The sequence below is a fragment of the Equus asinus genome, chromosome 2 (assembly GCF_041296235.1).
Source record: "Equus asinus isolate D_3611 breed Donkey chromosome 2, EquAss-T2T_v2, whole genome shotgun sequence".
In the NCBI taxonomy this organism is placed as follows: domain Eukaryota; kingdom Metazoa; phylum Chordata; class Mammalia; order Perissodactyla; family Equidae; genus Equus; species Equus asinus.
Window position 1 is genome coordinate 163,056,389 of NC_091791.1, and position 144,179 is coordinate 163,200,567.

At 35.3% G+C, this 144,179-nt stretch overlaps 7 protein-coding genes and 3 pseudogenes across 7 annotated transcripts; 4 read left to right on the top strand and 6 right to left on the bottom strand.

Moving 5' to 3' along the window:
- Positions 1-23,828: 23,828 nt before the first annotated feature.
- LOC106833424 (olfactory receptor 4L1-like) lies at positions 23,829-24,767 on the bottom strand. The gene has a single exon (XM_014844614.2). It carries the CDS (start codon positions 24,765-24,767, stop codon positions 23,829-23,831), a length of 939 nt encoding a protein of 312 aa, XP_014700100.1.
- A 6,506-nt stretch (positions 24,768-31,273) lies between these two features.
- LOC106833423 (olfactory receptor 4K13-like) lies at positions 31,274-36,241 on the bottom strand. The gene is made up of 2 exons (XM_014844613.3): positions 35,323-36,241; positions 31,274-31,281 (listed from the first exon to the last, which is right to left on the bottom strand). The coding sequence occupies exons 1-2, from the start codon at positions 36,239-36,241 to the stop codon at positions 31,274-31,276; spliced, it is 927 nt and encodes a 308-aa protein (XP_014700099.2).
- A 27,240-nt stretch (positions 36,242-63,481) lies between these two features.
- Positions 63,482-64,419, bottom strand: LOC106833422 (olfactory receptor 4Q2-like). The gene is given in 2 exon segments (XM_014844612.2): positions 63,482-63,504; positions 63,507-64,419. Coding segments are annotated over 2 exon segments (936 nt in total).
- Positions 64,420-80,032: 15,613 nt separating this feature from the next.
- LOC106833346 (olfactory receptor 11H6-like) lies at positions 80,033-80,680 on the top strand. Its single transcript, XM_014844540.3, has one exon. The coding sequence runs from the start codon at positions 80,033-80,035 to the stop codon at positions 80,678-80,680; it is 648 nt and encodes a 215-aa protein (XP_014700026.3).
- An 8,922-nt stretch (positions 80,681-89,602) lies between these two features.
- LOC106833345 (olfactory receptor 11H4-like) lies at positions 89,603-90,574 on the top strand. Its single transcript, XM_014844539.2, has one exon. The coding sequence runs from the start codon at positions 89,621-89,623 to the stop codon at positions 90,572-90,574; it is 954 nt and encodes a 317-aa protein (XP_014700025.1). The 5' UTR covers positions 89,603-89,620.
- A 2,675-nt stretch (positions 90,575-93,249) lies between these two features.
- LOC106833344 (olfactory receptor 4K15-like) lies at positions 93,250-94,159 on the bottom strand (annotated as a pseudogene).
- A 17,910-nt stretch (positions 94,160-112,069) lies between these two features.
- LOC106833421 (olfactory receptor 4N2-like) lies at positions 112,070-112,993 on the bottom strand. The gene has a single exon (XM_014844611.2). The coding sequence runs from the start codon at positions 112,991-112,993 to the stop codon at positions 112,070-112,072; it is 924 nt and encodes a 307-aa protein (XP_014700097.2).
- Positions 112,994-123,380: 10,387 nt separating this feature from the next.
- Positions 123,381-124,307, bottom strand: LOC106833420 (olfactory receptor 4N4C). The gene has a single exon (XM_014844610.3). The coding sequence runs from the start codon at positions 124,305-124,307 to the stop codon at positions 123,381-123,383; it is 927 nt and encodes a 308-aa protein (XP_014700096.1).
- Positions 124,308-129,194: 4,887 nt separating this feature from the next.
- On the top strand, positions 129,195-130,136 carry LOC106833419 (olfactory receptor 11H12-like; annotated as a pseudogene).
- Positions 130,137-136,650: 6,514 nt separating this feature from the next.
- Positions 136,651-137,924, top strand: LOC106833343 (olfactory receptor 11H6-like; annotated as a pseudogene).
- Positions 137,925-144,179: the final 6,255 nt, after the last annotated feature.

A 144,179-nucleotide genomic window follows, 5' to 3' on the forward strand; every position in this document is an offset into this window, starting at 1 on the left:
TACTCGTCATTTGTCAGTTAGTTGCTAAGCATAGAAACAGCTGCTGTGTTAACCTTTCAGTCTAAGTTGGCTGGGTCCCCCAGCATTCACAGCAGTGGGTGCTGTGTCCAAGATAGAGGGAACAGGAGCACAGGGGCCTCAAAGCTCTGTCTCTGCACTCAGGCTGGTTGGAGAGAGAATTGACAAAACAAAACAAACAAGCTTTGCTCTTAAACTTGTGAAATTAGTCTCCAGATGTCTGAATGCTATATGTGTATCCAAACTTCCAACTTCTAGATGCTAATTTAACAATCTGGATTTTTTCATTGATACTTTCTTTTTCTCTAAAGCTTGTCCCAGAAACCCCAGTGGAGTAGAGCTCTTGGTGTGCTCACTAGTTAATTCTCTCAGCAGCCAGTCCAGACAATTCCCCTGTGAACAAAGTGCTCTGCCTCCCTGGCCTGCAGAGGCTGCTCCATGGAGGAGGACAGCTTCCAGAGCTTGACCATCTGGGTTTGAATCCTGCATCTACTACTTTCTAGTTGTGGATGGTGGACAAATTATTAACCTCTCTATGCTTTGGTTTCCTTTTCTGGAAGACTAAGAGTACTGACTACAGAAGGTGTTTTGAGGATTAAATAAAGAATATTTGTAAAATGCCTGGTAACCAGTTAGTGCTTTAGAGCCCTCTATCTCCTTGTATAAACTTTATTGAAAGTCCTTGAAAGTAAGTAGACTTATCTTTTGCTCATAAGTGACAGGCAATTGTGCTATACTAGAGTAGTACTGGATTTGAATATGGGAGCCCAGGATTTGAATTCCAGAATTTACATTGCATTGTTGTGGGAAATTCTACAAGGCAATTATTTCTTGTCTCTTCATTTCCTCAAATGTCTTGTCAAGATATTAACGCCTTCTGCTATGGGTTGTTATAAAGACAGTTGAATGAGATAACGAATTGACAGGGTAGAAGCACCGTGTCAATATCTGACATATAATAAGTAGTAGATGTTTTGTGTAAAACTGTAGTGGAGTTAGCAGGAAGCTTTGTTTTAAGATATGTAGTTTCTCCAGCTATATTTGAATATTTTTTCTCCTCTAAGCACTACATTACCTTCTTTCTTGAAGCAGGAAAGGGAATTCCAACTGAAGCTTCTCAGTAAGTTTGTTGCAGGCTTTTCTGAGTAGAAGTAGTTTCCTTGTAGTAACCAGCTGGGAGAGAAGGTGTAAAAATAGATGAGGATGAAGATCAGTGAATGTATGTGCTGTAGGACCCAGGGATTATGAGCAGAGCTTGTCTCATACCCCTTGAGGATTAATTTACTGTTTCTGGAAGGAGAACAGTGCCAGGAGACAGAGATGTGCTAGGTTTTCCTTTGCTCACCCCATCTTCTCTGGAGACCCTCTGCCTTCATTTCTGCCTTTATTTTCCCCAGCAGTAGAGGAAGTAATATTTTTCACTATAAATCTCTTAGAGGTGGCCAGAGATTCAATCAATGGATTCATCAATCACTCACCAAACTTGCTCTGAAAATCTATCATATGCTCAAGGGAAATTTTCTCAAGCAAAACTCAAGCTAAGGTATCTGTATTGCAGGAGTTTATTTTTTGATCTTCTGATAAGTTGATGTCAATAGTGGCTTCTGGAGACAGATCTCCCTCTCCCTACAGAAAGAGGAGACCATTGGGGGAGGTGATGGACCTTAGCCAAGGGAGCTCTCTTCCCAATACCTCCATGGCCTCCTCAGTGGTCTTTCCCTCTCTTCTTCCAGTTAGACCTTCTGAGTCACAAAAGTTCCACTGAAGAACCCTGCCCCTCATGGGACACTTACCAGGCCCAAGGATACTCTTGGCCAAAGGGCCACACAGCAGGGTCATGAAGAGAAGCTGCAGTTGGGGATTTGGCTTCAAGTTTTCTTCATCCCAAACAAAGAAGCAGGACTTTTAGCATGACTCATCACCTGTCCCTTCACATTCCTTGAAGGAGTTTTTGTCTCTAATATTTCACATCCTGTTTAATCACCTTGGATGTTTCCCCTATCCACAGCATAAAACTCAAAGTTACTCTCCTGGTTAGTAAGGCCCCTGCAACAGAGCCTGGCCCTATTTCTCGAGTCCTGCCTCTCAGAGTTTCCCGTGCTTTTTTTCCTTATGATCTAGCTATACTTACATATGCACATACAGAACTCTAGCCACGTATTTGCTGAGTGAGTCATTTTACCCTCTGAAAGGCATGAAAGAATCCTCTGATTCTGAAAGCAGGAGGCCCCACCTCTGTGGAGTGATACACCAAAGAAGGCAATTCACGTATTCAGGTGTAGGGGGTTTATAAGTTAATTGCATGCAAGACTATCCATGTCTTATTATGCTTACTGTTATTATGCTTATTAGTTGATCTTCATTCACTCATTTTCTCAGTATTTGTTTTTCCATTTGCTTTAGCTTCTTTTACTGTTTTATTTTATTCTATTTTTTCTTGCCATTTCTCTCCTCCTATTCCTTGCTTGTCCTTCCTCATTGCTCTCTTTCTTATCCTTCTCTTTCTTCTTTCTCTCATTTGCCCACATTTTTTCAGTCTCAAACCTTTTTCACTTTGTTATCTACACGCATTCTATGTGATTATATTCAATACCTGTCTTTCTATTAATTCTGAGATTATAGATTGTTTTTCCCATTCCAAGTTAGAGTGAGTACTGTAGGAGCTTCCTAAGTGTTAGATTTTCATGATTTCTCTACAGATTGAAAATGTTTAACTTGCTCTTCAGTACCAAGCTTTTCCTCCTGAACATTATCCTGTTTGAAATTTTCCCAGTTTCAACCACTCTTTAGTTACTCCATATTCTCTCATGTATTTTGTATGTTTCGAACTCATTCTAGTAAAAATGAAGTGACTTATCTTTGTGCTTTAAAATAAACCTCCTTAATACCACACCTGCCAACATGAATAAATTTGAGGAAAGTTCAAAAATTTGGTTTCTGTTAACTGTATTGACTCTATATTTCACATTATTGAAACACACTGTTATCTGTTTCCACAAGTTTTGAAAAATGTGGATCAGGCTGAAGAACATCAAAAATATTTAATTGATACTAATGTTGAGGTTTATATAAAACATTCAATTGCACAAATTTTTACCCACACAATTACTTATCAATTAGATAGGATAGTTAAAGTGGATGAGGGAAAACGTTATTTTCCTTTAATATTCTAAGGTTTTAGTTAGTATCGTGGATATTATAGGAAGAACCCTGGCTTGGAAATTATTCTGTCCTATTTAAGTCACTATTTCTGCAATTTGGTAACTCTATAACTTCAGGCAAGTCATTTAATCTTTTAAAATCTATTTTTTTAAATCTATAAAGGAGAAATAATATATCCATTCTTCCTACTCCACAGGGTTGGCATGAAGAGTAATTGAGATAATTAGTAGCCAATTCATATCTACTTAAACTGAACTAAGAATACATTCAGCGATTACACAAATTCTAGAAAAAATGATAACTGGACACTATGTCAGTAGATCTTTTGTCACCTCCCTGGAGTTAATTCCAGAAAACATAACTGCTTAAATCTGAGTAACTTCAGGATTAAAAATCCTAGAGTTTCAAGGAAGGCCAGGGAGGGTTTGTGAATCAAGTCTTTCTTGTTTTAAGATCCCTAGCTCTGAACCTTATATTGGTGTATGCCATAACCATACACAAGAGAAAAAACAACTGCCAGCCGAATGTAGGAACCAGAAAGTTTGCAAACTTGCGAAGTCAGCGAAGTTTATCTCTGAAATTCAGCCTATCCGTTCTCATTTGCAACCTGATTTCCTCCTCTCTTTTGTCTCTGATTTAGCATGGGGGAACAAAATCAGTCATTTGAATGTCATCAAATTTAAATCCAGGTGGTGCATCTCCCAAAACTATTAGCATTTTCATTTTTTTTTAACAGTGGAATTAAATATTTTAGCCCCTTTAAAATAATACTAACCATCAGAAGGATATGGCAGGAGGTGTATTTGAAAGACAGGGTAGAAAGTGCTATATATTGGAATTGAGATCTCACCCTTTTCCTGTTTCTGCAGCATTATTCTATTCTCATGCATTTCAAAGCAGCGGATATCTCAAACGAATAGTATGAATTTCTTTCTACTTTTTCTTCCTCTCAATTGCTTTTAAAAATGAAGAATGACCAAAAATTTCACCACACCAAGGGTCCAGTGCTACTCCCAAACAAATGGCTATCTTCTTCCTTCTGATAAAAAGGAGATTAGCTGATCATTCTAGAATCTTTTCTTCAAGGTATGCTCTCACGGTGGAACATCACAGATTCTGAAATCTGCTCTAACTTGTGATACAACAGAGAATGTGCTTTGGGATTTTACAGCTCCTTTTACCTTGCAGATTATTTCCAATGGGGATTATTATAATGTCAACTAGAATTAGCGAAAGGAAAAGACAAGAACATGTTAAAGATTAAATATTCAAAGCATGTGCCAGCTAAGGCCCCACTGAGTCATGTTAGGAGTTTGAATTTGACATTTTATCAATATCAGTGATAATGGAATGGCACATGTGTTTGCTAGACATAATGCAAGTAGGAAGCATGTGGAAGTTTTTTAGGTGTTACTTTATAGTTCACTTAAGTAATATGAAAACATTGATCTTTAATAAGAAGGTAAGTAGTGAGAGTAAGTTCATCGTAGTATGTGCAGATTTGGGGTACAGAGAGTTAGGGAGAGAATAAATTATGCTTAACAAGATATTTCAGGAATAATTCTCCTTCAACAAGGCAACTTGATGATGTTCTATAAACTAGTTCCTCTAGGGATGTGCCCTCTCAAACAAAAGAAGAACTACTCTATTGTGAGCTTGGTATTTATACTTATTCACTGTTTTGAATATGCAGTTCTTGAGTTCTGCTATAGAAAAATGAAGACATTTCTGTTTTTCAATTAAAAATATTACATAGAAGAAAAAATATTTAATCATACAAAATCCATTTAATTTAGCTTAGAAAGAAAGATGGGTTAAGTCTAAGTCACATTCAAATTAATCTAGCAAAATTAACTTTTACAAAAAGAAATACAACATATAGTTAAGTATACTTTCATTCAAATTTATGTCCAATTCAGCCAGAGATACAATGGGAAATGTTAAAAAGTGGAAGAGATGGGTAAAGAGATGGACATAATGTTGTTGGCAGTTTTTTTCCTATCACAATCTGTGCTGCAAATAAATAATTTTGAACGTAAGTAATTTTGCCGTGCAAATGCTAGAAATATAAGATAACTGGAAAAGAGAAAAGAACAAAGGGAAAAAATGGAAAGATACACATGGAAAAAACAGGAGAAAAGATAGAGAGACAGACAAACTGTACCTACAGAGATGCATGTACCACAAAGCCACATATAAAGATGTAGAAAAAGGAGGGAAAAGGAAGAAGAAGAGAGAGACAACAGGGGAGAGGAGAGATGAGACATCTTGGAAATGCAAGGTCTTTTGTTTTGTTTTTGTTGTGTTTTATATAATTACAGACTTCTCAGGGATCTCACTTCTCAGAATTTACCACAATGCTTTAGAATTAGTTAAAAGTAACACTGAGATCTTAACTAGGCTTCTCCTCTCTGCTGAGAAAGTTCTTTTTATCTTAGGCAATTTTACAGTATTAAAAAGAAAGATTGTGTGTGTGTGTATTTTAATAAGTGTTTCTTCATATTGATCTGAATTAGTTTACTTAACAAGGCATCCAGTAATGGTAAAATTTCACAAGAATGTAACTCAAAGACAAGATCGTAATCCTGGCTTCACTCATGATAGTTGTTTCTGGGGAAAATGTCACAAACTTCCTCAGATATTTCCCAATCACAAAAACTGGAAATGTATTTATTTATTTTACAAAACGTTTTGAGTGTCTATAATTTGGAAGGCTTATTGTATTGGTGGGTCAGCCATTTGATACTGATTACAAACCCAAGGTCTTTGGTCTCAGAGATTTGACATTCTAGTGGAGGGGACCAAAGAGCAAAGAAAATAGGGAACAAAATGTTGGAGAATTAAAGAGCATAACAGAGCAATATGTTGAAGAAGGAATGGGGACAAGTAGGGTGATATTTTAGATTAAGTATGAGAAAAGTCCTTTCTGAGAAGGTGACATTTAAGCTGAAGTCTAGTAATAGGGAGATGTGAGGGAAGGGCATTCCAGGCAACAGGTAGAGCAAGAACAAAGACCATGAGGGAGGATAATGGGGGTGTGTTGAGGAACAGAAAGGAGACCATGATGCTGAGACATGTGTGGGTAAATGGCAGAAGAGTATAAGGCAATGCCAGAAGGTAGGCAGATGTTGCATAGGTTATGGTGTTTGGTCATTTTTTTACGTGTGTAATTGTGAAGGGGACATTTGTAATCAGAAGATCACTCTGGCTTCTGGGTGGAGAATGGACTTGAGGAATGCAAATGTAAAAGCAAGGAGAATAGTTGGGAGATTTTGCAGCCCCGTGCATAGGCGATATTGGGGACGTAGCCTGGAGGAGGGTGGGAGAAGGAGGGAGTAGCGGAAAGGATAAAGAGAACTTGATGTATATTTTGAGGGTAGAGACATTTGGACTTATTTATAGGCATGATGTCTGAAAAGATGAATCAGGAACAACTGGAAAGATTTAGGTGGTGTAACTATGAATAGAATTGCAATTTAATATCATGGAAATGACTCAGACAAGATGAGATGAGTGATATAAACATGCTGTTTTTAACATGCATATAGTTTTTGCATAGGAAATATTTTTGCACAGTTAAACATTTTTTTAAAAGTAAACAATATATTCAGTGAGAAAACTTTCCATCCACAATCCATGCTACAAGAGAGGAAGCTATCATTTGTGTAAATTTTCAAAACTGTGATGATACAAGTAAATTTTTTATGTACTTTCGTTTTTTTACTTTTGAACGTACATTTGAAACACATCATACACAATGTTTAGCACCTCACACAGGAAGAGAGAGATCCTAAGAAGAAACTCTTAAGATTAGTTTTCAAAAGGTTTTAGAGAAGATATAGAAGGTCCAGGACAGTCTCTCCAATTGACAGAAAAAAAATTTCCATGTAAGAAATGACCTCTGAATAAAGAATAAATCAATCATGTGGCTTCAATACCCTTTGTTAAGATCTCAGAAAGACTTAAGACAGTGCCTAGTAGAATCTCTTATCTAGAAAATAAGACTTCTAAGAATCTGACAGGTTGGGGCCGGCCTGATGGTGCAGCGGTTAAGTTCGCACGTTCCGCTTCTCAGCAGCCCGGGGTTCTCCGGTTTGGATTCCTGGTGCGGACATGGCACTGCTTGGCATGTTATGCTGTGTTAGGCGTCCCACATATAAAGTAGAGGAAGATGGGCATGATGTTAGCTCAGGACCATGCTTCCTCAGCAAAAAAGAGGAGGACTGGCAGTAGTTAGCTCAGGGCTAATCTTCCTCAAAAAAAAAAAAAAAAAAGAATCCTACAGATTAGTTCCACATTAACCAGGTATACTTAAAGTAGAAAAATACCTGTCTCAGAAAGAATTATGAATGTGGATTTGGAGCATAAAGTAAACCCCAAAATGTTTGCTAAGAAATGCGCACGGTTTTTTGAGCAGTGTTTCAACAGGGACATCCAAGTCTTCTCCATGTGGTGTTGACTGGATTGGTCAACTGGGCACAGATGATCTAAGATGGCTTCCCTCATGTGTCTTGCACATCAACTGGAGTATGACTGGCCTTTTACTCTGTGCTCTTTAAGCATTCAGGACCTCTCTCTTTATGTGGGCTCTCATTGTAATGAAGGCTGACAAAGGCTTCTTTACAACATGGTGTTCTCAGATGTCTAAGGACATGAAGAAGTAGTTTCAAAGACACAATGCCTGAACTTGTAAAATCTAGAATGCCACTTCCACCACCTTCTGTTAGTCAAAGCAGTTCCAAAACTAGAGAAAATTCAAGGGACTGGAGAAATAGAATCCACCTTTTGAATGTAGGACTGGCAATATCACATTGCAAGGAAGCATTCACATAGAGAAGGCAGAAATTTCTAGTACAAAACTCCTCTGTTGAATTTCATTGGTCTAACCAGGTCACAAAACCAGACCAGATGGTCTCTACCCTGATGGGAATAGTTTCAAAGAAAGGTGGCCAGTTTTCACAACCTACCACTGTCAGATGTAATTTATTCTTGATTTCTTCTGAGATTCATTAGAAAGAACGCTTGCTGAGTTATCTTCTTTTAAAAATTATTTGTCTATAGTATTTTGAGTGGCAGCTTTCCAAGATATGAACTATTTATGTTATGTTTTCTTGCCTAAAGGGTTTTTTAGGTTTTGCTCCACTGCTGTCTCCGTTTAATTAATAATGGGTAATTCGTCTCTGGAGCAATGCCTGAGTGACTGACTAGATTGCTACCCAGTGAGTACTGCATAAGTTACACCTCTCCAAATCCTGATAATGAAAACTCCTCTTCTCTGGGATGGTTTTTATATTCTTCTTTGTCTGTTACATGTTTTTAATTTTAGTAAAATGTGCTATTTTAGTTTGTGATTGAAGGGAGAGTATTTCTCATTTATTTTGAAAAACTATTTCTGTTTTTACAAGATCTAATGACAAATGTCTATCTTGTTTATATTCAGATTAGCAAATAAGGTATGAATAGGTGACAAAGAGATTCTAATGTTTTAGTCAAGTCAGAGGGTTCTTGATAGTGTTACACAATCTGTGGCTTAAAAGATTATTGTGTTTAATCATAAATTGCTGATTTTGAAAGCAGAAGATAATCAGTAGTTTGGGGAATAAAAGAGAGAAGAAACTCAAAAAGATTTAAAGAGAAAACAGTGAATTTGGGAATTAGGTGGCAAGTTTTGTGTTTCACTGGCAGGTTTACTGGCTGATTTGGAAGCAACAATACAAATGAAAGGAACAGCTGTGAGGTTGTTCTCTGATACATATTTCTCCGTGCTACCCTGCCTTATCAACCTTCTACTCCAGCCATGCCCTCTGTGATTCAGGCTACCCCACTACTTTCTAGCCTTCTGAAGTTTCCTTCTGTTTCTTCTATTTTAGTTTCTCAATCCATATGTTATTTTGAACTTAGTAATACTACATTGCTCTACAATTATCTTTTTATTCTTGTTTAGTCCAAGCTGAAAAATTTAAGAAACTACCCTTATGTAGTAGCTGTACACTGGCATTTGAAAATCGTATCAGGCTGTAGTATCATTCTAGTGGACTTTAATATAGTTTTCTGAAATATGGAGTAACAAAATAAGTTCAAGTCTAGCTTTCTTATATATGGAAATTATTAAGGTAACAAGATAAAATTTATCATTTTATTATTTATATCTATAGATATACTTTTTTCCTTCTTTCTTTTTTACTTTCTTTCTTTCCATATATTTTTTTAATTAGATGGATGTTTGATCCTGTGGAGAAGTCAACGGTTTTATCATTTCTAGGTAAACAGAAGGCAATTCAATATTCAGAAATAATAACTCAAAACCAGCCTTCAAGTTCTTAAAACAAAAATCACCTTAGTATTGAGGAAGGAAGCAGATCATCATAGGAGATAATTCAATGTGAAAGAAAGAACCCTATCCACCACAATTCCACATTGGACTTTGATATACAAACTAGGTTTTCAATTAATAATCAAAATATTTTTGGATAAAAAGAATCTCTGGAATTTTTCTTATCAGCCATTCATCTTTATTTATAATGAAATTGTGACAGGAGTCTATTTCCCTCAAAAGCTTGACGCATTCCCTTGTCTTTTAACAATAATTTTTCTAATTCATTAAATGAAAACAATTTTTCATTAAAAAAGTATTAAATTGAATAAAAAGCATTTTCTACTTTAAGCAAAAAAAAAAAAAAGAAAAAGAAAAATCAAGAAACAGAACAGGGAAATCAGAAGGTGACTAAACTAGATAGAAATGAAATTAACATGAGTTATTTCCAAACAAACTGAATTCCCCAGGATGACCTGTGTCCCTTTCCTGTCATTTCTGCAGACGTGATCTCTGACCACACTTCCTCAGGAGATCTGCTGGTTCGTCTGGGTCGACAGCAGCAGTGGTTAGTGTTCACAATCCTCCCGGAGGAAAGTCCATCCGCCTTCTGATGTATAGTCGCGTGGGTGTCTCAGACGTCCTGAGATGCTGTCTGGATATCCTTTGTCAAGCGATAAGTGTCCAAATAATTGTAGACTCGAAGGGCGAGAGACAAAGAGGACTACTCACGGCGCCATCTTGGCTCTTCTCCAAAAATGTCTCTTTCTTGATAGCCGGAGAGTTCACATTCTCATTTTTAATTAAATCATCAAATAATAGGCAACATGAGTTGGTGCTATAGAGCGGTAATGAAAGATAAAGAAAAAGGATAACAAAGCTAATGAGGAGGAAAGACCTCAAAGTAGGGATGGTAGCTGACACTAGGCCTCTCTACAACCACTCCATCGCCTGCCCGCTCACGGTGGCCCTTTGCTCAAAAAAAGACCCTCTGTTTTATCAGGAGGTCTGTTCTTTATCGTCTCCTGGTGAGTGTTTCTATCCCACCGGGGTCTCTGTTACCTTCATCCATGAGCCTTACTGGCTCACATGCAGACTTGCAGAAGCTCCAGGAGTGGCTTGGAAGATAAGCCCCTGTAAATAAAGCTGATGATCCTCCTGAATGTTGGGAGCTGACAGCATGCGTAGTCCACCCCACTGGATTAATCTTTCAAGGAAGATTTTGGGCGAGCCCATGTCAATAACTAAAGATCTACCTAGTCATATGAAATGGCCTATGTCTTTGATGACTACGTTCCTCAGTTTGAGTAAGTTTGTATCTATAGACAGATAGAGACTGAGTCAAATTTTCTAAAGTAAATTTTAATTTATAAAACGTGGTCGTATATTGAGGTCTTAGCGCTAAGGGAAAGGAAAGGACTAGATGATAAATAATTTACTAATGTATTAGATTTATTTTGCTGAAAAGAGAATAGCAAATTGTAAAATACTATGAGTTGTAGTGCTCTGCTAGTTTAATTTTAACACGAGGCAAAATTAGAGACAAATATAGCACACAAAAATGCAAAAGAGAGGAGAATATAAAAAACAAACAAGATATCTATTAACCCCAGCCAACCTAGAATTCCTTCCCTCAGGCCTATTTTTACCTTGAAGAATGAAATTAGTCATCGGCTACAAGAACTTGTACGTTGGCTGGAAACTCACCAAAGGAGAGAAAAAAAGATTTCTGATAGAGAAACAAAGCAAGATATTGCTCTATAATAATTAATATCATTTCTACAATGTACCTAAAAATTTTCTTTTATTGCCAGTGCTATTGAAAGGATATCATCCAAATTTTACTTTAAACCACTTTATTTGTTGTTTCTGTTATTCTTTTTCTTTTCACCAATCAGTTTTTAATTCCATTTATTATATGAGATATAATTTACAAATTTTAAGATAAACAAATCTTAAATGTATAGATTGAAAATTTTTTTCCCTACGCATGTGTCTACGAAACCATGACACATTAAATCACAAAATATTTCTCTCCCACTAAAAAGTTCTCTTGGACTCTTTGCAGCAATTATTCACCAACACAATCAGAGCTAATGACTATTCTCATTTCTCTCACTAAATATCAGGTTTATCTATTCTTGAGTTTCATTTAAATAAAATCTCACAATATGTATTCTTTTGTTTTGAGTGTATTCTGCCTAACATAACAATGTTTTAGAGATGTACACATGTTGTTTCATGTGCCAGTTAAAAAATTCTTTCAAATTTTATTACTGAGTAGTATTCCACTGCATGAAGGTACTCTAATCCCATCTTGGTGTCTACTTCTTAGATGACCTAACCTAACATAACTGGTACTGGGTGTGGTCTGAGAAAACAGGTGATAAATGTAGATTTGTGGCCAGTTCACTCACAACTTGATGGGTAAATAGGATTCCATTGCAAGTGGTTGATGAGACCCAGATAGGCCCTGGCATAGTATGAATGCTGATTGTTAAAGATTACACTGATGGTAATCTGGGAAATCATCCTATTGGAAAGGAATGTTACTGCAGGTGAATGATTCAGTCATTTGAAAGATAAGTGGAGAAAAATTCCTACAAATAGTGGAGCTGTTTGCCTCTTGCTAGTTGTATTGATGCCTTGGAATAATAAGAAATGGAAGGCCACTGATAAGCAGTTAAAAGTTAAGTGTAAGGACCTAAGGATGTCTTTGGTTGTTTACAAAGAAATCCTTCTGTCCTGTGGTGGAAATGTAAATGTAGGCAAGTAATAAACTGAAGATCTAACAGAGATTCACAGCTGCTGAACAGTCAAGGCACTTGTGTTACGTTAAGTTCAAGGCACTGATAGGGAAAATCTAGAACCCTGAAATATGGAATGGGAACATCTGGATAAGTGTCCCTGAAGACGTTGGCTCTGCAGACTCCTTAGTAAGGAGCTAGAACTTCCTTTTGCTCAAGGAAGCTTCAGAAGCTTGTCTCCAGAAAGACAACAGGTGAGCCTTTACGCCTAGTCCAACTTTCTTTTCAGGATGATAACTAAAGTCTGAGCATAACCTCTGGGACACACTGAGTCTGATAAAACAGGAAGAAGACTGTACTAAAGCAATTGCAAGAATTAGTATGCATGTACTGGCAGCAGCTATGGGACTGTTATCAAAAGGGAGTATTGAAGTCTCTTTCATGCATTTTTCTCTTGACCTCGGTGAACGTCTTTATCATGGTTATTTTTAAATCTCTGTCAGATAATTCATATGACTATTTTTTTAGGGACAGTTTCTGGAGATTTAGCGTGTTCCTCTGTTTGGAATATCTTTACCTGATTCTCCATTTTCCTTGATTTTCTGTATCGGTGTCTGTGTATTAGACAATGCAAGCACCTTTCTGACTCTTCGCAGATTGGCCTTGTACAGGAAAAGATCTCCACCAATAAGCCGGGCCAGGGATTCTGAGGGGCAACATTTTCCCTCCCCAGGAAGAAGTAGGCAGATTATTGCCATTGGTTTTTGTTTTGTCACTCTGTGCTGAGCTGTGGGGAAGGGAGATATGGTATCTACTGGCCCAAGCTACCATCTCCATTCTCCCCCAGCAGACTAGACTGAGCCAGAACTGTAATAGCTCAAGGATTGGCAAAATAGATGCCAGTTCTTTGGGAAGCTCCAGAGAAGTTTGGGTGCTGGATGCATGAATCAACTCTCTCCCTTCCCAGGGAGAAACTGAGAGAAGGAGTTTCCATTCACTCTCTCTGTGCTGAGCAGTGGGAGCATCAATGGCATATACCAGCCCAAGCTACTGCCTCTTTTCTCTTTCAGGTAGGTAGATTGTGCCAGACCTGTTAGAGCTCCAAGACTGACAAGACAGAACCTAGTCCTCAGAGAGGCCCTTTGGAAAAGCTGGGGCACTGGACATGTGAACCAACTCCTCCTTTCTTCTTGGTGAAGTTGGGAGCTAGGAGGTCCTTTCCTGATCATATAACCTACTATGCCAGGGTCAGAGTCCCTGGCAAGAGGGTGACTGAATCTCCTTACCTACTTTGGTGAGTCTGGTTTCACGCTATCCTGAGGTGCAGGAGACTTTCACTTAATTTCTGATTTCTCACAAATGGAATTTGTCTCTGAATTGTTGCTGAATTGGTGTGTTTGTAGGGGAAAGGAGGATCCAGTAATTCCTACTCTGGCATGTTGCTGATGTCATTCCTAGTTTCAAATATTGATGCTTGCTGCAATGGGGATGAACCTTGAAACATTAGGCTAAAGGAAAGAAGCCAATCACAAGAGATCACATCCTTTTTCCCCTCCCCCCAAACCCAGACAATCCTTAATCTATTTTCTGCCTCTAAAAATTTTCCTATTATGCACATTTCATACAAGCGGACTCAAGAAATATGTGGTCTTTTGTGACTCATTTCTTTCACTTAGCCTAATGCTTTCAAGATTCATGCATGTTGTAGCATGTGTCAGTACTCAGTTTCTTTTTATTGCCAAATAATATTCCATTGTATGGATTTACCACCTTTTGTTTATCCATTCATGAGTTGATGAACATTTGGGTTATTTTAATTTTTTGACTATTATGATTAAAGCTGCTATACTCATTCATGTACAATTTTTGGTGCCTACCTGTGTTTTCATTTCCTTTCCATACATATTTGAGGTTGAAACTGCTAGCTCACATGGTACTCTATGTTTAACGTTTTGAGGAACTGCCAAAATTCTCTCCAAAATGGTTTCTCCATTTTTCATTCCACCAGCAATCTCTGAAAGTTCCAATTGCTCTGCATCCTCACTGACCCTTGTTATTGCCTGTCTTTTTTTATTATAGCCATCCTAGTGGGTGTGAAGTGTATCTTATTATGATTTTTTTTGTATTTCTCTGGTGAATAATGTTGAGCATCATTTCAGGTACTTATTGGCCATCTATCTTCTTTGGAGATTTGTCTATTTATATCCTTTTTTTTAAGATTTATTTTAAATTGAGTTATTTGTCTTTTTATTCTAGAATTGTGAGACATATTTGTGTACTCTGGATACAAGTTCCTTGTCAGAAATGATTTATAAATATGTTCTTCCATTCTGTGCATTGTCTTTTCACTTTCTCCTGACTCTCATTTATGCTGGATTTTTCATTTGTTTGTTTTGTGATTTACCATTGTGAGTTTGTACTGTTCATATCTTTCTGTGATAGCTCAGTGTAGCCTGTTTTCAAGGAACACTTTTTTTCAGTGAATATTTTTGTTTACCTCTGCCACGTGCTTGAATCTACAGCCATAAGTAGCAAGTTAAAAGAAAATTCTCAGCCTGATGTGTTGGAGCATACAAAGAATGTTATGACAAATCAAATCCTTGTTAGAGAAGCATTTATTTTCATCTGCACCAAGAATAAAGTTTGAGAGATGCGTTTTTCCTGCTGTCTGCTTCTGCTAGGCAGGCTTTCTTCTAATTTCCTCCTTTTTTCAGAATCTGAGCCCTCAGCAAGACCTTTACTCAGTCTCTATCCCAGTTCAAGCTAATGGCCAGTCCACAGTTCTCTCTCAAATTCAAAGTTCTATTTGTAAGACCTCTAGGCCATTATATTCTGCAGATTTTCTCAGAGTGGGCAATGCTTCAATGCTGGTTTTGTTTCCCGGAATGGAGTTCAAGCTTCATATTGGGCCTCAGATGTGACTTTTTACTTTATTTAACATCTTTTGTTGATTTAAAAAGTTATTTGAAGTGATTATAGAAACTTTAGATGTTTTGTAACCAGAGAGGTTCAGGATCTTGAGTGTGCTATACTGACATAAAAACTTTATGTACTATTTTACCAGTTAGAGTATAATCTCATCCACCACTGGATGTGTATTTTATCTTATAAATGGTTAGGATTCCTTCAATATAGGATGTACCAAAATGTAAGACTGAGAGTATTTTTTACCATATAGGATACAGTTGAATATAATTTCTTATAGCAAATATTCTGAACTTGCTTTATTTCTTCTGGTCTGTTCACCTTAAATTTTTCATAAATTCCATTTTATTGTGCTTTAAATACACAGCTCTAATCCTTACAATTCAATTACTGAAGTATGTGAGCACTGTATGTCCTTGTGTACTCTAATCTTTTTTTTTTTTTGAGGAAGATTAACCCTGAGATAACATCTTCTGCCAATCTTCTTCTTTTTTGCTGAGGAAGGCTGGCCCTGAGCTAACATCCATGCCATCTTCCTTTACTTTATATGTAGGATGCCTACCACAGTGTGGCTTGCCAAGTGGTGCCATGTCCGCACCTGAGATCTGAACCTGCAAACCCCGGGTTGCCGATGCAGAACGTGTACACTGCATCGCCAGGCTGGCCCCTCTAATCTTTTTAACAGATAATATCTTACAGTAGAGGTGCATGTTTTCCTTAATTGTAGGTCGAATTGAATAATATTCTGCCAGAATATAGTTGTTTCATCATTTCTTTTTTCATTCAATAAGTATGTATAAACTACTTCTATGCCAATATGTGCACTAGATACTGAAGGTATATGGAACTTATAGCCTAAATATAAAGCTGACATCAACCTATAATTCATGAATAATTAATACATCAATACCATAATTTATTCAATGGATGGAAATAGCAGCATGCTATAAATGAGTAAAATGAAATCTAAACTGGCCAAAGATATATAGGAAAGATTTAATAAAATGAAATATTTTATCTGTGTCCTATATTCAAAGAGGGAGTTAGCCAGGGTAAGAGGTGATAAAAGATCATTCCAGGTGAAGAGAACAATGTGGAAGCAGTCCTAAGTTAAGAAGATGTCTGCTGCTTTGGAGAACTTGAAAGAAAGTCAGTGTGATGCTAACTTTATGAAAAAGGACTAGATTGGAGTAAAATTCCAGAGGAGATCATATTCTGTAGGGTTTTGAAGGCTAGTTAGTGATATGGAGAAGGTGATATCAGCATAATGACAGAATGGATTATACACTTTGTCTTTCCCCTCGAAGTTACAACTAATCAGACATCCATTGACCAAAAGAGGACTCCCTTCACAGCACAACAGCATGCCTAAGATATCCACACATCTATTAATCTGAAAGTGGATGGACTGGACCTCTGGGAGGCAGTGGAACCAGGGGAACAGCCTCTCCTGGCAGCAGCAATCCAAAACACAGATCTTGACATCTGGGTGCACACCTGTGAACAGAGGCTGCAGAGGCAGACATGGTACTCTCAACCCCTGGCCCCCCAAGTGGTGGTAGGTGGTACACACTCTCAGGATTCAGGACATAAATGGGAGATTGTGATCCGGCCCCCTGCCCCAGTAGCTGCCTGTTCTTTCCAACAGTGGGTACAGTATCCAAAACGTGTGTTTTCCTGCCTGGGGCAAGGCAGCCTGACCTGAGTTTTCAAAATACACTGGCATATGCCAGTAACCTGAGGCTGCATGAGAGAACAGAAAATATACTCACTCCCTGCTTGGCCCCTACACCTCAAGTTGTGGCAGGTGAAACCTGTGACCTGAGGCTTCAGGAATCATAGCAGAACCCATGACCCAGCCCCTAGTTGCAGCAACCTTGACATCAGCTCAGTCAGTAGTGTGGGCTGCATAGAAGTTCAAGGGTCCAGGGCCTCTGGCAGCAACAGTGACACTTGTGAACCCAGTGCCCTTGAAAAGACTGCTGCCAGCATCCCCAGACAACCCAGGAGCAACACCACAGGTAGTGCATGGGGAAGCAACATCTGAGCCTGTGGAGAGCCTTCAGAGAGCCAGTGGCAGAACAGGAGACCTGGGTAACTACAGAAACAACAGAAGTGCATACAGACTGGGGACCCTGGTGGCGACATAAACAGCAAATCACCAGCAACCTCAGAGGCACAAGCAGCACAAGGAGGGCATTAATGATGCCTCTAGAAGAGACAATGGAGGATGGAAATTGCAGGCTCTGAAATGCAACCAGAAGCAGTTCAGAATCAAAGAAATCAAAGCCTTTTCCAAATAAGAAAGGTGGTTACTGCCACAAATGTGCTGTCAGAAGATCAACTTATCAAGCACCATGAAGAACTACGGTAACAAGGCAGCACAGAAGGAAAATCACAATTGTCCAGAAACCAAACCTGATATCACAGAAGATCACAAAGTACTGAGAATTCAAAATCATAAAGAAACTCAAGGAGTTATAAGAAAACTCAGGAAGACAGTTCAATGAGCTGAGGAATAAAATTAATGAAAGAAGTAGTACTTCACCAAAAGGACTGGAACTCTAAAAAAAAAAAAAAAAAAATCTAGAGATGAAGAACTCAATTAATGCAATGAAAAATAAAGAAGATAGGACTGGAAATAAAGCAGACCATATAAAAGAGAGAACTAATGAGGTTGAAGATAGAAATCTAGAAATGATTCAGCTGGAAGAGGAGAGAGAAATAAGATTTTTAAAAACTGAAATTTTACAAGAAATATCTGACTCACTTAGGAAAAGTCATATAGTGATGATAGGTGTTCCAGAAGGAGAAGAGAAGGAGAAAGGAGCAGAGAGCTTATTCAAAACATAATAGCTGAAAGGGGCCAGCCTGGTGGTGTAAGAGTTAAGTTCACATGTTCCACTACAGCAGCCTGGGGTTTCCTGGGTTGGATCCCAGGCATGCATCTACACATCATTTATCATTGCCATTCTGTGGCAGGTGCCCCATATATAAAATAGAAGAAGATGGGCACAGACATCAGCTCAAGGCCAATCTTCCTCAGGAAAATAGAGAAGTATTGGCAGTTGATGTTAGCTCAGGGCTAATCTTCCTCAAAAGAATAAAAGCTGCAAAAACTAATAGATGACAGGGCTGGCCCCGTGGCTGAGTGGTTAAGTTCTCCAGCTCCCCTGCAGGTGGCCCAGTGTTTCATTGGTTCAAATCCTGGGTGCGGACATGGCACTGCTCATCAAAACACACTAAGGCAACATCCCACATGCCACAACTAAAAGGACCCACAATGAAGAATATAGAACTATGTACCAGGGGCCTTTGGGGAGAAAAAGGAAAAAAAAATAAAATCTTTAAATTAAAAAAAAAAATTGATAGATGAGAACTTCCCCAGCCTGGCGTAGGAAGTGGATATACAAGTACAGAATCAGGAAATTGCATCTCTACGTCAGAATAGGTAAGTAAACAATTATAACACAGAGGTTAAAGGGAAAGAAAGCATCAAAAATAACTATACCACTTCAATTTGGTAACAAACACTATAAAGGAAAATTATAGAAGAGGAAGTGGTAAAGGACAGACCTGTGTAAGCTGATGGAGATAAGACACTATCAGCAGAAAATGGACTATACCATCTATGAGATTTTTTATGAAACCTCATGGTAACCACAGAACAAAAAATCAAAGCAAAGTCACAAATCAAAAATAAAGAGAAAACTGAAAAAACCATCACAGAAAACTACCAAACTGAAGTGACAGGTAGAAATACAAGGAAAATGAAAGCAATGGAAATAAAGAACAACCAGAAAACAAAAGATACAAGGGTAGCATTAAGCCATCGTATATCAATAATCACTCTGAATGTAAATGGATTGAATTCATCAATCAAAATACAGACACAGAGTGGCTAGATGGATTACAAAACAGGACCCAAAAATATGCTGCCTCCAGGAAGCACATCTAAACTCTAAAGACAAACATAGGCTGAGAGTGAAGGGATGGAAGATGATACTCTAAACAAACAGTAACTTAAAGGAAGCAAGTGTAGCTATAATTATATCAGACAAAATAGACTTTAAGACAAAAAAGATAAGAGACAAAGATGAATATAATATAATGATAAAAAGGACATTCATGCAAGAAGACATAACACATTAATATATATGCACTAATAGGGGAGAACTAAAGTTTATAAAGGAACTATTAACAGAACTAAAGGGAGAAATTGACAGCAACACAATAATTGTAGGCAAATTTAACATCCCAATTACATCAATGGGTAGATCAACCAGACAAAAAGTCAAAAAGAAAGCAGTGGCTTTAAATGAAATACTAGGCCATATAAACTGAATAGGTATATATAGAGAGAAAGAACATTTCACTCAAAAGCAGCAGGGTATACATTATTCTCAAGTGCATATTTAACATTCTCAAAGATAGAGCATGTGTTGGGAACCAAAACAAGCAGCAATAAATTTAAGAAGATTGAAATCATATCAAGCATCCTTTCTGACAACAATGGTATTAAATCAGAAATCAACTACAAAAGAAAGCTGGAAAAATCACAAATATAGAGAGAATAAACAACGTGATACTGAACAGCTATTGAATCAATGAAGAAGTCAAAGGAGAAATAAAAAAATACCTGGAGACAAATGAAAATGAAAACACAACATACCAAAGCTTATGGGATGCAGCAGAAGTGGTACTAAGATAGAAGTTTATATCACTAAAGACCTACCTCAAAAAACAAGAAAAATCTCAAGTAAACAATTTCACACTATACCTAAAAGAACTAGAGAAGAAAATGAACAAAGAAAGCCCAAAGTCAGTAGAAAAAAAGGAAAAAAATAAAAATTAGAGCAGGAATAAATGAAAAATAAACTAGAAAAACAATAGAAAGGAACAATGAAACTAAGAGCTGGTTCTTTGAAAAGAAAAAGAAAATTGATAAACAGATAGACTCACTCAGAAAAAAAGAGGGAAGGCTGAAATTAAAATCAGAAATGAAGGAGGGGAGATTACAACAGATAACACAGAAAATAAAAAGTGTCATAAGAGAACATTACGAAAAAATATATGGCAACAAATTGGATAACAGAGAAGAAACGGATAGATTCTTAGAATCAGGAAGTGAATCAAGAAGAAAGAGAGAATCTGAACAGACCAATCATAAGCAAAGAGATTGAAAGAATAATCAAGAACCTGACCAAAACACAGAAGTCCATGACCAGCCGACTTCTCTGGTGAATTCTACCAAACATTCAAAGATTTAATACCTATCATTCTCAAACTCTTCCAAAAAATTGAAGAGGCCAAGATGCCTCCCAACTCCTTTTACAAGGCCAACATTACCCTGAACACTGAAAACAGACAAGGACAACACAAAAAAGGAAAATTAAAGGCAATATCACTGATGAACATAGATGCAAAAATCTTCAACAAAATACTAACAGATAGAATATTACAATACTTTAAAAGGATCATACACCATGATCACGTGGGATTTATTCCAAGGATGCAGGAAGGGTTCAAATTCTGCAAATCAATCAATGTGATACACCACATAAAAAGGAAGAATAAAAATCACACGATCATCTCAATAGACACAGAGAAACCATTTGACAAAATCCAATATGTGCTTATGATAAAACTTTCAATAAAATGGGTATAGAAGGGAAGTACCTCAACAAAAAGATGGCTATAAAAGACAAATACCTAGTCAACATCATATGCAATGGTGAAAAGCTGAAATCTATCCCTTTAAGGACAGGAACAACACAAGGATACCCACTCTTGCAACTTTTCTTCAACATAATATTGGAAGTTTTAGCCAGAACAATTATGCAAGAAAAAGAAATAAAAGTCATTCAAATTAGAAAGGAAGAAGTAAAATTGTCACTATTTGTCAATGACATGGTTCTATATATAGAAAACCCTAAAGAATCCACACATAACTATTAGAAATAATTAACGAATACAGTAAAGTTGCAGAGCACAAAATAAATGTACAAAAATCAGTTGCATATCTACACAATAATAACAAACCTGAAAAAAAGAAATCAAGAATACAATCCCATGTACAACGGCAACAAAAAGAATAGTATATCTAGGAATAAATTTAACAAAGGAAGTGAAAGACCTATCCACTGAAAACTCTAAGATGTTATTGAAAGAAATTGAAGAAGACATAAAGAAATGGCAAGATGTTCCATGCTCATGGTTTATAAGAATGAATATATTTAAAATGTCCATATTACTTAAAGCAATCTACAGATTCAATGCAATGCCAATCAAAATCCTAATGACATTTTTCATGGAAATAATACAAAAGATCCTAAAATTTATGGGGAACAGCAAAAGGTCCTGAACAGCCAAAGCAATCTTGAGAAGAAAGAACAACGTTGGAGGTACAGAACTTCCTGAACTCAACATATAGCACAAAGTACAGTAATCCAAACAGCATGGTACTAGCAGAAAAACACACACAGATCAAGGGAACAAAACTGAGAAATCGGGGGAAAAAATACACATCTATGGATATCTAATCTTTGACAAAGGAGAAAAGAATATACAATGGAGAGAACACAGTCTTCATATATGGTATTGGGAAAACTGGATAGACATGCAAAAGGATAAAAGTAGACCATTATTTTACACAACACACAAAACATTTATTCAAAATGGATGAAGGACTTGAATGTGAGACCCGGAACCGGAAAACTCCTAGAAGAAAATGTGGGCAGTACTTTCTTTGACTTTGGTCTTAGCAGTAACTTTTTGAAAACCATGTCTCACCAACCAAGGGAAACAAAAGAAAAAATAAACAAATGGGACTACATCAAACTAAACAGCTTCTGTACTGGAAAGGAAACCATAAACAAAACACAAAGACAACCAACCAACTGGGGGAAAATTATTTGCAAATCATATGTCCAGCAAGTGGTTAATTTACAAAATATATACAGAACTGATACAATTTAACAACAAAAAAAGAAACAACCTCTCCTCTTTCATTTATGGTTTTATTTCTTTGAGCCTTCTCTCTTTTTTTCTTGGTGAATCTAGCTAAGGGTATGTTAATTTAATTTATCTTTTCAAAGAACCAGCTCTTGGTTTCATTATTTTTTTCTATTTTTTTTTTAGTCTCTATTTCATTTATTTCTGCTCTGATTTTTATTATTTCCTTCCTTCTGCTGATTTTGGGCTTTGTTTGTTCTTTTTCCAGTACCTTTAGATGAACTTTTAGATTGTTTATTTGGGATTTTTCTTGTTTGTCAAGGTAGGCCTGATGCTATAAACTTCCCTCTTAGAACTGTTTTTGCTGTATCCCATAGATATAATAATGTACACCTGAAATGTATACAATGTAATAAACCAATGTGACCTCAAAGAAATAATTTTTAAGAAAAGGATGTGGTCCTAAGTCTTAATGACACAACATAGTTTTGTCAAGGAAGAAATACTGAGAATTGTATTTTAATAACATCACTCTGGATGCTTGTAAAGAATGGATTGAATGGAAAAAAATTTATTTGGTCATTTTGGATCAATTACAAGGCTATTGCCTAGAGCTACCAAGAAATGTTGGTGTCTTGAATTGGGAGAGAATATTTACGATTAATGATCAATGAGTATGTGATTCCCAATTTAGTATGTGCTCCTCAATACTCACAAACAAATCAAATTTAACTTATAATTGTAATTAAGATTACAAGCCTATCAAAGGTAAATTTAACTGCAGTTTTATGTAAAGCACTTGGAAAGAAAAAGCTGTGTGGTATATTACATAGAATCAAGCTGTGTGCTTCCACTTTTATTTATTGAGTTTTGAAAGTTAACTGCATACTTGTGATATTTCCCAGAGCATTAGTTTTGAAGGCTGTTCTTTGTAGTTCTGCTAAAATTGTTCTTCCAATTTTTTGTTCCTTCTGGTATCTTATTTTCAGTCTGGCATCTTGTCACTATACTGTCAAATTCAATAATTTATTCTTATTTTTGTCTCATTGATTCAAGAGATTATAATCACATTTTTCCCATTGTTCTTTTTTTTTAAAGATTTTATTTTTCCTTTTTCTCCCCAAAGCCCCCCGGTACATAGTTGTATATTTTTAGTTGTGGGTCCTTGTAGTTGTGGTATGTGGGATGCCACGTTAGCATGGTTTGATGAGCGGTGCCACGTCCGCACCCAGGATCTGAACCTGTGAAACCCTGGGCCACCAAAGCGGAGTGCACAAACTTAACCACTCGGACACGGGGCCGGCCCCCTCATTGGTGTTAACATTATTTTAATCATGATTTGTTCATGGTAGCTTATTTAGTGATAGTATAACTTTATGAATGTCATAAACAATCCATACCTATTAAAATTATCTCTAATAGAATTCATCATATACTTTTTTCATATTTATCTCTTCATTAATAAATGTACATTAAATGCCTATAGAAAAGTATTCAGTGATTTCATATGTCTATTTTGTGGCAGGTCAATAATTGTCATTATGTGTTAAAATAGCATTAAATGGAAATTTAAAATATTTTATTATTAATTTTTCCTGAAGCGGTTATGATTCTAACATAAGAAGTGTGTAACTATGTGTTTTATATAATCTAGTCAAATTCTGTTAAAATAGTACTTGAAGGTCATGTTAATTATATAGTGATGAAATCTAAAAGTTCTGTGTAGAACTAACACGTTGGAACCATAATTTTCTCATGACACTAAGCATTTTCTGATTTCTCAGTGTGTAGATAATAGGATTCAGTAAGGGTGTGATAACAGTGTAAAATACAGCAAGGATTTTATTGCCTGCAAAACTACTGAATGGCCAGGCGTAGATAAAAATACAAGGTCCAAAGAACAGAGTGACCACAATGATGTGGGCAGACAATGTGGACAGAGCCTTGGAGAGGCCTTCAGATGATCTCTGTTGTACAGTGGCTAGAATGACAGTGTAGGAGACAAGCAGGAGGATGAAACAGATAAAAGAGAGCAGCCCACTATCAGCAATGACAAATAATTCCAGGGTATATGTTTCAACACAAGCAAGCTTAATTACAAGAGGAAGGTCACAAAATATATTGTCTATGACACTAGGACCACAGAAAGGCAAGTTCACTGTTAATACCATCTGGCTCATGGTATGTATAAAACCAATTATCCATGAAAGTATCACAAACCCACTTAGCAACCTGTGGCTCATGATTCTCCTGTAGTGCAGGGGTTTACATATGGCTATGTATCTGTCATAGGCCATGGCTATCAAAAGAGTCATCTCAGCACCACCAAAGAAATGCATGAAGAACATCTGGGCCATGCAGCCCCGTATGGAGATGGTCTTGTGTTCAGTGAGCAGGTCTGTGATCATCTTGGGTGTGGTGACGGTGGAGAGACACATGTCCAAAAAGGAGAGGTTTCCAAGGAGGAAGTACATGGGAGAATGAAGGGTGGAACTAAATGTCACCATGACCATGATGAGAATATTTCCCAGCACAGTAGCACCGTAGATCAAGGAGAATGTCACAAAGAAGAAAATCTGAAGTTGCCATGGTCCAGAAAATCCTAGTAAAATAAACTCAGTCACTATCGAGTCGTTTTTCAGATCCATTTACTCAACTCAGAAAGTTCTGGGATTTCTTTGTATACGAAGAGAATTAAAAAAATAAAGCCACAATTAGCACCAATGTTTTTTCTATTTCTATATTTGATGAATAATAGTTGGTGATACGAGAGCATATAATCTTAAATATGTCAGCACATTATTGTTTATACTTTGAGATTATTTTGTGGGTCATATCACTTTGACACAATATTCTTGTAATTATCCAGTAAATAAAAAGCATTTGAAGGAGTAGAAGTTTCATTTTCCGTTTCTTTATTCTAACAAATGATACTCTTTTATCAATTGAACTTAACTTTTCACTAATTTGCTCATGTAGAAAAATTAGACAAGTGGTTAAATTAGCGTTTATTTTGCTTTTCATTATTATAATTTTCTGTACCTGTAACCCTTTGAGATTAAGTGATCACAGTGTATAAGGAATATAAAATTTACAAGATGAGAGAATTGCATTGTCCTATATCTATGAAATAACTTATGAATGTCACTCTATGGTTCTAAAACAAACAAACAAATGTATGCATACACCCCCTCAAAAAATTAGGGGCTACTTTATACATGGAAGAAAGTCTTTGAATTCCTTAAAAATAATTTTGCTTTTTAGTTTCTGTTGTGTAGTATACTGAGAATTTCAGGAAACACGGACTCAGCCTCAGATCTTCTTGAACTTGTTTTCTCAAATCCTTGTATCACCATTGTTCATAGTGAAGAACTTGTGTGTTATGTGTAAATGTACAGATGTGGTGGTTTAGATGTAAATAGTGAAATGAATCAATCTTAACATAAATTTTTCTTCAGTTGTAACGTATCATACTAATTCATCTTTACACGGCTTTTTAGAGATTGTTCACTGGATCTAGAGTGATCAAAAATGACCAATAATGGGGCCGGCCTAGTGGCGCAGTGGTTAAGTTCGCAAGTTTCACTTTGGTGGCCCAGGGCTCGGGGTTCGGATTCCAGGTGAGGACCTACACACTGCTTGGCAAGCCATGCTGTGGTAGGCATCCCACATATAAAGTAGAGGAAGATGGGCACAGATGTTAGCTCAGGGCCAGTCTTCCTCAGCAAAAAGAGGCAGACTGGTGGCACATGTTAGCTCATGGCTAATCTTCCTCAAAAAAAAAAAAAGATTGATAATGTTTAAGTAATTACTACACTCTAAGCTCTGTTCTAAGGTTTCATGTATGTTAAGGCATTCAATGCTCATAAAAATCCCATGAGTTAAGTAGTATTATTATTTTCATTTTGCATATAAGGACACTATTCCATAGAAGTAGTTAGTGACTTGTTCATGGTTGCACAGCTAACAAGAATCAAAGCTGGTATTCAAGTCCAGTCAATCTGACATCAGAATCTGAGCTCATATCAATGCATCATATTGCTTCCAAAATTAAGGGAATATATATCTATGGTCAAGTTATTAAGTATTGATTAAATTCATACAGAATATATGAATTTTCTATTCATATGGAACACAGAAGATATGAATCAATAAGTATGTTTGAATCCCTCTGTGTTATAATTAACTGCATATTTTTTTCTTATGCAGAATGAATCAGTGCCCTATATCTAGAGAGTTTACCATCTAGAGAGACATAATTATCAAATAAAATACAGCAATGAAACATATAAGAAAATATTTGATTTCATACAGAGTGTATGTGACATATAAGAATTTTAAGAGAATGAAGACCAACTCCAAGATACACTTTCCAATTTCAGATACACTTTCAGGCTTGGTTGTTATTATCTTCAAAACACTTAAAAAATAAAAACAATTTTTATGGTCAGTAAAAAAAAAAAGGACAAGGCTTAGAGAATTTGTGAGAATTTATAAGAATTAAGAGCAGTGAATAGGAAGAGTGGTGCATCTATAACAGGGATTGATTAAGTTATGAAGATGTGTAGGAAGCATCTGCTGTCCTTTCTCCAATGACCTAAAAGTCTCTCCCTGTTTTCTTTTCAACTCAGGCTCTTATTAAAACATCCTCTCACTGTTATCCAAACTTAATGACCTCAACTGCTTTCCTATCTTAGATATTTTTAAGAAATGTATAATGCTTAGAAATTAGGGAAAATAAAGATGAAAATGATGTAGTTCCTGTAGGTCAACCTCCAGGAGTATACAGAGTAGATGCTAAATGATGGATAATGGACCTGGGGGAGCACAGAGAGGACCGCCATCACACCACGCCTTCTTTGAAGGGTTATGTTACGTGATTATCACAAGAGTGAGCAGGAATTTTGTTTTTGAGACTTTTGTGACAGTAATTGCAATAATTAGGTGCACTTTGGAGAAATGATATTGCTAGATAGTTATTAGACAGAATGAATATGCCAACTGTAATTTGGGAACAAAAACCTTTGCTACATGGAATTTTATGCCCTGTGATACAACAACAGAAAAACTTGGATATGAAATTAATACAATTAAGCATAAATTGATTAAGAAAGATTTATTTTGGCTGTTTATTTTATTTCAGAGGGAAAGCTAATATTCACTTATGTTGACAGCTTCCCTCTCATTTGTTTCTCTTATAACTCTCCTTCGTTTTCCAAGAAAGCTTTCTAAAGATATTTCTTTAGTTTTCCACTTCATACACCTGATCTTATATTATGAATGTACAAGGCAATATAAATGCACAGAAAGAAATTATCATGTAGTTTAGACAAAAATATTATCAGTGAAGAAAATTTTCTTCCTCTTGAATAATCAATTGCACATTTTATTACAATGACTTTTACTCAATTTATGACGCACTTTGGAGGAAATTAAAGGTAGAATAATAATATGTTAGAGCTAGGAGGGAACTTTTAATTATTTATTCTACACATCTTATTTTATAAATGAAAAATCAAGAGCCACATAATGAAGTAAATGTTTCCAAGTCTTAGAGGCAGGACAATCCCAAAGTGATGAGATGAGTATTAGGAGATGTGGTGTATGTATAAGCTCCTGGCCAGACACAAAATGAGCATGGAGAGGGTATGTGTTGAATCTGATTTATTTGCATAAATCCAATATTACAATCCTGAGAATTTTCCATATAAATCCCTATTAGGAAATGAACAAGCCAAGACTTGTTTTATTAAGTAGTTGGATACGAATATTTCTGCTCTTGCTCATGTGTATACAATACATAGTATTTAATATAAAAATAATTGATTCAAGTAACTATTTCCTTCCCTTTTCATTATAGGCATTTTAAGAAAATAAAAAAATTAATCTTGACTGATTTTTTATTTTTCAAAAATCATTCACACTTATGCTAAAATACAGATGGACCTCAAAAGCATTATGCTAAGTAAAATAAACCTGATACAAAAGACCATATGTTGTATAAATTCATTTATATGAAATTTCTAGGAAATGCAAATCTATAGAGAGAAATTGTAATAGTGGTCCCCGTAAGCTGGGGATTGAGTGCACATGGACACTAATTCTCTTTTTGTGGTGATAAGAATGATTTAAAATAAGACCATCGTGATGGTTGCACAACCATATGAATATAATAATAATCATTGAGAAGTGTACTTAAAATGAGTGAATTTTATAGCATATGAATTATATTCAATAAAACTGAAACCATTATACAATTTTTGCTTTTATTCTTAAATTAAAACTATCTTTAATATATTAATTTAGTGTTTTAAAATACAGTTTTCAAGTACTATCCGGCTTGTACTACTTGTACTCGAACAAATTTTACTATGAGGCAGTCAATGACATATTACAAATCCAATCCAATCTAGATTTAAAATTTCTTAATGTTCCCTATTTCAGTTTATATTTTTGATGGCCTTATGTATTTGGAAACTTACTATTCTCTGTTTTGTTAAGCAGTTTTCTCGATACTTTTTCTACTATTTAGAATACTCACAACGAGTTTCCTGAATTATTCACATTTTCCTTCGTTCTCTTGAATATGAACATTTTGTAAAGACTTCTCTCTTTTCATTCCTTTAAGATATTATTTGTCTTTATGGTCTAACAGTAACTTTTATACAGAGATTTTCTAAATACCCAGTTCTGGTCACTAATTCTCCCTCTCCAGTCCCTTTTCTAATGTCTTTATGATATGCTTATTTACATGCTCTATCAACACCTGAAACTTGAAAAGAAAACCCTCTCTATTCTACAAAAAATTATAAGTTTCCAGTTTTTCTGTTATTTTCAGTGATAGTGTGAGTTATCTGGATGCTCAGAATTTACTTTTCTTAAGGTTACTCATCATTCTTTATTTCTATGTACCTCCAAATTTTATTCTGCAATATCATTTTGAGAGCATATATCCTTTAAATTTTCATAGAAATTGTTGGCAATAGCTCATTGGGAAATAATTACGTGATCTCCCAGTGAGAGGATTTGATGTTTCAAAAGCTACTGCCTCTTCCTTCCAGCTAACACAAAATTAAATGCCATCCTCAGTATGTTAAACTTCTAACGAGTTAGCTCTCTATAATATTTTCACTTACCTATTCTAAAGGCACAGTAGGAGGAACAACATGTTCAAAGGATATTCAAAATTAAAAATCTACTTTTCACTCTCTGCAATGCTCCTATGTGCTTCTGCATACTATTTTCTACCTCTTTATGAAGATCTGTACCTCTTTGGGAGTAGATTTGTTGGAGCTCTGGGAATCCAGATTTCAGTGGGAGTTGCTAAAACACTAAGGCTGCTGCCCCAGCATGACCAGGAGAGATGTTTACACTTAATTTCTGGAACTGTAACATGCTGTCATTCTCTCTGAGCATTGGCTTGATCAAAACAGGCATGAGAGTGTTGATTGAATGGTTGTGATATTGTACGTGTAGACATCTTTGATCTAAAAGACAATTCCTTTCCCTGACATTACTCTCAAGTTATCTCCTTATCTTCGTTCTAACAACTTTGGGGATAATTTTTTAGATGAATAATCTCCAAAATTTTGTAAGGATAACATCCTCAATATAAAAATTGATTCATATATGTTATAAATTTACTACTAAAAGCTTATATTAGAAACAGCATTAACATATTGAGGATGTAGAAGTTTTAAAATTTTAAAACTTTAAAAGTTAAAATGAATTATGTTAAATAATTTAAAATTTAATACTATACATTAATAGTACAACTAATGGTTTTACACTCATTGAATATCAATAATTATTTTTTGATTTAGATAGCTTCCTATGAGATTTTCAGAGAATATCTATATGGCACAAAAGAGTTTCATAATCATTACCCCTTTTAATATAAAATAAGTTCTTGTTTTGATATCGACCCTGATATCAGTTTCCCCATGTTAAACCCAGCATATATGAGGTTAAAACCAAAACACTCATTCCCTGCTTCCTCTCTGGCTTCCTGTCTCCAGAATCCACTATCCTCCATGGAGACAGACACCGCCAAGGACAAGCACCTGGATCATCTCCTCCCCACAAAGAGATACAGGCTGGTGGGGAAGCTGCTGACCAGCAAGGTCATGGGCTCCCTCCACTCTGCAAGTAGTCTCAAGGCCAAAGACAGGCTGGTGGGAAAGCTCCGACCGGCAAGGCCATATACTCGCCCTCCCCTACCTAAAACCCCAAATAAAAATCCTTCCTTTTAGCTTTTTGTGGAGTTTGGGATTTCAGCGTTAGCTGCCCTCTCTCCTTGCTCAGCGCTGTGCAAAAATAAAATTCCTACTTCCTCCACCACAGCCGGTGTCAGAGATTGGCTTGCTGCACAATGGGTGAGCAAACTCACTTCAGGTTCAGTATCAGTTTTACAAGATGTTACTTTTACAAAATTAATCATATTAATGATCCTGGTGTACACAACACCAAAGTCTTCAAAATCTGCCAACAAATAATTTGCCAACAAAGGGTGTTGCAAGTAACTTTCAAATTGGTTGACAACTCTGTCACTTATCTCCAAGTCCTTATCTAATTTTAATCAAATTCACCACTCAATCCATGGCTTAATGTAGATTTTTGTCACAATCCTTGCTTTTATTACAAGAGTAATTACTGTGGATGAGAGTTTCTTATATACAAATGTTAAAAATCATCCATACTTTTATATAAGGCAAAACGTCTCCCTACAAGGCATAACTTATTCTATCGTTTGATTTGTAAATCATTAGAAATGGTTTCTATGTGCTGTTTTTTATAGTGTTTACTGATAAGGAATACATTTTGTTTATTATCATATTGCTCCTTTTAGCCATTATTAAAGTGACAGGAAGCACAGGCTTTTTTCCCAGGGGAATGTGGCTTTTGTCCCTCTTAGTAAGAAACATTCAGAAACACTTTTTATTATATTTAGTGAAAAATTTAAATATCATGTGACTATTAATATTGCAAAGAAAATTATAGAGATTGATCTTTTTTATATATTTACTTTTTAAATGTTTTACTAATCATGATCACTAGCTAATATATCAAGGTAGAGTATAGTTTGTCAAGTTCATTCTTAATCATAATAGAAGTAAGTCCATGTTGTAATGTTTCTTAATAATTTAGAATCCTTTTAGGCCCCTTATTGTCAGTTCTGATAGCTCATTGTTCTTTTACTTTGTGATTTAGCTGACAAAGAGTTTATATTATGGATGGAATTGTCAACTCCACTATTTTATAGTCATTTAGGTGAGTTTTAATACTTAGAATTATCTTCAATCCAAAGTTTATTTGTAGAAATCTTTTTAAGCTTCTTATAAAGTTTTGGAGAACAAATTGAGTTGAAATAAGATAATATAAACTCTAAATCTCTCCAACCTGCTTACTTTGGCCACCTAAGCTATAATACACATCAATATGTTCAAAGCAAATAACTGCAAGGAGAACTGCTCTCAACCCATCTGTGCTCTGGTTAACTCACACCTTCTTCAGAAAACTTTAAATACCATATGTAACATGACCAGGTAACACACAGACTAATTGAGAGTACCGAAAACAATCTGTATTAAATATTAATATAGCATATTTAACTTATCTTTTCAAATTAAAATAGCATAAATAGATGCTGTCATTTTTTTCATACCTGATTATTTGGTCACAGCCAGCAGAAAATGTATTCACCTTCCTTTGGTACAACGGCATTACACAATATTTTTATTGACTGTCAGTCTTCTCTTTTAGTTCAGCTATGGATTCTGACCCAATAAAATATTCCTCCAGTCTCCATCCTAATAGTTCTTTACTTCTTGGTTAAATATACATCTTAAGTTACTGGCCAGGGCAAAATTCTGTGATTCTTTTCATATGCCTTCCCTGTCCTCAAATGTTTAATGCTGTCAATTTATATTCACTTTACTGTATATTTCCTGGTAGCAGGGATTGTATTTAGCATACACTTCTACTCCTGGCTTAATATCTTACTTTTGGTTGATTTATTGAGTGAATTTGCTTCCTATTATCTAACATCCTTCAATTTTCTAGTGTTGAATATGCTATCCTTTGATTTCCTCTCTAAAGAAAATTCTGGAGGACAAAATTTAGATGTTCTAACTAACTTCAAATTACTTTTCTGGCAGCATAAGTGCTTATGGTGTAGATATTGCCCCAAGAAATAGGGAAACTATTCACAACCAGTTCTCAAGTGGCTAAAATGAGGCCATGAAATAGATATTGAATTCATCAAGGCTCAAACCTTTTTTGGGCCCATACTGTGTGTCAGCAATCTGCCCGTGAGGATCTCAGAATCTTATTATTAATAACTGACTTCAAATAAACCAATGCTAAGTGTGATGATACAGGTATGCAATAAAGCAAACTTTGTTTTATGGAGTAGACAAATTTCTCACAAAAGAGACCACCTTTTCCAAAAGAGACAGCTGTGCTTTTAATGATAGGTACAAATACGCTATACATAGAGGCAAGAAGAAAAATCTAGGCAAAGATAATTATATGTAGGAAAGTATGGAAGCATAGAATATTCTGACATACTAAGTGAACAGAAAATAGCTAATATGTTTGAAGTAAATGATACATTGGTGGTGAAGAAGGGAGAGTTTTTGATGAGGACAAAAAGTTAGGTTAGAATAAGAACTTCAATATCAATAAATATCAATCAAGGTAGTTTGGAATATATGCTACAGTTAATGAGGAGCTATTGAAATGGTAAAATAGACACTATGAAAAGAATTGACTTTTCACAAGATCATGGTAGTAGTACTGTGAAGTAGGTGCTTTATTTTAATAATCTAGGTAAGAAATGATGGAAGTCTGATCTGAGCCCATGGAGGGTGGTAGAGAAGAGGGTATGGTGAAATCGCCAGGTAGAATTGCGAAGATTTGGTAACAGAGCATGCATGATTGATGACCGTATGTACAGAGTAAGTGGTAAAATCCAAAATATTATCTGCAGATTTTCTACATCAGAATAATATCAGGTAAGGACTTCATTTAGAGTCCCTGGTGGACTCTTTCCCAACAAAACAAACATTTGACTAGAGAAACTTATAAAGAACAATAATTTAGAGTCTCTGGAAATTACCCTAGGGCATACAGAAAATAGAGAAACATTCATTCAAGAGAATCTACTAAATCTTGTTTGGAAGAGGGAATCTGGCATTTTAGTCCCACCAATCCTTCCCTTCTCCCTCCCCTCCCAGTTTCATGGAAGTCCCACTCTGCTCTACTCTGGATGCTCTGCTCCAGGTAGGTGTGGTCAACAAGACAGGGACTCCCTCTCCTCACAGCTTCTAGTGTAGAGTTGGGCTTTCAGGTTTTGTCCTGGGTTAATAAGTCTTCTCTCTTTTCCCTGCCTTTCAATATGTTAGCATGTTCCACCGATAGAACCTGATAGAAATAAGTTTGCAAGGGAGTTTAGGACATGTAATATTCAGTATCTTAGTTCTCTACTGTAGAGAGGAGATGATAAAAGAGCTAATATGGGGCTGAATGTCAACAGACAAACATTCAGAATCATCTTCCCACTTGGTTACTCAGTATCCACATATACTATTCCACCTTTATTTAAAATTACAGGGGCTGGCCCCATGGCTGAGTGGTTGAAGTTCCATGTTCTCTGCTTTAGCAGTCCTGGTTCACGGGTTTGGATCCCAGGCCAGACCTACTCCATTCACCAGCCATGCTGTGGAGGCATCCCACACATAAAATAGAGGAAGACTGGCACAGGTGTTAGCTTAGGGCTAATCTTCCTCAGGCAAAAAGAAAAAGAGTGAGAAAGACTGGCAACAGATGTTATGGTGAATCTTCCTCACCAAAAAAAAAAAAAAGAAACAAAAAAACAGAAACAAAACAAAAGGAAAAATATTCCAATCAATAAAACTTGCTTCAGCCTAAAGATTAATTTATCCTGCATACAAATTGAGACATTCTCCTTTTCTTCTTAAAATAGAGAGATAAAAATTTCCATAGTTTCCTATATCTGTCTCATTGTGGTACTGGTATGTCTTCTAATTTAGTCATAATCCCATATGAATATTCTGTAACCTGGAGACTAAATTGTAATGTTAACCACCAATAACTCCTGGGTAAAAAAAATAAAAGAAAAAATGAATTTGAGATTTGTTAACAAATATTATACAAACACAATTACCATAATATGCAATTTAGGAACAAAAATATTCTAAGTTTCTATAATCATTTTACTAATGGTTAATGAGACTCAGTTAATATTTATGACTGTCTTCTTTTACTGTAGATTGCATTCTTCTTTTGTCTTCATCCAAAATCTCTGATGCTGGTGATTCTGTACTTGGTAGAGTGAACCAAATTTTTACTTTTGCTGAAGCTATGTAATTTTCATTTACTTCTACTTCTTGATATGCAAATACTGTGAGATACTAACAGAGAATCATTTGGGTTTTAGACATGGTCTTCCCTGCCTTATTTTGTCACAGCAATCTTAGTACATCTTGGTCACTGGGATCAATCTTCTTATCTGGTTTAATAAGCTCTTTTCTATTGAATCGGGGATATGGAGACAAATCACTGGTGAATTTTACTTTCAGGTCAATGGAAAATTGTTTTATCCTCTTGTTGGAAAGATTCATTTATTGGGAACTATGACATGTAAAGCAGGGGGAAGGAAACAAAAATTTATAAATGTTATTAAAACTTTGATACAAAAATATTTTTAGTTATAAAAGTATAGCTTTTGCAGTTAGAAGTAAAATCTAATTCTAGGTCTAGTACTTAGAGTTTCTGGGGCAAGTTCATTAGTTTTATAATGCTCAGTTTTTTATTGATAAAATGTAAATAATGTTCTCTATTTTCAGTGTTGTAAAGTTAGAGAAAACACATGCAAAGTGTCTCATACATGGTTAGAACTCAATAAATGATATTAAGAATATAATTTAGTTTATAGAAAAACAAAATTATAACATATATGCATGGTATTGTATTGGAATGGTTTGTACTTCGATGCACAAGTCAGAATGTTTTATTGCATATACGCTTGTGTAGGGAAGGATTATCATTTCCCCAACTGTGATTTATGTTTGGTACAAAATCATATTTCTCACTATTTTGGAAGACGACAATGATCATGGCAACAATGATGATGATGCCTTTGATGATTGTAATATTTCAGTTAAAAGGTTGATCTGGGACTCACATGCATAGTCTTTATTTTTCTTATTGCTTTCTTCATGTCTTTATTCCTGAATGTGTAGATGATTGGATTTAAAAGAGGAGTAAAAATTGTATAAAACACAGAGAGGATCTTATCTATGGAGATGCTGCTAAATGGCCATATATAGATAAAGACGCAAGGTCCAAAGAACAGTACCACCACTGTAATGTGGGCTGACAGAGTGGACAAAGCCTTGGAAGACCCACTGGAGGAATGATGCCAGACAGTAATCAGGATGATGCTATAGGAGATGAACAGAAAGGTGAAACAGAGCAGAGAGAGTAGTCCACTGAGTGCAATGACTAATAGCTCCAAGGTGTAAGTGTCGGTGCACGCAAGTTTGATTACCTGAGGCAAATCACAAAAAAAACTATCCACAACATTGGGGCCACAGAATGGTAATGTCACTGTGAAAACCATTTGGCTCATAGTGTGCACAAAACCAGTGGTCCAGGAGAGAAGTGCAAGTCCAATGCAAACACGATGGCTCATAATATTGTTGTAATGGAGGGGTTTGCATATAGCAATGTATCTATCAATTGCCATGGCTACTAGCAACATCATCTCACTTCCACCCAAAAGGTGAAGGAAAAACATCTGGGCCATGCAGCCTTCATAGGAGATGGTCTTATAGTCACTAATTAAGTCACAGATCATTTTAGGAGTAGCAAAGGAGGCCAGGGACATATCAATAAAGGAGAGATTGGCCAGTAGGAAGTACATGGGAGAGTGCAATTGAGGGTCAAATTTCACTACAAAGATAGTGATGAGATTACTTAATACAATGGCCACGTAGATAACAGAAAAAAATAGGAAAAAGAAAATCTGTAGCTCAGGAAACTCTGTCAGTCCCAGCAAAATAAACTGAGATACCATGGTGTGATTTTGCTTTTCCATTTGTTTGGCTGTTGGCTTATGTTACCTAAAATGAAATCAAAATAGATCGATGTCTGTGAGTTAAATTCAGAGACGAAATACATATTTACTTAACTTTGCTTCCTAGAAATATCATGAAATGTGCAAAAGAATCATAAGTATTGAACAACACTGATTCCCAAAATTTAAAAAGTAGACAATTTCTGAGTAGAAATTATGAGGAATATCTGCCATAAACCAAGATGGTTGAAGAAAATTGAGGCTGTCAACATGCAACTAATATCTGCACTAATCTTGCAACAAGTGAATACCTCAGTTGGTGATTGTGGAAATTCCCTGCCACCTTTTTAGAATTTGAGAGACAGATTTATTGGTCCTCCATAGGCAAAGAAGAGGACCCTCCCATCTTGAAATCTGTTTCTACACTGCATAATAGGAAGGGGCACTTAAATGAAGGAAAGGCCAAATGATTTTCTAATTAAGGAGCAGGATCAAGAAAAATGAAGATGAATAGATGGAATATAGACCATTGACAATCTAGGTCAGTTCTGTAGTTGCTGCTAAATGTCATATAAACAGAGATAATAAAGACTATGGGTCTTTAAGACACATGAATCTATAGTTGGCCAAATTGACATGGCCTCTCATGTTCTTTTTCCCTAAGGTGGAGAAGGCTCCAAATATTTGAGTCTTCTCCCATGGGTCCTGACTTTACCTCTGTGCCTAGGAATTTGGTAGATTGGGAAGCACAGTGCTCAGAGTTTGCATAAATGGATGCTTGTGGCAGGCTTCCCACTGCCTCACTTAACCCGCTTTCTCTGTCAAGCAGCTGAAGTCCAAACAGATCTGTTAAAATATCCACAGGGCCTGCTGGGTTGCGCAGCAGTTAAGTTCACAGGTTCCACTTCTTGGCGGCCCAGGTTTCACCAGTTCAGATCCCAGGTGCAGATATGTCACTGCTTGGCAAAAAGCCATGCTGTGGTAGGCATCCCATGTATAAAGTAGAGGAAGATGGGCATGGATTAGCACAGGGCCAGTCTTCCTCAGCAAAAAGAGGAGGATTGGCAGCAGTTAGCTCAGGGCTAATCTTCCTCAAAAAAGAACAAAATCCACATAAGGGGCTGCCCTGGTGGCGCAGCCGTGAAGTTCGCTTATTCTGCTTAGGTGGCCCGGCGTTCACCGGTTCAGATCCCAGGTGCAGACATACGTACTGCTTGTCAAGCCATGCTGTGTCAGGCATCCCACATGTAACGTAGAGGAAGATGGACATGGATGTTAGCTTGGGACCAGTCTTCCTCAGCAAAAAGGAGGAAGATTGGCAGCAGATGTTAGCTCAGGGCTAATCTTCCTCAAAAACAAACAAACACAAAAACATAAAAACTCCATATCCTTTACAGGGATATTATAAGTGTAGAGCTCTGATAAGCAAAGGAGAATCTACAGGGAACACATGTATATTGCTCTAAATGGGTAAAGCAGACCCATGGGGAATGACACGTATTTACACATGAATAATATTAGCCAGAATTTTTGAAACAAGATATCAAGAAAGATATGCTAGATATCTACAAAAGATAGTAACACAGCAAATTTAAGTGAGGTCTGAAAAAAAGGAAAAATAAAGGAAAAAACACAGGAGTTTATATCTGACCAAAGACCTCATTAATAGAAATAAATAGACACAGTGTAGGGTTAAAACATTTTGAAATGTTTGAAGAATGTGGAGAAGTGCAAGAATAATGTAATAAAGATCTCCATACTATTACTCAGAATTAGTAATATTTGTATTTTTATCATTTTTCTTCTCAAATTTTAAATAAAATAAAAAATACTGGCAGAGCTAAAGTTCACCTGTCATCTTACTATTTTGTGTGTGGCTTATAAAAAATGAATAAATGATATCCTGTCATAATAACATTCTTCAAACAAGTTTATTTTTACTGATGACTTGTTATTATAAAAGTTTGCAATTAATATATATGTATATATCCGTTTACATGTGAAAAACTTTTTCAAGGAATTAGAATTACTAGTCATTTTCAACTAATCAACAAATAATGCCAAATTCTCATCAAGAGAATTTAGTTTGCCACTTCCTCACAAATGTTGGTATTATTTAGCTCTCATTCTAACAACTACTTTTATTGTAGGAATGAAAAAGTGGTTCAATGTTAGGAAATCTCTTTACATAATTAGCAATATCAAAGAGTTAGATAGGCAAACAATAAAACAATTTAAAAATGACAACACAATACACATCCAATAAATAGATATATTAGGTTCATGAATTGTAAAAAAGCCAATTTTCTTTAAATTCATGTGTCTATTCAACATACTCCTCATCTGAATCCAAGCAGGATTTCTTTAAAAATTGAGAAGTTGACTATAAAATGTATATTGAAATGCAAAAGGCTGAGATGAGCCAAGACGATTTTGAAGATCAAAGCTAGATGATTTATATTAGTCACAAAAGTCTAAAGAAACAATGGAAAAATGAAATCATATGAATTGGCAATTCACAGACAGTAGAACTGCAAATATGTTTAAACACAAAAGTGCTCGACTTTATTAGCAATTAAAGAAATACAAGTTAAAATAACAAAATACACACTTTTATCTATTACATTAAAAAATAAATTCAATTTTGATCAGCATGTGAGATGGAGTTTAAGAATTCTCATATACTAAAGATTCTAGCCCTGGATGAATGCCCCCCAAAATATAGTTGGCATTTAGCTCCAAAGACTTCAAATCAGAGAATCATTTATTTTATATATAGCGATAAAAGAATTTTTAAAATAATCTGTAAATAACGTGAAGCTTGTGATAGAGAGTAGCTGTGCTGGTTTATCATCTAATACCTAAAACAGAGTTGCAGCAGCATTGAAAACTACGGTTGACAATTATAGATTTGGCAATCTATTATAGATAGACAAGATTAGAAATATATTCTATCATATATCAACTTTTGACAAAGCACCATCAGCAAGAAAGGCAGGAAGGTTTCTTTCCCCCTTCTATCCCACCAGCCCTTCCAAAGTGTCCTCTGAGAACTACTAGGAAAATTCTTGAAACGAAGCTCAATGAAGCAGACAAACCTATCTGATATTAAAATGAATTATAAAGCTAGAGTGATAAAATGATGATAGCTTATCTTTATAAGAATAGAGAGAAAAACAAATAGATGTAAGAAAACTGAGAGTTCGGAAATGGAGTTATATATTAAAAATATGCTGCTGAGGATAAATGTGCAGTTATTTGGGAGTAAAGAAGGCTGGTTAGCGAAACAGTCTTAAAGAAAAACAAATTCAAATATTTTAAATGTTTCAACAACAACAATTCAAACAGTAAAAGATCAAGATAAATATATAGGCTTTGTTGTATTTTATAATATTAGGTTATGATCATGACAAAGGAGGGGACTACAGAAAAAAAGTTAATAGATTATATTCAGTGAAGATGAGAAAACTCTCTATTATCTCAAAGCATAGTCAAAATTGTAAGAGACAAAAGCTGAACTGGAAAAAACAGCCACATATATATGTCCTTAATATCAAATACTTATAAGCCAATAGGAAAATTATAAGAGCTCTGTATAAAAAATAAATCAGGGTAAAATACAAAATGTTTGAGAGAAAACGTAAATGATATTTGAACATGTGAAGAACAGAATTTAATTTCAGTAAAAATATAGCTTTCACACATCATACACGTCAAAGTGTTTTGGTGATTTACTTTCGATGGTAGAATTATATATCTGGTTATATTTTTCCACAATTCTTAATATATCACAAATATTCTGTAATTAAGTATGTTTCAACTTTGAAATGGAAATCTTTTTAAAGAAATATTTTATTTAATAAAATACAAGCATAAAAATATCTTTAAGTTTTCTTCTCCATACCTTTGCTTGCTTGGGAAGTAGTGACTGAAAGTCACTGAGCGTCTGCTAGGATTTTTTCACTTGCCCTCACTTTCTTCAATCTTATTTTTGTATGTTCTGTTTCTAATAAAGGAGAAATCCCTTTTATTTTGAAATCGTATAAGACAAAGTGAAAAATATGTCAGTTAATGACCCTGGGAAAACTTTGCCTCTTATAAATGAATTCCCTCAGCAATTAAAAGGGCATGCATTTGGCAAACTAGATTATTCAGACTCTCTCATTAGTGTGCTGCTTTTCCCCAAAAAGAAGGGAGAGAAATAAGACATTGCCAACTGAACAATATACTCATGTTTCCATGTACAGACACTGATATAAAAATTGCCTATTTAGAATGTAGATAAATTTGAATTTTCAAAGGTCCAAAGTAAGAAGAATTTAGAAACATATGAGATAAGATTGGTTGTATTATATTTCACTTTAGTATAGAAAATTTCTTATAAAGCTTTGGTGACAGTAAACATCTTTCTTTAATCCTATCATCTGAATAAAAGTCAAGAGAACAATACCAATTTAATTGGAAATATTGGAAACAACTAATTCCTAAGAGTCACATCGCACAGACAGCTTTCTCATTTTCCTCTGTAATTAGTTCCAGTTGGATTTGTGAGCTCTGCTGCTACTGTATTATGCCAGAATAGTTAATGTTAAAACAAAAGAAATTTGCTGTTCTTCATTTGATCTATTCTGTGCCAAACAATAGCTAACTAATTTCTTATTTCTCACATTTGACTGATGTGTTTATTGTATCAGCAAATGGTCTATACAATCAAACATTTTGTCTAATTATGTTGGGATTTCAGTGAAAATCCTGGTCAACAGTGTCCAAATTACTTTGTTGTTCTTGTCATCTCTGAATCCATAAGTTCATACATTGATTACTTCACATATTCATAGTTTGTACACTTTTAAGAAAATAGCATACCTATTAAAGGGATTGATGTGTTATTTCCAAAACTGCCATAAGCATTCTTGTACATTTCTTATGTACCATAATCACTCATTTCTCTTGAGTATATACGTTGGAGCAGAATTACCAAATCATGGGGTAGGCTTGTCTTTTAGAAATTGTCAGAGTTTCCAATGTAGTTGTGCAAATTTACACTCTTACTGATGCGGGCTTGGCAAGCTGAGGAGGTGAAAGAAAGATTTCTTGGACTCTCAAGGTCTGGGAGTAGTGCTCCTTTATTCAGAGAATAGCATGGGGACAGGACCCATGGGCAGTGAAGAGCTGCAATGGATTGACGATAGGGCTAAATTTATAAGGCATAGGCATGTGAGTTATTTCTTTACTAAACAAATGAAAGATCATGTAAAAAAGTCATCAGCATGGTATCAGTGCAGGTGCTGCCTGGTTAGCCGGTGGTCATATAACCTTGGATACGAATCAGGTTGAACCAAGTCAGGACGTCCTATACTTCCCAGAGGATGACATAGATTGGTATGTAGGCCAGGACGCCACGGGCTTCTCTCCCTGGGGGATCCTTGATCCACATCGCTGCCAGCAATGTTCAAGAGTTCTGGTTGTTTCACATCCTTAACACACTTTGATATCATCAGGCCTTTTTACTTTTAGCTTTTTTGTTTGGTATGTTGCAATAGTGATTGTGGTTTAATTTGTATTTCCCTGATTTTCCTTTTGGTGAAGTATCTTTTTAACTCTTTTTCTCCACATCTTGTGAATACTTGACAACTTAGGTGAAAGAAGCAAATGTTTTGAAACCACAACTTATACTGCTGACGAAAGAAAAAAAAATGTTGATGTTGTATATCTGTTAAGGAAATTAAAACCACAATTTAAAATATTCTCTATACAAAAACACAAGGTATAACTGGCTTCACTGATTAATTTTTTCCAAACGTTTAAGAATGAGATAATATAAATTCTATCAAAGGAAGAAGGAATACTTCACAAATAGCTATATTAGTCTATAATAAATGTGATATTAAATTATGAAAGATGTGAAAATCTAAGATATGAAAAATGTATGAACATAGAGCAAAAAGTCATAAAGAAAATATTAAAAATCGAATATGTAAAGTGTATTATGACCACGTTCACTTGACATTTGAAAAGTAATCATTGTAATTCATCAAACTAACAGAATAAAGCATAATAGCGTATAATCATAATAATTGATGCCTAAAAATCATTTGATAAAATTCAATCACTCATTTATAATTAAAAAAAAAGAACTCTCAGTAATCTTTAAATAGAGAGAATTTCCACAACTTGATTAAAGGTAGCAATAAAAATTGTCAATCAATACTATATTTAGGGTTTTCCCTCTGAAAACATAAACTTTCTCACTTTTCTCTATCTTCCTCACATTCATAGGGAGTGTGTGTGAGAATGTGCGTGTGTGTGTGTGTATGTGTGAAGTTTAGGATTAAAATTTTATACATGAAAATGTCTTTTAAAGGAAAATCATAGATTATTGTAAGTTACACTATAAAAACAGAAAGAAATAAAAAGGAAAATTCCTGGCATTTAATAAAGCTATCCCATAGGTATATATTGTTAGTTGCACTACTAAAAACAATTTTAATTAAACGTTTCTTGTTAAATATTTGTCTACTTTCACCCACTGACTCTATCTACAACTTTACTATGGCCTTCATAACATGTGTTATGAGGAATATAAGGTAATTTGTCCGTTTTCGAGGAGTTAAAATATTGTTTGGCGAAAGAAGAACCACAACATTAGAAATGAGAAATATAGTATTAGAAGGAGTATGCCTAACTCTCATTTTAGTGTTTATTCTATTTCAGAATATTAATACCTGACATTAAGACCTGCCACCCTGCTGTGTTCACCGAGACAGCAGACCTACCTGCTGTTTCCATCAATCTCTGTACCGACAGAGCAGTCTCGCGACTATTGTAAAAGGGACATTTCAATCATATGTGAAACATCCTGTTTAAGGTATATAACCTTCCTTCGGGAAGAAAGTCCCCAGGCCATGGTCGTCTCATTTTAGCTCAGAATAAACTCATCCCAAATTTTCATTTATAGATTGGTTATGGATTATTTTCATCAACACACCTAAGGCACAGGATATGCATGAAAAATAACTGAGTGGTAGAACACATGAAATGGACCATAAATACAGTGGAAATTGTGCGGGTCTCATGTCTAAGGAAGGTTCCATTATGTAGAAGACAGGTCTTGAGGTACACTGGAGGATTTACTTACATAGACAGAGGAATTTGTGTGGCTAAAAAGAAGAAAACAAGCAGGGATACAAAAAAGTGTATGAGGAATGCAGAAAACCATGAAGTTGTTCTTACTGAAATAGAAGTTGAATTTTTGCGATGTTAGAAAATAGTATTGGATTTTTAGGGTGGATGAGGGGCTGATTGTAAAGGCAAAGGAAAATTTTTGGATTCATAAGGTAGTTATTTAAATATAGTTTTTTTTTAAGAAGACAATGTTCTGATGAAAAAAGAAGTTTTATAAATAATGCTAAATTGCTAAAAATAAACTATACTTGTGGGGGGATTACAATATTCATCATCTAAAAAATTGGATTCCATATAGCCATAAAAAATTATGAATTTCTATGTGCTCATATGAATCTATTTTTTAACATATTGACAAACTCAAAGAAAATATGCATATAGAGTAAGCACAGCTGTCATAATAAAAAGGTTACAAATGTAAACATATACTAATATTCACAACACACAGACTAATGTGTTATTTTTCTTTAAGGCTATCCAGGAAATAAACTGGTAAAAGTTAGTTATCCTTCTGTTATGTGTGACATTTTTTTTTGGTCATTTGTATAAGCTACTTTTATTTTTTTAAGTGAGTTAAGGGAAAATAAATACTTCTAACTAATTTTTTTTAAAGTTGTTATTCTAGGGCGCCTGCCCAGTGGTGTAGTGGTTAAATTTGCACACTCCACTTCAGGGGCCCAGGGTTCGCAGGTTCAGATCCTGGGCGTGGACCTACACACTGCTCATCAAGCCATGCTGCGGTCATGTCCCACAAACAAACTAGAAGAAGATTGGCACAGATGCTAGCTCAGGGACAATCTTCCTCACCGAAAAAAAAAAAGATTATTTTATTTCTGTTTACAAATACTTCAACATCCAATTTGACATTTAAAAATAAATATGATTAAAGTTTCCAATTTCTGTGGCTTTTGCTTTATAACTGATTTTAATCTAGATCCTGAATATACATTGCATTGTTCATTCATTCATTCAACAGATAGTAGAGGGTCATATACTATTCTAGAGGTTAGAATAAGTATAAACTACATATATATTTGAAAACTGTCCTGCTCTCTTTAAATGCAATTTTAAAAATTAGATTTCACAAAGCATTAGTATGTATCCTTAAAGTATCAGACATAAAGATCAAAGGAGCTATAACCTTTCCAGACATGGAAGTGAATAACTTTACATACTTGATGTAATTTAGTACTTCACATCACTCCAAGTTTCTCAGAGAAGGAAGTTGGCCAAAAGATATGTTTATATAGAGAAAAATAGACTCACCATTAGATAAATGTTCCCACAGGGTTGTCCCAAATAAACAGCATACAGCATTATCATATTGCTTCTTTCTGTTTCTGTAGATTGGGAGAGTAAATGGCAGGGAATTAATGGGAATATAGAAAAAAGAGATGCAAGCCTATTCCTAGGATTCTGATAGGGCACCTTCACACGAAAGTATGTTCCTCCTCTCTAAGTAATCATGGCACAAAAAGAAGGTTATACTTTGTTTACTAAACAAGGTCTGTAAAAACCATTAGTGATGAAAGTGATTTTTTTAAAGCAGAGCCAGTAAAACAAGTTTTGCAATAAGCATGGTCTGATGACAAAGTTATGGCATAAATTTAGATGATTATACTGAAAGAACTGTATTTCTTTTACCAACATAAATCAGTTACCTCAGGCTCTCTCATTTTGTCATTTTTGAAGCCTGGGATAAATAAACATGCACAATACAACCAGTGATCCTCTGTAATAGCAAATGGATGAATACAACTGAAAATGCAATAAATTCAGTTACATTTGGCTGTGGACTTTCTGCATCCTTTGTACTCCTTGCCTAAAATCCTAGAAGAAGCATTTGATGTGAATGATGTTAAATGTTGAGTGAACAAATTACATATGTATGTATACACAGAGAGAGTTTGGCTCTTAAAAAGTGTGCTGTGAGAGATTGTGTGCAAGAATGGAGTCAGGGAAAAAACGAATAGAGCAGGGAAAAGAAGAGGTACATTTTTCAGGATGTAAAATCTTACATTTAAGACTTAAGGTTTTAACTTATAGTTCTTTACCAGAAGCTATTTCAAAATATAGCTCTTGAAAATTCTGGACATATTGCCACATTTATCATTTCCAGCTTAAAAAACTAATATTATTTTGTGAATATAGAACCTAACATGATCATTATCTTATTAATAGAGATCTTTGTAGCACCAAGAGGCATTCAAGTTTACAACCTATATAATTGTGGTTTCACGTACTGTGGGGGTTTTTCAGAAATGTATATTTTAAATTTTATTGACCATTTGGTATACTTCTCTATGCCATTTAGCAAATCACTGACCACCAAAATTTCCCAAAGTAGATTTCTCAAAATTTCCCAAAAAGGGGTGCTTGTAAATGCAGGTATCCTGTCTGAGCAGCAAAATTGGACATCAACATGAATCATCCTTTCTGTAAACACAATTTTTTTTTTGCCCCTTATTCTCACTCATTTTGATTATTATGTGATAAAGTTGACAACATGGAAAGGTCAAACTATTCAGTGATATCTGAATTCATTTTGCTAGTACTTTCCAAATCTCAGAATCTTCAGATTTTATACTTCTTGGGATTCTCTGTGTTGTATTCTGGGATTGTATTAGGAAAACTCCTCATCTTGGTCACTATGAGCTTTGACTCACACCTTCACACACCCATGTATTTTCTGCTTATCAATCTCTTCTTCACTGATATGATCCTGGCTTCTTTTGCTACCCCAAGGATGATTGTGGATTTCCTCCAAGAACAGAATGCCATCTCCTGGCGTGGATGATATTCTCAGATGTTCTTTATGCACCTCCTAGATGGGAGTGAGATGATGTTGCTTGTAGCCATGGCAATAGACAGGTATGTTGCCATATGCAAACCCCCATTACATGACCATCACGAGCCCAGGAGTGCTCACGGGGCTACTGTTATCCTCCTATGCAGTTGGATTTGTACATTCATCTAATCAAATGGCTTACATGCTGAATTTGCCCTTCTGTGATCCCAATGATGTGGACAGCTTTTTCTGTGACCTTCCCCTTTTCTAAATCTTAATGGTCTACAAATCACGTCTCATACCAAGAGGCAGAGTGAGTGAGTGGCATAAGGAAGGAAGTGGTACAAGGAGAGAAGCAGCTTGCACTTGCTAATATTATCAGGGTGAGAGTTTCTGTACTGTATGCGGAAGGTAGGCAGCATTTTGAGAGAGGGCAAAATGATTCCTCCTAACAATGATTGTTGACAAATTTCACACGACAAGTTGAGAAGAATAGATTATATTAAAAATAATGGTATGGATGGGGCCGGCCTGGTGGTGCAGTGGTTAGGTTTGCACGTTTCACTTCAGCAGCCTGCGGTTCGCCAGTTCAGATCCAGGGTGTGGACCTAAGCACTGCTTATCAAGCCATGCTGTGGATGCTGTGGCAGGCATCCAACATATGAAGTAGAGGAAGATGCGCACAGTTGTTAGCTCAGGGCCAATCTTCCTCAGCAAAAATGAGGAAGATTGGTGGCAGATGTTAGTTCAGGGCTAGTCTTCCTCAAAAAATAAATAAAGAGTCTGATGAGAAATTAAGTAGATAACTAGGCTACATATTAAAGTCTTTGAACATCACAGTCTTCTGAACTAGGTGTTGTTTTTAACCCTGTTTTTAGGTACGAAGGAATTAAGACAGAAAGGTTTCATAATTATGTAAGTTTCCACAGCTAACGAGTAGAAGATTTTTAGAAATCATACACCTCTTTAGAATTCTATACTGTTTCTAATAGTGTTACCCAAATTCTGGAAACCGCATTTATAAATAACCTCATTCCACAAATCCAGAAAGAGTTTAAAACATAACGGCTGTAAAACTGAGTCCATAGACAAACAATGCAAAGCCTAATTTATTGCTCTTAAATACTTGAGATAAAGAAAAGTGATGTAGAACCCTTCACCTGTGTGACGCCTCTGCTCACAGGTGTTGAAGTTTTTGAAAATGACCACATACAACAAATTTCATGAAATTTACAAATAATGTTGATGGAAAAAGCTAAGTACAAAACAGTAAATAATTTATAATTTTACTCATAGAAAGTCTAAACAGAGGGGTAGAGGGTAGAATAGTGTCCCTCAAAATTCATGTATACCTGGAACTTCAGAACGTAACCCTATTTGGAAATAGGGTATTTGCAGATGTATTTAAGTTAAGGAACTAAGTGAGATCACATTGGATTAGAGTGGCCCATAAATCCAATGAGAGTGCCCATAAGAGACACAAAAGGACACACAGATATAGAGAGAAAAAGCCATGTGAAGATGCAGGTAGGCAGAGATTGGAATGATGCTGCCACAAGCTGAGGAATCCTGGGGCTACCAGAAGCTGGAGGAGGCCAGGAAGGATTCCGCCCTAGCCTTCATAGGGAGCATGGCCCTGCTGACAACTTTATTTCAGACTTCTGCCTACAGAACTGTGAGAGAATAAATTTCTGTTGTATTAACCTGCAGTGTTTGCGGTAATTTCTTATAGTTAGCCCTGAGCTAACATCTGCTGCCAATCCTCCTCTTTTTGCTGAGGAAGATTGGCCTTGAATTAATACCTGTGCCTATCTTCCTCTATTTTATATACAGGATGCCTGCCACAGCATGACTCGATAAGAACTGCTAGATCCGCACCCAGGATCCAAACCTGAAAACCCGGGCCCCCAAAGCTGGGCGCAGGAACCTAACCACTATGCCACCTGGTGGGCCCAAAACTGAATTTTGTATGACAAAAAAAATTAAAGCTAAATACAAACTTGAACTATCAAATTAACATAAAAAATAGAATGTTAGATGACGGAAATTGATGGCAAGAAAGTGGAAATAACAAAACTCCTCATGCAGTGTTACTGGAGGGTAAACCAATTTGGAGAGAAATTTGACATTATTTAATGAAATTAAATATATGCATACACTACTGCCGAGAAATTCCTTTCCTGCACACACTAGTGCTCAGAAACTGGCAGCTGTCCCTTATAGGCCTGTGGTGAGGCCCATGTGGATGGACCCTGCCACAGAGCCTCAATGCTCCTCCATTCCTCCATGTCATATTGGCCCAGCTTAGGTGCCCATGCCATTTCAGCCACCAGCCAGCCTCTGGGGAGATTTGGGACTGGTGAGGGAGTCCCCTTCTAAATCAGCCCTTCCTAGTAAGGCTCATGGCTCCACCTAGAGGAGGAATGCCAGTGGTGGGATATGGAGGAGGCCCAGGACAGAGCGGGAACAGAGAGACTGGAAGCCTATTTTGGTACCTGCCTCCACTTCATGGGGGAGGACGCCCCTCTGACCATTTATCCTCAGCAGCCACTGTGCCCCTTGGAAGCTGTTGCCTTCTCAGAGAGCTCAGTCTCTGAAGGCCATCCCCTCACTCACCCCTGTTGTGCTCTCAGCTCTGGCAGAAAGTCAGCCAAGCAGTTGCAACACTGATTATGGTCCAAGTAGAGACCTTGCCAGTTTCCCTAACTCCTAGACCAGCAACTGGCTCACCTAAGATGAGACACAGAGAAGTTAAGCAACTTTCAAAGATCATACAGCAAATCAGAAGCAAAGCTGGTCCAGGACTCACCCATTTAATTACAAACCTGGGATTCTCTGTTCTTTGTGCCTTCAAGCAAAGATAATCGGGAAGATCGTGCCATTGGTGGAGGCAACATTTGGGATGCATTCCTGCTCTGAAGTCCTAGGAAAAAGGAACCTTTCACTGAAATGGGAGCTCAACGCTCACTAAGGCAGCCCATTTTCCCTTTCATCGTGGGACTTTTGCGTCCTTCTTAACTATTACATTTTTTTTCTTTTTACTCCCCTGAATATTGACCCTCAGAGAAAACCTGGCACAGATACACAATATGGTAGAGCAAAAATATGCTATAGAAATCACTCCAAACTAAAACACTGAAACTTTTAAATTACCCCAAGCTAAAACACCACTTTATCGTAATGCCTAGAAAAATTTGTCTCATAGTAAATTTTCCTCCAACTTCACCTATGCTGGAGTCTCTCTGAATATCCAACTGTCCCTAGGAAACACTGAAGTCTGAAAAAGGTAAATATACCTTGCTTTCTCCCTTTCTGCTTCTTCCCTTCCTTCCTTTCTTTCTTTCTCTTCTGTCTGTCTGTCTTTATTTCTCTCTCATTTACTTCTGACCTTCAAGGAAATCTCTGTCAAAACATTAGCTGAAGACACACTAAAAAAATCATATATTGGAAGAATACACATGACAAAGAATATGGATTTTATAAAAATAATTCAGAAAAGTCACTATTAAACCCTAGGTTAATTGATTTATTTCCCTTTATACTGATGGGTTTCTGTACTAAATTAAGGAATGATGGGAAACTGTGTTGGTGTTAGTTAGATATAGTCTGAATGAGTGAGTGTGTGAATGAGCAAATGAGTAAGGAAGGAGAAGATAGCCTGACTATGGCCAGGAGAAGTCCTGGAAGGAATTGAGATTTTCAATTCCAAGGCAAGCATTACAGAAATGGTTGTACAACTCCAGAAACTCACTAAAAATTATTATTGATTTTTACATTTAAAATAGGTAAATTTTAGAGTCCGTAAATTATATCTTAATAAGAAAAAGATTCCAAGTAGGCTTATATGGGAAAACTCCAACTCTATTGCTATTTAGGAAGAAATATGTTGAGCTGAATATCAATTGGAGGAAAAGATGAGATTATTCTGAACCAGATCTTCCCTATGATTCACTTAATGATAAGCATTGTAACAATTTATATCATAAGATTTTTTTGAGAAAAAGTTTTTTCTTACTTTTAAATGATGAAAGTAAAAATATATCCTCACTATAATTATAATGCATAAGAAGAACATTTATAACAAAATACATTAATAATATACTACTCTTCATCCCTGTTAGCCTGCAAAGTATCAGTCTATACTGTTTTCGCTCTATTTTCATATGTGGAATTTGCTGATTACAGCCCATATTTTCAGCCTTTTAAAATATTTTATAAGTGAAGTCTGTCACATTTGTATGATCTGTAAATTTGATAATTATGTCTTATCCAGGTTGTGTGGTCTGCAATTAGAGGCTGTTCTCTCTGATGGCATAGATTACCACTTTAGACGAAAACTTTGTCTAACTCTGCTATTATTTAGATCAAATTTTCCTCAAAGATATTATCTGAGAATATGACAAATGCCATTCTATAACTCACATACAACACAATATTGTCACTCTCCCCAAATTACTAAACAACCTGCATAACTTGAGGTCACGATCTCCCAGCTACCTTATATTTATACATCACCCCAAATATGTTCTACACCCAGAACATGCTTTTTTAGCTTAAAAGAATCTTTCTCCTTTTAACTTTACCATAGGTAGAATTTACTTCTTCTCTTGACTTCAGAAGAGACACATGTTTAGACGTTTAGGTGTTTAGATAGATGCAATCACACACCAAATTGACTTTGCTAGATTTTGTTTTGTGTTTGTGTGGGTAAATGGAGAGAAAAGAGAGGGGAGAGAGACTTGATAATGTGTACGCAATTGCCTTTGTTTTACATCATGACTTTTCTTTTTTGCAATTCAGCTTTAAATTCTTAGCTCTGATGCTTAAAAACAATCACCCATTGGGCAATAATATTGACACAGATAGAGAGAACATCATACTATTCAGAAAATCTTGATATTTTCAAACCTTCTAAGGATTTTTGGTTCACATTCTGTACTTGGTTTATTCCACATTTTCCTATGGACAAAAGCTAGAGAAGGAAGAAAATAAAGCTTCCTCCAACTTCACCTGTGCTGAAGTCCCCCTGACTATCCAACTGTCCCTAGGAAATGCTGAATTCTGAAAAAGCTAAATATACAGGTTGGTGTGGACTTGGTTTTAATCTCCAGGTGCTGTATTTTATATTTTCTCTTATAAATTAAAAATTACATTCAGATAACACTTAGTATATCACTTTCATGTGCCTGCCAGTTGACAGGCACTTTCACTTACATCTCTTTTCTTTATATAGATTCAGAACAAAATTTGAAACCTGAGATAATGGACCTGCAGAATTATTCCTTGGTGTCGAAATTTGTGTTTCATGGAGTCTGTACTTCAGAGCGTCTCCTAAAGTTTTTCTTTATATTCTTCTCTGGAACATATAAACATGATATGCTCCAAGAGAACATGAGAGGGAAACTTAATCCAGTACTCATGTTTACGAAAGACTTCCCTTGTTACTTCAATTTTTCTCTAATTTCCTAGCATTCTGGATTCTGTCCTATTACCACACACACACACACAGTGTGTTTAGCAAAGAACAAGTTGTATAGTAAGTGCTCATATAAATGCTAGATTCCACAATGTATTTCTGACTTTTTAGAACTACCTAATCGGCTCATATCCCATCCCCAATAACTGCTGAACTCTCCATCTTGCTTTGGGCAGATCCAGGAAGATGGATGCAGACCATTGCACTATCAGTTTATGTGCAGAATTCCGTGGAGTTTAGTTGTCTGGACTGAGTAAGCATGGTTGCTTGATGTGTTAGTGAAACTTGAGTGAGAGTCACCAGTTTCTGCTTTCCACAAACTATGGGCTTTTGCAGGAAATTTGGCATTGACAGTTCATAGGAAACCATAGATTCCAAATAGAGGAAATTTCTTGAATTTTTGAGGAAGCAGAAAAATAAAATTCCTTTTCTTATTTGAAATAAAATAATTTAAATATATAATACAGTGTTTCTCGAGTTGAAATTTGAAGGCTGCCTATGTTAAAATCACATAGGATGCTTTAAAAAATGCAAATAATATGGTTCCATCACTGATCTGCTGATTTTGAATTATAGAAACAAGCTCCAGAAATGCACTTTTTACTATAAGCTGCTTTAGCTATTTCTAATTCACAATCATTACTGAGAATCACTGAATAATTGTTGACATTATCTATCTGTAGGAGTAGTTGCTTTTAAGGGATGATTGGAAGGATTTGCTTGTGAGAGAACTCTCCATTAATGGACTGAAGTGTCTTTTCAGAAATATGTCACTAGGATATGTTAATTAAAAAATTGTGGCCTCATAAAATACATTGTTTATCTTCATAAGAGAAGGTCAGTGAGAAGTTTCTGTGAAGTTGAAGGCATTTTAAATATTTCTTCTTGTCTTTAACAGCAATCATTAAGAGGTCAGCTATTTTTTATTCTAATTCTTGGTGATATATCAATGTTTTCCTTTAAGATGAGTATTAAAATAACTCAAAATTATTTTGTCTAAATAATCTTATAATGCAGGTCATTTCTAAATGGTAAATTCTCAAAGGAAACCCTGAAATTTAAGGATTTCTATTTGAAGTAAAATTCTATTCCTATACATGAGGAAACTATTTTTTCATGTCTTTCTTTTCCTCTTTAAGCTCAGATGCAGTTTGAAGAAGAAAAGTTTAAGGAGACTTATATAGAAAGAAATGGACCTTTAACCATTGGCTTCCCGGATGTTGCTTTCTTCCTCCATCAGGAGGGACCTGTGGAGCTTGCCCAAGGAAGTGACTCACTTCTGCAACTCTGAGGTTCTCTTTAAGGAACACCTTCTCTCAAGTTTCCAGTATTCAGAAATATTACTTTCTCTCTAGAAATAAAATGTTTGTGTTATATACTTTTGGTGTTACATCTGCATTAAATCTGGAGGATTTTCACTTCTATCTTTATTAAATCCAGTCCATTTCCACTTACTGAAATTGAATTTAGACTCTTCAGAGAAAGGTATTTTGAAAACTAATTTAGAGACTTAAAAAAAAAATTCTTTCTCTTTGCATCTCTTTCTACTTTGGTGCTTGTCCTGTCAAAGCTAACTGGCTTGGTCTTACCATATTCTCTTCTTCATCTCCTCAACTAAGGATATTCATCAAAGTCTGCCTGAATTTTCCTTCTCTCTGCTGCAGCCTGGAAACTCTCTCACAGCAAAAAGGTGGGCAATTGTAGGATTTACTTCATTTGTTTCCTATCTGTGAGGGACCATTGTCATTCTTCACTGCTTGTTGTCCAGGATTCTGAGAATTGTTGTTTCATGTATTTTATGTCTTTACGTCATTTCAGATGGGAGAGTAAATCCAGTCCCTGTTACTACTCCATGCATCATAGTTTTAGTGCCTTTCTTTTAATAACATTTTCAATTTTTGCATTGCTAATGTATTGAAATACACCAGACTTTCAAAAACTTATTTTAAAATACAGATTTACAGGTATTTAAAAAATAGTGCAGATAAGTTGGTCCTGTGTACTTTTCACCTAGTTTATCTCAATGCCTATAATTTATATAACTATAGTACAGGATCAAACCCAGGTTATTGATATCAGAACAATGTATATATGATTCTGTGCCATTTTATCACTAGTTAGCTTCATGTAACCACCAACCCAATTAAGACATACAGCTATTCCATCACCACAATCATGTCCCTCATGCCCATTCTTGCCATCATTCCTAACCCCTGACAGCAACTTATCTGTTTTCTATCTGTATAATTTTGTCATTTAAAAAATGTTATGTAGGGTCAGCCCTGTGGCCGAGTGGTTAAATCCACGTGCTGGCTTCCCTGGCCAAGAGTTTCACCGGTTCAGAACCTGGGCGCAGATATGGCACCACTTATCAAGCCATGCTGAGGTGGCATCCCACATAGCACAACCAGAAGAACCCACAACTAGAATACACAACTATGTCCTGGGGTGCTTTGGGGAGAAGAAGAAGAAGAAAAAAAAAGATTGACAAGAGATGTTAGCTCAGGTGCCAATCTTAAAAAAAAAAGTCAATAAAAAATTATTAAAAAAGTTATGTACATTAAATCATACAGTATGACTTTCTTTCACTTAGCATAATGCTCTTGAGGTCCACTCAAGTTCTTTTGGTATCAAAGTCTAGTCCTTTTTATTGCTGAGTAATATTCCATGGTGTAGATATTTTACAGTTTGTTTAATCACACACTTATTGAGGGGCATTTTGATTGCTTCAAGTTTTTGATTATCTCAAATAAAGAAGCTGAACATTTGTGTCTAGTTTTTGGGGTGGATATAAATTTTCATTTCTCTGGGATAAATTTCGGGAGTGATATTTCTAGGATTAGCATGGCTATGCTATTTCTAGGATATTTCTAGCAGCTGTACCACTTACAATTTCACTGCAACATACAAGAGATCCAGTTTCTCTGCATCCTCACCAGCATTTAGTATCATACAGTATTTATCTTTCTCTGTATGACTTATTTCAGTTAGGATAATGCCCTCAAGTCCATCCATGTTGTCACAAATGGCAAGATTTTCCTTCTTTCTCGTGGCTGAATAATATTTCATTGTGTGTGTATATATATATATATAAATATATATATTTCATTGTGTGTATAGCTTGTTTATTTGAGATATTTCTTTTTTCTTAAAGTAGGTGTTTATCACTATAAAATTCCTCACTAGAAGTGTTTTTGCAGTATCCCATAGGTTTCCATTTTCCTTTGTTTCAAGATATTTTTTGACTTCCCTTTGGTTTCTTCTTTGACTGTTAGTTGTTCATGAGTGTGTTGTTTATTTCCACATATTTTTTAACTTCCTAGCTTTCCTCATGCTATTGATTTCTAGATTCATACCATTGTAGTAAGAAAAGACATGTGGTATGATTTCAGTCTTCTTAAATTTGCTAAGAAATTTTTTGTGGCTTCTCATATGATCTGTCATGGAGAACATTGTGTATGCACTGGAGAAGAACATATGTTCTGCTTCTTTGGGATGGATTGTTTTATATATGTCTGTTAGGTCCATTTGGTCTACATTATGGCTCAAGTCCAATATTTACTTGTTGATTTTCTGTCTGGAAGATCTATGTACTTTTGAAAGTAGGGAGTGAAGTGTTTTACTATTATTGTAGGGTTGTCTATTTCTCCCCTGAGATCCGTTAGTATTTTCTTCACATATTTAGGCACTCTGACGCTGAGTGTGTATATATTTACAATTTTTATATCTTCTTTATGAATTAACCCTGTTATTATTATATATTGACCTCTTTTGTCTCTTGTTATAGCTTTGATTTAAAATATATTTTGTCTTATAATTATAAGTGTCCCTGATCTTTTTTGGTTTCCACTTGCAAAGAATGTCTTTTCCCATTTCTTCACTTTGAGGCTACAAGTGTCCTTAAAGCTCAAATGAATCACTTGTAGGCAGCATTTGGTTTAGTCCTCTTTTTTTTTCTTTTTTTTTCGTCCCTCCAGCTACTGTGTCTTTGATTGGAGAACTTAATCAATCTACGTTTAACGTAATTATTGATAGATAAGGATTTACTAATACCATCTTCTTGTTTGCTGTCTGTTTCTTAGTTCCCTTATTTTTTTTCTCTCTTCATTCTGTCTTTTCTGAATTGATTATTTCCCATAGTGGTAAGAAACTTTCCTTTTTTTTCTACTATAGGTTTTTGCTTAGTGGTTTTCATGAGGCTTATATAAAGCATCTTATAGACATAGCATTCTATTTTATGCTGATTACAATTTAACCTTAATCACAACAAAATTCCACCCTCTTTCTTGCACCCAAGCATTTTGTGTTTTTTTTTTTTTTTTTGAGGAAGATTAGCCCTGAGTTAATATCTGCTGCCAATCCTCCTCTTTTTGCTGAGGAAGACTGGCCCTGAGCTAACATCTGTGCCCATCTTCCTCTAGTTTATAACACTTTGTGTTTTTGATGTCATATTTACCTCTTTTTTTGTTGTGCATTCAATGACAATTATTTTACCTATGGTTATTTTTAATGTTATTGTCCTTTAACCTTTATACTGGAGTTAAGTAGTTAATGCTCTACCCTTTTACCTCATTAGAGTGTTCTGAATTTGACAATGTACTTACTTTTACCAGTGTGTTGCATTTTTCATGTGTTTTTCATGTTACTAATTAGCCTCTTTTCATATCCGCTTGAAGAACTCTTTTCAGTCTTTCTTGTAGAGCAAGTCTAGTGGTGATGAATACCCTCAGCTTTTGCTTTTTCTTGCAAAGGGTTTATATCTCCATTTCTGAAAGACAGCTTTTCAGAATAAAGTACTCTAGATTGGCATTTTTTCCAGCACTTTTACTATAGCATCCCACTTGTTTGTGACCTGTAATGTTTCTGCCGATGTAGTATCCGCTGATAGCCTTATGGGAGGTCCCTTGTAAAATTAGAAGATTTTTTTTTCCCTTGTAGCTTTCAAGAATTTCCATTCCTCTTTGATTTTTGATAGTTTTATTATAATGTGTCTTGGAAAGGATCTTTTTAAGTTGTTTTTATTTGGTGACCTATGAGCTTCATGAATTTAAACATCCAGATCTCCCCCCAGGTTTGGAAATATCTCAGCCATTATTTCTTTAAATAAGCTTTCTGACTCATCCCTCTCTCTTCTCTTTCTGGAACTCCAATAATTTGCAAACTGATTATTTTGATGGTATCTGATAGATCACATAGAATTTCTTCTCTTTTTTTCATCCTTTTTTGTTTGTTCTCTGACTAGAAAATTTTTAAGTTCCAATCTTCTATCTCACAGATTCTTTCTTCTACCTCATCCATTCTGTTGTTTTTGTTCTCTTTTGAATTTTTTTAAATTTCATTCTTTGTGTTCCTCAGCTTCAGAATTTCTGTTTGGTTCTTTGATATCTTTGTTAAACTTCTCATTTTTTTCATGTATTATTTTCCTGACTGTTGAACTGTCTTTCTCTATATTCTTGTGTCTCACTGAGTTTCCTTAAAAAAGCCATTTTGAGTTCTTCATTGAATAAATTGTAGATTTTTATGACTTGGAGCTCTGTATCAGAAATGGGCCAGTTGGGGCAATTGGCAGGTGAGGTGTTCCCAGTAGCTCATGAGTGGGCTCCTTGGTAGAATGTGTGATGAAGTTAGTAAGATTTTCATCCCTTTATTGTCTTCTGAGAGTTCTATATGCTGCTCACCCAGCCTTTTCTCAATCCCCAGTCTGGTAGCTCACAATTAAGTATTCTGAATGATGCAAGAGAAAAGTGAGGACCTTGACAGCATCTCACACAGAAGGGGAAGATGGATACTTATTCACATGCTCTCCCTTCCCCACACAGGAGAAATCATGAACTGAAAAGATCTCTCTTGGCCCTAAGCTGTGCCACTTTGGAGAAGGATGACGTAGGTAAAGTCAAATTTTTCCTCTTATGCGTTCCAATGCATCCAAACTCATATTTTGTTTTTCTCCAATAGTATGCTGGAACTTCTCTGGTCACCTGGACTTCTACAAAGGCTCTCACCCTGGGCAATTATTTAAGGCAGTGCTTTGTAGGGGCTCCTGGGCCATAGCCAAAAGAGGGTGAAGCCAGTTTATGGGCAGAGCATGATCCATAGCTGGAACTGAGGTCTGTCTCCTATTACTCAACCATGGTTAGGTAAGACTCTTCCTAGGTCCTTTGGCATATGGTATTAGATCTCATAGCTCCCTCAGAGGCACTTTTGTCCTTGGAGATTAGCCAAATTGATGTTGTTGGGGGGGGGGGGTGGTGGAATTGAGGATATTATGTAGCATGATGCTGATGTCATGCCTCAATGTATCTCTTTATATAGTTTGTTTAGCGGTCACTCGAGGTATTATGTTATCTATATGTAACTTATCCCCATCAACTTTTGTCAAGATTTTACCAATTCAAATATAGGGAAGATATCTTATTACCCCCTCAGTCTTTTTGACTTCACATATTTTTAATATAACTATCTTACATATTTACATATATTGAGTACAACATTAAACAGTGCTATATTTTATGCTTTAACTGCCAAACACCATTTAGAAAAGTGAAGAGACATAGTCTACTGTATTGACTCACAGTTTTACACTTTCCATTGTCCCTTCCTTCCTGATGTTCCAAGATTCTTTCTTTTTATTTAAAAAAAAATTTCTATCTGTCTTCAAGTTCACTGATTCTTTCTGCTATCATCCTCTGTCTGCTTCTGTTTTTGGAGGAATATTAGCCCTGAACTAACTGCTGCCAATCCTTCTCATTTTGCTGAGGAAGACTGGCCCTGAGCTAACATCCATGCCCGTCTTCCTCTACTTTATATGTGGGATGCCTACCACAGCACGGTGTGCCAAGTGGTGCCATGTCTGCACACGGGATCTGAACCGGTGAACCCCAGGCCACTGAAGTGGAACGTGTGAACCTAACCACTGTGCCACCAGGCCAGCTCCCTCTGTCTGCTTTTGATTCTATCAATTGAGGCGTTTTACTTTTTTTTTTTTTTTTGGAGAGGGTTATGTTATTTTTCAGTTCTAAAACTTCCATTTTCTTATTTTGTCTTCTATGTCTTTGCTGATACTTTATTTTGCATTTATTTCAAGCATGCTTCTAACTGACCATTAAAGTAATTTTATGATAACTGCTTTAAAATCTTTGCCAGATAATTTTAATATCTGTTTCATCTCAAAGTTGGTCTTTGTTTGTTGTCTTTTCTCATTCGAGTCAAGATTTTCCTGGTTCTTTGTATAATGAGTGATTTTTTTAAATGAAATCTAGACTTTTGAGTTTTATGTTATGAGACTGAAAATTATTTGAATATATGGGGATTAGAACAAAACAATCTTTTGTTTTACCTGGTCTCATCTGATGCTGCACTCTTTGCCACATGGTGGAGGAAGTCCCAATTCCCCCGTGGCCTCTACTGATTCTTCAAGGGGTTCAGCAGGGTGCTTCACTACTGCTGGCCAAGGGAGGAATTAAAGGTCCCCTCTATGCTTCTGCTAATTTCACGCTGGCTAGGAGGGGAAGGGAACCTCCTTATTGCTCCCCACATGACCTCCGCTGACACCATGGGAGGAGGTGATCTTTACTTCTGGAAAGTATTGAAAATCTTGGCTTTCAATCTAACCATTTTGGTACCACCTTGGCAGAGAAAGAGAAGGGTGCCTTATTGCCACTGGATGAGGGGGAATTACAGGTTTCCTACAGGTTCTCTAATGACACCAGTGGAGAGAGTATTATTACTGCTGGGGAGGTTTGAAATCTAAGCTCTTTACTGAGTTTTGCTGACAGGGATGGAGTTAGGCTGCAGTTTTATTGTGGTGTGTGGCTGGTATAGAGAAGTTATTGTCTAAAAGTTTTCTGTCTTGCTCAACTGTTCCTTTTCTCGACATTTGGCTAGAAAGAGCTGGCTTTTCTTGAAGGTATTGTTGTCTGCATCTATTGGCGTTTATGGGTTGGTATCTGCTGCAACTCCCAGTCAGATTTATATGAGGAAAAAGAAAGAAAAAGTCAAAAACAGGAATTACCTCTATTTCATTTTTTAAGTCTTGAAGTCTCTAGCTAATCTGTCGTCTCTCCACCTGTCAGAGTTTTCTTGTATTTGCTTTGAACATCCAGAGTTTTTATCTGTACTTACTGGAAAGAATACAGATAAGCATATCTAATCCATCTTGCCCCAGATCTGGAAATCTACAGTAGATTTTAAAATATTGTTTTTATATCTAATGGTTATGCTAAACTAATTTATTAATTTGACTTTTTGTAGATTCTTTTGGAATTTCCATATATATATACATATATATATATTTACATGTGCCATCTGTGAATAATAAGTATTTAATTTCTTCCTTTTCAATTCTTATTAAATTAAGCTTATTTTTCTGACTTTATTATACCATCTGACCCTCCAGAACAATGTTGAATTAAACTGGTGATAACTGGCATTCTTATCTATTTCCCATTCTCAAGGTGACAGTTTTTAATGTTTCAATAGAGACCATAATATTTATTTTAGAGATTCATGTAGATACTCTCTATCAGATTAAGTATCACCTAGTATAAGATTCCATGGTGGCACAGCAGTTAAGTTCACATGTTCCGCTTCTTGGCAGCCTGGGGTTCGCTGGTTCAAATCCCAGGTGCAGACATGGCACTGCTTGGCACGCTATGCTGTGGTAGGCATCCCACATGTAAGGTAGAGGAAGATAGGCATGAACGTTAGTTCAGGGCCCATCTTCCTCAGCAAAAAAGAGGAGGACTGGCAGTAGTTAGCTCAGGGCTAATCTTCCCCCACCCAAAAAAAAGATTCCATTTTGTTCCTAGCTTACATTTTTTTAATGAATTGATGTTGAATTTTACCAAACGTTTTGCTACATCTATCAATATGTAAACATGGTTAATTACAGAGATTGTATTTTGAATGCTAAACTAGCCTTGCATACCTGGAACAATACAAGTTGTCCTATGTTTTTTATATATCAGTAGATTCAGTTTACTAATTTTTGTAAGAGTTATTATATTCATGTTCATAGGTGAAATTAATTTTTTTACTATAACATCATGGTTGCATTTTGGAATTAAAGACATGCTGTTGTCATAAAAAGAATTAAAATTTCTTTTCTGTTGTTTATACACAAGAAGAGTTTGTACAAAATTGATCTTATTCCTTCCTTATATATTTGAAGAATTCACTAATGTGGATTGTCCTTGTGGGGATAATCTTAAGAATAGATTTAAGAAGTCTTAGCCTACAGAGCTTTTCTAAACTTTCTGCTTGCTGCCTTAAATAATTGTATTTTTGAGGAAATTTTATTCAAATTATTGAACTGATTGGTATAATTTAACTGGTTAATGCATTATAAGAAGATTCAAGAGCTAGTGTGAGATTCACCATATATCTTTTCTCCTACCCCAGTGATAATAGAAACCCATGTGGAGGTGAAGCCTCAGTGTGGATCCATTAATCATTAGAATAAACAAAGACCAACTGCTGATCTGCAACCTATATTAGTAGTGTAATATAAATAAAACATATGTATTTGCTGTGTAAAGAGAATGAAATTTCAGGGATTGTGATTTCATTATAAACTGACAGATACTGTGAAAATTGGTGACAATTTTTTTAAATCTGAGATTTCATATTTTTATTTTGTTTGAACAGAAGCGTTAGATATTTGACTTGAGATTTAAACGTATCAGTCATTACATATGTTGTCATAGATAAATTCCTTAACTTTGTCTCTTACTATTCTTATTACAAACCTGCCTTTCTTTTCTCATAGAGTTTAATTATACATTGAAATAAAAGCAGCCTTGAAAAATGATAAGAAAAAAGCAATTTAAAATGACTAATACAGTTAGTAATTTCTAAGTGTTTGTTTGCAAACACGGAAGCAATCTTTTTTTAATGTATGTTTTCTTGAGACTTTCTAGAGATCAATATTTATATTTCTATTTAGATATGTATTCTCTTGTATCTTGTAGAATTTATGGTTATATCTGTATCTTTGTATTTTACATTTCCTAAGAATGCTAATTTTATCTTATGCACTTTTTATCTTCTCCTCCTACTCCAAAATTTGAATAGTTTTTAAAATTCCTAAGTATCATTTGTTCTATACATCAATTATTAGTAGGAAATGTCTATATTAATCTCTAGTGAGAAATCAAGTGGATTATGTCTTTATGATTAGTGGACTCAATTCTGCTGAATATGACCCTCAATTACCTCCTCTGTTGGTAATACTGTGATTAAAGGTCTGACTGAGAATCCACATCAAATTCTGATTCCATAATCAATTCTTTATAGATGAAGTCACATGATTCATAGTTGTTTGTATTAAAAACAGGATGTTTTTGGGGCTGGCCCCGCGGCCGAGTGGTTGAGTTCGCGCGCTCCGCTGCAGGCGGCCCAGTGTTTCGTTAGTTCGAATCCTGGGCGCGGACATGGCACTGCTCATCAGACCACGCTGAGGCAGCGTCCCACAAGCCACAACTAGAAGAACCCACAACGAAGAATACACAACTATGTACCGGGGGGCTTTGGGGAGAAAAAGGAAAAAATAAAATCTTTAAAAAAAAAAAAACAGGATGTTTTCATTATCTGCTTAGTATTGAGATATCTATGTGACTTCACTGACAACAGTGGTGGTATATCCATAAGTATTTTGATGTATGTTATAAGAGCTATAAAAATTTTTGACCAATTCTTGCTTCTGTAGCATGTCACAAAGCATGTATTACATCTCCATGGGAAATTTACGTTATCCTTCCAAGTATGGGAAGAGAAAATAGCTCTGAAATATCTCTTCCCTGATCATTACTACATCAATCATATTGATAAAGATGAAAATGTCATGATTCATTTCTGTACACTTTCTAGCATCCTCCAGAAACTAGTTATGATAGATCATATACTTTTTCTATTGAGGCAAATCAACCAGTTTAGAATTTCACCATCTGTATCCTTCCATCATTGAAAAAAATCAACTTTAATGAATAAATAATAGTGAAGTGCTTTTATGAGCCAGGCATCAAACTATACACATTCACATCTACTGTTATTTTTATCCCTCACAAGAGAACTGGGAGTTATGCATCATTCTGTGCATGCTACAGATAAGGAAATTAGGGCTCCAATAAGTTAAGTGACTTGTCTGGATTCACTTGGCTTGTAATTCAAAGAGGGGTATTTAAACTCACATTATTAGGCAATTACCCTCTCAATTACACTACTAGATGGTAGGTAGTAGTGTGGCGAAGTGATGAAGCTGACTAATATATCACGTTAGTTTGGTGGTACACAGTCATATAGATCTGATTTGCTCTAATTCATCTAACTGATATTCCTTTAAATATTTTGCAAGAGTAAGAAACATATGTAAATTTCTTCTTCAATTCATTGAAGACATCTAGTTAGAATAAGTTAAAACTTAGAAGAAAATAAAACCTGTGGCAAGGTGGAGAAGACAGTGGTGAGAGTTTGGAAAGGTTGGTTTGTATCAGTATGTAATAGCAAATTGAATAGAAAGAATGAGTGAAATAAAAATTGATCAAATAAATGGATAGAATGGAAGAATACAAACTGATAGAAAACCAGAGGTTAGATTTGCTTCAGAGAAGAAAAGGAAGCAGAAGACAGAACAATTAGTATGAAAGGAGTTTAATTCAATTATAAAGCCAAAAATGTAATTATAAAGCCATAAATAAGAGTATTACAATTTAATAAGAGAAAACCTAACCACTAGGCTACCACCTCCTAACTCATTAGTGAAAAAGAAATGATTTTAACCTCATATTCTCTGCTCTCGTAAACTCACTTCAACATCTTATGTCTCCTGCTTTTTCCAAGTCCACTCCTATCCCACAGCTTCTGCATGGCTGTCTTGACCTCTTTGTTCCTCAGTGTGTAGATGAGAGGATTCAGCATGGGGGTGATAACGTTGTAAAGTATAGACACCATCTTGTCCACAGAAAAAGTGGAGAAAGGACGAGCATAGATGAAAATACAAGGGCCAAAAAAGAGTGTTACCACCATGAGGTGGGAGCCACAGGTAGAGAGTGCCTTTCGCCTTCCCTCTTTGGAGCTAATCTTGACCAGGATAGTGGTGTAGGAAGAAACCAGCACCACAAAGGAGCTGGTAGAGATCAACCCACTGTTAGATACCATTAGCAATTCAATGATAAATATGTCTGCACAGGCAAGCTTGATCACAGGGGGAACGTCACAAAAGAAGTTGTCCACCTGGTTTGGCCCACAAAAGGGCAGACGGATAGTTAAAATTGTCTGGACAATAGAGTGCACAAATCCTCCCATCCAGGAGGCAGCTAGCAAAACACGGCATAATCCTCTACTCATGATAGTAGTATAGTGCAGGGGGCGACAAATTGCAACACAGCGATCATATGCCATCACTGTGAGCAGGAACATCTCAGCCGCCCCTACAAAATGGAGGAAGAAGAGCTGCGCGATACATTGGTCATAGGGAATGAGCTTTACGTTAGCAAGAAAGTCAGCCAGAAGCTTAGGGGTAGTTACTGTTGAATAGCATAGGTCCAAGAAAGAGAGATTGCCAAGAAGGAAATACATGGGTGATGAATTCAGATAGTTATCAGAAGCCACTGTGACCATGATGAGGACATTCCCTACCCAAGCAGACATATAAAAGAAAAGAAATAGTACAAATAGCCCTGCCTCGATAGATGGTGTCTGTGAGAAGCCTGCCAGGACAAATTCTCTCACCACTTCTGTTTGGTTTTTATCCATTTAACCTGGCTCCACCTACATGAAAGAAATTAAATAATGGGCATTAGTAACATTAAAAATGGATGAGATATTTCACAGAATATGTAAGAATCTTCTCATTTTAAAAGATTTTTCTTTAGGATACATTCTGATTGATTAACTGGAAGAAATTATTTTATCCTTAGCTGATATGAATACACATTCAGCAACAAGTTCCAACTTTGAGACAACAATGAAGTAGCCAAGGTTTTGTGGAGCATAAAGTCACCTGGTCCCAGGCCTTTAACTTCAACTTGATGCATCTCTCTCTTCTATTAGTCAGTATTTTCCTTCTCCTTTTTTACATTAAGTCTTAAGACATATGTTACATTTCCCTGAGAAAATATATGTTTATACATACATCTATATATATGTTTTTTAAAATATTAATATCTCAGGGAAATGTAACATATGTCTCAGAGAAATATTTATATTTATATATATAAATAGATATATATAAACATATACATATAAATAGATATATATAAACATACATACATAAGTATATATATACACTATATATATATATATAAATCTTTAGGAGAAAAATAAAACTTGAAGGTAAAATTTAAGATTCCAGTGAGCAGGCATTAGGGTCTATAAAGGTTTTATTTGGGATAGGAAATCACACATATAGATGGATAGGCCGCTATAATAAGCTTGTGCCCTTTTCTATAAAGATAACACTTATGGGGCTCTAATCCTGTACAAATGGTGGGAGGAAGGGTCACATTCCACTTTGGGCTTATTGCTAGTTCATTGACCCTTACTTAGGTTTCCTGAATGCCTGTCCACCTTATTATTGTCTATAATACATTTCTCATCTAAACTCATAGCTAAGGACATTTGGACACAGATTATGCTTTTAATGATTTAAATATAATGACAAAATTGTCATTCATACATTTAGGTGATTCCTGCTTTTGACTACCCTATCAAATTGGGCAAAAATAAATTATTTCTCTCAGATAAAAGAATTAACAATACAGGGAGTATGTGTATGTTTGTGTATTTTATCCATTCATATGAGCAATGGCTGGAAGGTGCTGCTGCATGAGATGAAATGGGTGATAGTCCATTGAGGACTGTGGGGCTCATGATAGCTGCTATTGACTCAAATTCCACAGTTCTACCACACAAAGAGCTATATTTTGAGGAATTAAGACATAATAATTTAAAGTTTAGATATTGGTGAATTTTCTTTATTTTATCACAGTTTATGCCTCCTCTAAATCTGTGAACTGAATATCTTCCTCTAAGCAATATAGTAAGAATAAAAGTTTTGAAAAGGAAAATTAACTTTAAACTAAATAAAAGTTAGTTTAAATAAAACAATAAATTTTGCATATTTATTAAGGCAATTATATAAGTAGAAATCTTAATTACATGCTCTCTAACAATTGAAAATATCAAGAAACAAGATGAAGAGAAACCCCAAAATTTAAATATTATTTTGTTAAAATGATGTTTGCAAAAGATTCATTAACCTGAGGAAATGATTAAATAATAAAGGGAAGAAAGACACAAACGTATATTCAAAATGTAAAATCTATATACATAGAAAAGTCAAACCATATAAGCAACAAAAGGAAAAGATAACAAAATATTTATGTGTTGACTTTGACTATTGGGATGTTCTTTTTACTGATGTGATAGGTTCTAATTTTCTACGATGAACTCAATTATATATATACTAAATATATAAATTTGCTATGTATTTATATGGCTATACACATCTACACTCATATGACTTACTATTTTATTTTTATATGAGAAAATGAAACATTTGGAATTCGTTATCTCCCGGCAATTTGGTTACGACTTAAGTTACTAAACTTTGGGTAAGAATTTCCTTTAATTATAATCCATGTAATATTTTTTAGAGTAATAGTTGTTGTCTAGGTATAACATCAAACGACCTCATATTTGTTAAAAACAAGTTCTTAACAATGGATTTCTTTTGCAAGAAATATTTCAGTATTTATTTAATTTTTCATGTTTTAAATTTCCCTCTGGTTACAAAAGTGGTGAATGCTTATTACTGAAATATGGAAACATGAAGAAAATAATCATCCTCAGAGTACCAAGAGGCAAATACTATTAACTTTAACTAGTCATATACTCTTAAACCTTTTTAAAATGCATTGGTTGATTTATATAGTAGATATAATATTATATATGCAGTAGGATATACTACTGTAAAATACCATAATTACTGTTAAGGACTGCCGTGCAAATGAGTTAAGATGACAGGAGCATATGAACGTCTTTCAGTATCATAGGCTTTAAGTCAAATTACATGCCTTCTGTCTGTAAAGTATAGATACTTAAGTCCTGCAGTCACAGGTGCCTGGCATGCTGACGCAGAATCCACACTACACTCTATAGAGCCAAGAAGATAAATAAATTAGATGGAACCCCCTTGGTACACTGGCCATCATTAGGAAATTTTGATGTTTAGAGATTCAGGGATTTAGTTACTCATAGTCGAATCACAAAGGGAATCATTAAAAAATTTTAATCAAAACCTTTTGCCAGAAAATATGGAACACAGAAATATGTGTCATGGTGGTAGCGGGATGTGAGCGTAAAAACAATGGAAAGGAAAAAGAAAAAAAGAAAAAAGACAAGATTGTTGCAATAACGTCAGCTGGTTATACTGAGAGCTAAGTGTTCCTAGAACGGAGGTTGATGGGAAGGATAATGAAAGATTAAGGAAAGTGCGGTTGCAGGTGCCTCGCCAAAAACAGTACAGCTTTTCTTGCACTGCTTTCTTCATATGGAGTGCCTTCTCTAATTGGAATTTTTCACTTTAGATTTTATCTTATTTTATTTTTCGAGATTATAGAAAAATGTAAAGTAAGAATAACAGTCTCCCCTTTCTTCCAGTGCCACCTCTGTGCCATGGGTGGGGGGGCTGGAGAGAGAAAGAGAGAGAGGGAAGAAAGAGAGAAAGAAAGAGAGCGAGAAGAAAGAAGAGAGAAAAAGGGAAAGAAAGAGATTCATGGATATATTTCCATGTACTGTATGAAGCTCTAGGTCTTTTTTTAATTGATACATATTTTAAAAACTTGGGTATGCTATAATGAAATAAGTACCGTATTTATGCGCATGTAAATCATCTGTTTTATCACTATTACAAATAGCACCGCAATGAACAACACTGAATTTTGTTCACACTTCCTTAGACATTTATTGATTATTTGTAGGGCATAGAGGCCTGAAAGTGAAATTTCTGACACAAATATTGACGTATATTTTTCTCCCAAAAAAGCTGTACTAATTTACACTCCCATGAACAATATACATATTATTCTCACGCTCTTTCCAACACTGGATAATGGCAGCCTTTATTGTTATTTCATTTTAATTTTGCAAATATAATGAGTAAAAATAATAGCCTGTTAACTTAATTTGCATTTTCCTCATCAGTAGTGTGAATGTACTTTTTTTCAGGCTTTTACTAGTTACATATTTTTTATCCTGAAAATTTCAAGACCATTGTGGCAACTTTGCTAAACTCACTTAACATAGTTATTGCATTGAATCTGTAGGTCAATTGGGACAACATGGACATCTTAAGAATACTGTCTTCTAATCTTTGAACACAGGATTTCTTTCCATTTATCTGTGTCTTTAATTTTTTCGTCAATATTTTATAGTTGTTAGTGTACAAGCGTTTCACTTCCTTGGTTAGATACATTCCTAAATATTTTATTCTTTTTGAAGCTATTGTAACCAAAATAGATTTCTTAATTTCCTTTTTCTACTGTTCATTGCTAGTGTAGAAGATTGCAACTGATTTTTGTGTGTTGATTTTTTATTCTGCAAGTTTGCTGAGTTTATTAGTATTAACAGTTCTTTTGGTGGAATCTTTAGGGTTTTGTACATAAAAGATCATATTGTCTACAAAGAGATAATTTTAATTTTTCCTTTCCTATTTGGGTAGTTTTTATCTGTTTTTCTTGCATAATTGCTCTGGATAGGACTTCTAATATTGTGTTGAGTAGAAGTGGTGAGAGTGGGCATTCTTGCCTTACTCCTGATCTGAAAGAAAAACTTTCAGTCTTTCATTATTGAGTGTAATGTCAGCTGTGAGCTTTATTACACTGAGGTAATTTACTTCTATTCCTAGGTTTTTGAGTGTGTTTCTCATGAAAGGTGGTATTATTTTGCCAAAAGCTTTTTCAGCATCAATTGAAAGAATCACTTTTTTTTGTTCTTCACTCTGTTAATATGGTATATTACATTGATTGGTTTTCATATATTAAAGCACCCTTGTATTTCAGGAATAAATTCCATCTGGTCATGGTATATAGTTCTTTTAATGTGCTGTTGAATTCAATTTGATAGCATTTTGTTGAGATTTTTGCTTCAATATCCATCAAAGATATAGGTCTGTAATTTTCTTATAGTGCTTTTGTTGGGCTTTACTGTCAAGGTAATATGGGCATCACAAACTGAGCTTGGAAGTGCTCCTTCCTCTTCAACTTGTGAGAAGTGCTTCAGAAGGATTCATGCTAATTATTTAAATGTTTGGGATAATTGTCCACTGAATCCATCTGGACCTGGGCTTTTCTTTATTGTGAGGTTTTTGATTAGTGATTCAATCTCCTTACTCATTATTGGACTGTTCATGTTTTCTATTTTCATGATTAGGTCTTAGCAGGTTGTGTGTTTTTAGGACTTCATCCATTTCTTCTAGGTTATCCAACTTGTTGGTATGCAATTGTTCAGAGTATTCTCTAATGATGCTTTTATCTTGGTGGCATTGGTAGTAATGTTCCCCCTTTGACGTTTGATTTTAGTTATTTGAGCACTTTCTCTTTTTTCTTAGTTAATCTAGCTAAGGATTTGTCAAATTTGTTGATCTTTTCGAAAGCCAACTCTCAACTTCACTGACTTTTTTCCGTTGTTTTTCTACTTTTTATTTAGTTTATATCTGGTCTATTCTTTATTATTGCCTCCCTTTGGCTACCTTTGGGTTTAATTGTTCTTTTTCTAGTCTATTGGGGTGTAAAGATAAGTTTCTAATTAGAGATCCTTCTTCTTTTTTAATGCAAGTATTACAGGCACACACATCCCTCTTAGCACTGCTTTCACTGCATCCATATATTTTAGTATATTGTGTTTTCATTTTTATTTCTCTCAAACTATTTGCTAATTCACCTTGTAACTTCTTCTTTACCCATTGGTTGTTTAAGAGTATGTTGTTTAATTTCCACATATTTGTGGATTTTCCAATTGATTTCTAATTTCATTTAGTTATAATTAGAAAAGATACTTTGTATGATTTCAACCTCCTTCTATCTGTTAAGACTTGTTTTGTGACCTAATATTTGGTCTTTCCTGGCGAATTTTCCATGTGCACTTGAGGTAAAATGTATAATTAGGTGTTGTTAGGTGGAGTGTTCTGCATATGTCTGTTAGATCCAACTGACCTATAGTGTTATTTTCTTACTGATCTTCTGTCTTGCTGCTCTATGCATTGTTGAAAGTTGAGTACTGAAGTCTTCTACTATTACTGTGTTATTGTCTATTTATCCCTTCAATTCTTTCAAAGTGTTTCATATATTTATAAACTTTGAAGTCTGTTGAATAAATGTTTATAATTGTTATATCTTCTTGGTGAATCAACTCTTTTATAGCTATATAATGTTCTTTTTTGTCTCTTGCAACAGTGTTTGATTTAAAGTTTATTCTGTCTGATATTATTATGGCCACTCCTGCTCTCTTTTGGCTGATGTAGGCATGGAATATCTTCTTCTATTCTTTCACTTTCACCCTATGTGTGTCTTTAGATCTAAAGTAAATCTGTTATAGAAAGAGTGTACTTGGAACCTACGTTTTTAATCCATTCAGCCAATCCATTTCTGGATTAAAGAAATTAATCAATTTACATTTAGAGTAATTACCGATAGGGAAGACTTTACTATTGCCATTATGTTCATTGTTTTCCGTATGTCTTGAAACATTTTTAGCCCTCCTTTCCTCTCGTACTGTCTTCATTTATCTTTTGTTAAATTTTTTGTAACAATATGTTTTGAATCCCTCCTCATTTCCCATTGTGTATATTATATACACGTTTTCTCTGTAGTTACCATTGAAGTTACATAAAACATCTTACAGTTATAGCATTGCATTTTAAACTGATAATAACCTCACTTCAATTGCATACAAAACGTCTGCTCCTTTACGGCACCACTGCCCCACTTTATGCTATCAATGTCACAAGTCACCTCTTCATATATTTTATACCTAACATAGGTTTATATTTTTCTTTAATGTTTTTATCATTTAAATTCTATGCACCCAAATTACAATAGTCCAGGTTACTATGTTTGTCATGTAGTTACCTTTAACATAGATCCTTCTAATTTTGTATGTCTTTGTTTTGCTGTCTACTCTCATTCGATTGCAACTTAGAAGACTCCCTTTATCATTTGTTGTAGAGCTGGTCTAACAGTAACAAACTCCCTCCATTTTTATTTATGTGGCAAAGTCATAATTTTCCTTCAATTTTGAGTGACAGATGACAATTTTGAATGATCCTGGTATTCTTGGTTGACAAGTTTTTGTTGTTATTGTTCTTTCAGCACTTTGAGTACCTCACCTCTTTCTCTTCTGAAGAATTAATGATGAGAAATCTGCTGAGATTGTTATGGAAGCTCCCTTGTATGTGATGAATTGTGGGGTTTTTTTTGAAGATTTTCTTTTACTTTTTGACTTCATGCAGTTTGATTGTAATGAGTCTCAGTATGGTTCTATCCAGATTTACTCAAGTTGAAGATATTTGAGCTTCTTTTACCATTACTTTCCTCAGATTTTGGAAGATTTTAGCCATTATTTCTTCAAGTAAGCTGAGCCCCTTTCTCTCTCTCTCCTCCTTCTGGGATTCCATATGCATATATTGGCCACTTTCTTGTGTTCCATAGGGTCCTTGGGCTTTTTAAAAAAAATTTTCTCCATTTTCTTTTCTTTATAAATCTCTGATTCAATAATTTCAAATGACCTATCTTCAAGTAAACAGACTCTTTCGTCTATCTGTCAAGTCTAATGTTACATCCAACTAATGAATTTTTCAGTTCAGTTGTTATACTTTTCAGCTCCAGAATTTTTGCTTGATTGTTGTTTAAAGTTTCGTTCCTCTTTCTTTTTTTTCTTTGTTTTTGAGGAAGATTAGCCCTGAGCTAACTAGTGCCAGTCCTCCCCATTTTGCTGAGGAAGCCTGGCCCTGAGCTAACATCCATGCCCATCTTCCTCTACTGTATATGTGGGATGCCTACCACAGCATGGCATACCAAGTGGTGCCATGTCCGCACTCAGGATCTGAACTGGCGAACCCTGGGCCACTGAGAAGCGGAACGTGCGAACTTAACCACTGCGCCACCAGGCCAGCCCTACAGTTTCATTCTCTTTTTTGATACTCTCATTTTGTTCATTCATCATTTTCTTGATTTAATTCTGTTGTTCTGTGTTCTCTTAACTCATTGAGTGTCTTTATGACAGTTATCTTAAATTCTTTGTGAGGCAGTTCATAGATATGATTTTTCCTAGGCTTAGTTCTGGGATTTTATGTTGGTGACTTGATTGGGTCATATTTCCTTGTTTCTTTTCATGCCTTGTAATATTTTGGGTGGCATTTGAGTAGTTGAAAAAACAACCACCATCCCAGGCTGCGTACTGGCTTTGTGTAAGAGAAGACCTCCAGCTTTCAGCATGGCTAGAGGTTCTAGGGTCTCTCAACACTTTTCTGATATCTTCCTCCCCCTGGAATCTGCTTGTGGAACTGCAGTTCTTATCTGCTGCTTGTCTGCATTTTCAGCGGCTTTCAATCTGTCACTTTTCCCATCAGTGCTCTTTTATCTTTTTTTTTTTTGAGGAAGATTAGCCCTGAGCTAACCGCTACCAGTTCTCCTCTTTTTTTTTTTTTTACTGAGGAAGCCTGGCCCTGAGCTAACACCTGTGCCCATCTTCCTCCACCTTATATGTGGGACGCCAACCACAGCATGGCATGCCAAGCGATGCCATGTCCGAACCCGGGATCTGAACAGGTGAACTCTGGGCTGCCAAGAAGCAGAACGTGCGAACTTAACTGCTGCACCACTGGGCCAGCCCCTCTTTTATCTTTTTAAATTTAATTTTTCCTGTATTTTATTTTTTAATCTCTAATTAAAATGCATTCTGCATGTTGTGTTTACCTGAATTTACTTAATATTACTTAAAACCTCTTAAACAATGGAAAAAAACAAGGACATTTTGATTTCATTTACCCATTTGTACAAGCTTTTATTGTCAAATAATTCACAATTACATTTATTATAAATCATCTGATTGTTTTATTGTGGTTTTTAGCAGTCAGTTTCTACTTGATATTTATATTTTGTGGTTCTCCTCAATTGTTACATAGTTTTTTAGGCTCATTTTCTACAGTTTCCTCCTTTTTAAAACTATCCCCCCCAAATACCTGCCATCTTGGCAGCTTCAAACTCTCATGTGTCTCCTTGGCCAGAGATCTTCACTCTCTCCATGTGTTCCTTTTCCTGTGACTTGTTTTTAAATGTGCCCTTAAGAGAGATTCTGGAGTCAATGTGGAACTCACGTGATAAACTTCCCTTTTGTCAAGAATTAAAGCCCTGCTGTGATGACTATCTGATCCATGCAACTTTGTACATATTTGTTAAGATCTTGTAGTAATTTATGGTAGAGGTGTTAAGTCTGGTAATGGCTACTATCTCATAGTTGACCACTCAAAAATCCCATTTTTTGTCATTTAACGCTGTTAATGGCACTGTTATTTCTTTAAAAATTTTAACTTTTCAGGAAGTCAATGGTTGTTAGTTTATTCTAACTTTTGGGTTTTGAATCTTTCATAAAAAGTCCTTCTTATACCAGAATTATAACAGTATTTGTGCATGATTTATTGATTTTGGTATATTTTTTGAAGTTTGTCTTAATCATTGATCTGAGTATGTCAGTGTATAGTAAGATGTGTAGACAGAATTTAATTTTCAACATGTTATTTAATATATGATCTTTTCCTCCTTATTACATTGAAACTAACCTTTATCAGATTCTGAACTCTCCAAAATTGAGTATTTTTGTGTGCTCTATACTGTCCACTTGATAAATTAATTACAAGAATTCTTACTACAATTTTAAATGTTAGTTTTAAACATAATTTTAGTTTTCGGTGTACAAGTCTTCCACCTATTTTGTTAAATTTATTGCTAGTTATTTTATTCTTTTTATTGTAATGTAAATAGGACTCTGTTATTAATTATAATAATTTACCTTTCTTCTATTTAGTTGTTAGCGTATAGAAACACAACCGGTTTTTGTATGTTGATTTTGTACCCTGAAACTTTACTGTATTTGTTTACTATTTCTAATAGTCTTTTGGTGAATTCTTTAGGGTTTTCTATTTAGAAAATCATGTCATCTGCAAATAGTGACAGTTTTACTTCTTTTCAAATTTAGATCCCTTTTATTTCTTTTCCTTGTCTGATGGCTCTGGCTAGGACTTCCAATACTATGTTAAACAAGAGTGGTGACAGTGGGCATCCTTGTCTGGTTCCTGCTCTTAGAGGGATAGCTTTCAGTTTTTCTCCATTGAGAATGATATTAGCTGTTGGCTTGTCATACATGGCCTTTATTATGTTGAGGTACAATCCTTCTACATCCATTTTATTCAGAGTTTCTATCATAAATGGATGCTGTATCTTGTTCAATGCTTTTTCTGCACCTATTGAGATGATCATGTAATTTTTATTCTTCATTTTGTTGATGTGTGTATCACATTTATTTATTTGTGAATGTTGAATCATCCTGGAGTAAATACTACTTGATCATGGTGTATGATTTTTCTAATGTATTGTATTTGATTTGCTAGTATTTTGTTGAGGATTTTTATATCTATGCTTATCAGTGATATTGGCCTGTAATTTTGTTGTTGTTGTTTTTGTCCTTGTCTGGTTTTGCTATCAGGGCAATATTGGCTTCAAAAATGAGTTAGAGAGCTTCCATTCTATTTCAATTTTTTGGAAAGTTTGAAAAGGATAGGTATCAAGTCTTCTTTGAATTTTTGGTAGAATTCACCAGGGAATCAGTCTGGTCATGAACTTTTGCTTTTTGGGAAGTTTCTGATTGCTATTTTGATCTCCTTACTGGTGATCAGTCTATTCAGATTCTCTATTTCTTTTTGATTCAAGTGAAGAAATCAAAGAAGACACAAAGAAATGGAAAGATATTCTGTCTTCATGGGTTAGAAAAATAAACACAGTGAAAATGTCCATATTACCTACAGCAATCTACAGATTACATGCAATCCAACCAGAATCCTAGTGACATTCTTGGAAAAAGAGCATAAAACCCTAAAATGTATATGGAACAACAAAAAAACCCAAATAACCAAAGAAATCCTGAGAGAAAGGAACAAAGCTGGAGGTATCGCACTCTCTGAATTAAAAATACAGTACAAAACTATAGTATTCAATAAGTATGCTACTGGCACAAAAACAGACACACAGATCAATGGAACAGAATCAAGAGACCAGAAATAAAGCCACACATCTATGGAAAGCTAATTTCCAAGAAGGGAGCCAACATATAATGGAGAAAGTAAAGTCTCTTCAGTAAACGGTGTTGGGAAATCAGGGCAGCCATAAGCAATAGAATGAAAAGAGACCATTATCTTACACTAAACACAAAAGTTAACTCAAAATGCATTAAAGATGTGAATGTTAGACCTGAAACCATAAAACTTCTAGAAGAAAACATAGGCAATATGCTGTTAAACATCAGTCTTAGAAGCATCTTTTAGAATACCATGTCTCACCAGACAAGGGAAACAAAAGAAAAAAATAAACAAATGGGACTACATCAAACTAAAATGCTTCTCACAGCAAAGGAAACCATCAAGGAAAAGAAAAGACAACTTAAAAATTGGGAGAAGATATTTGCAAGCCATATGTCTGATCAGGGTTTAATATCCAAAATATATTAAAAAACTCATACAACTCAACAACAAAGAAACAAACAACCCAATTAATTAAAAAATGGGCAAAGATCTGAACAGATATTTTTCCAAAGAAGATGTACATCTGAGCAAGCAGCACAAGAAAAGATATTCAACATCACTAATTATTATGGAAATGCAAATCAAAACTACAATGAAGTATCATCTCGTGCCCATCAGAATGGTCATAATTAACAATGAAAGAAACAACAGATTTCAGAGAGGATGTGGAGAAAATGGAACATTCATTCACTGCTAGTGGGAATGTAAACTGATACAACCACTTTGGAAAACAGTATGGAGCTTCCTCAAAAAATTAAGAATAGAACTACCATATGATCTGGCTATTCCATTTCTGAATATTTATCCAAAGAGCATGAAAACATGAATACATAAGATATATGCACCCCTATGTTCATTGCAGCATTATTCACAATAGCTCAGTCTTGGAAACAATCTAATTACCCATCAGTGGATGAATTGATAAAGAAGATGTGGTATACATACACAATGGAATACTACTCAGCTATAAAAAAGATGAAATCTTTCCATTTACAACAACATGGATGGACCTTGAGGGTGTTGTACAAAGCAAAATAAGTCAGGCTCAGAAAGTCAAGTACTGTATGATTCCACTCATAAGTAGAAGATAAAAACAACAACAAACAAACACATAGACACAGAGATTAGATTGGTGGTTACCAGAGGGAAAGGGGGAGGAAGGAGGGCAAAAAGGGTACAAGAGCATATACCTATGGTGACAGATGATAATTAGTCTTTGGGTGGTGAACACAACCATAGTCTACAAGGAAATCAAAATATAATGATGTACACCGGAATTTTATATAATGTTAAAAAACCTTACTGCAATAAAAAATAAAGGAATATAATTTTAGTATATATTAGGCCTAATCTTACCTCATTATTCTACTTTTTCAAAAGATGTATTTAATCTTGAGAAGTATTTCAAACAAGATTTTAAAATCTTTTTCTTAAGTCTCAAAGCTCTATAACAATTTCTCTTCCACAATCTGATTGGGATTTGTCTAAACTGCATTGAACTTGCTATTGACTTGTGTAAAATATTTATACCAAATGCTAAGTAGTCAATCCATCAAGGGACATGGAATGCCTCTTCTGTTAACCAGGTTTTCTTTTACATACTTCACTAAAGATTTACTCTTTTCTTCATGGTGCTCAGACTTATCTTCCAGTTTATTTCTAGGTGATATGATTTTGAATTTGTGTTGCTACTGAAAATGACACAATTTCCCTACAACAGTTTACAAATTGTTGCACACATAAAAGGAAGATTATATTATCTGCATGTTTTGTAACTAGGCAATTAATTGAATCATTTGTATTCTAATTGATTCTCTTGATCTTGGTAGACAATCATTTCTTCAGCCAGTAGTAAAAATTTCCCTTAATATTCATATATGTATATTATTATTTTTGTCTCATTTCATTGGTGTGGCTACACGCAGTGACATATTTGTGTCAATTTGCTTTTCCCAAATTATGTTTTCAAAATATCACCTGTAAATATCAGTGACTTACAGCAACTTTTAAAAAAATTATTACTCATATTAGGTGTTGCCCCTTGTTTGGCTCTATGTGTCATCTTTATTTTTGAATCTTGGTCAAAAAAATATTTCCTTTTTCATTGACCAGAAAAAGAGCTATAGTATATTGTATAATGGTTCTTAAAAGTCTTTTAGAAGTGGCATATTTAAATTTATCTTATACTTCATTGGGCATTCCAATTCACATTGCATAAGCTACCATCTGTGAGACATGAAAATATAATCCTTTTATAGAAACAGTAATGAATCACTCGGAACAATAACTACCACATGGCCATAATTATTTTGTGCTTGATTCTAATTGGAATGTTTTTCGTGTTTTATATTAAAGTATTATTTTGTCAATTATTTCTGATGAAGTATTTTATGAAGTTAAAAATTTTCCTTCCGTTTCTGGTTCATTTTATCAAGAATGGGTGTTCAGTTTTATCTATTGCTATTTCTATATTAATCAAGATGTTGCTATGTTTCTCTCTAGTAATTAATGAATATAACTTGTTATATTCGCATATCCTCTCACATATGACATAATGTTGGGTCACTCAAAGCAATAAAACCTACATGATCATAGTCTATTATTTGGAAATATTTTTATTGTAGAATATGGGTTAATATTATATTTAGAATCTTTGTAACTCTGGTTATCACACCTAATGGCTCAACAATTAGGAAGTCATTACATAAAATATTGTATACCTGTATAACGCTAATGCTATTTATCAAAGTGGTTAACTACATGGGGATTTTTGATAAATGTCTTTCTTATTTAAAAAAATTTACTCATAGATAAAGAATGCATCTCTCAATGTGGTGATGGTGGTGAGACTGGGGTGGTACATACAAGGTGGAATTAAGATGATGAATCAGTCTAAAACACGTGGAAATGTGAATTTAATATGGTTAAATACATGGGCTCCTAATCTTTGTGTTAACCTGTGTTCCAGAGACTTCTCGCCAAACTTGGAGCCTAGTCTCATTGCCAGAGTTACAACTTTTCCTTTATCACCAGCGAGATTACTTTTGATCATAGTTAAAACAGCAAATTTATGCCTGCCCAAATTATTGTTTCTTTTTCCCTCTTTATTCCAAATGAAAATCCCTGAATCAGAATAGGAAATGTGTAAGAATGTGAAACAAGTTCCAGCATGCTGAGTAAACAGCTGAATAGGAGACCAGTTTCGATAGGACCACTGTGTTGCAAATTCCCTCTCTAGAGAAACACTCCCCAATGATGGCCTTTACATAGGCAAAAGAGCCCAATATTTTAATTGTTCCTTTGATTCTAGATCATGAGACTATGATTCTCTTTTCAACTGTCAAGTTGCCTGTGCTTTTTCACTTTATATAAGGAAGAAAACTACAGAGGGAAATTACAGAGAGTGTCCATGACTGATTTTTTAATCTCATGATTGTCTTTCTCCTAAAAGCTTCCTCAGCAATTCATAGGAATTCCCACAACTTTGCATGAAACACCATTATGTGTGCTTTTTCTGGGATCTGAGACTAAAGTTTGCACTGTGATGTGGAAGATGACATTCAGTCATACAGATTTCTAGGATACCTACCTCGTATCTTCAGGTAAGGGAAAGCTCACATAACTCCTACTCCCCCAGCTTCTCATTTCACCCTCTCTAGTTTTATATTCTACCACTTAATATGTGAATTATAAAAGTATTCCTTCTCCAGGATCAAAGCCAGGATTTTTTTCTGAGAACCTATAAAAAAAATATCACTTCAAATATTTACTAGAACTTTGAAAGAGGCTTGCCAGTTCCTCCTTTGTATTCCTACTGTGTATGAAGGTGTTTGGACCCTAAGTCAGGGGAAATTCCAGAAAATGAATGTGGATACACCTTCCTTCAATGAAACTTCAAGTGATATATTGCCTATCGCTTTTACTTTATGTTACTTTTAGAGGCTGGGGACAAGGAAATTTTATTCATGCTTGATATTGCAAAATTGGAGGAACAGCCTTGGTGAGCATAACTGACATTTACATACCTTTATAAATGATATCTATTTGACTTTAATATCTATTAAGGTATTTCATATCAGATGTAATATTAACAAAAACATCATCACATAGATTAGGAATTGAGTGTGGTGTGTGTGACAATATTAGGTTGATATGAAGGACAATGTTATTATAGAGCTTGGTTTCTTAAGTTTCTTGATAAAATAAGGCACATTGTCAGGGACTCTTTGGGTGTATTTTTTACTGAAGAGAATTGAAATGAGAAAACTTCTATTAAATTTTTATTTTAACATTGGTTTGTAATCTATTCTAAAATTGATATAAGAGTATATTCAATAACCTAGCACAATAAAACTGAAATCAACTAAGTTGCAAATAGTATTTAAATCTATTGGTATTGTCCTCAAATCAGCTTCATATGGTTCTTTCACAATAGAGCAAAGAATATTGAATATCAATATGGTTAATATCTTTGCATGTCACAAACACTGAGTTACTTTGTCTGTTTTTACTCAATCCTTATTCATTCACTACTTGAGCTAAAATTGTAGGGCCTGTATACACTTGCTTATTCTCAATATAAACTAACTTTGATTTTAAACCTCAGGATGACAGGAAAGTTTTCATTTTCATTTATTATATCTAGAATAGGGTCCTGAATACCTGAAAATTATGGAAATATTACTGTGACTACTGTGATGATTATGTTATTTTGTTATTTACAGATATGCAGAATGATGTGAGCTTAAGCAAAGCATCTACCCTAATGTGTAATAGTATGTAAACCCACTTCTAATATAGAAATTTGTTGTTTTTGCAGCTTTAAAAACAAACCAATATTCCACCATGAATAATTGCTCTAGCTCTGTGAGTAAATTCATCCTTTTAGGCTTCCCTTATGCCTGGGAAATTCAGATCCTCCTCTTTTCAATCTTCTCTGGGACGTATATTCTGACACTAATTGGAAACCTGTGCATTATCTGTGCAGTAAGGTGGGACCATCAACTACAAACTCCAATGTACATCCTGCTGGCAAATTTTTCCATCCTGGAGATCTGGTTTATCACCTCCACTGTCCCTACCATGCTAGCCAACTTTCTCTCTGAGAACACCACCATCTCTTTCTCTGGCTGCTTCCTTCAGTTCTACTTCTTCTTCTCCGTGGGCTCCACTGAGACCTTCTTCTTGTCTGCCATGGCCTTTGACAGGTACCTTGCTATCTGCAGGCCCCTGCACTACCCCACTGTTATGACAGTTCAACGCTGCATCAGAATAGGAGCCTGCTGCTGGGTGTGTGGCTTCTTGTACTTCCTCTTGCCTGTTTACCTAACCTCTCAGCTCCCGTTTTGTTGTCTGAATAAAATCGATCACTTCCTATGTGACATAGGACCCCTTATAAAGCTGTCCTGTGTGCCAGCTCCTGCCACTGAGATCCTCTGTGCCATCTACAACTCAGTCCTCATTTTCTCCACCTTATTCTTCATTACCAGTTCCTACACCCTGGTGATCAGAGCTGTACTGAGAATGCCCTCAGCAGAAGGCTGGCATAAGGCCTTCTCCACATGTGGTTCCCATCTGGCAGTGGTGTCCTTATTCTATGGCTCTATCATGGTTGTATATGTGAGTCAACAGCAGGCAATCCAGCAGGGATCCAGAAATATGTGACTTTGTCCTATTCTGTGATCACTCCACTTTTCAATCCCTTTATCTATAGTTTCCGGAATAAGGAAATGATGACAGCTCTGAGAAAATTATTCAGAACTGTGAGATTTAGTCTGAGGCATGCAAGAAGTCTTCAAAAACCTTTTGTTCATAACTGACATAATATGTGGAAAATAATGAAAAGATTGATATTCAATTGTATTAATTGAATTAGGAAGACACCTTTTTGGGGGAGGAGAAATGTGTTCTAGTGTAATTAACTGTTTATTAAGCTAACTGTAGCCATCTGTCCCTCTTTTATTGTTAGGGAAAATTTATATTAATCTCAAAATTTCTAAGTAAAAAAATAAGCAAAGAAAAAAATGATCACTCGTCTTACAAGTATTCAGATTTAAAACCGGTTAAAATTTTACTGTTAACATTACACACATATATATAACAATAATAAATCAGGCCTATATTTTACATTTATTACTATTATTTCTCTGGTAAGTCAAAAGTTACATATGCTAAATTTACAAAACAACATTTAAATGTTAATTCCTGTGTCAATACTAGAAAACATGGCAAGATGCAGTCACCTTCTTATGAAAATTCATTCATCATAATTATGTTTCTTCTCACTTTCTCACCAAAATTTAGGTAAAATACTCTGTATTTAGATCCAGATGGTTGCCAACATTTTTTCCATTATATATTTATTTTTTAAAATATTTTTTTCCTCCCCAAAATCCCAGTTGTTTATCCTAACTGTAAATCATTCTTGTTCTGTATGGCTGCTGCCACAACATGGCAACTGACAGATGGGTGGTGTGGTTCTGCCACCAGAAAGTGAACCCGGGCCACAAAAGTGGTGAGCGCCAAACTTTAACCACAAGGCCATCAGGGCTGGCTGAAGAATATTTTTGGACGACTCTATTTAGGATGAACCATTCATTGCCTTTTCCTGATGTTGCCTTTCACAAGTTAGGAGATAATGGCTGATGACTCCCAGGTACTGTTGAAATTACAGAAATAGTTAGATTTGCCTCTGCCAACTGTCTCAAGAGTACCAGTATCTCATATCCTCAGCCAGAATTTCTCTCATCCTGGACCCATAAACAAACACTTCCCAATTTCCCCTCTCTCCAGCTCCTGGGAACCATTAATCTACTTTCTATTTCTATGAGTTTGCCTAATCTGGGCATTTCGTTGAAGTGGAATCTTACAATATGTGGCCTTTTGTGACTGGCTTCTTTCACTTAGCGTATTGTTTACAAGGTTGATTTATATTGTAGCATGTGTCAGTACTTTGTTCCTTTTAATGGCTGAATAACATTCCTTTGTATGCATATATCACATTTGGTTATCTATTCAATAGTTGATGGATATTTGAGTTGTTTTCATTATTGGTCTATTATGAGTTATGCATTAACAAGCTTTTGTGTGAACATATGTCTTCCCTCTCCTAGGGTATATCCTTGGTAATAGAATTGCTAGGTCATATGTTAACTTTATATTTAACATTTTGAGAAACTTTCAGACTCTTTTGCAAAGTGGCTGCACCATTTTGCTATCATACCAGAATAGTATGGAGTGTATGGGGTTTCAATTTCTCTGTGTCCTCACCAACACTTGCTGCTTTCTGGATTTTTTTGTTGTTGACTTTTTTACTTTAGACATCCTTGTAGATACTAAATGGTATCTTATTGTGGTTTTCATGTTCATTTCCTCTGATGTTGATTATCTTTTAATGTGCTTAATGGCCATTTGTATGTCTTCATTGGAGAAATACATATTCTTATCTTTGAGCATTTTTAATTAGTTTAGTCAGCTTTTTATTGTTCAGTTGTAGAAGGTTTTTATATATTCTGGATATAAATCCTTTATCAGATATATAATTTGCAAATATTTTCTCTTAATCTATGGTCTGCCTTTTTTCTTTCTTGACTGTGCTCTCTGAAGTTTTGAATTTTTTGATAAAGTCCAGTTTATCCACTTTTCTCTTTGTCACTTATATTTGTGTCATATCTAAGAGACCATTGCCTAATCCAAGATCACAAAAATTACTTCCATGCTTGTTTATATTTTTATTATTTGATGTAGATGATTTTTTCAAACTTTGTATTCATTTGGTTCTTTTAAGAAGAATTTGTGAAGACAGGAATCAAATGCAAGCTCCAAATTGCTACTTTGACCTAAAGCTCGCAAGCACTTTACGGCATAGTCAAACGTGTCGCAAGTTTATAGGATCATATGAGTCACTGCATGTCATTTATTTCTTGTTTTGTGGTCTTGATATTCCTAAATAGATTGTCGCATATCACACATTTTCAAGAGGAATCTGTTTGATTGTGTCCCAGAGACTGTCAAATCTTGATCTAATCTTTTTAAAATAAATTATTCGTAATACCTCTTAGAGACATTTAAGGCATTGATTTAGAGGAGGGGTAAAGGATGAGAAATAAATTATTGATAAAAGAAAGCAAAAAAATAGGCAAGTTGTGGAATATAGAGGAAAAGGAAGGATGGAATTAAAGAAATTATTATGACAATTATAATAATATACAGTCATAAATTTCTTTTCTTTAAATACATTATAAAGACAAAAAAGGTGTGTAGAAAAAAATTTAGTGTGTCAAAAGTATTGGTATCTTCAAAACTTTCGTTCACTGTTTTTTTTTTTTTTGCTTCTGTTTCTATATGATGGATAATTTTCACATTGTCAGTTATAACTGGGTGAACACCATTTTATTGAATTGGCAAAGACTCATTATTTTCTTCATGGTGCTCATAATTATCTTGCAAAGTTTATTTCTAGGTGATTTTGAAATTGTGTTGCTGTAGAAAATGAAATAGTTTCCCCAGAATAGTTTACAACTTATTACATCCATAAAAGGAAGATTGCATTTCCTGTGTATTTCCTAACTACCTAAATTAATGTTTTAATTGATTCTCTTCTTGTGAGTAGACAATCATTTCTTCAGCCAATTTTCAGTAATGAAAATTTCTCTCTTCCTTTGAAAGAGATATGAAAGTAATATTCATACTTTTATATTATTATAATGTCTCAATTTATTGATATGGAAAGGTACAGTGACCTAATTTTATTAATCGACTTTTTCAAAATTATGTTTTCAAAAACAAATTACCTGTAAATATCAATGACTTCAGCAATTTTTTTTTTCTTACTCATGGTATGTGTTGCCCATTGGTTGGCTCTACATGTCCTCTTCATTCTTGGGTCCAGATAAGAAAAAAAATCACTTTCTTTTTTTATTGCACAAGAAAAAGAGCCACGATGCACTGCATAATGGTTCTTAAAGGTTTTCTTCAGAGGCAGCATATTTAAATTTGCCTTATACTTCGTTGGGCAAACCAAGTCACATTGCCTAGTCTAACATCTGTGAAACATGGAAATATAATCTTTTTATACAAAGGGCAATGAATCACTTGGGGCGGTAACTCTATTTACTATGTGGTCATATCTTTTGTCCTTGATTTTAACTGGAATGCTTTTTGTGTTTTACTGTGAAAGTATGGTTTTGCCAATTGTTTCTGATAAACAGATTCTTTGCTAGATTTTACTTCTGTTTTATTTTATCAAGATTGGATGTTCAATTTTATCTATTGCTGTTTCTACATTTATAAAGGTGTTTCTATGTTTTTTCCATTAATTAATGTAATAATTTATATTCTTATATTATATTCACATATGATACAATGTTGGATACCTCTTAAATTAAAGGAATAAATCTTACTTGATAATATTTTATTGTTGGAAATATTCTGCATTAGAATATAGGTTAATATTATATTCAGAATATTTGTAATGCTGAATATCATACCTAAGGGCTCAACAAATTGGAGATCAGTACATAAATTTGTGTCTATTCAGAAAATGCTAATTTTATACTATGGAGTCTTTAAAATATCAAAGTGGTTAACATATGGGAGGTTTTCATAAATATCTTTCCTATGTTAAGAAATTTTACTCATAGCTAGAGGATGCATCTCTCAGTTTGGTGGTGGTGGTGAGCTGTGGTGGGACAAACAAGTTGGAGTGAAGATGATGAACGGTTTTTAACGTGGTTAAGTACATGGGCTCCAGAGACAAAAGTCCAGAGACTTTTCTCCAAGCTTGGAACCAAGTCTCATTGCCTGAGCTACAGCTTTCCCTTTATCACCAGGAGATTATTTCTGATCATAGTTTAAAAAAAGTAAGCTTATTCTTGCCAAAATCATTTTTATTTGTTTCAATTTCCCTCATTATTCTAAATGTAAAATCCCTGAATTAGAATAGGAAATGTGTAAGAAGCTGAGACAAACTCCAGCATGGTGAGTAAAGAACAGAATGAGAAACTGGGTTCAGTAGGACAACGTTATAAATTCCCTCTCTAGAGAGCTACTCTCCAAAGACACTCCTTAAGAGGTAAAGGGGTTCATTTGAATTGTTCATTTGATTCTATCTAGATCATGAAACTGTTATTCTTTTTGCAACTGTCAAGTCGCCTTCACAGTATATACAAGAAAGAGAGCTAGAGAGGGCAAGTCCAAAGAATGTCCTCGACTCATTTCTTAATCTTGTAATGTTCTTACTCCAAAAAGTTTCCTCAGCAGTTCATATGAATTCCCACAATAATGCATGGAACATTATTATATTTGCTTTTTCTGAGATATGAGACTAGAGTTTGCACTCTGATGTGGAAGATGACATTCAGCCAAACAGATTTCTGTGATGCGCACTCTGTTTCTTCAGGTAAAGTAAAGCTCACATGACTCCAAACTCCCCTATTTCCTCATTTCACCTTTCTCTAGTTTTATATTCTGCAACTTAATATGAGAATTATGAAAGTATTCCTTCTCTGGGATCAAAGCCAACATTTTTTGCTGAGAGCTTATAAAAAAATTTACTTTAAAAATTTACTCTTAAAGAGGCTTACCAGCTCCCCCTTTGTATTCTGACTATATATGACGAGGTTCAAACGCTGCATCAGAGAAAATTCCAGAAAATGAATGTGCATACATCTTCCTTCAATGAGACTTCAAAGTGATATATTGCCTATCCCTGTTATATTTACTTCTAGAAGCTAGGAGACAAGGGCGTTTTACTCATAGTTTGACTGCAAAATTTGAGGAACAGTCTCTGTGAGCATAACTGACTTTGACATATCTTTATAAATGATACATATTTGACTTTAATAACTATCAAACTATTTTATATCAAGTGTAATCTTAAGGAAGAACAACATCACATAGATTAGGAATTGAGTGTGCTGTGAGGGATGATGCTCGATCGATATGAAGGATAATATTATTAGTAGAGTTTGTTTCCTTAAGTTTCTTGGTAAAATACAGCAGATTGTCAGCACCCCTCTTGCAGGCAGAGATTAACATTAACCCACTTTTCTAACATATTGTTTGCCTTTTACTTATTGATTTTCAGCACTCCTTTTGATATCTGGATGTTACTTTTTATTTGGAATTACTTTGGCATTTCTTTTACTATCATTATATGGTGTCTTGTTTTTCCGAAGTTTTTTTTTTTAATACAACTAAAAATATGTTAATCTCTATAGATTTGGTTTTACTATGCACTGTTTAACAAAGTTTTCCATTTTGTAATGCTAATATTCTCCTGTATAAATTTCCATTTATTTTATATTTTAAAGTTTTGCTTTTCACAATTCAGTTTTTAATTCAATCTGGGAAATATCTTTCTATATGTCAAAGATGAGGGTTACTTATATGAGTAGCTTTAAAAAATTTACTTCATTTTAGAAAGATATAAGTATTATACACAGCAGTTTTTCAAACTGAAAATATTTATACTCATAAAATAGATTCAATATAATTAATAAAATATAGATTTTACTTTCATATGTAATCAATTACTGTGGAGAAACAGGATAAGAAGTGAAGAGGTAGATAGAGATTTGTGGGAGGAGGAGAGAGAAAAAACTCAGTTGGATAGAAGGAAACTGGACACCAGGAAAATACCATATGAAACCTGGAGGAGATATGCTACAGTTGAATAAATTATAGACATGTCAAGAATTACAAAAGTGTTTGCATACACAGACACACACACACACACACAGAAACCAAATGAAACAGAGAAATATGTAGACACTAAGATATTTAGAGACATATCGACAAACGTATGGGAATTATTAGAATGAATGAAAAAATATGAAGTGAGAAAATCCAGTCAATGGAAAAGCAAGAGAGAATTGTTGAGGGCTTGTAGGGGCTGAGATTGAGTAACACTGTCAGTCATTCAATCTAGGGCATCAGTCTGGGTAATTGTTTGTGTTTAGTTTGGAATTCTCATGAGTTGACTGGCTTAAAAAAAAATTCTTCCTTAGTACAAATCCATTGCTTTTCAAATTTCAAAGCTTATTTTTTCAAATAATGTTTTTTTAAAAAAAAGACATATTTTCATGAATTTAAAGGGTTTGAATATATTTGAACTCCTGATTAAGATTTTAGGCCTACGGGCCAATTTCTTTCTTTTTTTTTCTTTCTTTGCTCTTCATTTCCAAGTTGATTGTCCTATTGTATGGTATATTTTTTCAAACTTTATTGAAGTATGATTGACAAATAAAAATTAGATACATTTAAGAGTACAATGAGGGGCCAGCCTTGTCACACAGTGGTTAAGTTCACATGTTCTACCTTGGTGGCCCGGGGTTCCCTGGTTTGGATCCCGGGTGCAGACACAGCACCACTCGGCTGAACCATGCTGTAGTAGGCATCCCACATATAAAGTAGAGGAAGATGGGCATGGATGTTAGCTCAGGGCCAGTCTTCTTCAGAAAAAAAAGAAAAAAAAAAGAGTACAATGAGATGATTTGATAAACTTATACACTGTAAAATGATTACCAAAATCAAACTAATTAATAAATCCATCACCTTATGTAGTTATTCTTTTTTATCTTTGTTTCAGTTATAAGATTAATAAATTCTGGAGCTCTAATGTACATTGTGGTGCCAATAGTTAATGTATTGTACACTTGAAATTTGCTGAGTGTTCTCACCACAATTTGTTTAAAATTTAGCCTTCAGCTGTCTACGCTATGTAATGCCAAACCAAACCAAAACAAAAAAATATTATATCTTCATATTATAGAGTCATTTATTTTTGCAAATAAGAGCTTCACCATTCTATAATGTGTGAATGTTGAATTTAAAGTTGACGTGTTTTTATTTCCTAAAGGCTATTTTTTTTCCAAAGTCAAACTGCTATTTTCATATGTAATCTTAATGATGACAATGTTTAGAGAAAATAGCAACAATACAATATACCAATGGAAAAATGCACACAAGGCAAGCACTACATAATGCTCTGATCCAAACTATAGTTTGCCCTGCATGGCTTGGAAAAGGATTTAATTATTTTACAGAAGACGAGATTTATCTAGAACAGTGGGTCTCAAACTTGTTGATTTGGGAGCTCTTTATAGTCCTAAAACTCGTCAAAGACCCCCAAAGAGCTTTCGTTTATATAAGTTATAATTATTCATATTTACCATTTAGAAATGAAAATAGGAAAAATAATGTTTAAATAAAACTTCATTTTAAAGTAGCAATAATAAACTAAACATATTAACATAAATTTCAATTTAAAAATAATTGTTTTGTCAAAATAACAGAAAATTGTGTAGTTATATTTTTTATATTTTTTGAAAATCTCTTTAATGTTTACCTTAAGAGAGGACAGTTAGATGCTTGTATCCACTCCCCTAATTAGTATTTTGTGAGATCACCCATCATGCAGCCTGAAAAACTTCATTTAAGTATCAAGAAAACTGAGAATGAATGAAGCAAATATCTTAGTCGTATTGTGACAATAGTTTTGACCTCGATGCCCTGAAAACTTTTGAAGAACATCAGTAGTCCCTGGACTGTACTTTATAAACCACTCTTCTAGAACGTCAGATTTGAGTATTTTCTTTTTCCACACAAAATACCTGAGATTTGAAGACTCACTCTCCATAATAATCATATGGTATTGGAGAGTCTTATTAAATACTATCTTCTATCTTTCATATTTATATTTTTGAATGACTCAATGATTATGATCATTGTAAATGTGGCTAATTCGAAGAATTTGAATTACAGTGTTGAAGAATCAACTTAGAGAAAATTTGTCATTAGATTTGAAATTTAGAAAGTGGGATTTCTTCACTATAAGATTATGAGTAGGAAATATATCCATTTACCTGGACTGTTTTTATTAATAAATTCAATGGTCAAGATCTCTTTGACTTTCTATGCAGCATATCAGGTACTGTAATGCAGTGAACATTTAAAAATTATATACATATCGTATTTTTAGAGTGTATTTTTACTGAAAGGGGGAATTGAAAAGGGAAATCTAATAAATTTTCATTTTAACATTTAGTTATAATCTATTCTAGAAAAAATATAGGAATAATTCCTGTAACCTAACACAATAAAACTAAAAGCAATTATCTTATAAACAGTGTTAAAATCTATTGGATACTTGCATATTTCTCAAATCATCTTGCATATTTCTCTCAAAAATAGAGCAAACAATATAGAGCATCATTCTCTTTAATATGTTTGTATGTCACAAACACTGAGTTATCTCCTGGCTGTGTTCATTCAGTTCTTATTCATTCAATGCTTGACCTGACATTGGACATCCTTGTATATAGTTGCTCACTGTCAATACCAACTAAGTTTGATAGTAAACCTCAGGATGACTGGAAAGTGACAGTTCACTTTGTATTTTTATTATATCCAGAGTAAGTCTATGAATACCTAAAAATAATGGAAATATCACTGCATGAGTCATGATATTTTGTTACTTACTGACATGCAGAATGATGTGACCCAAAGCAAGACATCTGCCCTAATGAGTAATAATATGTAAGGTCACTTCTAACATGGAAATTTGTTGTTTTTGCAGCATTAAAAACAAACCGATATTCCACCATGAATAATTGCTCCAGCTCTGTGAGTAAATTCATCCTTTTAGGCTTCCCTTATGCCTGGGAAATTCAGATCCTCCTCTTTTCAATCTTCTCTGGGACGTATATTCTGACACTAATTGGAAACCTGTGCATTATCTGTGCAGTAAGGTGGGACCATCAACTACAAACTCCAATGTACATCCTGCTGGCAAATTTTTCCTTCCTGGAGATCTGGTTTATCACCTCCACTGTCCCTACCATGCTAGCCAACTTTCTCTCTGAGAACACCACCATCTCTTTCTCTGGCTGCTTCCTTCAGTCTTACTTCTTCTTCTCCATGGGCACCACTGAGACCTTCTTCTTGTCTGCCATGGCCTTTGACAGGTACCTTGCTATCTGCAGGCCCCTGCACTACCCCACTGTCATGACAGTTCAACGCTGCATCAGAATAGGAGCCTGCTGCTGGGTGTGTGGCTTCTTGTACTTCCTCTTGCCTGTTTACCTAATCTCTCAACTCCCGTTTTGTTGTCTCAATAAAATTGATCACTTCCTTTGTGACCCAGATCTCCTAATTAAGCTGTCTTGTGTGCCAGCGCCTACCACTGAGATCCTCTGTGCCATCTATAACTCAGTCCTCATTTTCTCCACCTTACTTTTCATTACAAGCTCCTACATCCTGGTAATTAAAGCTGTGCTCAGAGTCACCTCAGCAGAAGGCGGGCATAAGGCCTTCTCCACATGTGGTTCTCATCTGGCAGTTGTGTCCTTATTCTATGGCTCTATCATGGTTGTATATGTGAGTCCAACAGCAGGCAATCCAGCTGAGATCCAGAAAATTATGAGTTTGTTCTATTCTGTGATTACTCCACTTTTCAACCCCTTGATCTACAGTCTCCGGAATAAGGAAATGAAGGTAGCTCTGAGAAAATTATTCAGAACCCTGCTATTTAGTCAGAGGCACAGAAGAAATGTTTGAAGAATTGTGTTCATGACTGAAATAATATATAGAAAATAAATAATTAAAAGATTGATATTCAATTGTATTAATTGAAATGGAAAATATCTTTTTGGGGGGAGGAGGAACATATTCAAAGTAATAAAATGTTTATAAAGCCAATTGTATTCATCTGTTCGTTTTTATTATTAGTGAATAATTTGTATTAATAGTAAAACTTTTCAAATGTAAAGAAAAATAATCAAAGAAAAATTATCAGTCATCTTGCTGGCATTCAGATTTAATACTAGTTAATATTTTGCTGCCAATATTACATACACATGTACACACAATCTGTCCTGGATTTTACATTTATTATTAAAATTTTCAGGTGAGTCAGAATCTATGTATGTTATTTTTACAAAACAATGTTTAAATGCTAACTCTTGTGTCAATAATAAAAACATAAAAAACACGCATTGAGTTTTCTCATGAAAATTTATTTATCATAATTGTATTTCTTCTCACTTTCTCACCAAGATTTAGTGAAAATACTTTGTATTTAGATCCAGATGATTGCCATTAAATTTTTTCCATTATGTATTTACTTCTAAGAATTATTTTTGAAAAGAGCTCTATTTAGGATGAACTTTGCATTGCCTTTTCCTGATATGTCATTTTTGCCAGTAGGTTAAGATGTAATGGCTAGTAGCTCCCAGGTACTGTTGTAATTACAGAAGTTGTTAGAATTGCCTCTGCTAACTATCTCAAGGGTAGTAGTATCTTATACTCTCAACCAGAATTTTCTTCATTCCACAAAGAAACCCTTTACCCAGTAGCAATTACTCCCCACTCTTACTTCTCTAAAGTCCTGGCAATCACTTTCTGTTTCTGTGTTTTTGTCTATTCTGGACATCATATAAATGGAATCATACAATATGTGGCCTTTCCTGATTGGCTTCTCTCATTTAGTATAATGTTTATGAGGGTTCATTTTTATTGTAGCATATACTAATGCTTCGTTCCTTTCTATGGCTGAATAACATTCCATTGTATGGCTATTCTACATTTTGTTTATCAATTCAGCAATTGATTGGTATTTGAATTGTTTCTATTTTGTAGTTATTATGAGTAATACTGCTATGAACAGTCCTGAATAAGTTTTTATGTGAACATGTTTTCTTTCTGTAGTGTATATCCCTGGGAGTAGAATTGCTGGGTTGTATGCTAAGTCTATATTTAACATTCTAAGGAACTGTCAGACAGTTTTGCAAAGAGGCTGTATCATTTTTCTGTCTCACAAGCAATGCATGTAATGAGAATTTCAATTCTCTGCATCCTCACCAATGCTTGCTATTTCCTGCCTTTTTGACTTTAGCCATCCTTGTAGGTGTGAAGTGGTATCTTATTGTGTTTTTTTAGCATTTTTCCTCGTGACTAATAAGATTGATCATCTTTTCATGTGTTTATTAGCCATTTGTATGTCTTAGTTGGAGAAACATATAGTCAAACCCTTCAACCATTTTTAAATTGGGTTATTTGTCTTTTTATCGTTGAGTTGCAGAAGATATTAATATACTTTGAATATAAGCCTCTTATCAGATATAAAATTTGCAAATATTTTCTTCCAGTCTATAAGTTGCCTTTTTACTTTCTTGAACATGTTCTTTGAAGTTTTGAATTTTGACAAATTTCAATTTATCTACTTTTTTAATTTGTCACATGTGCTTTTGGCATCATATGTAAAAAAAACTCTTCCAAAATACAAGGTCATAAAAGTTATGTCTATGGGTATTTATACTATTATTTTTCAGTGAACATGATTTTTTCAACTTTTGAATTTATTTGGTTATTTTAACAGGAATTTGTTAAGACAGGAATCATATGCAAGTTCCAAATAACTATTTTGAAGTAAAAGCTCCCCAAACACTATTTTGGTGGTAGCCATGTTGCAGCAAATAATTTGCTTATCAGTGTGTGAGAGAAAGGAATTAAAGCAGCTGGTCTGCTCCCCATTCAGCTCCTTCACCAGAAAGACATCCCTGGGGGTAAAAGGGTGATGATTTCATGGATGGGATGTACACTTATCTCCAAACATCTAGTTGTATGCTTTAAATATGTACAACTTTTTAGGCCAATCATACCTCAATAAAATGATTTTTTTTGTAAACAAAAAAAGAAAATGGATTGGGTATATGTAGCATATTGAAAAGAGTATCTCCAACTTTTCTAAGCTGTGATTCTGATCCAACAATTTGCTTATTGCTTGTTCCACACTACTTCATTGACTCTTCACAACCATTTGTAGTTTCACTGAAGTTAGAGATATCCAGGACCTTCTCAAGGCAATACAGATAGTAAGTGGTTGAATGGGGACTGCAACCAGGAACTGGATTTAGAATCAAATTCTTAAACATGACATAATATTACCCCTTCCCTCAACTCCTTGAAATTAAGAACTTTATTTTAAAATTTACTTTCAAATTTTACAGAAATATCAGTTAGGTAATAGAAGTAAAAAAGATACAGGCAAATTCCAGAGGTAATTATGTTTCTTTTCTTGTTTTCTTTTTTTTTTTTTTGGACCTAAAATCCTGTCAGTGTTGAATTTAGGAAGAGCAATTTACCACAACTATACCATATACCATATACCATATACCATAGGTCAAAATAAACAGGCTTCATTATTCAGTGGTGAGAGGAATCTCATAGTGTTATCAGTTATTTACCTGAAAGGAAAGGAAAGTTGTCTCCTGAACAGCAAATATCCACATAATCACACATAGAAAGATGAATGGTCCAAAGAATAATATGACCACTGAGATGTGAGCAATCGATGTGGAGTTGGCCTTTGCCACACTGGCAGAGGAGGGATTCTTAGCTGTGATAAGTATCATAGTGTAAGAGACAACCAAGAGGAGGAAGGAACTCATAGAAAGAAAGCCACTGTCTGCAACTCTTAGTAGGCTGACAGCATAAGTGTTTATGCAGGCCAGCTTTGTCACTAGAGGGAGGTCACAGAAAAAACAGTCTACCTGATTCAGATCACAAAATGGCAAGTTAACAGTAAATGCCCATGGGCTAGTAGTATGGATGAAGCCCACAAATTGGGAGATGAGAATGAGAATAATACATACATGGTGGCTCATGATTGTCAAATAGTGGAGATGTTGGTATATAGCAACATAATGGTCATAAGCCATGGACACAAGGAGAACAATTTCACTACCAGTGTAAAAGTGAACAAAGAAAATATGGGCCAGGCAGACATCAAAAGAAATAGTCTTGCACCCAACCAGAAAGTTTGCAATCATTTTTGGAGTAGCAAAAGAGGCAACATGAGTATCTATAAAAGAGAGGTTTGCAAGTAGAAAGTACATGGGGTTATGAAGCTGAGCATCACTGAGTTCACATTGAGGATAATGAGAAAGTTGGCCAGCAGTATTGTTAGGTAAAGTAGTGAAAATATGACAAATAAGAAAGGCTGGAGCTCCTGAGAATTAGAGAGTACAAGCAACACAAATTTGGTCACTCAAGAATGATTTGTTTCATTCATTGACTTTGGAATGAACCTATCTTCAGTAACCTGAATAGGAGAGAAACAGGATCAATTAATGAACAGAGCATGGGTTTGATTTCCCGATTCCACTTCAGTCCCTATGGATTCTAATTTCTTCTTACATTTATGTGCTTGAGTTTTCATGCATTATTAAAAATTATATAGACAGCATAACAACATTAGTAAATAATGAAGGGGAGAGATGTCAAGATGTTCCACCAATGGCATATCCAACTACATAATTTAAGAAATGTAATAAACTAATTTACAAATGAAATTGAATACTTGAAAAGTTATTTTTTGACATTACAGAAATTCACTGTACAAATCTACAGAGAAAATATCTAAATCGTTTTTCTACAATAAATGTTATAACAATTTTCTTGAATGTCGAACACAGAGCAAGATAATTTTACAGACTTAATGTTGACCAAAACCTTAGAAAAAAAGAGTGTGTAGTGTAGGAAGCTGTTTAGATAAATTTCAAAAGTAGGCAAAACTAATCTATAGTGTTAAAAAAAGCTCCAAGAATAGTTATCCTTGAAGAGGAATAAAGGCAAGAAGACAGAAAGGAGCTCTGAATTGCTGGTAATGTTCTGTTTCTTGATGTGGCTCACTTTGTGAAAATGTATGAAGATGTGCAATTCTGCTTTGCGCACTTTTGTGTGTGTTATATATTTATAAAAATTAAAACAGAGAGAAAGAGACAGCATTATACCACGTGAGAGAGCTCATATGAAGAATCCTTGCCTTGAGCGGTTAGGTCTCATCCACTTCTCTATCCAGTTACAAATTATATAAAGTGAAATACAAAACCACAGAAGAAATGAAACACTGAGAGCTTATTGGCACTCTTCCTGGAGCTGTGATTCAGCTTTGCATGGAGTTCCGTCACATGAAGGAATCTAGTGCGCTTTTTTCTTTCAAATATTCCCTGAAGATGCTAAGCTTCTTTAAACTCAGTCTTTGGTGTTAGTAACCATAGACATATTATGGAATTATGATTGATATTTGATTTGATTTGGTGGGGCTTTTAAAAAGTATAGTTATATTGCATAAGAGTATTTATCATAAGAAATTCAGCTCATGAGAAAAATGTTTTTCCCTTTTACTGGGTTATTCTACATTCTATTTTATCCAGACTTTCTTCTTTTTATGTTATTTTTACTTTTACAAGCTATCTAGAGCTTAGAAAATCTGTGTGGTGGATAAGAAGAATAAAAGGTGAAATGTAAAGAAGTATCTGCTTTTGAGAATCTTTCTCTACAGGTCTGGGGTGAGAGTGTCTTTTAGTTTATTGATTTTTAATCACCTGCAATGCTTAAAGTTAACATCTTCTTAGATCACAATTCAAATAGCCTAGAGTCTCCTTGAGTTTCACTGAGGAGTTTATGCATAGCAACAGGGCATATGATGAATAATTTTAATGCCTAGGAACCAAACTCAGGGACTCACCCCTGTATTTCAAATCTCCAACTATCTACAAAACCCACCAAATATTAATTCACATATTATTATTAAAATACCTAATCCAAGTATGCGAGAAAGTCATTACAAGAATCATCCTCCCAATGAATCTTCTACAAAGCTGTATTCTTCCATTGTCATTGACTTCTTGAGATTCCCATAAAAAGAAAGTACCCTATTTTCCATGGAGGAAAATGTTGGGCAAATTGATTTAATCAAAGTGATGAGCAACAGGAACTCTAACTAAATATACTCTGAATATACATCCTTCACTTCTAATATAAATGCATTATTTTGTAGTTCATTTACTGTGTACATAAGTAAATGGCTGCTTTTCTCAGGCCACTGTGCTAGGCATTGGTGATAAAGTAGTTAGGTTTATAACTTACCTCTCTGAAGATCATTTACTAATGTTCATAATCCCTTGTTCATTTAGAGAAGTTAGTGGATCGTCATTTCCCCTTACAGCCTAGCACATTCCTTGTTAGATAAAATGGTCTGTTTTTTTACACCAAATGAAATTACTATACTATAGAGAAAACATAAAGCTATTAGAATAAAAAAAATCTATTTTAAGATCACAGTCCTGTCAGTGGGCAGCTGTATGTCACTGAGCAATTCATTTAGCTTCTCAGGGCTTGTTTTGTGAAGATGAACAAACAAAAACATAAATAAGGAGAATAGTTTGGTGGTTACCAGAGGAGAAGGGAGCAGGAGTTGGGTGGAAGGGATCAAGGGTTGCATATGTATTGTGACAGATGGAAACCAGACTTTGGTGGTGAACACAGTGCAGTCTACAGATACCACTTACTAAAATAGATTTGAGAAGTAAATATAGGGATATTAGAGAAGTAAACATCACCTATCATGTTGATGATTTGAGCCTGGATGTTTCAGAGCATGATTATGATGAAATTAGCAGAGTCACTATTTACTGTAAAGGAAAATTTAGGGAAAATATGTTACTTTTTCAGATATTAAATTTGTGGTTCAGTGGTGACTTATGATACATTTTGGAACCTTAAAATTAGAGCTGTATACTTAGGGTTCCTTCTTATAAAGGTGTAACGTCATTTGAATGTGTTACATCACCCAGCAGGAGATCTTAAGGAGAAAATAAATTCAAAATTAAAGATTTTTAGAGATTATCTACATGAAAAGCGTAGTAGAAGGAACAGATATCAAGGGAGGGTACTGGGAAGTATTGGCCAAAAAGTGCTCTAAACTCATGTATCTGGGAAGAGATGAAGAATCAGCTTAGCTCTAATCATAAATTGAAAATGTCCCAACTTGTGGAAAAAGCATCAGGGTAGACTAGGAAGGACATTAGACAAGGGATTAACGTAGACATGTCTCTAACTGGACAGTGCAATCTGAGTCAAGCAACTAACTCCTCAAGAGCTCTTTCAATATATCTATACACTTAGGATGTTGAATTAGTTGATTTCTAGTATCACACTAGCATCAAAATTCTATGGGATAATAAGAAGAAAATTCTTTCTTTATCCTTTTATATTCTGTCCTTGATGTAGAATAACCTCAGAAGAGGAGAAAATCAGTGCTTCACTCACCAGCATTTTTTCTAAATACATGTATGTATTTACTTTATTTACTTATATAGCCATAAATTATCTCTGGAAATATTAAAGAATCTGGTCAAGGATGCCACCTTTATGAGATAAATTGGATGCCTGCAATGGAAGAGAAGGGTTGGACAAAGAGAACTGAGCAGATTCAGAGATAGTTAAAGGTAAGTCCTATTGATTGGCTGCATTTGAAGGTAAGGGACATGCAACTTTGGCTCTCAGATTTCTTGCTTCGGGAACTAACAAGAAGATACATACTCCTAGGGGAGTACATTCATTAATTTTTTTAAACATTCATTATGTGTCAAATATACATAAGATGATGAGTTAAGTATTGTACATAATGGATTTGAAGTGGAGATGATCAGTAGGTAATTGGATATATAGTAGAGAGAAAAACACACAATTTAAAATCATATTACCTTTAGCTCCTTCTTCTCACAAAGGAATAATGTAATTCCTCCTAAGACCAGAAGCCTTTTATTTAGTGAAATATCCTGGCAGACCACTTTTTCTAAAAATTTGGACTAAAAAGTTCAAATTTTTTCAAAATTACTTGAAGTCCCTTCACTGGAATTTCCTTATGTAGGATGCAGTGTTTCTACTGTAAAACACCTGTCACTGCCGTACCCCAGAATCCTTGCCTTTGAAACCAGGCATATGGCTCCTCTAGAACTGTTAAAATACCAAGACGTTTGCACTGCTATATAGTACAAAGAGGCACAAAATGGCTCCTCATTAATTTTTGACACTCCCAGTGGCCTTGTTCTAAATCTCTCCTGAGGCAGAAAGGACTAGCCAACAAAATCACTCATTGCTTTTCTTTCCACTCTGTTACATTTTCTCCAACAGGTCGAAGCATTTCCATTAGTCCTGCTGCTTTGTCCGTTTTGTGAAATCCTCAAGGTGATGCCCTATAAATCTTGTGAGCAAACGAACTCTCTCTTATGTAATTAGCCCTAATGAAGGTGATTTCTGCTATCACAACTCTCTTTTGGGTCTCTTGGTCACTACAGTCCAGTGACATCAAATCACTAATTAGCTTCTAACTATTGTGATGGCTTTTCTCATAGCTATGTACTAAGGACAACAATACTTCAAAGTATAAGTCTGGAAAGACATGGGTTCCCTATATTTGTCCCCATCCAACGGATGCTGAAGAATGTTATTTCTCCTGGTAGGAGCAGATTTTAAAGTCTGGGGATAGGGGCCCTGCCCTGTGGCCCGGTGGTTAAGTTTGCACACTCCACTTCGGCAGCCCAGGGTTTTGCTGTTTCAGATCCTAGGTGCAGAGATGGCACCACTCATAAAATCATGCTGAGGCAGTGTCCCACAGAGCACAACCAGAAAGAACTGCAACTAGAATATACAACTATGTACCAGAGCCTAATTGTTCTGGCTAAAACTTCCAGTACCATGTTGAATAAGAGTGGTGATAATAGGCATTCTTGTCTTGTGCCCGTTCTCACAGGAATGGCTTTCAGCTTTTCACCATTGAGCATAATGTTGGCTGTGGGTTTGTCATATATGGCCTTTGGTATGTTGAGGTACTTTCCTTCCATGCCCATTTTATTCAGAGTTTTTATCATAAATGGATGTTTGGATCTTGCAAATGCTTTCTATGCATCTATTGAGATGATCATGTGACATTTATTCTTCATTTTATTTATATAGATTATCACATTGATTGATTTTTGGTTGTTGAACCTCCCCTGCATCCCTGGAATAAATCCCACTTGCTTGTGTTATAAGATTCTGTTAACGTATTTTTGTATTCAGTTCGTGAATATTTTGCTGAGGACTTTTGCATCTATGTTCATCATCAACATTGGCTGGTAATTTTCCTTTTTTGTGTTGTCCTGGTTTTGTTATCAGGGTAATGTTGGCCTTGTAAAATGAGTTTGAATTTATTCCATCTTCTTCAATTTTGGGGAAGAGTTTAAGGATAGTTGTTAAATCTTCCTTGAATATTTGGTAGAATTCACCAGAGAAGCTATCTGGTCCTGGACTTTTGTTTTGGGGATGTCTGTGCTCACTGTTTCAATTTCTTTGCTTGTGATTGGTCTATTCATAGTCCCTATTTCTTCTTGATTCATTTTCTGGAGGTTGTGTAATTCTAAGAACTTATACACTTCTTCTAGGTTATCCAATTAATTGGCATATAACTTTTCCTAGGAGTTTCTTATAATCCTTTGTATTTCTGTGGTATCTGTTGTAACTTCTCCTGTTTCATTTCTGATTTTATTTATTTTTTTATTTTTAATTTTTTAATTTTTAAATATTTTTTTGAGGAATATTAGCCCTGACCTAACATTTGGCACCAATCTGCCTCTTTTTCCTGAGGAAGACTGGTCCTGAGCCAACATCCATGCCCATCTTCCTCTACTTTATATGCAGGACACTTGCCACAGTGTGGCTTGACAAGCAGTGCATAAGTCTGCACCCAGGATCTGAACCGGCAAACCCTGGGCCACACTAATGGAATGTGCTGAAGATATTTAACGATTGTGGGCCTATGTGATGGTGGGGGGAGAATGTGCCGAAAATGGCTTTGATCGTCATCTCGCATTTTAAAACAGGACATTTGGATTTTTATATGGGTTTTAGAATATGGTATGCACTCGATAAACTCATTCTATCCTATTAAAGCCAAAAGTATTATCTGAAGTCTAGAGTCTTGTCATTTTCTCTATTTAAGTACCTTGCTTGTGTAATGAATCCTCTCCCAACAATAATTTTTTCTCTTCTTGTTTATACACAAGATTCATGAGAGAGCTACTTGCATCACTGTCCTCACTTCATTATCCCTCATTCAACACTCTTGCTGTTCTGATTTTTTCTCCCATTTGCTTCATTTTATACCCTTTTCTGATCTGTTCACATGTAGGCTAAACTTCATGGACTACATTATCTGGGCTTTTTTGCCTCTGGCTTTTATTGAGATTGGAGAGCGGACAGTAATGGCAGGACATTACAGGGAAGGAGAGAGTGGTCTGGATATTTCTTCACTTCTCCTCCTTGCCACATTGCTGAAATTCTGGCAGTAATTACTGACTTGTCTACTGAATACCTTGTGGTCCCTCCACGGCTCCAGCTGTCACAAATTCCCATTCTCTTCTCTTGTCCCTTCAAGCTAAGGGTAGTAGGTTCCTGCTGCTGGTCCCTAGATTCCTCATTTAATTCTTCTAAGACTTTTATAGACGGTTGCTCCTTATATTCGAAATCTCTGCCATGTAATACATGTAATACATCGTATATGTTTATGTCACTAAACACAAATGGTAGCATGTTTTGCACATGATTACGCATGCTGATATTCTCATATATGAACACCTTGTGGAAATAATTCCTATCAGCACATAAAGAACTCTCTAATTTTTTTCTTTTTTTCATCTTAAAAAGTATTTTATTATCTCTCACAGTTTCTGTACATTAAGAATTCAGTAGTGGTTGTCTGGACAGTTCCAGTGTCTCATTCTCATGAAGCTACAATCATCGAAGGTTTGACTGTGTCTGGAAAATACACTTTTATGGCCAGCAGTTGGTTCTGTAGGTTGGAAGAAAGCTTCAGTTCATCTCTATAGACTCACTTGAGTGTCCTCATGGCATAGTGACTAACATTACCCAGAGTGAGAACTCCAAGAGAACAAAGCCATTTTTTCTGACCAAGCCTCATAAACACCACATGGTCACTTTCATCATATTCTTTTGGACACAGAAACCATCTCTAATTTAATGTGCAAGGGAGAACACAAATGCACGAAAACCAGAATACTAGGGTCATTAGAGGCTGGGTACCCTACAGTTGCAATATTTAGTTTTGGCAAGAATGGGAGAAAATGGCTGCCCTCATATGCTATTGCTGGGTGTGTAAATTGGTCTATCTCATTTAGGGAGTGATATGATAGTAGTAGTTAGTAAGATATAAAATACACATATCTTTGCATATATTCTATGTGAAAAAATATGTATAAGGATGTTCACTGTAGCAGTGTTTGCAATAGCAAAAAAAAGGGAAATACCTAAATATCTGTAAATAAGGAAATGGATAAATAAATGATAGAATACTGTGGAGGAGTTAAAAAGATGTAGCAGATCTATGACTGACCATGGGAATATTTCTAAAACATACTGTTATGAAAACAAGCTGAAAGAAAATACACTTCCATTTACATAAAAAAACCAAACACTTGAAAAGTGATTTTGCATGTGTGCGTATATGACTGAATATGAAAAGTCAAAGGAAATCTCTTGAAGGATACATGTAAAAATTTTGGCAATTACTTCTGAAAATGGTGTAGAGAGTGGAGAGTAGAGGCAGCACTTTTGCTTTATAATATTATATCTTGCTTGAATTTTTAACAAAATGGCTTTAATAATTTAAGCATTTAAAATTGGTAACTAACGGACTTTGAGTGACAACCCAAGATGTCCTCTTGTAGTAAAGAATATTTACTTTGATGGTTAGACTTTTTGATATTTGCTTTTAGCTTTCATAGGCCTTTTCGGTCTTATGGATTTCTAGTTGCTGCTGCAATTTTGTTGATCTCAGAGCAAGACTTTATAAAATCAAGAGAAGAGAGCAAGGTCTCCACTTCTGAGTCTGCTTTCACTTGTGGTGCTGTAATGAATAGGAAATGGCTGTTAGACATACAGGTTCCCACTGAGCTTCTCAGTTTCATCATCTACAAAAAAGGGATAAGGTACACTCTCTGCCACATAATGCCACTATGACCAAATGTGACCCTGAATGTCTTTGGTACTTGTTAGACATTCAAAAAGTGGCCATTATAAGTTTAGATCCATTCTAAAGTTCATATCAGAAATAAAGCATTGTTTTGGTCAATATAGAGGATGTGACTGATTACATGTGACCTGCAATAAAATCAATCATGACTTGTGTTGGTTTAGTCTTATTCTTCTCCTAAGAATATTTAAGGAAGCAACACCACCTAGATCAGACCTATGAGCCGAGTAGAGGGCATTTGCTTAGACTATAAAATCAAAACACAATGTATTGTGTTGTAGAGGAAAAAATCTTTAAAAAAATCATTATACAAATACAAAGCATCTATATCTGGAGTAATCTATCATCAAATTATAATAAATCTGTTCTCTGGAAAATCCTAAGTATAAAGTTTGAAAAATCTTTGGCTCTAACATCAATTGTAATGCATCCTCAACTTGTGCATTCTTTTCAAAGTCTCTATATTCGTGAAACACCTACTAAAACAGCAACCTGTACACAGATCTACAATTCTATAGTCCAACAACTTGCTAGAAGGAAAGACTGAGAGGTGTAAGTGAATCCTGCCTCTGTCACTAATTCATTGAGTCATTTGGACAGGCCACTTTAATCTCTAGGATTGAATTACCTCAGTGAAAGTGAGGAGTCTGGGTTAAATTCTGACAAACCTTCCAACCCAAAAATCCACAATAAAGTGTTCTTTAGTTCCCCCTTCTTCTGGGGCACTTCTTTTCATTGTAAATTAATCAAAGCACCAAATAGTACCTAATTATTTTTTAATAACTGTATAGTATTCTATTTTATGGATGTACCAATAGCATATTTCAGGAGTCCACATTGATGGACACTTAGGTTTTAATGTTTAGATGTTTTGTCAATATTTTATTTTTCACATCAATGATTGCATAAATATTATGTACATATTTTGTTTTATACATGTGTAGATATATCTGTAAAAAATAATAGAAGCATAATTGTCAATTCAAAGTTTTAAAATTTTAATAGATATCGAAAATTTCCCTCCATATATTCTACCAACTTAGAGATATAATAACAATGTTTGAGGTCTCCTATTTTATCCAACTCTTATAAACACATTTACTATCAAACTTTTGAATATTCGCCAATTATGTAGGTGAATAAAGGAATTTCACTGTACTTATACTTGCATTTTCTTATACGATAGTTTTATCATTTATTGATATGTTCAAGAGTCACTTGCTTTGCATTAATAATAAAATACCTACTCAAACACTTTGCTAATTTTTTGACTAGCTTGTTGGCCATTTACTTATTGACTTATAACAGCTCTTACAAATTAAAGATATTACCCCTACAAATAATACTGCTTTTCACGTAGTTTTTCTTTTGACTTCATTTGTGATGGACTTAAAAAAATAAAAACACAAACAAAAAAACAACCTCATGGAAAATTACGTAGTCAGATTTTTCAAGCTTTCTTTTTTCAACTTTGTGACTTTTGCATTTTTTGTCAAACTTAATATGATAGGTTACAGCCATGCCTGGTCACTAAAAACACAAGTAGACACAATGGTGAACTAAGAATTAAAAAGTGGGAAATGTATCACTGACACGATAAAGAATTAACCAAATCAAACATCCACTCTTCAATTCTAATTTTCCTCTCCCTCTTCTGCTGCTCTCTCTACCTCTCACTCCATCTTCCCCTTGCACCTCATACTCCTCCTCTCTATGAGACTACTGAAGATCAAAGTGGTGAAATGACTTGATTTTTCAAGGGTATTATCAACACCCCTCTATTTTCACCAGCAGGACAGAGTTAAAAGGAAAAAAATACTATCAATTATATTATGACTGCATTAATGCTTATTGTATATTAAAAGTGTTTTTGGCACAGTATAAAAATATATAAAACATAGTCAAGTTTAAAAGATCATTACTGTATTTGACATTGTACAAGTGAAATTGACCAAAAGTTTCAGTTTCAAGGAATCTTAGTTATGGAGTATCACTGTTCAAAAAGTCTGTGTGTCTGTATCCAAAATTCAGCTTGTGTTAGGACTTAGCATGCAGAATTAATATCTATGCACAAAGCCACTGACTTATGTTTTATAGTATAATTAAAATACGGTATCCAAAATGATGACAATTGCAGGCTTTCTATTTTCTGTTAAGCAATTCTTTCTTCTTGGGGGCTAGCAAATGAAACAATAATAGTTTTTTTAAATCTGCATTATCAGATTACATGAATTTTACTTTCCCTCTTCTATTTTCCAAAAGATATGAAAGAGCAGATTTTGGGTTTGATGCTCAGCTGCAAATAAATTTTGTCGCAATTTGCATTTCTATGTTTTAGGTTCACATGGAATTAACTTTTTCTCTGAATTTAAATATTCATCACTTGCCATATCTGCAAACAATTTCAGAGTCATTTGGAATTTTTTATGGAATACGGTAGAATTCATTATAACAAATTTATTCTATTTAAAAATAAGTAGACTTGGAATATAGATATATATGCTACCAATAGGACCAATTATCTAGAAAAAGTTTTGTAATGAGTAGAAATGCATATCAAATAATCTAAAAGAAAAGAGAAAAAATATTGGAACACAGAAATAGATAAATTATAAAAAATCAAAATATTCAATACACCAGGAAAAGATAAGCTGACAAATGTACATTAATGAGGTGAAATCCATGTTGTAAAACACAGCATTTTTTTCTGCTACGTCAATATATGGAAAAATGTTAGGAAGAAGCTGAGTGAAGCTGTTAGAAACTCAATTTACTTGTACTTTTAGATTCCAAACTATAAAATTATCATGTATTCAATTCGAGAAATCATATGTTTAGTAACATGAATAACACTTCATGTAAATTAGGATCTCTAAATTCTTTATAAAATGTTTAAAAGGATTACTAAATATTTTCAAGGGAATTTGTACTTTAGAATTATAAACAATAAAAAAACTGGTTAAAATTATATTTAAATATTATACCAGGAACTGATTTTATGCAATCCCTTGCACTTAGGATAAAAATCCAATTCTGTAACTCAATAAACCATATCATTAGCAAAAATAATTGGCATGATGCTGTGATCTGCTCAAAGTTCTTCATTCTCATTCAGGATTACGCTCCTCATGGTGATCCTTAGATTTTCTAGTTCACATGACACATTGAACCTACAGTTAATCTGTAATTTTGTGTTGCTAATACTCACATCCAGGAAAGAAGAAATACAAGATTATGTGGCATACCCCAGATTATTGGACTATTTAAAATCTGAATGATTTAGCTGGTCTCTAAAAAGTTTATAGGAATTATCTTTTATGCTCTTTTATGTCACGTTTTACTCACACGTCCAGTTACTGTATGTCTTCAATGTAGTGGACTAGTATGATTTTCTATAGGTTATCATGACCGTTAAGTTCCCTAAAGACTATATTGTGACAGAGAGCTGCAGAGTTAATGCAAAAATGGACAAACTGTAAATGCTTCAGAGGGTTAGAGAATAACTGTTGTAATTTTTTTTAATTGTGAAAATTCTATCACAAGATAGAGTTGAGAGATTTTCTTCAAATTTTGTTGGCACATCAGTTCCCTTGTGGTATCCTCCATGTATTTAATTCTATGATAATATATATCAGAATTTCAAGATATTGAAAATACAGCATGTTATGTGGCAAAGATCTTCTCCAAAGAAATATTTATGATAAAATATAAATTTTGTCAAAAATGTAAAACACCTATGATGAAATATTGAATCTTGACTCTGCTTTCAGATTTTACCACCCCCTGACCCTTTTAATCTCCTAAAGACTATCTTTAAGTGCCTTTGCCATCACTTAATCTGTTTCTCCTGTAATCTGTTTCTCTCTGTTAATCTGCATTCCTGAAAATCGTATCCTTGATGCTTTTCTCTTTGTCCTGTGACGAACTTGAATCATATTATTGCCAGTTGTTTAGACTTAGTGGAACTAAAGCTTCTTTACCTTTTGTCCTAAACCAGCATCTTGAGGTACACTTTCCACTGGCCACATCATCTTCTCTCTCTAGTCTGTTCCATCACATCAGTTCCTTTAAATACACTGAGCTATGCACTAAGTTTCTGTTCCTTCTCAGAAGTATTGCTCATCCACTTAGCTCATACACATAGCACAGGTAACACATTTTGAGAGTTGAAGAAACCAAGTCTGCCCTGGCTTTTGGTAGCATCCCTTCTTATATTTTTAAGTATTCAGTTTATCAAAAACACTTTAAGATTACATTTATCTACCACAGATAAAGTCCTTATTCCCATGGAGTTTAGTTCAGTCAGGGAGAAATATATTAATTAAATGATGGTGCAAGTTAGCGTGGTGATATAAGTGGGGAGTCATATCATACGGAGCCTTATTAAACAGGTTAAAGAGGATTTTTTCCCTTTTGTCTTAAGAGTAGTGGATAGGAATTGAAAGATTAAAGAATTGGTGAGGTGATCAAAAGCAAGTAATCTGCTCAAGGTCACCCGTTAGTCATAGTCGATGTTCAAATCTAAGTCTTTTGACAAGCAGCTCAAGACACTTTTCTTTATATTGTTTTCAATTAACTAAAGTTATTTTCACCGTAACTAAAATGTTCATTTCTTCTTTCACCATTTTTGTACAATGAAACCTCAGTGGTGCAGGAAAGGCCTACAGAGATCTGTAAAACAGACAGAAAAAAAGGAATTTTCATATTATCCTATTACTTTGAAATGCAATATGAAAAAAATGTATTACCAAATTGTATATTTTTTTGTTGTAGACAAAATATAACATGAGATTCTACCTTGCATAATGTCTCAATTCTAACTTAATTACAGCGTTATTTGCCTTGAATAATTTCCCTCAGAAAGAAATTAAATTAAAAATGCCTTAGTCGGGGGCCAGCCTGGTGGCACTGTGGTTAAGTGCACACATTCTGCTTCTGGGTCCCGGGGTTCACTACTGGTTTGGATCCTGGGTGCAGACATGGCACCGCTTGGCAAGCCATGCTGTGGTAGGTGTCCCACATATAAAGTAGAGGAAGATGGGCACAGATGTTAGCTCAGGGCCAGTTTTCCTCAGCAGAAAGAGGAGGATTGGCAGATGTTAGCCCAGGGCTAATTTTCCTCAAAAAAAAATTTAAAAAGCATTAGTGTTAGTATTATGAAAGTCTCTGTTTTTATGGAAATGAGAGTAATTTGAAATATTTCATAGGAGAAAAAAAGTTCTTAAAGTCTCTGAACTCTTGAATTTGTTTTTGTCTTTGTATGTTATGAGTGCCTATGTAGCTAATAATGAGTGTGGTTAACCAAACTACATAATTTGTGAATTTCCTAGCACACTGATTTACATTGTTTGCTAGTTTTAATGTAATCTTTTCATGAAATGCCTAGAAAGAAATTAGAGCAATTAATTCACCTACAATTGAAAAGAGGAAGACATTAACAAGCTTTTTAATGAGTCCTCTCTCCCTAATGCTTTGGTACTATAGGCTGTTTAGGAGCAAATCATACAGTACGGACCTTTATTCAAGAAAAAGAAGGACAGCAATCATAAGAGCAGACCGTAGCATGACCAGAATATGAGGGGCCTACATGATATGGCCTCAGGGGACATTGGTAAGATCTCTTCTTCCTGTCCCTGTTCTAGATCTAATCTGCCAACACTTCTCTCTCGCTGTTGATGGAATTGTATTATAAAATTAGAAAGAAATGAACATGTACGAATTCCTGGGAGAAGTAACTGATGAATTTAAATTTACACTGAGGTATAAACTACTGTTCTGCTACCCTTACTGGAAGGTAGATTTTGAGAGTAGAAAAGAGCAAAAAATATTATGTCACAGAAGAAGTAGGATGCTATGGAGAGAAGCAAAAATCGGATGAGGTGGGAAAAGAGGAAATACTCAAGATTTCTTCAGTATTTTCCTTAATGATGGTTCTACCAGGGATGGATTCAGAAAGGATTTGCTGGACTTGGGAAGATAAGAAGGAAAACAACAAAGTGCAAAACCAGTGTTTCGATTCTTGGCAAAAAGGAGAGACTAATGTTTATGCAAGTCTATTTGCCTTTTAATAACTGAAGGATTTGGGAATGTAAGCTTAAAAATTCTAATCAATATTCATAAATTCCCTAATGGTCCCTAGAGTCCAGGGAAGAGATCCAGCTATGGTGTCCCGGTTGCTAATTGAGTGTATGATTGCTTTGTCATCACTAAGAACTTCATATTTGGTCCAAAAGCAGAGTGTTGTACAGCTACTCACAGCACATACTAAAAATTCCGTGTTTAAATGATTCGGTTTTAAAGATTTTCCTCTCTCTTCTATGACCCATAACTTCAGGGGAACTCAATTATCTTAACTGATCAGAGAAAGCCCATTAAGTGAAAGATTTGAAATACAAGCTCCTATTTCTACATAAGTTCATAATTACCAACTAAGAACACTTTTAAGGTGAGTGATTCTGAGATCCCAGACGTGATGTGTATTTGCCAAATAGAAAAATATTGAAGGGCTGGCCTGGTGGCCGAGTGGTTAAGTTCACGCGCTCCGCTGCAGGCGGCCCAGTGTTTCGTTGGTTCGAATCCTGGGCGCGGACATAGCACTGCTCATCAAACCACGCTGAGGCAGTGTCCCACATGCCACAACTAGAAGGACCCACAACGAAGAATATACAACTATGTACTGGGGGTCTTTGGGGAGAAAAAGGAAAAAATTTTAAAAAAATCTACTTTACAAAAAGTTTTAGAACTTAAATATGATAACATGATATTTTTCTATCAAAATAGTGATAATACAGTAGATGTTCTTAATATGTTAAATATCTCCATAATAACAAAAATGTACCTTACAGCTATTGCAGGAATCTTACACAATTTAGTCAATTCTTACTAAGGAGATACTGTTGAATATATATTATCTAGGTCTATAATTGCAACCCAATTTGTCAATTTTTCATGTATATAAATTCTTAAAGTGCATATTATAACTTTCTCTTAATTTTCTCAAACTCATCTTTGCTTGATTATTTAAGAGCAGTACCAAAATTTTCTATTTTCTTTGCCTATCAATGCTATATTTAGGCTAAATTGTGTTTCTCCTGCTTAGTGTTCTCCATGACCCTATTAATATATGTTTATAATTAATGAAAGAATAGGGTCATTTTAGAACTTTATTCATTTTATTTTTTTGCATAGAGAGAGAAAATAATCAAGTTATAAAAGTTACATGCTCCTAAAAATATGTTTTGTTTGGAATCAGAATAATCCTAATTATTAGCTCAAATTTACATCTCATTCTTTTTCTTGTAAAGATGCAGCACTGATATATAAATCTAATTTTATTGAACTAGAGAAATTTTGAAGAACTTCTGTATTAGGAAGCTTACTAGTTCTGACAATTAACTATTGACAACAGTCATAGAACCTAAGAGTGCAATGTGATCCCAGCCTCATGTAAGAGCACAAACATCTTGCACTGCCGATTTATTTCAAACAGGAAGCCCAAGTCTTCCTATGTCTCTAGGATATAACCCTAGCCTCTCATTCTTCTCCCCACAGCTTTTTTGAAGTATAATTAACAAATAAAAATTGCATATATTTAAGGTATACAAAATGATGTTTTGATATACATATACACAATCAAGCTAATTAACACATACAAGACACATGTAGTTACCCTTTTCTTTTTAGGGGGAAAACAATTAAGATCTGCTCTCTTAGGAAATTCCAATAATCAAATACATTATAATAATACATTATTATTAACTATTGTCACCATGCTCCACATTAGTTCACCAGAACTTATTCATCTTGCATATCTGAAAATTTGTCACCTCTGATCAACAAAGCCTCTCATTTAGATGAATGAAATCACAATTCACACAGGGAATCCTTCAAGTAGAAAATCATTTCCTGTACTCTTATCGAAAGAATGTTGAGAGGAACATTTTGAATATACATTATTGTGGACTCTGGAGTCAGAGCAAAAAATTAAAATGACCCATAAAATTAAATGAATGCAGTATCAATAAACAGGAAATAATTGAGAAGATTCTGAAATATATCGTAAATTATTTTTTATTTACGTAGTTTCATATATTTAAATATTTTTTATTTAATACCTTATCCCATGAATGACTCAATTTTTTCTGTTTATCCATTTCTGAAATAAAGTTGTTCTTGCTCAAGTTTATGGAGTATTATGTAAAATGATGAACTCTACCTAATGAAAATATGTACTAAATGAATGCAATGTATATAAACTAAAAGAATGAGGTAAATTTCTAGTGAATGGTGAATAACAATTTTAAAATCTGAAAAACGAATGGAAAAGAAAGCTTTGATTTGTTGAGACTTGCTAAATATCTATTGAGTTAGATATTTGTGTGTATGCTGTGATCTTTTTGTCTGTGTATATGTTGTATATATAAGATTGCCCTTCCTTGTGTACTCTCCCTCTGCCCTAGGGAACTTTATAGGCTTTCCTTATATCTTATAGTTACTCTTTCGTTATGGTTAATACTTCTTTAAAGTATTTTAAAAAGTAGTTAAACTTTTTAACCCTTCAATGCGCTCATAAGAGACATGAATTTGGATAATTCAGTTAAGCAGAGAGACAGTAGCTGGAGAGGCTTCTGTTTTGCTAGGGGAGATCTGACAGGCACACGGTGGCTCTGGATCATTGTATTGTTCCTCGTCCTACAGCTACCATGGTGGTATTTTTCAGACAACAGATGACAAAGATTGCAGCAACAGCTCCCTTGACAGCCCAGGTCTCCTGGGTTGTTCTGGGAGACATCTCTGGATGCCAACGTATAGTGTGTTCTAGACTTTTCAACTATTCTGTAGGAACACAGCTCTCTATATTAAATTGTATAATGTTTAAAATAGCTAGAAAGGTTTCTGCTATCTGCAGTGGATTCCTGACTGGTCCACGAAAGAATTATCCTCATTATACTCACTGTGAAATCAACTGAGGTTGAAATCAACAAACAGCTAGGAGTCACAAAAATCTGCTGGAGGAAATCACGAAGTTCTGGAAAAAAGAAAGTAAAATGTTTCCATGACCTTTTCACGTGAAAATAGCCAGCTTTGTTTTGCCTTCCTCTAATTGTGGAAGAAAAATTTACATTTTAATTTCTTTCAGAATATACTTATAAGCATAATATTTCCCTCTTAATGATATTTTTCAGCTCTTTGATATCTGTAAAGAATCTTGAGTTTACAGCCTTAAGTCATTTATGAACTGCATCAGAGAAATCACTCTGTTTCTTAAAGTTTCAGAATGGTTTCTTGGGCCGGCCGCGTGGCCCACTGGTTAAGTTCACGCGCTCCTCTTCGGCGGCCCAGGGTTTCACCAGTTCAGATCCTGGGTGTGAACATGGCACCACTCGTCAGGCCACTTTGAGGTGGTGTCCCATATGCCACAACTAGAAGGACACACAACTCAAATATACAACTATATACTGGGGGGATTCGGGGAGAAAAAAGCAGGAAAAAAAAAAAAGATTGGTAACAGTTGATAGCTCAGGTGCCAATCTTTTAAAAAAAAAAAAAGAATAAATTCTTACTGTAATTACAAAAAAATCAAACTTGTTATAGTCTCTTTATATATCCACACATGCATAGGACACTACCAATATCTCAAACTTTAATTCTAATTATTTTCACATTCGGTTAATATACTTCAATTAATTTGAACTTTGCTGTGTTCTTCAAATATTCCAAGTTCATTACCATCTTCAGGTTTTTGCATTATCTCTTCCCTCTGCTTAGAATGCTCTGCTTTCAGATGTTTGCATGGTTAACTCTTTCAGTTTATCTAGATATCAGATAAAATGTCACCTTCTGAATAAGACCCTGCTTGAAGATTGAAAGTAAACTGATTACCTCCACCCCACACTCTCTATCATCTATCTATCTATTTTGCTTTTCTTTTTGGTATCTTCAGGACAATATCTCTCCTTGAAACCATGCTGTTTATTTTCTATCATAATGGCTGTCTATTCCCACTAGATTCCAAAAGATCAGTGACTTTACTTGTTTTATTAATAACGCTTTTTCCCTGTGTCTATAATAGTTCTGACTAGTGGGAGATACTCAATAAATGCAGTCTTTGGAAACAAATAAGTTAATTTCTGATGAAATTCTCGACTCTTGATTTTCTTATTTTTGTTTCCCTTCAGTTAGGCTATGTGCTGATTAAACAACCTCCTCACGGAAGCTTTCACTTCCTGGTTGCGAAGGGTATAGATCACAGGATTCAACAAAGGAAAGATCACTGTGTGAAAGAGAGAAACCACCTTGTCAGCTGGGAAGGCCCTGAAGGGGCGAGTGTAGATGAAGATGGCAGGTCCAAACATGAGAAATATAATGATGATATGAGTAATGCATGTGGACATGGCCTTGCTCTTCCCCTCGGAGGAGGATCCATGTACATGACAGAGGATGACCGCATAGGAGGCCAGAAGCCCTAGGAAGCACAGGAGTGTGAGCAGACCACTGTTGAAGACCATCAGGAGCTCCACCACAAAAGTGTCTGTGCAAGCCAGCTTGATGACCTGAGGCACATCACAGAAGAAATTATCCAGTTGGTTTGGGCCACAGAAGGGCAAGCGGAGGATGAGGGCCACCTGGATAATGGAGTGGACAAAGCCTCCAAGCCACAGAGCCAATATCAAGGCATAGCAGGCTCTAGGGTTCATGACAGTGGAATAGTGTAAAGGCCGACAGATGGCCATGTAGCGGTCAAAGGCCATCACAACAAGGAGTAACTCCTCTCCCCCTCCAAGGAAGTGCAAGAAAAAGAGCTGAGTGATGCAGCCTCTGTAGGAGATTACTTTCTTTTCAGAGAGGAAGTCCACCAGCATCCTGGGAGCCACAATGAAGGAGTAGGATGCATCCAGGAAGGCCAAGTTGCCCAGAAAGAAGTAGAGGGGGGCTGTGAGGCCAGGGTCTAATCTTATGGTGAGGATGATGAGGAAGTTTCCAGGAAGGATGATGAGGTAGAAAATTAAAACTAGCACAAACACCAGGAGCTGAATATCTCCAGACTGAGTAAGACCAAGGAGGATGAATTCTGCCACCACTGTACCGTTCTCGCTCTCCATCTCTGCCTGCAGCACATGAAGAAGCAGAGTTTATCATAATTACTATTTCTTCTGCCTAGACCCTAGTTGTTCTCCAGCTAAAAATATTTGACATATCCATCACTTCAGCTAAAACATCTCAACTCTTTCCAGTATCCTAAGTAAACTCTAAAACTTTCCCTCTTGTAGATTTAAAGCAAACAAGCAAACAAACAAAAATATTGTTCTCAAAGCCACACTCATATCCCCCATTCAACCACGTGCTTCTATAGGACTACTTTCCACTTTAAGAGTCTGGCATCCCACACCTTGGGATTCGTACCTTCTTGAGTCATAGGAGAATTTTCCTGATTGAGATTCAATCTAACTCCAATTATCAAATCTCTGCCTTATTGTGGTTGTACTGTGCTTGAGGTTTAGCTCTTTTCTTAGATATACACCCCTTTTCTCCTCCTCCACCAAGTCAAAAATTTTACTAAGTATTTCCTTTCTTCAGTTTCTCTGGAATTCCCAGTTCCTACCTGCTATATCTCTGCCTTACTCTCTGTATTCTATTATTAATTCTCTGATTACCCTCCTCTGGTCTGGTGTCCTTGTATCACCCTGACTCTAAACTAGTCACCGGGATCCAAACAATAACTGTACTTTTCACCTAACTTAGAGGTAGTCTTTCTTAGCTGTATCCTTGATTAAGTACCACTTATGAAGCCATTCCATATCTTGTTCATGCAGCTTAATCAACACTATCTGAATCTCAATTATTTATTATATACTCCCAATCTTCATATTTCTCAGATCCTATTTTGACACCCAAGGGAGAGTCTTTCAAGAAACAATATGCTGCAATAAAAAATCTGCCTGTATAAAATTTTTTAAAATCAATTAACTCATGAAATCATAGCATAGAAGAGGTGGAAGTAACAATAAAGATCTTATACTCTAATTCATTCCTTTCAAAGAAGAAAACTAAGGCTGCTGTGGTTATATTCCTTAAGTTTAGAATGAGTTTCCTTTTTGTTCTGATTGACCAGTAGTAGAAGAATGCAGTTGTATACTATTTAAACACATAAAGAAATTATTAGCACAGCTTTAATCAATGGATGCTCCTTTTTGTGTGCTTGAATAACTAAAAATGCTGCTTTTTAATATTTATAATATGTGTTAGTTGAATAGTATACATGCACTTAAACTGTGCATATATTTAAGTTAGCTGCTCAAAAATGCTTTGTTATGGCTAGGAAACATTTGTAAAGTTTGAAAATTGCTAATCTATAGAAAAATACAATGTGATATATACCAATTTTCACCATACTATTTGACTACAAAGAGAAGGGAAAATCTTTGACAGAAAATGCTAGTGAGTCAGTATTTAGAAAAGAAAGTCAGGGAAAGAGAAAGGTGAGGGAAAGAAAGTAGAGAAGAGAACGAAAAGAGAGAAAAAGATACACAAAAACAGCCCATACTGTTCATTATTAAGAAACATTAAAACATACTTTTAGGAATTTTAGGAAACATTAAAAATATCAGCTTTAAATATCTTTAGAGCTGAATAGAGTGGTGAATATACGCGTTCCCATGTGTTACTAGCAGCCACAGTTGGAATTTATGAAAGTCATACTTAAACATATCAATATATATACGCATACAAACACCACACACACACACACACAGGCAAAATGGAAACTACACAAATTTTTAATAGAAAAAAATACTTCGTAGGCTCTCCAAATAAGCTTCTCTCTCACTTCTTAACTTTTCTCCACTGAGGCAGCCATTTATCTCAGCATTCATTCCATCATCTGCCTATAAAAACACACTCAGGGATATAAGTCAAGATCCCCCTTCTACTTACTCTTAGCTTTTCTGTGTCCCACAAGCTCAATCAGAGTGGATTATTTCATGATGTGTTAGTGTGTAACAATATCTCTAAGACATCAGAGGATTTCTGAAGGTCTTTGTGATTGAGGGTTATAGGCTCCTCCCCTGGCTATTTCTTATCTTTCATCTCTGTTTTCTCACTATTGCCTAACAGATGGGATTCCACACTAACTGACATAGTTGATCCATTTTCTTCCCATGTCCCATTCTCATCTGTGTATTTCCTGTACCTGTGATTCTGAGATGGTGGTTGGCTTAGATCCAGAGACTATGTATGAGCATTTCTCTCGATAAAATAAAATAAATTTCTGGGGAAAAAAATCTACAAATTACAACCTCTTCAGGACAAAATATTCTATTTTGGCCAAATTAGTGGGAACATTAGCAGGAAAGTATTATCAGAAGAGGCTGAAACAGAAATCTAAATCTTCATCACTATGTCTCTAATCTTCTTCGCCACTTCAGCTAATTCAGAGAGTCACCTGACTCTGGCAATGATGGTACAGTAGAGGAGTAGGGAAAGTGAGGGAGAAGGGTGGAGACTCAAATATCTAGAGGCAACACTGTGCAGCCTGGAGTGGAAACTGTGGTCAGATCAGCTCCTGGTGCCAGGTGATTAGAGACCCAAGGGGTTGATTTCCCCATCTCTTTGAAACATTTCCTCATGATTCCTTCCTTATTTTCCCTCATTTCTCCTTCTCTCCCCTTTCATTCATCACTAAGCCTTTATTTTTCTAATTTATTTTCTAAGTTTGATTGTGGTTTCTTTTCCCTTGTTGATTTATTTTCTCATTTTCCCCTAATATTCTTTCCCTATTTACTTTGCTTTCTTTGCATCTTGCTCTTTTTAAAATCTCTTTCTCATCTTTCTCCCTCTCATTTATTCGTGTTCTTTCACTCTGATATTTTTTCACTGTCTACTTGTCTTATGTTCACAGCAGCTCCATTATATCCCATGCCTGTTTTGCCATTATATCTAAAAACAAAAACAAAAACACCTCACTGTTGTTTCCTTTCAAGCAAGACTGAGCAATGTATATGCTTCCCACTGTCTTCCATTCTAAACATTTGGTCTACAAAGTAAAAATATATAATTTACTTATCAGTACCTTTTTCTCTTGAATAGCATCTCTCTTGCAATTTACAAATCTGAACCACTCTCTGATTACTTCTCATTTCCCCTTATGTTTTTTCTGCATGTAAGTAAAATGAGATAATTTACCTTTTGTTAAGAAAAGTAGATCACACTATTATCATTCTAAGGAAATGAATATATTTAATAAAGTTTCCAGAAATTTGAGTGAAATATCTCTCAATATATTGATTGAAGCTTATAAATTATTTAAATATAAATTAACAAGTTTTTCATGTTCTGAAAAATGTTGATCAGGTTGAAAAACATGATCAAATATTTAATTGATACTAACGCTGATGATGGATATATAGAACACACTACACGAAAGTATAGGTCTTCCACCAGGAAATTCCCTTATCAATAAAATGTGATTTTTCAGTTAAGTTACTTCTGAATTCCCTTCAAATTCTAGCTTTTTAGGCAACGTAATAATGTAGAAATATCCTTGGTTTGGAATCATTTTATCTGACTCCAATGCCTTGCCTCAGCAATTTAATAAATGTATGACCCTGGGAAGGTCACTTAGCTTTCAAAAGGCTGAGTTTTCATCTATAAAATAGACTAATATGCTGACTCTTTCTATTTGACAGAGGTGATATGAGTATCAAATGAAGAGATGATGGTAGTAATAAGTAACTCATTCAAGTGTGTTTAAAGCTAACCCTGAACATATTTAGCTGTTAAGAGGTAGCTCTATTGAGTGGACACATTGCCACTAGATCCTTCATCAATGTCTGTAGGGTAAACCCTGGGTGATGGAGCTGCATAAATCTGAGTGATTAATCGAGAGAAGAAACTGTGGAGGTGCGGTAAATACCTCATGCAAAATTGCCAATGCAGTCAGTTGTTTGTATATCAAAGTTTTCTCAGTTTCACAACTCTCTCTCTGTCAAAGTCCTGTGTTGATGAATAACAAAACCATAAGCAACAGAAGACACTTCCAAATATGTTGAGTATGGAAATTAGGAAATCTGGGCTAATCTTCTGCAAAATCATAAAATCTGTTAAAATTTTCTCTGGAGATCTTAGCTTACACTTTCTGCATCGTCCTCCCTTTCATCTGTACTTTGTAAGGAAAATAAAACGCATAAGGGGGCCAGCCCAGTGGAGTATTGGTTAAGTTCATGCACTCTGCTTTGTCAGCCTGGGGTTCACAGGTTCGGATCCCCAGCACGGACCTATAAACCGCTCCTCAAGCCATGCTGTAGTGGCATCCCACATACCAAAAATAAAGGAAGATTGGCACAGATGTTAGCTCAGGGACAATCTTCTTCAAGCAAAAAGAGCAACATTGGCAACAGATGTTAACTCAGGGCCAACCTTCCTCACCAAAACACAAACACAAAAATGTATCACTCATGTGTATGCTCCTTGGTTTTAACACTAGATGCCAACTCTCTGAAGTCTACTGATAATTTCATTTAATTATAATACTAGAATGAAAGTTTTAGTTCACCATTAAAATAGTTTTAAGAGTCACCAGCAAATGGAGATCTTTTGAAGGAGTAGGTAGGAAATGCCACACTGCTGAATTTAGATCTTAGCCTCTGGCTATTCCTACTGAAACTCTGACCTTTATTCCATTGTATTCCAAGGCAGCAGAAGACCCAGTAGAATAGTTGCGATATTTTTTCTATTGTCTTCTCCTTCTTGTTTCTTGTAAGTATGAATACCCCCCAACCCCTACCCAGGAAATCTGAGTCTCCAGGGGTTTTATGTAGTTCTCACAAAGTAGCCATTCTCCTGATAAACTTTAACTGACCATTCTTGTCATTGTTCGTAAATAATTGTTCTCACATAGGAAAAGTTAGCTTTTGAAACCTCCTCTACGTCTTTATGATGCAATGAAGAAAGTACTTTGGAGATTTGAGACCACTAAAACCCTAGTGAATATTTCCAAAGGGAGTTATTAGAATGCTAACTAAATTAGGTAAGGGTAAATACCAGAGCTTTGAAAAGAATAAATGTTTTAAAATATGTCACATAATGCCACACCACATTAATTCTGAATTCTAACATCAAAATCCTATCAGTGAATGAGATAATAGAATCCTAATTGGAAGTATATTTATTAGGTCAAAAGTAAATAGAGGGGCTGGCCCATTGGCCAAGTGGTTAAGTTCCTGAGTTCCCCTTGGGCAGCCCAGGGTTTTGCCAGTTCAGATTCTGGGCACGGACATGGCACTGCTCATCAGTCCATGCTGAGGTGGCATGTCACATAGGACAACCAGAGAGACCTACAGCTAGAATATACAACTATGTACTGGGGGGGGGGGGGGGCTTTGGAGAGAAAGAAAAGAAAAAAAAAAGAAGATTGGCAACAGATGTTAGTTCAGGTGCTGATCTTTAAAAAAAAAAACAGTAAATAGACAGTTGAGAAGTTAATTTACATCTTATAATAAAATTCAAAAATAGAAAAAAATGTAAATAAATGATAAAAGATTATTGGTATATATAAAGAAAGCCAACAAGGCCAGGTTGAGGGGGAGGCAACTGAGGTACTGGCCTCAGTCACAAAATTTACCAAGAGACTAAAAATGTCAGTCAGCAAGATAAATAATATTTTGAAAATCAAAGTTAATGTGAAAATTATGAACAGAATATCAATTTTTTTAAATAAAGACAGCCACATTGCAGATTTTCCCTTTTGCCTCAGGTTCCAATATGACTCAGCATGACACTATGACTGATTCTGTCTCTATTTAAAATTTAGTATTCATTTTGTTCATCATGGATTTTTTTGAATTAATATCTTTTTTAAAATATTGATTAAAATATTGTTTATCTCTATTACTAAGTTTTTCATCACTCCCTTAAATTTTGCACTCAAGACAAGTCCCTCACTCACCTCTCTAGTTTCACCATCCTCTGGCCCTGAAATCAAGTAATGAGGCCAAGTCAGTAATAAGTATGTAGGAGTCAGCATATTGTTGTTGATGAAGACATAAGCAGAGAGAATATACATAATGCTCATGAAAATTTTCAAGGGATAATTCTTCTTAGAGAAAAGAACTGCTTGGTGTAGGATAGACCATTTCCTCAAGGAAAAGTGACATCCCAAATAGGAAACAAAAAGATATATCATGATCTCAGAATTTGTTGTTTACTCGCTTTTACTCTGCTTAGCTAAAACAAAGATGAAGAATTTTTGTTTCTCCATTAAAGGTTAATAAAATGAAAAATTAAGGATAAGAGCAATTAAACGTAACTTGATTTTGTTTTTTCTATCTAGTTGTGTTTTTTTTGCTTCAAATGGGAATCTGAGATGAGTTGCTTTATAATTGAAATAATGAACATACATTCTTGTGAACTAAATACAATTTGTAATCAAATATGTATTTGTTCTAATATATTTTCATTTCAGACAAAGACATAGTGTGAGAAGCAGAAAACGAGAAGAAAGGAGAGGGAAAAAGAGGTACAGAGAAAGAATGATCAAAATATAAAACAAGAAAACAGGGAAAAGAAAGACTAGTGGAGACATAAATGTAAAGGAAAGTATATAATTCTATACATATTTTTTAAAGTGAAGAGATAGAAACTGGTCCACAGGAATACACATTCCACAAATCTACATAGCTACAAAAAGAAACTGATGATAAACAGGTCTATATAGAGGAAAAAGGACAAAGAAAAGGAAAATACACAGGGTTAGATACACACCTAGGTAGCGTAACAGCCCATCCTGGAGTAGGTTAGAGTCTTGCCACCAGAGACTTTTAAATATGTGATATTTTTCCATAATTATAAACATAATCTGGGGCTTCCTTAACTTTTTAATGTTCATCCCATAGGTACAACAAAATTAATCTGAAGATCAAAACTGGTTCTCAGAATAGAGGCGTTTTTTTTTTTAATTTTTTCCTTTTTCTCCCCAAAGCCCCCCGGTACATAGTTGTATATATTTTAGTTGTGGGTCCTTCTAGTTGTGGCATGTGGGACGCTGCCTCAGCGTGGTTTGATGAGCAGTGCCATGTCCACGCCCAGGATTCAAACCAACAGAACACTGTGCCGCCTGCAGCGGAGTGCGCGAACTTAACCACTCAGCCACGGGGCCAGCCCCAGAATAGAGGCTTTTTAACCCAGCTTGGAAAGCTTTATCATCTCGAATAGATTTAGAACATAAGAAAAAACAAACAAACAAACAAGACTTTTCAAGAGTTCTATCCTCAGGTTGACCCAAGATAATACATAGCCAACTTACTGAGCAAAAAGCATATACACAAAAATAAACTATTATAGTGGAGAGATTACTAGAAAGAAAGTGAAAAGCTGATACAGTACTGATTCTAATCTATAAATATTCTGTGGCTTGTGGAAAATAAGACAACGTTTCTTACATTGTTTTCTCACCTGTACATGGGATATTTTTGATCGTTTAAAGTATTAAGATATTGTTTATCTCTATTACTGAGTTTTTGCACTCTTCTAGATTTTGAACCCAATTCAAGTCACTTATTGAGTGTCTACCACAGGCAGTATTATGTCAGCAATGCAGTATGGACAAGAGAAACAATGTCCCTGTTCTTTGGAATTTTACATTCTAATGCAGGGAGACAGACAATAAACAAATAAGCAGGAAAGAAAACAGTAATGAGTGTTAGACGAAACGTAACAGGGTGTGAGTTGGAAAGAGCTCCAGAAAGAGATTGATGTTTTAGAAGGGGTGGTCAGGGAGAGTATTTCTGAGACGGTTCCATTAAAGTGAGTTCTGAATGTCTAAAAAAGCCATTCCAAAGAAGCCCTCAAAAAGAAAAATCTGGTGTGTTGAGGTTCCGAAAAGAGGCCAAGGTACCAAGAGAATGAAAATATTTATAAAGATGGAAAATTCCTCCCCATCTCTGTCCCTCAGCTATATTTCTTCCACACAAACTTCACAATGAGAAACAGATGTTATTCTTTGTGTATCTTCCCCCAAATATTTGCATATATAAGCAAATATGATTATATATTCTTTTCTTTGTATTAATAAGCAAATGTGATGAACATCCAAAAGTAGATTATTCCAATAAATTTTAACAGCATACAACTCCATACTTCACAGGCATTTAAAATATTATATATATAAAATATTTAAGTATATATATATATATGTGTGTATACTTACATAATATATGTTCTAGAATGTTTTTAAAAGAGCTAGTTAAAAAAGCATATATAATAAGGCCTTATATTTAAACAAACAAAAAACTTTACACATGTTGAAAAATGTGAAAACTACATTGCAAAATGCTATATACATTCTCTGACCTTTTTCCTATTCTGTATGTTACTTCTTAATTCCTTTCTACCACAAAGTCAGTTTTTTAAATTATTATTGTTATTCACATAATCACATTAGGTAAAATTCTATATTATCTCATTTTGAATTTTCCTATTCTGCTTTCTATGGCAGAAAGAATAATGTATTCATTCACTCATTCATTTTCTTACCAAACATTATTGAGAATCAACCAGAACAAGTCATTGTACTAAGAGATGAAATACAAAAATTAATAACACAAATTCTACTTCAAATAAGGCAGAACATTGTGAACAATACAGATGCACATGATTAAAATAACAGTGAGATGTTTTATAAAAGAACTATGCTTAGAGCATCACCAAAGCAAAGAGAAGTGAACCCTGTACTGGGGCACGGGGAATATTTCAAGAAGGAAGGAGTGTTATGGCTGAGTCATGACTGAAATGTTCATATAAAGTGGTGAAAGGAGAGAGCAGAATGTGCAAAAAGACATCAGAGAATCAAAGCCTATGGACGTGGAGAAATAGTAAGAGACAAGATTGGAAAAACAGAGTAATTCCTTACAGTGATCATATTTAAGGTTACAATTCAGCAAAAGTAAATTCAGGAAATACCCATGAGACTGCTGTTTTACACTATCTGTAAAGACTATATCTACCTAACTCAATAAAATTTATAACTTCTTAACATCTTGTTGATATGTCCTATACATATATCTACAGGACATAATCAGACTAGCTTCATTTTTCAAAAGCATACTCTTACATTTAAAATTTAAAACTTATTTTGACATTCAACATGGCAAGTCTAATGTGTTAGATTTTATTCTGGGATATAAGACAAATTTCAACACATTTTTTAAAAAACTTGAGGTCATATCAAATATGTTCTTGGACCACAAAGGAATTAAACTAGAAATGTATGAGGCTAATTCCCAAATATGCAGGAGGAAATCACATTCTAATTAACCCATGAGTAAGAAAGTCACAGGAGAAATCAGAATATATTTTTAATTGAATTGAAATGAGAATGCAACATATAAAAATATGTGAGATGTAGATGAAGCAGGGCTTGGAAGGAAATTTGTCCCATCAACAGAATATATTTAAAGAGTTTATAAGAAAGAGGTTGGATTAATAATCTAATGTTCCACCTTAGAAAAAGAACAGAAAATTAAATCCAAAGAAGGAATGAATAATATAGATAAGAGAAGAAATACATGAAATTAAAAAAAAAATAGAGAAAAATAAATGAAACCAAAAGCTAACTCTTTGTAAAGAACAATAAAATTCATAAAACATTAGCCAAATTAGTCAAGAAAAAAAAAGAGAGAGATTACACAAATTATCAACATCAGGAATTGGGGTGGGGGCAATCATTATAGATATTACAGAAATGAAAAGAATATTAAGGGAATTTTATGAGCGATTTCATGCCAATAAATTTGATAAGCTAGATTGAATGTACAAAATTCTAAAGTTATTAGCTACCAAAGCTAATTCAAGAGGAATTAGATAACTTGAATAGCTGTGTATTTATTAAAGAAATTTAATTTGTACTTGAAAATCGTCCCCCTAAGAAAACATCAGACGCAGATGGCTCTCCTGGTGAAATCTACCAAACATTTCACTCTCTTTTTTTTTGTTTGTTTACTGGGAAAGATTCGCCCTGAGCTAACATCTGCTGCCAACCTTTCAAAACAGGTCTGCAGCATCACATTTGACTCTTAATAATGGTTACTGCCTTATTGATCTCTGCCCAGAATCCTGATGATGTTGTTCTAAACTATAGAAGAAACAATTATGGATGAGTTACTCTCTGGCTTAAAATGTTAAGAGGAATTCTTACCTCAATTAGAATAGAATAAAACTTCTTATCTCAGCATGAAAGACCTAGTAATTTGACCCTTACTGTCACATATAATTTAACCCCTAGATCTTTCGCACTTACTCATTATACTTGAACCGCTCTGCTGTTTCTTTTATATTCTTTAAATATACCAAGTTTATTCTCTTGTTACCCATAACTCTCCCCCATTGCCTACAATAGTACCTGACAAAAGGGAAGCATTAAATGAAAAACAATATGTATTGAATAAATGAATGATTCACAGCTGGAATTCCCCCTTCTTGACATATTGTAAAATCCATTCAGCAGACTACATGCTGACTCAATAGCCTCCTCATGGAAGATTTCACTTCTTGGTTGCGAAGGGTATAAATCACAGGATTCATCAATGGAAAGATCACTGTGTGGAAAAAGGAAACCACCTTGTCAGCTGGTAAGGCCTGGAAGGGGCGAGTGTAGATGAAGATGGCAGGTCCAAACATGAGAAGTATAATAATGACATGAGTGGTACAGGTGGACATGGCCTTGTTCTTCCCTTCAGAAGCAGACCGACGTACATGGCAGAGTATGACCACGTAGGAGGACAAAAGCCCTAGGAAGCACAGGAGGGTGAGCAGGCCACTGTTGAAGACCATCAGGAGCTCCACCACAAAAGTGTCTGTGCAGGCCAGCTTGATGACCTGAGGCACATCACAGAAGAAATTATCCAGTTGGTTTGGGCCACAGAAGGGCAAGCGGAGGATGAAGGCCACCTGGATAATGGAGTGGACAAAGCCTCCAAGCCACAGAGCCAATATCAAGGCATAGCAGGCTCTAGGGTTCATGACAGTGGAATAGTGTAAAGGCCGACAGATGGCCATGTAGCGGTCAAAGGCCATCACAGCAAGGAGTAATCCCTCCCCTCCTCCAAGGAAGTGCAGGAAAAAGAGCTGAGTGATGCAGCCTCTGTAGGAGATTACTTTCTTTTCAGAGAGGAAGTCCACCAGCATCCTGGGAGCCACAATGAAGGAGTAGGATGCATCCAGGAAGGCCAAGTTGCCCAGAAAGAAGTAGAGGGGAGCTGTGAGGCCAGGGTCTAATCTTATGGTGAGGATGATGAGGAAGTTTCCAGGGAGGATGATGAGGTAGAAAATTAAGATCAGCACAAAGACCATGAATTGAATATTTTGAGACTGGGCCAGACCAAGAAGGATGAATTCTGTCACTACTGTGCTGTTTTCTATCTCCATCTCCTCTGCCTATGAAACATCAAGCAGTAGAGATTTTGTTTCCATCTCTTCCATCTAGATCATAGTTCTTCTCAAATTGAAAGCAGAGTTTGCCACATGTATGTTATGCCATCACTTTCCCGCTAAGAAATCTTTACCCTTTATTCTTCTACCTTCGTATCTGTCAACACTGGTCTTGGATCCACACTCTTCCCCTGCCTCAGTCCTGTGCTTCTACTTAACTGTTTTCTCATGTGGTGCTCTGGAATGTCCCTGCCCTGGATTTGTTTATCATATGCAAGAGGCATATGAAAATTTTTCTGATTCAGAAAAAACTTAACCACAGTTATCAAGTTCTTCATGTTTTTATTTGAAAGGGGGTGATGTAGGGATTAACAGCAAAGAGAAATGACAGGTCCTTTTAAGATGATAGAAATATTCCATATCTTGGATGTAATGGTTACAAGTGTCCATTTATTTGTCAAAATGTATTGGACCGTTAAACTGCATAGAAATTGGTACATTTACTATATGTAAATTATGCCTTAGAAATGCTGACCTAAAAAGTTAAAAAAAAAGGCTGTGTTTACTTAAAATATTTCCTTTTTCTCTATACAATATCAACCCATCAAGCTGATATAAATAAAAAGAGTCCTGGTCATTCTGCAGAAATTAAGATCTGCGGCTTATGGGTACAATGGTCTCCAAATTGGGAATGTGCTCACTCAATGGACATTATAATTTATTGGTATGAAAACAATACTGGTACAATTTCTACACATATATTATTATATTCCATTCCTTGAAATTCTATTTTTGAAAGTTTCATAGTTTCTATAGAATCATGGTATAATTTAGTATAAGATATACAAACAAAATATATGTTTCTTGTGCATGCTCAAAATGGTTTATTTGCCGATGAAAAATTTAAAAAGCTTGAAGAGTCGAACTAGAGCAAAATACTACAGTGTGATATAAAACTACATTTCGCAGGCTTTCAACTGCATGGCAAATTTCTTTTTAAATAGTGCTGTGGAATATGGACTGAAGAGAGGAGGGAAAGAAGGACCCACTAAGGTTAACTGTAAGGGGAAACAGAAAAAAGAGAAGAGAGAGAAAGAAGGAAGAGGAAAACAATAAAGTCCCAAATTAAGAAACCAAAGGAAATATGTACAGTGAAACATCTATTCAAAACATCAAAATGTCTGCTTTTTGTATATCTCAACCCAAACAGATTAATAACAGATGTCCCCATGTATAGTCAAAATTAGGAATTATGAAAGAGGTCCTTTATATCACGAACATATGTGTTTTTACAAATGTGTGCATGCACACACATACCAAAAACACACACATTATTTCCTAAGCAAAATTGAAGGGTAATAATTAACAAATGGCACCATCTAAATTAGCTTTTCTGTCCCCTTCATCTTTTCTTTCTTTCTTTCTCTTTCTTCCTTCCTTCCTCGCCTTCCTTACTTAGGCATTCATTGGCTTCAATGTTTATCATTCCTTCTGTGCATAAAACCTGCTGTTAGAAAAGTCAGTCAGGAATCCCTCTCTACATATTCCTAAGTAGTGTGCATCTTACAGACTCATACTGTTGGTTATTTCACACTCTTTCAAACACTGAGGCCGTCTTTTAGACATAAAAGAAAGCTTTGTGCCTCTAAGGTTAAGTGTTGCAGGCTCTTCCACTGTGCCTTGTGTTTTATTTCTTATCTCGTACTTCTGGTCTTCTAAGGACTCTTAAGCACATGGGATTCTTTACTATCTAACATCCCTCCCTTCTTTCAGTTAATATATGATGTGTACATTTAAGACCAAGTATTAACATCCCAAGACAATTGCTATTTTAATAAAGGTTTTATATATCCCCAATAAGTAATTCTAAATATCAGGAGGCACTAGAGCCATATTATTGAGAATAGATAAAAATTGCTGCTGTATTCTCAAATGTAGTCCTCAAATATTAGTCTATTTCTACTACAATTCTGACCATTGCATTCTGACACAGCCGATGTCCCACCTGAAGAGTTGTAATATGTTTCCATTTATGCCTTCTTGCAGTTCCTTATAAATATGAAGAATGACGAACACTTTCACCTCTCTAGCAATCCAACACTACTCTCGCACAGCAGACGTCAACTCCTCATGGAATGGACAATTATGGCTATTCCTGCCTTTGTTCTTAAATACCTCTTCTCACAGAGGAGACTCTTACATTTGGAAATACACAACTAATTTGTGATGCAAAGAGGATGATGTAGTTTGGGAATTTGAAGGCTAACAAAGCTACAGAACACTTTCAATGGGAATTATTAGAATGCCAATAACATATAATCAGAGAATTAAGCTAAAGATCTATTAGGTACAAATACTCAAGTGTATATCAGTTAAAGAGAAACTGTGTCATTTCTGGGTTTTAAAATCAACATTCCATCAGTGTCAGAGATAATGAAATGGCAAACATGTTTATTAGGTCTGAGTGAGTAGAAAGCGAAGGGAGGTTATTTTGTATTTTACACTGCAATTCAAAAAGAGAAAAGTAGTATAACTGACAGGAGATCATTAATATATGAAGAAAGGAAACGGCAAATACGTTAGATAAAACATATTTCTGGTGACAAAGAGATAGACAAAGAGGAAATAAATGATGCTCCCTAAGACTTCTTTGCGTAATCCTTCTTAGGAAAGAGAGGATAAATTTGGAGACTTCACACTTCCTGATTTCAAAATGTATTAGAAAGCTACAGTAATCAAAACAGTGTGGTACTGGCATAAAGTCAGACATATAGAGCAATGAATTAGACCAGAAAGCGCAGAAATAAACCCTCATGTATAGGGTCAAATGATTTCTAGCGAGGATGCCAAGACCACTAAATGGAGGAAAGGACAATCTTTTCAACTAATGGTAGTGGAAAAACTGGATATCCACATGCAGAAGAATGAAGTAAGACCCTTGCCTTACACCATATAAAAGAAATTAATTAAAAATAGATCAAAGATCTAAATATAACCGCTAAACTATAAAGCTCTCAGAACAATACTTAGGGGAAAATCTTCATGACATTGGATTGGGCAATGATTTCTTGGGTGTGATACCAAAAGCACAGGCAACGAAAGAAGGAAACGATAGGTCAGATTTTATCAAAATTAAAAACTGGCACATCAAAAGACACCACCAACACAGTGAAAATGCAACCCACAGAACTGGAGAAAATATGTGCAAATCATATATCTAACAAGGGCTTACCATCTAGAATATGTGAAGAACCTGCTTCTTCCTCTTTCATTCTCTAGTTCAACCAAAGCAGCTTCCTTTTCCTAAAGTTTTCTTCCCACCCACTCCTGTCCTCTTCCTCCCCTCTCCTACCAGCCCCAAAGATGCACATTAGAGCCTAACCACTCTTTCCACCCAAGTTCCCCACACACAGTTTCTCTGAGAATGTCCTGCTCATTGAGTATAAATTCTACTTGTTCTCTAAATCAGTGCTTCTGAAACTAACTGAAGTGAAGGACTAGCTCTTTTTCTTTCCAATTTATTGCAGCTAAGAGTTTTGTAAAATAAAAATTAATAACTGGAAAATGAAATATAAAAACATAAATATTTAAAATAGTATTATATTCAACAAACATAAAACTAGCCTCTATAAATGTTTTTAAATGTTTGCTCTGAATTTCTCTGTTTGTCACGGACTGGTAACAACAATTTGAGAACTGCCTTGGTCCACTGACCACAGTTTGAATAACACTATTCCACATCACAGTTCAAGCCAGCTCTTCAAATAGCGTTAAAAAAAGTCTCTCTTAATGAGTTTTAACCTACATAAATCCTTCGCTTCCTCTGAGTACCTTTAGTATCTGTAAATATAGTATAATATTATCATGCACCTTGGGGTGGTATTTTTTTCCTTTGTGTACTAGGTGTTGATTTTACAAATAACAAAACTCATATAATAAGAAAGAAGAATGTCATTTATTCAACAAACATTTAATAAAGACTAATCAATGCAATATATCTTTACCATCGTCACTAAATCAAAGTTGAATAATATTTGTTCTCTGCTTTTACAGACCTTACAATCTGAGAGAGGAGAAAAGATAAGTACACAAATAAGTGTAACAAAGCAGCTTGAGATAAGTATCAGAAGAAATATACAAAGAAGGCTAAATAAAAATTCAGAGATGGAAAAATTGCTTTGCTTAGGGGAATAAGGGAAAGAATTATGGAAAAATGTCATTTGAACTATATCTTGAAGGATAGATGGAGTTTTGCAGGTGTAGATAGAGGCAAGGAGGATCCAAATACAGAAAATGACATGAAGAAATAAATACAGGGGGAAAAAAGCTATTCAGAGAACATGTTGTCCAATTTATCTGTAAAAGGGAGTAGGGAAAAACAAGACAGGAAAAGTAATTTGAAACTGATTTATGGAGAACTTGCGAATTTTTGAATAATGAAACCATTGATGGCTGATGAGCAGGCAAATAATAAGATCAACGTTATGTTTTAGGACTTTCTAAGGACTGAAAGAGTGCGATTAAGAGGTAATAAAGGTCTAAATAATCTTTTTCCTCCTTAGTCTTTCATGTGAGGAGTCTGATTTTAGGCATTCCTCAAGCGGTCTGTGGCCCACAGACCAGTGTTGCTAGGACATAGATTCCTGATGCCCTCAATCATTTTACACTATAAGGTAAGAGCATTCATTCCATACTGGGTGTTTTAGTCATACTATGTAGACCTCAAATGCCTCAGGTAAAAATGCAAGGGACACTAATCAATGAAATCAAATACTTGTTTCATATTAATTGGGAAACCACATGTCCTTCTGAAGTATTTCAGTCAATTAACTTAAATATTGACACTTCTTGTTCTTTTCTCTCATATCTAATCATGCTGACCCAATGAATATCTCTGAAGCAGATTCCAGCTTTGCTTTTGTAAAAGAATTTCTACTCCTAGGATTTTCTTGTGAGTGGAAGATTCAGATCCTCCTCTTCTCACTCTTCACCACAATATGTGCTCTGACCATAACAGGGAATGGGGCCATTGTTTGTGCTCTATGGTGTGACTAATGATTCCATATCCCCATGTACATATTCCTAGGGAATTTCTCCTTTCTAGAGATCTGGTATGTCTCTTCTACAGTCCCCAAGATGTTGCTCAACTTCCTTTCAGAGAAAAAGATCATCTCTTTTGCTGGATGTTTCCTCCAAGTTTATTTCTTTTTCTCTTTGGGAACATCTGACTGCTTCTTTTTTGTCGCCATTACCTTTGATTGGCACCTTGCTATCTGCTGTTCCTTGTGCTATCCTAATAGCATGACTGTGCCTCTCTGTACCAAACTGGTCATTACCTGCTGGGTATGTGGATTTCTGTGGTTCCTGATCCCCATTGTTCTCTCAGATGCCCTTCTGTGGTTCAAACACTATTGACTATACTGTATGTAACCCAGGCCCACTATCTGGACTGGTGTGTGCCTCTGTCTCAACAATCCAACTGCCTTGCTACACTCTAAGCTCACTAGCTATCTTTGGTAACTTCCTCTTCATCCTTGGCTCCTATAGTCTCCTTCTGTTAGTTGCATTGCATATGCCTTTAGCCACTGGGAGACATAGGCCTTCTCTGTCTGTGGGTTTCATTTCACTGTGGTATCACTGTTCTATGGCTCTCTGATGGTCATGTACGTGAGCCTAGGATTTTGACATTCTTCTGGGATACAGAAAGTCACAACTTTGTTCTATGCTATGGTGATCCTACTCTTCAATCCCTTCACCTATGTACTCTGAAATAAGGAGATAAAGGCAGCCTTGAGGGAAGTTCTGGGGAGTTTCAATATAATCTAAGACATACTAGATTATCCCTCCATTACGAGGTCCTTATAGTCTAACAAAGAACAATCAGAATTACATAGCTATCCAAATCTTCAAATACGGGTCTAGTGATACTGACTATATCAGCCTGTGAAATTAAGCATCTATGGGCCACCTATAATCATAAAGTGGCCAGATTATATAGATAAATGGAATTGTTTGGCTCCTTTTTGGCACTTAGACTGTATATTAACCAAAGAATATACACATTTGGGGGTTTTCTGGATAATTCATGTGATTCTTCTGTGATAAAAATTTCTGTATTCTATTTGATAATTTAGATTAATAGTCCTGGGATCAATAAAATTATAATTATGTTATTTTGTTCATTTAATAGGTTGGTTGTAAATAAAAGAAGGAAATACATTGTTTTCTGATTGCTGTTCTTTTCGTATTTGACTTTGTTGTTTTGGTGATATGATCACTCCTGGTGAATAAACCCTTAGAAATAATTATCCAAAATTTCTATGGGACAATAATAATACGCTAGCTTAATGATATCCAGACATAAGTTGTTTGTTTTTTTACATATTACCCCTTTCTAAGCCCTTAAAAGGCAGATTTTACTTCCATATATAAAAACACCAATCAAAATATTTAGAAATATAGTATTCTGAGTACTAGTATTTTTACCTAAATGAAGTATCATCAAAACTTAATGGATCAATTAATTGGACCTTAGACAATTGAGCATCTCTTCCTAAAATTGCAGAAATAAATGGTGTACTTAGGGATAAATTACTTAATCTTCCTAAAATTGCAGAAATAAATGGTGTACTTAGGGATAAATTACTTAAGTATACAAAAAAATGACAGATGATTGTTATTTGTCGCTGAAACAAGCTTAAAATAATATTAAGGAAAATTTTAAAGAAGAAACGCATCCAGAATTCAATCATTATAACACAATTATTTTATTTGAGGGAGGAATAATTGCTTTTTACTTTTTTGGGTTTTTTTTATAATAGCTCTAATTTGTCCTTTTTTCCCCTTTTTTTAATTGAGATTCATAATAGCTTACATCATTGTGAAATTTCATTTATTCATTATTTCTTGTCTGTCACCACACAAGTGCTTCACTTCACACCCTGTGCCCACACTCCACCTCACTTCCCCTCGTAACCACTGAACTGTTTCCTTTGTCCATGTGTTTGTTTATATTCTGCATCTAAGTAAAATCATCTGGTGTTTGTCTTTCTCAGTCTGGCTTATTTCGCTTAATGTAATGCCCTCCAGGTCCTTCCATGTTGTTTCAAATGGGATGATTTTGTCTTTTTTATAGCTGAGTAGTATTCCATTGTATATATATACCACATCTTCTTTATCCAATCATCGGTCAATAGGCACTTGGATTGTTTCCATGTATTGGCTATTGTGAATACTGCTGCAATGAACATAGGGGTACATATGTTACTCTGGATTGTTGATTGCAAGTTGTTTGGGTAGATGCCAAGTAGTGGGATAGCTGGGTCATATGGTATTTCTATTTTTAGTTTTTTGAGGAATCTCCATACTGTTTTCCATAGTGGCTGCACCAGTTTTCATTCCCACCAGCAGTGTATGAGCATTCCTTTTTCTCCACATCCCCTCCAACACTTGTTATTTTTGGTCGTGGTAATTACAGTAATTCTGACTGGTGTAAGGTGATATCTCATGGTAGCCTTGATTTGCATTTCCCTAATGATTAGTGATGTTGAGCATCTTTTCCTGTGCCTGTTGGACATCTGTATATCTTCCTTTGAAAAATGTTTGTTTATATCCTCTGCCTATTTTTTGATAGAGTTGTTTTATTTTTTGTTGTTGTTGGGGCTAGTAAATATGTAGAATTGTGGAAAGAAGTAAACAGACGGAGTAAGCCTTAGAAGTGTTTTGTGAATTATTTGCACTAACTAATCTCTGTCTTTATATCCTTTGGCTTCATTGAACACTTTGCTCTTACATTTTCATTCCTAAATTCAGTATCATCTCTTTTGTGAGACAACATAGCTGCATTACTATAAAATATATAAAGATGATTCTGGTCATACAAGAAGACCTTATATTGGATGAAGATGCTGTCTAGGACTTTCATAGCTAGAGAGCAGAAGTCAACGCTTGACTTCAAAGCTTCAAAGGATAGGCTGACTCTCTTGTTAGGGGCTAATGCAGCTGGTGACTTTAAGTTGAAGCCAATGCTTATTTACCATTTTAAAAATACTAGAGCCCTTAAGAATTATGTTAAACCTACTCTGCCTGCGCTCTATAAATGAAATAGCAAAGCCTGGATCACAGCACATCTATTTACAACATGATTTACTAAGTATTTTAAGCCCACTATTGAGACCTATTCCTCAGAAAAAAGTTCCTTTCAAAATATTACTGCTCATTGACAATGCCCCTGGTCACCCAAGAAATCTGATGAAGATGTACAATGAGATTAATGTTGTTGTCATGACTGCTAACACAACATCCATTCTGCAGTCCAAGGATTGAGAAGTAATTTTAAGTTTCAAGTCTTAATATTTAAGAAATACATTTCATAAAGCTATGACTGCCATAGATAGTGATCCCTCTGATGCATCTGGGCAAAGTAACTTGAAGACCTTCTGGAAAGGATTCACTATTCTAGATGCCATTAAAATGATTTGTGATTCATGGGAGGAGATCAAAATATCAACATTATCAGGAATTTGGAAGAAGTTGATTCCAACTTACATGGATGACTTTGACAGGTTCAAGACTTCAGCGGAGAACATAAGTGCCAATGTGGTGAAAATAGAAATAGAACTAGAATTAAAGCAGAGCCTGAAGATGTGACTGAATTAATGCAATCTCATGATAAAACTTCAATGGAAGAGGAGTTACTTCTTATGGATGAGCAAAGAAAGTGATTTCTTGAGATGGAATCTACTCCTGGTGAAGATGCTGTGAAGATTGTTGAAATGACAAGAAAGGATTTCGAATATTGAATAAACTTAGTTGGGAAAGCATCAGCAAGGTTTAAGAAGACTGACTCCAATTTTGAAACAAATTCCACTGTGAGTAAAATGCTATTAAACAGCATATCATGCTACAGAGACATCATTCATAAAAGGAAGAGTCAATAGATGCAGGATACATCATTGTTATCTTATTTTAGGAAATTGCCTCAGTAACCCCAGCCTTCAACAACCACTACCCTAATCAGTCAGCGTCCATCAACATGGAGACAAGATCCTCTACTAGCAAAAAAGTACCACTCACTGAAGGCTCAGATAACGGTTAGCATTTTTTAACAATAAAGTATTTTTAATTAAGGTATGTACATTGTTTTATATATATGTAATGGCATTGCATACTTAATAGACTACAGTGTAGTGTAAACATAACTTTTATATGCACTGGGAAACCAAAAAGTTGTGTGACTCACTTTATTGCCATGTTCAATTTATTGCAGTGGTATGGAACTGAACTCACAATATACTCTGAGGTATATTCTGTTCTAAGGCTTAAGGCCAACTTATTCTTCAGTTTAGATCTAGATTTCATCATATTTCCCTTTTCCGCTAGAGGTTGGGTCAATTTAGACCTTAATTTAAAAAAGATGTTCTTAGATCTGACCCAAACTTTCTCATTGTTATCCCTAGATGAGGCCACTGGGAAAAATTGGGTAATCCAGGAGGGGCAGAAACAAACGTTGGCACATTTATTAAAAAGTGTACAGGGGACCGTATCTCATGGTAAGGCCTGAGCGCACACACAGAGTGCTCTGGATCACCACCCCTCAAGATGGGCTGTCCAGGACAGAATAGCCACAGCTCAGAATGTGTTTGCTATATACTCTCTTTTGGAGACAGGGGTGTAAATGGTCCTTCTAAAATCAGGAAAGACCACAGCATCCTGTACAATGGGATGTAACCACCTTTCAAGCTGTTTAGGCAATATGGCCATCATGTGGGCTTCAAATAACCACTATACTTGATAATATTACCTTCCAACGTTCACCTCCTTTTAGAGGCCTTGTGAGAAACTTGGAGGCAAATACCACTGTGTCTGGTTTGCTGCACACTTTCTCCTGCTGGGATGAGAGAACAAGGAGCTGAGGCTGACTGCATACTCCAGGAGAGAGAAACATAAATTTGGACGTCTGCCCTCCACCAGATTCTGTAATTCTCACACCACAGCTTCAGGTAAAGTTCAGTGTTGATTTCTCTGTAATGACTTTTTTTTAAATTTGGGGTCGAGCGTGAGGATGATTGGCCCTAGCTAACATCTATTGCCAATCTTCCTCTATTTTTGTATGTGGAATGCTGCCACAGTGTGACATGATGAGCAGTGTGTAGGTCTGTGCCTGGGATCCAAACCCATGAACCCTGGGCTGCCGAAGCAGAGCGTTCAAACTTAACCACTACAACACTGGGCCACTCTCTGTAATGTCCTTTTTACTTCTTTTTCTCTTCTCTAACCCTGTATTGTATTTTCTTCATAAGAAAATGTAAATTAGAACAACTTCCTCATAGAGGAAATTGGTTAGATTCTTGACTCTATAACACAGTTTTCAGCATCAGAACTGTTCTAAATAAATGTTGTTACAAGTATTTTATTTATAAATATGTAAATAAATATGTTTAGTAAAAATTGCAATATTTTACTTAAACTGAGATGTTAGCTGAACCACAAAACCACATGGGCCATAACAAATTGTGAAATTAAAACTTTATTCTATACCTTATTACTTATTCAAGTCATATGTGCCAAATTTTCTGACCCAGAATATGAGGCAGAAGAAAATAACAAGTAGTAAAAGAAGAACATTTTTCTATTAAAACACATTGACTACTACATAGTAAAAAAATGTCAATTACAGAACATAACAAAAAAGTCATTGCTGTCTTGCTTCTGTTTTTATCAAACTGGAGAGTCTGCTCTTTGGGTTTTTTTCACTTTTTCCCTGACTACAAGCAATTGTTTCCTATTTGGTTATAATTAGGGTGTATTCGTTGAAACAACAAATATTTAAAGAGCACCTATAACACACTGGACACCGTCCTAGATTCTGGGAACATATCAGTGAGCAAAATAACATCCTCCTCTCATATTCAGGAAGTTGAGACAGAAAATACATACTAAGTTTATAGTACAATGCCAGGTAATGACATGTGCTTTGAAGAAAACTGAGGCAGAATTGGGAAATAGAGTTGCAAGGATTGACTAAATTACGGAAGCCCTTTCTGAGTCTCTGATTTTACCAGAAATCCAAATGAAGTGACAAATTAAGGCATGTGAATATTGGTGAGGGAAAGAGAGGGACATTCCAGGTTTTGATACGGTCCACACTTGGCATAATCTAGTACAGTGTCCCCCCTTATCCTTGGGGGATATGTTCCAAGACCCCTGAAACCACAGACAATATCAAACCCTGTATATAATATGGTATTTTCTATACATATATACCTTGGATAAAGTTTAATTTATAAATTAGTCACAGTAAGAAATTAACAACAATAACTGATAATAAAATAGGACACAACAATATACTATAATAAAAGTTACTGTAGATCTTAGCAACTTCAGCATACATTTTTTTTCTTTCCTTACTAAGTTGAGAACTCTCACCTCTTCACCTATAGGAAGCACTTTATGACTTCTCTTTAGCATATCTGAATTGCCAGCATCACTCCTCTTGCACTATGGGGCCCTTGTTAAGTAAAATAAAGTGTTATTGAACACATGCAATGCTAAACCCCAACAGTCAATCTGATAACTGAGAGGGCTACTAAGTGATTAAAAGGCAGGTAGCATAAACAGCATGGATTTGCTGGAAAAGAGAAGACTCATGTCCCAGGCAGGACAGAACAAGATGGGATGAGATGTCATCATGCTACTCAGAATGGTGTGCAGTTTAAAACTTAAAAGTTGTTTATTTCTGGAATTTTCCATTTAATATTTTCAGATGGTGATTGATCACAGATAATCAAAACCATAAAAGTGAAATTATGGATAAAGCAGGGCTACCTTATCAGCTCAGCTGAAATGGCATCAGTAGAGGGAGGCGTGGTAGGGCATGGAGGAAGACTTCATTGACCATATAAGTTGTGGTACGGAATTTGGAGTTTAAGTGTGTTTAAAAGATTGAGAGCATGCGGCTGGCCCCGTGGCGGAGTGGTTAAGTTCGCACGCTCCGCTGCAGGTGGCCCAGTGTTTCCTTGGTTTGAATCCTGGGCGCGGACATGGCACTGCTCATCAAGCCACGCTGGGGCAGCGTCCCATATGCCACAACTAGAAGGACCCACAATGAAGAATATACAACTATGTACCGGGGGGCTTTGAGGAGAAAAAGGAAAAAAAATAAAATAAAAAAATCTTTAAAAAAAAAGATTGAGAGCAAGTAGATGACATGATCAGATTTTCAAAAAACAGTCAGCCTGACTACCATGTGGGTAATAGTCTCTAACATATAAAAATGGAAACAGGCAATTTAAGAGGCTTCTGTAACAGTTTAAGTGAGAATTTCATGGAAGCATTGACCATGGTGAAAGCTGATGGGAATGCTAATAATTGTTCGATTCTGAGTGTTTGGAACACGAGGCCTACAGGATTTGTTGATGGTTTGGATGTAGGTACTGAGAGGGGTGATGAGCTGTGGCCAAAGTTTGTGGCCTGAGCAATTGAGTAAATGGAGGTGCCATTTAATGATGATGTCAAAAATCTTTAAGTAATCTAAAACTAGGCTGTTAATTGAATTGTAAAGAAACTCAGAGAACAACTTAATGAGAAAACTTCTCTAGAGTCACCTATAACATGATAGTCTCTTATTATTGCAGTTTTAGGAGGAAAAAATGAAAAGACCAGGAGGGAATAATCACTGACACTGTGAGCGAATTCACTCTTCTCGGATTCCCTTGTACCTGGGAGATTCAGGTGCTCCTCTTCTCGCTCTTTGTGATCTATGTCCTGGCACTAATCGGAAACCTGCGCGTTATCTGTGCAGTGTGGTGGGACCTCCATCTCCACAACCCCATGTACACCTTGCTGGCCAATTTTTCATTCTTGGAGATCTGGTATGTCACTTCTACTGTCCTCAAGATGCTAACCAATTTTCTCTCTGAGACCAGCACAACCTCCTTCTCTGGCTGCCTCCTCCAGTTTTACTTCTTCTTCTCCATGGGCACCACTGACACCTTATTCTTGTGTGCCATGGCCTTTGACAGGTACCTCGCAATCTGCAGGCCCCTGCACTACCCTACTGTCATGACAGCTCCACACTGCATCAAAATGGGATCCTGCTGATGGGTGTGTGGCTTCTTCTGTTTTCTCCTCTCAATTTATCTCATCTCTCAACTTCCTTTTTATGGCCCCAATACTATTGATCACCTTTTATGTGACCCAGGACTCCTTATGAAATTGTCCTGTGTGCCAGCCTCTGCCACTGAGATCATCTGTGTCATCTTTAACTCTTTCGTAATTTTCTCCACTTTCGTCTTAATTATCAGCTGCTATACCCTGATGACCAGAGCTGTGTTGAGAGTCCCCTCAGCAGAAGGCCAGCAGAAGGCTTTCTCCACATGTGACTCCCATCTGGCCATGGTGTCCCTGTTCTTTGGTTCCATAATGGTGATGTATGTTAGCCCCCCAGCAGGCAATCCAGCAAGAGTTCAGAAAATTCTAACTTTATTTTATTCTGTGATGACTCCATTTTTCAATCCCTTGATATATAGCCTCCAGAATAAGGAGACGAAGGAAGCCTTGAGAAAACTGTTTAAAATTATAAGATTGGGTCAAAGACAGCCTCTGAAGAACTAGAATCCATAGATATGTCGAACATACAGTGGTATAAAATTACAGGCGGTTAATGGCCTTAAGTAAATGTAAGAGACAAATATGTTTCCTATATTCCCTGGAATATTTTTAAGGATGCATTTCAATAAGCAAATGGCAAATAAGGTCTTACAGGAACTTGCATAAATGATTTGTACTAAGCTTTATTATATTAATATTCCTGTGTGTAATACATGTAAACAGGAAAATGCCAGACATTCTCAGGCATTTTTGAAGAAACAACCATATATAACCCAGATGTCAGCTGGTCAGGTTCTATCTTTTGCAGATTTAGGCACATTTGTCTCTGATACCCAGTTTCATAGTGATTCGATGTCTGGAGTCCCACCACTACCTCCTTACACACACACATGCCACAAACACAAACACACGCCACAAACACACACACACACCATACAAACATGTTCCTGCATGCTTCTCTCCTCCCACTCCTGAATCCACCTGCTGTCTTGTTTTGATCACAGCAATCTGGATGTGACACTCATCCCCTTCAATATTTTATCTAAAACCAAACTCATTCCAGCTTAGTGTAGGTTTGTTAACCCGACTACAGGCTGGGGTTAAAGTCAGAGGAAGAGCTACTCTACTGAACACCCAATCAATCTCTTATACTATACCTGGCGCTGCCTCTTTCTCTTCCTTCATCATCTTCTTCCCGCCACCCAAGAGAGTGGCCAGAACATCTTTCCCTTTCTTATTCAGAATAATTTTGTCCATGTGTAGGCCCTTTGGGGTTTGAGATTCTTCCTTGAGGGAGCTTGTCATAAAATTTCTTCTCGGGAAACCTAATTCTTGAATAGGATCTTGTGAAAATACTTTTCTCTAACTGGTTACTTTTTAGGCTGTTTTAGGTTCTCATAACTTGGTATATTTCTTCTTTATCTTAGTGCCACCCAGGAGCACTCAATGCAAAAGAATAAATGCACTGAAACAGAATAGAGGTGAGACCTGGAAATAAGATTACCTGGAAAAAATTTGATGAAATAATCATCTTTTAAGAGCTTTATGTTTAAAGTGCCTTTCTCTCTGTGTATTAGAATGAACATTAACCAAGCGAAGAGGATAATGCCTGTGAGTCTAAGGACAGAAATAAGCTAGTATAGCTAAGGTCTGAAATGAAGTACATTACTTTCCAGTTAATTTTCAAAGTGGCCTGGGATTATCATATTGTATCTTATTAAATAAATCTTACTCTGAGAGGGTACAATGTCATCTACTAATGAAATTGTGACCAGTTCCATCGGAGTACAAAAAAACAGATTCATGTATCTATTTTCATTTTAGCTATGCAAAGGAGATGAAAGCCAGGCTCTATGTGGGTGACAGCATGACTTAGTTTTAAAGTTTGGGTGCAGGGCCGAGGCTAGTCTATGAAACCCTTTGTGTAGATCACAAAATCACACAGCAGCCCCTCACCTACAAGTCTTGATCAGAAGTGCTTTTATGCACCCTTTCCTCAGCAAAGGCACACACACATCAGGGTGAACATTTCTGTTCCCAGGGGACAAGCTGGGTGACAGTCAGCACTCCCTGTCTTGGACAGGCTCCCTTATACAATATCCCTTGGTATGGGAGGGGAAAAGGGAGTCACATGCAGCCGTCCTCACATTCTCTCACTGGACGTATTGAAGGAAAGGGGAAGGCAAGTGTTTAACCTTCCAAGCCTCCTAAAACAAACAGGGAGAATAAGACAGGGATTAAACCTGGCACATCAATGCTCATCAATTTTTCTCTTGAATTGAAACTCAAATTCATTCTGGCCTAGGTACTTACTTTCCTGCCTATTTTTCTTTACCAAAGGCTAGTAGATATTTGAAGTGAATTTTCATAAAAATAATCTCAGAAGATTATTGAAATTAAAGAAAACTTTAAAATGGTGGCCAGATGCAAAGTAAATATACAAAAGGTGATAATTAAAACAAAATATGATAGAAGGAAAATGAAATCTATAATAACAACAAAAATTCAGTGCATCTCTAAATAAATTCACCAAAAAGCAGTGAAATCTATATGAAGAAAACTGCAAATATTTACCTGAAACAATTAAAAAAAAGATATGACTAAATGGAGATAGCTCCCATGTTTCTGGATGTAATGAGTATATGTAAATTTGTCATGTAGTCTGAAATAAATTTATAATTTAATGAAAATAAGTCAACAATAATATCAAAATCATACATATTCAAATATTCAATAGTTGGAGATTAAATCATACATCTAAACTATAGAATATCATACAGATATTAAAAATCATGTTTTGAAATACATTTGATGAATCAGGAAAATGCTAACGATATGGTGCTAAGTTTAATTTCTCTTTTTCCAAAATAGAAAAAACTTACATTATTCTTTCTAAACTATTTTGTAGTTAAGAAAATACAGGGAGGAAATACATCAAGAAATTTCACATTTGCAATCTTTTAGTAAAGTATCGGTGATTTTGTCTTGCTTCTTGTGTTTTACAAATTTACCCTGAAAGCTTGTTATTTTGTCTTATCAAACTAAAAAAAACCTCAAAAATCCCAACTGACAGTGTTAAATAAGGCTTATTCTTTAATTCTAATTCTTCCCTCAGAGTAAAATGGAGGAATCTTGCTTTAGCAACTGAAGACAAGTCAACATAGTGGGGCTTTGGTCTGGAGTCCACATACTACTGGCTGTAGCAGCCACTGAGGAACATTCAGCAGCTAAATCTGGAAAGAATTTGGATGATGGACCCTATCCCTTAAAATAAAATTGATTCAGAATCAATATACTGAACTCATACCTAATCTTTCAAGGACAAGATAACACATACAAGAAATACACACATATACAAACAAGCTTGTTATGTCTTGTGTTTCCTATAAATATTCTTGGAAAATTTACTTGCTGCTCTGACCTCATTTAGGACACAAGGTTGTGTGTCAGTGCAGCATGTGTTGATTTGGGGACCTCGTCAGTGTCCTCCAAATAGCACAGGTGGTATAAACTCATCACATAAGTAGACCAAGTGAGACAGTTCCTACTTCTTGCTTTTATGCTCTCTCCTCAAACCAGTTCTCCTTTATATCATCTGCATTGCCTCTTATATATCTCAGTTTTTCAAACTTTGTCATGGAAAATCAACCCTGGAGAGAAATCTGAAGTTGTAAATAAACTATATATCTACCAATAAGTAAATTGTTAAGATCATTGTAGTGGGTGTACATGATAGAACGTTTGACCAGTATTAAATAGTTTTAAAGATTGTCTCAAAGTATATGTAAAGACTTAAGATATGCTATAAGTGATAAAAATAGGATTCAAAATTGTTATAGTATGACTAGAAATAGATTAGGAGTGGAAAAAATTGGGAAGATGCAGCAAGGTATTAATACCAATTTATTTTAGACGTACTAATGGTGACATTAGTAATTTTTCTGTTTTTTTAACATTTGCTAATTTTTCTGAGTTATAGTTTCTAAAATAGTCATTTAAATTGTGTGTAATTTTCTGACACAGTGTAAATGCTTAAGGGCAAGTCAAACAGCAAATGTCCTAAAGTGTTATGAACTTAAAATGATTAAAACCTTTATACAGATGAAAATGGTGTTAATGGTGGTGTTTCTTGGATGAGAGTGCACTAGAAGAGGTATTTTAGGAGAGATTTAGGCTGGCGAGTCTCAGGCCTTTGCAGTGGTCTCCCTGAGACAATCTCCTTCTCAGAGCTCTAACTATAGCACCGTGTGTGGGAAAGTGATGTGATTTGTGTATTTGACCAAGCTTAATTTCCTAAATAGTTGTGTCCTTGGCTTTCTCCATATCCTTCCAGGCCTGTTTATCTATAAATCCAGGAATCTTTCCTGATTTTCCTCTTGAATTTCATCCCATAACACAATGTACCTGAGACTGTCCTTAAGATCTTAGACGCAATGAATCCTACCATTTGTGACAACATGGATGGACTTTGAAGGCATTATGCTAAGAGGAATAAGTTAGAGAAAGCCAAATACTGTATAATCTCACTTATATGAGGAATCTAAAAAAAAAAAACTCATAGAAAAGGAAATTAAATTTGTGATTACCAGAGGTGCAGGAAGGGGAGGGGGAATTGGAGGAAGGTGGTCAAAAACACAAACTTCCAATTAGGACATGAATAAGTGCTGGGGATGTAACGTACAACATAATGACTGTAGTTACCATTGCTTCATGATAAATAGGGAAGTTGTTAAAACAGTAGATCCCTAAGAGTTCTCATCACAGAAGAAATTTTTTTCTTGTTATTGTATCAGTATGAGATGATTGATGTTAACTAAACCCATTGTGGTAATCATTTCATAATATACGTAAATCAAACCATCACGCTGTACACCTTAAACTTATGCAGTGACGTATGTTAATTATTTCTCAATGAAATTGGAAAAAAATTAACAAATGGAGTGAAGGGACCTCAGGCAGATAGTGAGGAACTAGAAGAGAGGGTTAAGGGACCCAGAAACCCTGAGGACAGGATATGGAGATCAGCTTGGAAGAACCTTACGCCTTTCCACGGCTATGATTTTACTGCTTCATCTATTAAAAGGATCCACAACTGGAATAAAGGAGGAGGTGGAGAGAAATTTATTCAAACTGGCCAAATTTGGAATGAGGTCAACAAGCCAGTTCACAAACTTTACAAACGTCATTACAATTGGCTATAGATGTCTTATTACAACCTGCCCCCCTTGTCCTTCTATGTTATAACATTGACAAACAATAGGGAAGGGGCTCTGTGGAAAAAAGAAAAATTTGGCAAGGCTAATATACAGATAATTGTAAAATGTTATTGAGGAAAATTCAAGGAGACAAATTAATGGAGAGGTACACCAAGTCCAACGATTGTTAAAGTAATTATTGTGTAGATGACAATAAATCTCCCCAGGCAAAGCAATCCCAATCAAAATCCCAGCAATAATTTTTGTGCAAACTGATAAATGGATTCTAAATTTATATGGAAATGCAATGGGCCAAGACTAGCAATGAAAGTTTAAAGAGAAATAAATTGGGAAGATTTACCTTACTATATATCAAGACTTATCATAAAGCTATGACAATTAAGAGAATGTGCTACTACTGTAATAGGTACAAAAGAGAGATGGAATTAAAAAAAGAATCCAGAAATAAATCTATGCAAATATGGACAAAATTAAACTTTTCTAACCTCTCTTTTGCTTTGTAACAGTTGATTGAAATATAGTTTATATACCATAAAATTCACCCTTGTAAAAGTGGACAATTTACTGTTCATTGGTTTATTTACATAGTTGTTCAGTCATCACCACCAATAAGTTTTAGAATATTTTGCATCACCCTAAAAAGAAATTCCATACCCATTAGCAGTCACCCCCTACTCCCCTCTCCCTTCAGCTCCTGGCAACAACTAACCTGCTTTCTGTCCCTATGGATTTTATCTATTCCAGGTGTTTTATGTGAATGGAATCATACTAATGTGTGGCCATTTGTGGCTGGCTTCTTTCACCTAGCATAATCATCCATGAACAACTCATCCATGTTGAAGCATGTGTGAATCCTTTATTCCTTTTTATTCTCTTATAACATTCTATTGTATGGATATATCACATTTTGTTATGCATTCATCAATTGATGAACATTTAAGTTGTTTCCACTTTTTGGCTAATATGAACTATGATGCTATGAACATTCACGTACACATTTTTGTGTGAATATATATGTTCATTTCTCCTGTATGTATACTTGTATTAGTCTGCAAATGCTGGCATAATGAAATACAACAGGTTTGGTGGATTAGACACTAGAAATTTATTTTATCACAGCCCTGGAGGCTAGAAATCCAAGATCTAGGTGCCAGCAGCGTGGGTGTCTGTTGAAGCCTCTCTTCTTGGCTTGAGGACAGCCACCTTCTCACTGTGTCTTCCTATGGTCTTTCCTCTGTGTGTGCACAGAGAGAGAGGACTGTGGTATCTCTTCCCTTTCTTATAAGGACAGCGGTCTTCTCAAATTAAGGTCCCATCCTTATGACTTTGTTTAACCTTAATTACCTCCTTAAAGGCCCTAGTGCTGAATATAGTTACATTGGAGGTTAGGGCTTCAACACACAAGTTTTAGGGGGACAAAATTCAGTCCATAACAATTCTTGAGGGAAATTGCTGGACCATGCACATGGATTGGAAGAATAAACATAGTTAAAATGTCCATACTACCCAAAGCGATCTACAGATTCAATACAATCCCAATCAG

What these genes read in the sequence shown, in the direction of transcription:
- LOC106833424 (XM_014844614.2), bottom strand. Translation starts at nt 24,767, where the DNA reads ATGGATCTGAAAAACGACTCGATAGTGACTGAGTTTATTTTACTAGGA.
- LOC106833423 (XM_014844613.3), bottom strand. Translation starts at nt 36,241, where the DNA reads ATGGAAAAGCAAAATCACACCATGGTATCTCAGTTTATTTTGCTGGGA.
- LOC106833346 (XM_014844540.3), top strand. Translation starts at nt 80,033, where the DNA reads ATGTACATCCTGCTGGCAAATTTTTCCATCCTGGAGATCTGGTTTATC.
- LOC106833345 (XM_014844539.2), top strand. Translation starts at nt 89,621, where the DNA reads ATGAATAATTGCTCCAGCTCTGTGAGTAAATTCATCCTTTTAGGCTTC.
- LOC106833421 (XM_014844611.2), bottom strand. Translation starts at nt 112,993, where the DNA reads ATGGAGAGCGAGAACGGTACAGTGGTGGCAGAATTCATCCTCCTTGGT.
- LOC106833420 (XM_014844610.3), bottom strand. Translation starts at nt 124,307, where the DNA reads ATGGAGATAGAAAACAGCACAGTAGTGACAGAATTCATCCTTCTTGGT.